The sequence below is a fragment of the Ictalurus furcatus genome, chromosome 5, assembly GCF_023375685.1.
Source record: "Ictalurus furcatus strain D&B chromosome 5, Billie_1.0, whole genome shotgun sequence".
Classification (NCBI taxonomy): Eukaryota; Metazoa; Chordata; class Actinopteri; order Siluriformes; family Ictaluridae; genus Ictalurus; species Ictalurus furcatus.
This window is the reverse complement of record NC_071259.1, coordinates 1,093,434-1,209,130: the sequence shown is the minus strand read 5'-3', so window position 1 is coordinate 1,209,130 and position 115,697 is coordinate 1,093,434. Positions and strand designations below refer to the sequence as shown.

General features: G+C 38.6%; 3 protein-coding genes across 3 annotated transcripts; all 3 read right to left on the bottom strand.

Annotated features, from left to right (window-relative positions):
- Positions 1–7,023: 7,023 nt before the first annotated feature.
- Positions 7,024–37,789, bottom strand: LOC128607271 (alpha-2-macroglobulin-like). The gene is made up of 30 exons (XM_053623945.1): positions 37,688–37,789; positions 36,885–37,076; positions 36,329–36,485; positions 35,629–35,681; positions 35,517–35,537; positions 35,092–35,260; positions 32,150–32,234; positions 31,737–31,904; positions 26,787–26,859; positions 25,921–26,085; positions 23,928–24,077; positions 23,653–23,787; positions 20,589–20,658; positions 20,296–20,506; positions 19,995–20,220; positions 19,298–19,424; positions 18,609–18,730; positions 18,131–18,179; positions 17,691–17,774; positions 17,376–17,552; positions 16,973–17,054; positions 15,384–15,540; positions 14,926–15,000; positions 14,338–14,500; positions 13,566–13,759; positions 12,270–12,485; positions 10,651–10,769; positions 9,747–9,855; positions 9,508–9,573; positions 7,024–7,982 (listed from the first exon to the last, which is right to left on the bottom strand). Exons 1-30 carry the CDS (start codon positions 37,787–37,789, stop codon positions 7,773–7,775), a joined length of 3,927 nt encoding a protein of 1,308 aa, XP_053479920.1. The 3' UTR covers positions 7,024–7,772.
- Positions 37,790–43,213: 5,424 nt separating this feature from the next.
- LOC128607270 (alpha-2-macroglobulin-like) lies at positions 43,214–79,931 on the bottom strand. The gene is made up of 31 exons (XM_053623944.1): positions 79,885–79,931; positions 75,372–75,552; positions 74,843–74,999; positions 74,637–74,689; positions 74,271–74,291; positions 73,806–73,996; positions 72,886–73,005; positions 72,480–72,647; positions 72,249–72,273; positions 68,679–68,909; positions 66,983–67,189; positions 64,953–65,102; positions 64,645–64,812; positions 63,951–64,023; positions 63,431–63,885; positions 61,274–61,400; positions 60,816–60,937; positions 59,636–59,684; positions 59,195–59,278; positions 57,825–58,001; positions 57,428–57,509; positions 55,507–55,663; positions 55,065–55,139; positions 52,514–52,676; positions 51,755–51,948; positions 48,656–48,871; positions 47,289–47,407; positions 46,388–46,496; positions 46,149–46,214; positions 44,236–44,341; positions 43,214–44,124 (listed from the first exon to the last, which is right to left on the bottom strand). The coding sequence occupies exons 1-31, from the start codon at positions 79,929–79,931 to the stop codon at positions 44,084–44,086; spliced, it is 4,134 nt and encodes a 1,377-aa protein (XP_053479919.1). The 3' UTR covers positions 43,214–44,083.
- A 4,162-nt stretch (positions 79,932–84,093) lies between these two features.
- Positions 84,094–110,270, bottom strand: LOC128607325 (alpha-2-macroglobulin-like protein 1). The gene is made up of 22 exons (XM_053624059.1): positions 110,019–110,270; positions 105,650–105,799; positions 105,342–105,509; positions 104,304–104,379; positions 104,093–104,243; positions 103,792–104,017; positions 103,093–103,219; positions 102,269–102,390; positions 101,509–101,557; positions 101,068–101,151; positions 96,706–96,882; positions 96,310–96,391; positions 95,453–95,609; positions 94,968–95,042; positions 94,270–94,432; positions 93,499–93,692; positions 91,584–91,799; positions 89,608–89,726; positions 86,991–87,099; positions 86,752–86,817; positions 84,798–84,903; positions 84,094–84,687 (listed from the first exon to the last, which is right to left on the bottom strand). Exons 1-22 carry the CDS (start codon positions 110,127–110,129, stop codon positions 84,647–84,649), a joined length of 2,769 nt encoding a protein of 922 aa, XP_053480034.1. The 5' UTR covers positions 110,130–110,270; the 3' UTR covers positions 84,094–84,646.
- Positions 110,271–115,697: the final 5,427 nt, after the last annotated feature.

Here is a 115,697-nt window from a genome sequence, read left to right as displayed (position 1 = left end):
CATGAAGGGTGGCCAGACATTCCCATGTACACTGCCGTGATGCTCTCCTCACTCTCCTGCTACAACCAAGTTAGGGCATAGTATTCTGTTACGTAGCAGAATATAATAATGTTTTGCTAAGCGCTCATGCATCTGGCTCCTGCACACACATGCTCTGCGGTTTTCCGAGCACGCTGCAATATTGCTGCACTGGCTCGAGGGGAAATCCAGGTGGATGCTTCACATTGGTGCTGGTTGAGGAGATTTCCCCCCATACAATGTAAAGCACTTTGAGTGCCTTGAAAAGCGTTATATAAATCTAAGGAATTATTATTATTATTATAATAATTATATTCGGCGTACCTAAAGTGGGCAAGATCGTCTTGATAGATCCAGTAAGCCGATGGCCATGGCTGATATTGTAGTTCATGTAGTAGAATTTGCCTCGTTGTCATTTATTCTGTCAGCAGTATCAATGTCTAGTTGCTCTTCTATATGTTTTTTTAAAGAAAGTTGTAAGCTTAGGTATTTTGCTTAGACATTTTCAAGCCACATGTTGTTGAATTGATGTTATCCTGTATGTACTGTCTGTCGTGATTAGTGAATTGTGTGTGTCCACGCTGCTCTATGGATAAATTGATCATGTCATCCCAATTTTAGCATCACTCCATTGGCTCCCAGTCCATATTAGGATCCAGTTTAAGATTCTTTTGTTTGTCTTTAAAACTCTTTATGATCAAGCTCTTTCTTATCTTAAATATCTTCTTACCGCACATTCAGCTAGCAGATTTTTAAGATTTTCTGATGGGTTTCTTTTGTATGTCCCTCGATCTTTTTTAAAAACTAAGGGGGATAGAGCTTTTTCAGTTGCTGCCCCTTGTTTATGGAATCAATTGCCACTGGACATCCGCCTTGCACCCTCAATAACCATTTTAAAAAAGAGGCTGAAACTATATCTCTTCTCCCAGGCTTTTTAATCTAATTATTTAATCTAAATTTTTTACTATGGTCTGTCTTTATTTGGTTTTATTCTGTTTTATATTTACTTTTCTTTACTCTGTTCTGCACTTTGGTCAGTTTTACTGTGTTAAATGTGCTTTATAAATAAAATCTACTTACTTACTTACTTACTTACTTACTTACTTACTTACTTACTAATTACCTGGAAAATGTGTAATCTTAAAAATGCAAAAGAGAATCCTCTCGGGGGCCCCCTAGTGTTCGGGGCCTGGGGATGCAGCCCATAATAGGGAAATGCTTTCAAGAGTTAATTATGTGATTATGTGTTAATTACCAGTGATTTCAACACCCATATGGATGTAATCTCTGATCCATCGACTGTCAGCTTCACAGGGTTAATAGACTCTTTTGGCCTTATGCAGCATGAATCTGGGCCCACACACAAACATGGCCATACTCTGGATCTGGAGATCTCATATGGTCTTGCTATTAATGAACCAGAGATAGTTGGTTGATAGAGATAGATGACATTGTCATTTCTGACCACTATTGTGTCTTCATTGAAATTTCAGCATGTACTGTAATATCACTGTGAGGACCGTCACTAATCTCACTGCTGATATAGCTGAGACCTTCATGAAGCTCATATCATCTCTCCCCCCTCTTTCACTTCCTCCATTAGACACTCTAGTGGGGAGTTTTAATGTCAGGATGACCAAATGTATTAACTCTTTTGCTCTGCCTTCATTTAGTGCGATGTACTCATTTGGAATAAATCCATATTTCTGTGAAATAAACTCCTGGTTAGTAATGGTTTCATTAACAATAAGTGCTTTAGATTTAAATAAATTAAATAAGCTTTAAATAAGTGCTTTATGTAAGAGATATAATATTGAACAATCCTAGCTTCCGCTCAAAGGTGCCAGCTGTGCATTCAGTATGATCTAATTTTATGTTAATTAGGTTACTAAAACAAACTTTCTGAAAGTTTCTACATATATATTTTTTTAAATTACAATTATTTGTAAAACAGCATATTATCAGCTTCATAACATCTCGAAGTTTGTAATATTTTCTCCCCACAGTGGGAAAGTCATACATGTATTTGTTAGACTCGACTACTACAACAGTGTTTTGGTTAGCTTACCAAAGAGCTCCATTGAACACTTACAAAGAGTTCAGAATGCAGATGTAAGAATGCTGAGATACTAGACTGCAGAATCATATCACTCTGGCACTTAAATAATTTCACTGGATACCCATGTATTACAGAATAGATTTTAAATTCCTGTTATTCATTTTCGAATGTCTTCATGGTGGTGCTGTTACATACCTTTGTAACACGATCACTAAATATACTCCTGCTAGATCACTTAGGTCATTAGTCACTATGGGCCTAAACTGTGGAACTCTCTCGCTGGAAACCTACGTGCAGTTGATTTAATTAGGACTGGGGCCTTTCCTCAAACCAGTTAATTTTTCATACTTGATTTTATTTGTATTCCTTTATTTATTCTATTTTATATGCTGAGCCTTTTGTTTCATTGTTGTGTATTGTCTTTTATTTTTTATTGCTTATTTTTATTTATTCTAACTACACTGGATCTGGTGATCTCATATGGTTTTGCTATTAATGAACCAAAAATAGTTGACATTGTCATTTCTGACCACTATTGTGTCTTCTTTGAAATTTCAGCATGTACTAACAGTGTGAGTGATAAGAGGACTGTCACCAAGTGCTATCTCACTGCTGATATAGCTGCAACCTTCATGGAGCTCATATCATCTCTCCAGCCTCTTTCACTTCCTTCATCAGACACTCTAGTGGAGAGCTTTAATGTCAGGATGACCAAATGTATTAACTCTGTTGCCGCTTTAAAAATAAAAACTATCTCTGGGATAATTAAAGCGGCCCCTTGGAGAAATAATAGCTCCATTTTAAGACTAAAAAGAGACTGCAGAGGAGCAGAATGGCAGTGGAAGCACACAAAGCTAATAGTTCACCAAGCTATCTATAAAAACAACTTGAAAATAGTTAATAACGAAATAAGGTCTGCTAGAAAATCTTACTTTTCAAGTTTAATTGACAGCCACAAAGACAACCCCATTCTCCACAATAGATACACCGCTAAACCCCTCACCTCAAATATCATCGGACGTTTTCACAACTGAAACGTGCAATGAGTTTGCAGTTTCTTCAGCAATAAAATTACTATCAAAAGGCAATACATAGTCAGCACTTGTCTTGCTGGTAAATTTTATAACTCTCTACCTATTGCTGTTCAATTTAATCAATCCTCTTTCTCAGTAGTCAGCCCTAACATTCTTGACCTGGTTATATCACTTGTGAATGCTTCTAGCTGCTCTGTTATCCCATTACTCACCAGCTTTCTTAAATTGGGTTTAAATTGATTATTACTACATTACTACTACATTATTAAGACATCTTGAGCATTGTTAATCTATCCCTCCAACAAGGAATTTTTCCACACACCTTTTAAGACAGCTATTGTGAGGCCTCTGCTGAAGAGAAACAATCTTGATTCTTCCGTGCTCAGAACGATCTGTAATCTTACATTTCTTGGCAAAATAATTGAAAAAGTTATGTCCATACAGCTCAATAACGATCTCATCATCAATAATCTCAATGAGACATTTCAGTCTGGGTTTCGGTTGAACTATAGCACAGAAACTGCTCTCCTAAAAGTTGTAAATGATCTGCAACAAAACAAGGAATCGCTGCAGTATAATGATTGTGTGTATATTTCTTTGGTGGTTTTATTCCTAGTTAATTTTGCTACTGTACTGAATAAGAATCGAGGATTATTTTTTTATATATTCAATTAGGGTAGAGAGAGAGACTGATCTAGTAGCACTAAGACATTTTCAGGAAGCTCGTCTTCCATGCTGTTTGAAATGCTACCGATTTGGTTTGATGCTGTTTACGCTCTAATTGTCAAGTGGTCTGTTATAAAGTGCATATGGGATCATTATATCAGGGTGCTAGCTTTTTATCTCGAATTATTTTTCTTTTAAGTGGAGCTACATTATCTAGCATGTAACGGAACAATGACTCTGAGCATTTAGTCACATGATCAAGTTCTTTGGGATCAGACGGTAATCTAATTGGTAATCCAGAATGCAGATTCAAGAATGCTGACATACTAGACTGAACAATATCACATCACTCTGTCATTTAAATCACTTCACTGGCTTGCTGTGTCTTACAGAATTGATTTTAAAATCCTGCTATTCATTTTCGAATGTCTTCATGGTGGTGCTCCTACAAACCTTTGTAACATGATCACTAAATATACTCCTGCTCGATCACTTAGGTCATCCAAAACGTGGCTGAAAAGCGGGAGTCGGCCATTAGTCACTATGGGCCTAAACTGTGAAACTATGTGCACAGCCTACGTGCAGTTGATTCAATTAGTTCTTTTTAAAAGTATCTTAAAGCACATTTTCTTCACTGGTGCCTTTCCTCAAACCAGTTAATTTTCCATACTTGATTTTATTTGTATCCTTTTATTCATTCTATTTTATTTGCTTAGCCTTTTATTTAATTGTTGTGTATTGTCTTATATTTTTTATTGCTTATTTTTATTTATTCTCTCTACTGATTTTAATTTCTTGTATAAGTTTTCTGTAAAGCACTTTGTAAACATTGTTCTGAAAGGTGCTATATAATTAAAGCTTTACTTACTTACTCTCAATCCCAGCACTTCGACACAGCTTGAATATCTGGGTCGTCTTCCTGCAACACACACAAGTCAGCTATATATAAGGCCTTCTTGTCCTTGTGCTCTTAAATCTCTGCTGAACTACTCCCAGAAGATGCTCTGCAGCCTGTGGACATGATAATAGACAAGTATAATGTCACTTCTAACCCTAACCCTAGAAGTGTGAAATAACTGAAAAAATAATGGAAGTCTATTTCACCCAAACTACTTCACATAAATACACACCCAAATGTTCATATACTTGCTTCAGATGATATTGTTAAAATACATAATCTTATTCTTGAAGATGGAAAACATGTTTTTATTTGTTCTTAGACCTGTAATAATTTTACCAAAAATATCCATAAATATAATCAATATTTCTGTACAATGAATATTACAAATTCAAATTATAAATTCAAAGTGAAACTATATTATCATCTACATCACTGACAACTATATTTCCACAGTTAAATGCCAAAACTTTGTGGGCGGGGCCTGGTTGATTTTGGATATACAAAATGGCCACCACTTGTATTACAGATTAAATCACACTGTATCCTTAAACCAATTTTAGCAATATTGTTTAAAGTATGTAAAAGTACAGCATAGTGGTGATTTTAAGTGAGATAGTCTTCAATAACTTGTTAAACTCTTAGCTACAGAGCTAATAAATAAAATAATTGTTATGCACCAAACATGTCTTACCTAATTGGCTATATCTGAGATAAGTGGAACATTATGTACATTTCTTTTTCTTTTCAAACCATCCCTGATGATACCTGATGACACCTTATAATGGAGGTTATAGATGAGCTTTTGTCTATGTTTCCTGTCTGTATTTAGTTTGTTTATCCGCTGTAAAGAACATCATGTCTGCTGCTAATCATTCCCAGTCTTCGCTGAAATCTTCTCTGAAAATCCGGTGTCGATTTCTGAACTCCACAGATTTTAAGAGCCAGACGTAGACGTGAAGTCCATCGCTGATGTAAATAACTGTATCTGTGTATGTAAATATGCCACAATGATATAACCGATGGCCTTAACAATGCTATTTATACTCAACCCATTCCCAAAGTCGTAAAGATGTGTGAAGACATTTTTAAAGTCTGTCCTGCTATTAGATTTGTATCATACCATCCCTTTAAATTGTTAGCACAGTGGATTAATTACAGTGATAGAAATATAAGTCTACAGTATGTACAAGGAGGGATGTTCTCAAATGATTTTTGTCTTCCTCTTTTCTACATTTTCTTTTAATTTTCCTGACTGGCTCTGACTGCAGATCACAGAAAGCAGAATGAACCTGCTAATGTTTTCATGTTCACCCGCTAGCTAACTAACTGGAGCTAACCTGACAGGATTCCTGACAGGATTTAAATCTTATTCATAAATTCATAAGTTATTCATTATTCAGCTCTGCTTATGGTGTCTTTTTAATATTAAGTCAGTTCATAAAGAACAATGTTTTGTGATTAATAAATGTTTTGAAGCAGCACACAGTCTAACCTTGTTGTCTGTTTGGCAATATGAAGTATTTTTGTCAAGTGTCTCATTTTTTCCCCTGAGCTTTTGGTTTGATGTTTGTAAAAATTTTGTAGAAGTTTATTATCTTCATTGCAAATACTAGCTGGCCTACATCAGGTAATCTGACTGTACCTTATCCAGTATATTACGTCAACAACAGCCATACAGTAATGTTCTTTGCCCTGAACATGACACCAGTGTGCAACAGAAGAGCGATCAAATTACAGAAAACACGTTCCGTATGAACAAACTGCATCTTGTAGGAAAGCATCAGGCTCAGTAATGAAATCCTGATAAAACTGTCGTTAATTAGAAACAAGGCTTTGCTGGATTAGTAAGCATCTGTTTATTTATTCAGGACTAGAGTAAAATCACTTAGAATTAAGTCTGAATCAGTATGTTAACAATTTAAAGCTACATATTTGCTCAAATATCAGTAATCAGCTCTATATCAGAAAGTAAAATGAAAAGTAAATTAATTAATGAGCTTGTATGAATATGTTTAACTGTTTCTATAGTAACAGCTCATTCACAGGTATTTGTATGACACATAAACAGACTTAAACATGTAAAAGTGCAAGACGTAGCTGGGGAGGAGTTCAGGACAATGGAGTTTATACTTTCAGTGTCTCAGGGTTTTTGTCTTAATAATAATATTGTCCACAATACTAAATGTAAATTTAAACAGCTAAAAATATATGAAGGGTGATTCTTTCATATTAGAGGAAGAAAACACTTTGGGGCATGCTGTTATAGAAAAATTACCACACTTCAGTGTGGTAACAGTAACTCTGCTACACATCTGGCTACGTCACACCACCCTGTCGCTGATTATTTTCCTACAACAGCACAACCATGAGTGTTTAAACTATTAATAATGAACAAGGTTGCAGTCTAGAAGCATGGAACAAGACTTTGCAACAACGGACTATAAATTAAATAAAATACATACATAGACGAGTCGAGAAAACAAGACACAGGTGAGAATAATGATGACTGGAGCTGGAGGAAATGTACTGTATGTACACATGTTTATCTGTTGTATGGGATTTTTATGTCAGAGTTCAAATTCTAAATCTCAACAATACGGTGAAGACATTTCTGCTGCGCTGCTCAGGATCGACACATTTAAACATTTTATTAATATTTTTGCTCAGCACCTCATGAATTGCCTTGTGATTACATCTGCAGAATAAAGACTTTTAAGTAGATGATCTACAATATAAAGAAACAGGAATTTTTAACGTATACAGTATCTCAACAGTATACAGTACATATGCAAAGAATTTTAGTACATGTAGTATTATAGACATGTACAAAGTTGAAATCTCCTGCATTGTGTCCGTTACACTCACACCAAAAGATGTATTGTATGTTTAAGTTGATCATTATAACAAGACAGATTTAAAAAAAAAAAACATTTAGTACTTACTAAACATTTATGAATTTGCTAAGTTTTTACTGTAGATGAAAGTAAAATATGGAGAAAAAAGTGAAAAGGAAAAGAGATGATGGATTAAAGTGCACGTTTTCTGTATTAAGTGCATGGTGAGGTGTAGTCAGTTACAGCAGAGTCACCTAAAGTCAAAGATAAAAATAGAAACCATGGTTAAGTTCATACACTAAGCTTTTTGGACAAAAAAAATCTGCTTTTAATGATTGATAAAGATTAACAGAATGATGCGTACCGGTCTCGTAGTAGTCGTAAACCTTCACAACGGCTGGTTTCAGGTTCGCCACTGCAATGTCCTGCACGATCCTCAGCGTGTACACCTTCTCCACTCCTTTTTTCAGCTGAAACAGACAGAGATATTAAACTAAATTGGTAAATTGCGCAGTTATATAGCGCTTTTATCCAAAGCGCTTTACACTGTGTCTCATTCACCCATTCACACACACACACACACACTCACACACCAATGGTAGCAGAGCTGCCATGCAAGGCGTTAACTTGCCATCGGGGGCAACTTGGGGTTCAGTGTCTTGCCCAAGGACACTTCGGCATGTGGAGTCATGTGGGCAGGGAATCGAACCTCCAACCCTACGATTAGTGGACAACCTGCTCTACCACATGATCCACAACCGCCCAAAATTAATCCTCCTGTTCTGTTCAGACCATCTCTTTATATTTTATAGCAATGTAGAATAAGTGTTCATTTTAAAGAGGCATAAAAAATTAGATTGACCCTAACATCATAGTTTTGATCTTTTACTCTTTTACTTTTGAATGTATAGTTACATTTAACGCTCTGGAACATGATAGTTCTTGTTCTCACTTACGTTAGAGCAGTTATAAAACAGTCGTTCTCTCACCAGCCTCTTTGTTTCTCTCTCAAAGTTAAGAAGACAAAAAATTTTACATGTTCCTGAGAAACCACAACATGTAAACCCCTTTCTGAAGATGAAGAATTATTATATATATTTTTTGTATATTACAGCCTATGAGGACAGGCGGCCGGCGCACAAAAGAGATTGCGTGATTGCCGCTAGGGTGCTGAAAGGACCGCTTCAGCACCACCAATATTTTGGACAGCTGGAGAGCACGTGGCTGTGAGACACACACATGGCTGGCGGCTAATTATCAGCACGGCCACTCTCCACCTTCTAGCAGCCGGCAGGAACGTATAAAAGGGCCAACCTCCACTAGAAAAGGGAGAGAGGGTTCCCGAAACGTGACTAAGGCTGTATTTTGTGTTTCTTCTAGAAGATTCAGACACGATGGAGGACTTCGCTCCCTGGCTGCACGCACAGAGCCCCCTGACTGCCGAACGAGATCTCATCCGCACTTGAAGACCACAGCACGCCCTCTGCAGCCCTTAGGACGACACCAACCCCTGAGAACTTCACCCCATTACACCTCTATTCTACCCACACGCTTACAGAAGTGAATAAAACTCTCAACATTTCTCACTTAAACGACCTCTTGTGTGTCTGTGCTCAGCTCACCGCTGTGTAGGCTTGCTACCAGCTTTACACTGGACTGTCATAAAGCACTGACATTGGAGACTCCTTCCATAAATGTTACATAAATGTCTCTTTACATAAAACGTCACCATATCAACAATTTTACATTTTTCATCTTTTTATTTTATAGAAAATTTATTCTGAACAATCAGAAGAACTTGACAGAGCTGTGATTATTTTTTTATAACAGCAGCTCTGACAGTTTTGCAGCTACAAATCACAGGTTTATATGAATGTGCTCATTCTTATATGTTATTGTTGTGGTTTTAGTTAAATTTGAATAGTTACAGAGATGATTTTAACATGAATATCAGAGGAACCCAGTGTTTTAGTAAAGCTGTGTGTGTGCTCTTACTCCATTCAGGTAGATATTGACTTCACCATCAGCTTGTTCCACAATGTTCACAGATCCATCAGTCGACTGTAAGAACAAAACCATGTATGTGAACACAAACTGATCCAGTAATATGATAACGAGTAAAAGTGTTCGATTTGTGGAATGAAAACTGTTCTGTCACCACGGCTGAACAACTTTTCCCTGATACTCGATGTTCAGTGAATAATAATGAGATTAAAGTTAAAGGTCTACATTACATCTGGACTGCTGTTCACAAGCTTCACAGACGCCTCGTCCGCACTGAATCCAGACAGAAGCTTGACGTTAATGATCACCATGTTGGTCAGCAATCGTTGACCGTTATATCTGAAATTAAAAGATCATTAAAGCCCTCACATTTTATGAATTGTTCATCAAATGTTATGAAAAGTTTTCTAATACTCTAATTAATTCAGCTTTCTAAAAGTAAATTCTACCAGAGAAACATTACTAACATTATACTCAGATTATGTTTTTTATTGCAGTTCAGTGTTTTAACTGTGTCAGAAATCCTCATAAATATATGTATACATGCTCATATAACACTGATATCTGAACATTATGTTTATCCAATGACTCTCACAGATTTATATTTATCTAATCAATAAGTATCTTGTGGCCCCACAGTAACTTACATTACAGCAGCTATAAACTGTCGTTCCCTCACCACCTCTCTCTTTTCTCTCTCTTGAAGTTAATAAAACAAAAATAAAACCCAGCTTGTCGTGTTACAGAGAAACAGCAAAGAAGTGTACACTCCTCTGTCATGAAGATGTCGGAAAACTGAGTTACAGCTTTACCTCGGACTGTTACAAAGCCCTGACACCGGAGACTCATTCCATAAATGATCAATAAACGTCTCCTTACAGAAAACTTCTCAAAGATGCTAAGTATCAACCAAGGAATGTATAAGGAAAGATAATTAAAAGTCTTAATATCTTTGCTGCATTTTTCCTACATGCATGCTAACTTTTGCATTCACTGTCAACTACATTGTGACAACAATTTAATAACTGTAGACATGATCCACAATAGTAAGCAAATATGCATGAATGTATGTATGCATATATTAATTGAATTAATTCTCCATTCTCCGTTTTGTCATTTTGTTTCGGAGCTCACCTGACAGTAATTTTCACTTCCAGAGATGGATTTGGGACCTTGCATTTTCCAGATGCTGAGGCTGAGATAGTAAATGAAGACTGGTCAGGAGGAGGAGGGATGTTGTAGCACAAAGTGAACTAGAAAGAAAAAAAAACCCACAACTCATCCTCTTTTCAGTAGGGTTATACAATATTATATAATATATAATATACATATTATAAAAAAATATATAAAACATACATAGATAATGTATGATAATAATAATAGTAAAATATGCTAAAAATTATTTAAATTGAAATATAGTTGAGATTGTTGAAAAGTCCAAATTATCCCTCATAAGTATTTTAATAAAAATAAACTAGCTTCCATCCTGACGTAACGGTAAACTCGTTAGCGTAGTTTTCATTTAACGTGAGGTCACAGTTGCAAACAGTGAGCGTACTACATTAAAACATACTTAATTGATCTTGATTAATTAGCCAGTTAACAGTAAATCTATTAAGCAGCTGAAACATGTTACTTAGGGAGCACTGAAGAGATGAGGACCCTGTCCTACTACTAGAAATGTGCTGGGAGCTTTAACATTTTTACAGTTTTCTTAAGTTTCTTCTTTTATATTCTCATGTTCGAAAGGGCTTCAAAATATATCTTAAGGTCAGTGTTATAGAAGGTAATATATGAGGGGGATTTAGTTCCTCTAATCTTGTGAATGTAAAACTAAAATAATGAAAAGATTAATGATGTAATTTTGTGTTTCAGAAAAGTAAAACATCACAGGGTTTTAATTAATTAATTAAAGGGTTTGTTCAATTTTGACGTGAACATTAAATGAGGTAGAGAAGTTTCTTATAAAATTATTATTAAAATGTTCATCAAAAACGATAAGCCCATTTACTAAAAGTTGGGGACTTTGTAAGGTTGAATCATTAATATCTACAACTGAAGATTTGGTTAAAGTTGGTATGCCACTGGGGATAGCCTTAAATATTTTTTAAAAAGTCTTTTTCCATTTAGAAGTGTATAATTACCCATTCTTGTCAATAGGCTCGTTTACAATTAATACGTTATGCTGGAACCAATTCTTCATGGACAGTGACTTGTTGTTACATGTGAAATTATCATTGTTCCAGATAAAACATCTATTGGGAGAGAAATTGTGCATGTACAAAAGTGAAAAGTACGGTAACGCTTGTTTGTCATAGTCACGCTAAAACGTGCTTGACAGTTAAAACCCATGGATTTGTACAATGTTGTGGGCGGGACACTTCAGATTCTAGACAGTATTTAATTGGACAGAAAATCTGATGAAGTTGAAGTGTAGAATGATGCCATCAAAATTGTTGATCCGTATTGGTGTTAGAGAAAGACGGTAATGAATGCGTATATCTTCAAAGTAAACTTGTTTATGGGTAAACTGAAGGCAAACATGTTCATACGAACAGCCTGCAAAAACAAGGGCACGGTGAGGAAGAGAGAGAAACCATCAAACAGAAAAAAGTGATATAACATTACACACTTTTTACCCAATAATTCTCATTTCCACACAGAAAAAAAGTCACATTCATAAAGATTTCAGTCATATTTACACCTGAGGAACTGTGATAAGAAAGTAAAGTAGGAAATGGTGATGTACAGACCTGCACGTACACACAGCCTTTCCCTTGTGCTGTGACGTTGTAATCTCCAGGAACCTCCTCCAGCTGACTCTCCTGATACTGCAGCCTGTTACTCTGATTGATGTTAAACGTGTTAATCACCCCTGATGGTGATGTTATAGTAACAGTAACAGCTCCTGCTGGACTGTAGTTGACGAGACTGAATTTTGCCAGAGCCTGGAGAGCCACGACAGTGTCCTGTATGATGGATAAGAGTATAAAGAGAACAAAAATGTGATCAAACTCTATTCATGATGGAGTTGTTATATCAAAGTACAAATTTTAATTTAAGTGAGTAGTAACCAGATGTGTGCTTCTATTTAAAAATAAAAATAAAAAATGAATTAATAAATAAATAAATTGCATTATAATAATAATGTTTATTTGTAATTAATGACACAAATATTAATAAGTAAAGTACAGTAATAATTAGAGGGACTTGATCCGAACTAGAGTCCAATTATGAAAGAACTCTCACTCTCTGGTAAATTTGTACTCGAACTTGAAACGGACTTGGGCATTTAGATTTTTTTCCGAGTACAGTCCACATCGCGTGTAACATGACAATAAAGGTAATAAATGAATAGCAACATAAAATGAAGGTAACTACAACTGAATGAAGGTCTCCCTCGCTCTCATCGTGCGAGTACCGGATTGAGTTCTCTTTAGCGGCTTATTACGCTTGGACGGTCAAATAAATACATACACACGTCAACATGCAGGTCTGTCTTATGTCTTAAATGAATGGAAACAGTTGGGGAAAAATCAGAGGTGTGTCAGTACAGTATATTGACTCTTTACATTAGGTCAATTTTTTACATAGAATATAAATATAGTCTAAAGCACAAGGAAAAGTAATTAAAAGTAATTGGACAGAGCAAGATATGGGCAAGGGCTACAAATTAAGCTAAATAAACTGACCACTGTGTCCAAGTAAGTGAATTATGCTTTAATGATGCATATGTATATGCTTAAATATACTAAAAATGTAGTCTATACTTTGGGACACATTTGTAGATTAGCTACTAGAGCAAATTCATAAAGAATATAGGAAAGTAAATAATATAGATGTCCAGTTATTCCTTTCATTTTACTGTTCAATTCGGTACATCATAAAAGCTTGTCACATAAGCCATGACATACCTGTTAATCTTTGAATAGCATTTGTGCAATAATTAGCAAAGTGCAATATGTTTTTTTGTGTAAAAGGTGTGAAGTTAAAGGGGGAAAGGCCATGCAAACTGTAAAGTATGAGACTGATGTGTTGAAGCTTTGTACCTGTGTAGACCTGAAACCCCCGAAGGCATTCTGCTGCTGAGAAAGCCAACGGACGATGCTGGCGCTGTAACCCAGGCCAAATCCGGAGAGCTGGGGTCCAGACATCAGAGCCAGAAGCACATACGAGGTAATCTCCACCTCCAAAGAGTCCGTCACAGACCCACTATCCACTCTGCTCCAGTACCTCCCGCCTCCTGAGGGAGATATTAGAGAAATACTGAAGCCATTGACTCAAGGTTGTCCAATGAAAAGGTTTAAAAAGGTCTGAATGTGTTTGAGCAGTGTACATTTCCATATGGATGATTTCTGGGTGGGAGAGATGGTATACTCATTCCCCTGTCAATCATAGCAACACTAGATGGTTGTTGGTGCCTGTGAGCTTGTGTGCAGAAGAGGGCAGAGAGCACATTCCTCCAAGTGTGTTAAACTGCCCTGTTACACAGCATGAGCAACAGTTGCAGTTGGCTGGAAGAATCATGCGTTAGCCTTCACCCTCTCTGCTTAATAGATGTCTTATGATAGTGGAAGGCTGGATGCTGGGTGAGAATTGGGTGATCAAATTGGGAAGAAAATGAGGAAGAAAAGAAGTTCCATTCTAGATACAGTTATTCAGAGCACTAAGCAGATACAGATAGAGACAGTGTCATTATGTTACACCATTATTAAATATTGGCCTACACATGTACAGCGCCCTGTGTCAGCTGTTGGAGAACGTTTGTCAATTTTTCCTTGTGTGGTGTTTTGATAGACAGACAGACTTGGAGCATCAAACCTGAAACTATGGCCTTTGCATCCAGGTCTGAGATGAGAGTGTTCTTCATCCCCTGATCTCCAGCTAGAGTGAAGGTGTAGAAAAGGAGAGCCTTGGCGTAGGTGGAGTTCACCTGAGTGTACGCATTCCTCAGGCACTCGAGACTCCTGTTCACCACAGGATCCTGTCATATACATATTAACATGTGTATATCATGATCCATTCATGAGAGACAAATCAATATCTTTGCAACACAAAATGCACATATAAAGATCATTTTTTAAAAGTCAGTGTTGTCAATTTCGGTTTTATTTACAATAACTCAATAACTCAAACAAGTTGTTCAATATACATTTGTGTTTTTCGTATATTATACATACAATCATCTCAAATTAACTCAAGGTGCTGGTGTTTTTTTTAAGCAAACACCTTAAATACAAAACTTTAAACTAGGCATTAATGAATAAGTTTTATTAGTTGTTGAAAAACTGATTCATTGAAAAATATTTTTATATTTGTTTATCATCATTATTGTGTATCTTTACATTACCATCTGTAATGACCCAAAATTCACTGAATAAAAGTTCATCAGTGAAACAGTTTACTCACTGCAATTGTATAATTGAGCTCCAGCATTGCAGCTGCGACGTACGCCGAGAGAGTCACCTCATCATTCACCCCTCCCTGAGAGACCGAGAGAGATTATTACTGTAATTCTTCAGACCCAAAATTAAATTATGTTAAAATGAAATATAGTTTAACTCAAAGCACTGGTAGATTCTATGGATTCTTCGTAACATGATAAGCTGTATAACTCAAGTGTTGTTTAACGAACATTAAAAGTAACTATAAACTGATTAAAAAAAGTGTCAATCTTTAATACATAAAATAATGTAATTGTTGGCACACAGCAGTATTATTAGAGGAATAAAACACTCCAGTACATGCTGTTAGAGGAAAATAATCAACATTAACGTTGTAGCACTAACTCTATTTCATCACACCACCTGCTGTTAATTATTGTCCTCTAACAGCACTTGGTATTGGACTCAGACTGGTCTCCTGACCTGCATGTCAGTGTGGATGAGTTGTCCCACTGAGGCAAAGCATCCGTTAGCCTGCTGCCATTGACCGAGCCAGGCCTTCGCCTGATCTACAAGCATCTGATCTACAAAGATGTATCGCTTGGCACTTCCGAAAGACTTCATCACGAATGCCGTCAACCTGAGAACACAAACATGATCAGGTCTGTAGTCTGAAATCAAAACCACAATGTTTATTTGGAATGTAGAAAACATCGCTGGACTCATTTGTGTTTCAGATGTCAACTTAAATGCATCTATATATAAATTAATGTGGTTTTTAATAGTTTTTTTGTGAGATGTTTATTTATGAAAGGAGTCTCCTGTGTCACCGCTTTGTAACTGTCATGATCGTGCTGGCAGATGGCGCTGAGGCGATGACGTGCATGGGCAGCTGGAGAGTGCGTGCATGTGCTTGAAGTGTGCATGGACGCTAAGACTGTGATTACAATGGACATGTGCACTTGTTTTGGTTCCTGTTATGTACTGCCTGGTTCAGATATTGGCGGAGGTGCGAGGGTGTGTTTTGAAGTGTTGCCAGCTGTCAGCATTTAAGATAATTGTGACTGGTTATTTAAACCCCTCAAGTTGCTACGCACGTTGGGTGGTATTAGTGTAGCGTAATGACGGATTAAAGGGAAGACGGAATGTACAATGGTGCCAGGCAGTAATGTGTCCATGCTCTGTCTAGTTTCCTGTTCCTAGTTTCATGCTCTATTTAAAAGAGTGTTCATGCCATAGTTAGAAGAGGGTTCATGCCATAGTCAAATGAGTGTTTTCCGCCAGAGTTAAATGAGTGTTCATTCCATAGTTTAATGAGTGTTTCCTGCCTTAAGTGTAAATAAAGGCTTTACTTCTGCGCTTACTTCCTGTTGAGTCCTTTTTCATAACAGTAACTGTCAGAGAACTGTTTATAGGCTATGTAACAGTGAGATCAGGAACTTTAGTAGGCTTTCCACAACATTAAATGTAACAATAAATGGATAAAAAAGCATGATGTGTCATTCATATTTATTAATAATTAAGAAAATTTTCATTGTTGGCATTGTTGTGGTATAAGAGGAATAAAACTCCTAAAATCTCCTAAAAATAAAAAAGAGTAAATCCGCTTCATCACACTACATTGTTATTGATTACTTTACTAGAACAAAATGACACACCTATTATTACTTACATGACGACTAGGCAGTGTCATGTATCTAGAAACTCTGGACTCCAGTTCCCATCAGCCACTGCACTGCACTACCTGTCACATGACCACCTGCACCTGATTCAAGTTTGGTTAATGAGCACTCGGGTGTATATATAGTCATTGTCTGCACTGTTTCCTTGTCTTTTGTTGTCTTAGACGTTTGTCTTTTATGTCTCAGTGTTTTGTTTCATGCCACAGTGTTATTCCCAGTTGTCTTCGTGTCATTGTTTTGTTGAACGTTTGTTTAAATAAATGGTAATATCTGCAATTGCTTCTGCCTCGACCTCAGTACGTGACAGGCAGGGGGGTTGGGGGGGAAGCGTTTTTTAGTCTTTACTTGTTTAGTTTCAGCTTTTTTACAGCTGCATTCTGTGAGACTCACCATGTGTTGCCTGATCGATCACTCATCCCAAAAGCACTGTAAGATCCATCAGTGTGTTTGTAGGTCAGTTCTCTCTGATATCCTGTACAGGAAATGAGACAAACAAAGAGTTGTGTGATGTTAATGCAATGTGTGTGTATTTTTTTTTTATTTAAATGTAGCTATTTCCACCCACTATTTAAGTCTTAGGAAGGGAAGAGAGAGAGAGAGAAATTAATTGGATGAACACAAGACTAGTACAGTCATCAACAATAAACTATAAAATTAAAGCAGAAATATTGAAAACTATTTTTATGTACTTCTTTCCATTGAAAAAAGGATTAGCAAAAGGGACACTTGAAGGAGAAATGGTAGAGGAGGTGGATGTCAAAAAGGTCTCATTTGAAACACTCAAAGTCCTCACCGCTCACGAGGTAGGTCTCGGCTGTGCTCCTGATCTGGGGCGTGAGCTGGTTGGTGCTCTCCAGGTACAGCAGGATGAAGATGTTGGGGGCGAAGAGTAGCATGTTTTGCTCTCCACAGCCGTACGGCATCGCCAGGAGACTCGCCAAGTTCTGTAGAGCTCGGCCCATCAGATCTCCTGCACAGAAAAGATTATTTAAAGGCAATGTGCAGTGGAAATCACAATGTGAATAACTTGCTTTGTTGCTGAGTGTTATACTGAAATGGTACTAATAATGGTCCAAACTGATGAAATAGAAACAGTTCTTCAACTAACCCAGGACAGAGACTGAGGCCATGGCTGAACCTTCCACGAACACCTCAGGCAGAATCAGTGAGACGGTCGTCTGAACAATACCATCTACCAAAACAAAAGCCAAGGGGAAAACATGTGGTACAACTGCATAGACCCAGTGTTTAGTTCTTAAACAAGACCCTTAAACTGTCGTCAGTGTGTATGGATCACATCCTGTCAAACATTCTTTGATTAATTAGAAGTAAATGTCATATAAATGTAACCGTATAGAAGTAACCGCATGCCTCCTCCTGAGCAGTGAACCCTACACCAAATAATCCATGTATTTCTGAGCAATGAAATCATAAACTGCTCTGTACTGATGCACTAAATGATCAGTGAACAATTCTAAAACACCAATGATAATATGAATCAGATGGTTAAACGTTATAAATAAGGTGAAGGAATGAAGTGAGTCTGACCTGGACAGAGAAGTTCATTGTAGCTTTTACATAGTTTGGTTCCCTCAGCCTGAAAATGGCAACAGAATAATACATTTGTTCTATAGTCAACAGGAATGCTGTACATTTACATGAGTGGTTATCAGAGTGGGATCTGTAGGACTTTTAAGAATTTTGTTAAGGTAATGAAAATCACTCATTTATTATTGAGTACTATTGAGTTTGTTATATTTGCCTGTTTGACTAGTCATTTGAGTTGATTAGGGTTTAATCCAAACCTGAATAATAATGTGTCCTGTGAATGTAAGTTCTGAAATATAAAGTTTCATATCTCCAAGAAACAAACAGAATATTACTGTAAACATTTAAACAATTAGCTTAATATTTGAAAGGTTGGATTATGTTATAAAAATATATTCTGTACTGAGAAATGTATTTTATCCTTCAAGAGGTCTCTGGCTGGATTATATGTTAGTAGTAATAATAATAATGTAATCACCTTCACTAGCAGTCTTTTAATGACCATGTCGATGCGTCCTTTCTGTGGTACAGTAACTGCACTCGCCCCACACAGAGTCGATGATTGCACAGCCTCCGTCGTCACATTGATGCTTACCACCCCTATAACACACACACACACACACACACACACACACACACACACACACACACAAAAAAAAATAGAAACTATTCTCTATGACTGGAGAACCCACTATTGCTAACTGGTAAAGTATAAGACAGGATGCATCAGTCAGCTCTACGATTAACACCCTTGATAAAGGTTAAAAAAAAAAAGGTTTTTGCAAAATCTATTTTTGGTTTATTAGCTCATGTTGAAAATCTGAGAGGAATCTAATCTTTATTTTTTGGTATTATCAGGTAACTAGTGAAAATCTCTAAGAAAAAATAGTGTTTGGTTTAGGGTTAGTTACACTTTGATGAATTTATAATATTTAATCTGGATTTTCCATTGGCGGTGAAGTGATGACCTTGTGATAACATAAAAGTCAGAAATTAGAATGTGTCTTATGTCTGGTTTTAGTGTGCTGTTTGTAAATGTCAGGAGACAGCTGTGGAACAGAGCAGAAGCTATTTTAAACTATTTAATATTTAATTATATAATTTGAGAAGGTTTACATTTCCATTTCAGCATTTTCTATGAACTTTAAGTTGAAAACTTTGACGTACCCAGAACCAGTGGTGTGATGGTCCAGGAGAAGGTCTGGCTCTCGTCAGCACACAGGCAGCTTGTGTAACGGCAGTCTTTACACACTTGTGCTGAGAATTGATTTGAGCCAGCCAAACTCACCTTTACCTTTAACAGAGTTTTCATTCCATCAGCTATCGGAAAACTAACCATACTTTTTCCTCAGTTGATCCTTATTCAAGGAAAGTAGTGTGACACCAGATGACGCCACAGATGACATCACAGAGTAATTTGCATATTCATTGAATCACATTGACTGGAATAAAACATGTTCTAAGGAGTAGGAGGTGTCCAGAAAATGTGCCAGTGGGATAAACAATGCTGAGCAGTGATTTGCTGTTGACTTTACACACTGGTGGAGTCAAGTGAATTTTGCTGTCTCAGCTCATAACCAGCAACTGTGATGTGAGCTGGAGGGACATATCAAGTGCAGGACAGTCACTAATATGTGCGCAAAAACCTCTTGATTTGTCACCAGGCTCTTTTTTTTTAAAATAAAGTTGCTAAAGGTATCTAAATAGTCACAAAATGTAATGCTAACATCAGTCAGTTGGCAATACTATACATGAGGAATCCTTGTAGGAAATTAAAACCCATCTGAATGTCATTTTCTCTTAACACTGTGATGCCTTATCTTTTTTTTCAGAAAATAACTAATAACTAAACGTGTGAGCTCACCATCATGCAGCTTTGGAGGTAATTGAAGACGGTGGCTTTGAGCGTGAACACTTCTCCTCGGATGACGGAGCTCGGCATGGTGAGGCTCACAAAGAAAGGCTGGAAGGCAGTGAGCTGGGTTTTCGGTGCGACTCCGAACCCAACAGATGATGTACAAAATGCACCAGCCTGCCATGTAGTGATGGAGTCTGGAACCATTTTAATAACAGTCGTTGATCCAGTCTGACTGTAGAGGAAAAAACACTGACTCAGTAACACAGACTGAAGAAAGTGGAAACAAAATTCAATTAAACATGCACACCTGACTGAAACGAGATCCCAAATCCACGTCTCTGGGAAATATTTGCGGATCGTAACGACTGGGGCAACTGAAGGAGTTGTTGATCTCGAGGTAGTTGAAGCACTTGTTTCAACTGTGGTTGATGCAGTCATGGGTGTTGTATTCATGGTTAATGTAAGCATGGGCATTATATTCCTTCGTATAGGCATGATTGTTTCTTCTATGTCAACAGCTGCGGATGGAGCAATACAGTGATATAACAAACATATCATGTCAAGAAGGAAATGACTGGAAAAAAAAAACCCAACACTCACTTGTTTGAAATGGAAAACACTCAATAGGTTTCTTGACTATGGCATTGGTGAGTATCTTGATTCCAACATCCTGAAAGAAAAATGGGAACACAAAATTATTTTTGCATGTTCAAGATAACATTACACGTCGACCTACATTTTTAAGATTATGACATTTTCACAATATTGCTTTATAGAATTACTACATGTATAGGTCTACCTGTATAGGCAAAACAGGAACAGAATTATGGGAAAAAGCAATACTCCATGGAATTTACATGGAAGGTACTGCAAGAGGTATGATATAGTACTGCAAATGATATTTGGAATCATCCACTATGAAAATGAGTATACTGCTGAATAAGTAATGAATAAATCACTCAATGTCATACTGTAAACTAATTAATGTTGGAGTGGTGTGATAAATTAGGGTTACGGTTACCAACCCAAAGTTGATTATTTTCCTATAACAACATGTCACCAGGTGTTCCCATTCAAAGGGAACTTTGACATTGCATTTAGCATAACACTATGCGAGTGCCTCTCGCGCATGACCAGCATCTGAACTTGTGTAAAATCATGCCTATTTATAGGCCTGTCATGATCAGGTGGCGTGGCAATTAAGCGTGTCATGTGATATAAATATGGCACATGTGAACTGTGCCATCAGCCTTTATTATCTTCAGCGAAAGACTGCATGTCAGTCGTTTGTGTAAAGAAAGAAAAAGACACTTCAATTCCTTGCTATCTTTTCTCAAAATCTCAGAACATTTCTATCCCTTTAAAAAAAAAGAAAAGAAAAAAAGGAATGAGCAAGAGAGAAAAATATGAGTGAGAGAATTCAGGAAGTGTGTTACGGTTTGCTCCCGTTTCATCACGTGGAATAGTGCAGACTTTCTGTGTGAAGTGTCTTGGGATGTAGCATGCAATGGCAGCCTCGAGAGGCTGCGCATGGTAATGCCTACATTAAGCAGCTTGGCTCGCGCTCTTATCGGAAGCCGAAGCGAGTTGGGTTTCGGAGCATTGTGGATCCGGGCCGTAAGCTGCCGAGGCAGCTAGCCATCTCAGGTTTGGGGGATCTCTTATGGACCCGGAAGAGGAGCCGGAGACAAGCGATGGCCTATCTCTTGCTCTGTCTTCTGGGTTCGGCTCTCCGCTGGATTTTGGAGCTCGCATCATGACTCCTCCTTATGGTATGGAAAGGGGGGGGGCAGCGTATAAAGAGCTGCTTGAAGTGATTACTAAGGCTGGATGAGCCTTTTTCTCCCCAGTGAAAGTAAATCTCTCACACTGCAGAAACTCCCCTTTCTTCCATAAGTGCATGACAAAATATCAGGCTTCTGGAGGAAAACCATGCATAAGACGTATTTATAAGCCCACGATGTTGGATTATTCGGCCATTGTGGGGAATGAACAGCATGGCTATTTAGCTATGCTGAAGGTGGAGGAGACGCTTGTGAGCTACCTCTTTCCACTGACGGCAGATAATTAGGGGGGTCGGCTTTGCCATCCAAGCCACCGTGGCATTGGTGGGCTAGGCCTATGCAGTAGTAGTCTTGCTTGTGGGTCACTGCAGACAATGACAGTTTTTCAGACCTACCAAACAGACCTGCTGAGTGAGTTTGACATCTGGTGGCATTCAGTGAGTTCCTTCCCTGTTGTCTCGAGCCAGCACTAGTGCAAGGGAGACCCAGAAGGCAAGTATTGCAGCCCGCCAACCCCTGCAAATAGCCAGTGGACCTGGGCGGCCACAATCACGGCCTGCTACTAGGCCTGTCTGAGAAAGGTCATGAAGGCCAAGCAGGCAAAGAAGAGCGCTACTGAGGGGCCGTGGACATATGTATCAGGGGACATGAGGTTGTAAGGGCAGTTGGCCCCCAGTGCTACTGTAGGGCTTCCCCTAGCCAAGGTGGCCGCAAGTTTTCAGTGTTCTCTGGTCAGGCTGTCAGGGGCCCTATTTGAGCAGTTAGTGTCAGCCTCTGAGAAGCTTCTGACTCTAAAGGTAGTTCTTCTGTTGGCTCTGACATCTCTCAAGCGAATAGGAGATCTACAAGCTCTCTTTGTTGCCCCTTCCTGCCTTGACTTTGCCCCTGGATTAGCCGAGGCCTTCCTGTATCCTATGCCGGATAGAGGTGCCTACATCAGCTGTCCACCATGTGGTGTTGCAGGCTTTCTGCCCTCCTCCATTCCCCACACGGGAACAAGAGAGAATGCACCTGCAGTGTCCAGTAAGGACTCTCTGTACTTACGTCCACTGCTTCAGCCAGTGGCGTAATTCGGAGCAGTTGCTTGTCTGCTTTGGCGGCGACAGTAGAGGTGATGCTGTGTCAAAGCAGTGCATCTCTAATTGGATAGAGGAAGCAATCCCTATTGCTTATTAGGCGCCCGGTCCCGCCACGGCTCTGGGCATAAGGGCTCATTCCACTAGGGCGGTCGCCTCTGCGAAGGCTTTGTCCAAAGGGGTATCCTTACAGGATGTGTGTGCTGCTGTAGTTTGGTCTACGCCACACACATTCATTCGTTATTACAGCCTGGATATAGCGCATGTAACCCTGTTCCCTGAGAAGGGAATGAGATGTTGCATAGCTTTATCCTACCAGGGCAGGCCTGTGAATTGTGTATTCGCTTCAGATAATAGAGGCTGATGGCGCGGTCCACAGGTGCCATATTAATATCACGCGACGCGCTTAATTGCAACGTCACCTGATCATGGCAAGCCTATAAATATGCATTGATTTTACGCAAGGTTCAAAGCCGGTCACACGCGAGAGATGCTTCCATTTTGTTATGCTAAATGCAACGTCGAAGTTCCCTTTGAATGGGAACACCTGGAGACATGTTATAGGAAAATAATCAACTTTGGGTTGATGGTTACATGGGTAACCCAGACGTTTTCTTCATCTTATACCACAGCAATTTGACAAAAATGACAGTTTTTAATGTAGTATCTCATACTGTTTATAGGTCCATTTGTGAAACGTTAGTTCCTGTTCTCGTTTACATTATAGCAGCTAAGAAAAGTCATTCCCTCACCAGCCTCTCAAAAAAAGGTTTTTTTTTTTTTGAAAAATGCATGATGTCTTACTTTAAATGTGTTGTACACATCGATTTTACCATAGTTTGGTATATAAACTGGCCTCCCCCAGCATTCGGATGAATCCTCATCATAGAAGTTGTATGGATATCCTAATAACGTCTTGACAGGCAGCATGTTGAACACCTGGAATAATCAGGTGTGATGTAATTCCTCAAAAAGAGTTCATTGTAAATCACTGTTATAATTAACAACATTGCACCTATTGAAAACAAGTTATTATGTAAATGAGTAAACTCAAAGACATTTTGTTGAATTCAACATACAGATTCCGTGTTGAGCTCATTCTCTGGTCGCAGCAATAACAGACTCTGATCGATGGCCCTCACTGAACACAGTGATCCTGGGGTGGCTCTCAGGATCAAAGACACCTTAGCACCAGGAAGCTCCGATGATTCTGAGAAATTCAGAGACACCTGAAAGACCACAACAATGTAAGTAAGTAAGTAGGTAAGTAAGTAAGTAAGTAAGTAAGTAAGTAAATAAATAAATAAATAAACTTCTGGTCAATGCAAGAATTTGTAATTTATCGAAACCAACATACCAATATTTTATTCAGGTATTGTCAAGTTCAATACTAAATGTAATACTTATTAAACTGTTGCTTCCCATGGTTGTCTTGTTGCTATATTAAATGGAAATGTGATGTCTATCAGCATCTTAATTATAAAACTCTTTTGCCTCAGCACAAACCTCTGCTTTTGGTGGAAATTCAACTCTGTGAATCACTATAAAATAATCACCTGAGAACACCATCCCCACTATGAAGGCAGATAGAACCCAAGTGCAGAGCCAACTGAAAACTGATGTGCACAAGGTGCTAACCAGGGTATCGGGAGTAGAGAAGTGGGGCTAGGCCTTTGAAAGAAAACTTAGGACATTGCTGAATGATTGTTGAGTAGCACTTCGAGGAACTCCTCACCCTATGAACATTTTTTCCTTCAGTTGGCATTGCCAGATATCTCTGGTCTGAGTTTAAAACAGCAGGTAGAATCCTTCATTCTTCAGTGGCAAGGATGCCACCTTTCAATTCAGATCTCACCAAATCAGATGCGATTTGGTGAGATCTGAATTGAAAGGAGTTGAAGGCTGGACAAGGTTGCGGTCATGCAGTTAACATGCTCTTTAATGTTGCACGGGGATCTGGGTTGGTGCTCTTGTGGGATGTGGTCAGTATTTAAAAAAAAAACATGGACGAGACAGTGTTTTCCAATTATAGGGGAATCACACTCCTCAGCCTTTGAGGAAAGGTCCATGCCAGGGATCTATAGAAGATACTCCATTTTACAGTTGAACCTACAATCCAGAAGAATCATGCAGTTTCCTCATAAGCCATGGGCCAGCTCTTTACTCATGCACAGCTTTGGGATAAACAATGGTTGTATGCTAAGTCAATCTACAGGTGTTTATGGATTTTGGAGAAGGCCTATAATCATGTGCTTTGACATTGAAGGGAAAGGTATTGCAGGAGCTCAGGTAAGGTATCTTGCTGCTGCAATCAAGTCTCTGTATGAGCACAGTGAGAGATCTATTTTCTGTATTCTTGGTGTTAAAGTAGGTGTGGAACCTCATTAAGGGTTTGTCTGGTCTCAAACCCTGTTTATGTTTTTCATGGATGGGACATCAAGACGCAGTCAAGGTTGGAGAGTTATTTGGTATGGGGGGCTAGTACTATTACAAATATTTGAAGATGGTGTTGTTCTTTTGGCATAATCCTAAACCTAATCAATAATCCATTCTAAAACATTTGGCTGCTAAGTTTGAAGGGAGTGGAGTGGGATGAAAACCAGCACCTTCAAGTTCTAGGTCCCTAACTCCCTTCAGTTGAGGAGAAGACTGTTGATCTGGCAGAGATTTAAGTAGTTTTGAGTGATGGAAAAACAGAGCACAAGATTGACAAACAGATTGGGTCAGCAGAAGCAGTGTTACGATTGCTGTACTGGTCCATGGTGTTAAAGAAGATGTTCCGTTTTTGGACAAAATGGTCTGTTTACCAGTTAATCTACTTCCCTCTACTCACCTAGGGTCATGAGCTGTGGTCAGTGCCTGAAATGAGGTTGCTCTGAAGGGGTATTTGCCTTAATGTCTGTTAGCTTAAGGAGCTTAACATTCTGCTAGAGCCCCACACTAGGGCCACTGCTCTGTCTCTAAAGAAAATAACTTGTATCCACATATCTATTTGAAACTGGGTCATTTTATAGACCCACGTATCGAAAAGGTCAAAACAAGGATTGTGACCTGCGATGATTAATTTCTGACCTTGTTAGCAAAACACAGCTGAATAGGGAAGTTCATGCTGTCTGCTACAGCCTCACCACTGGAAAGGATTGTGTACAGGACCACCTGAGCAACCGGGGAAAACTGTAGCATGTTCCTCAGTGACAGAAACAGTGTGCCTTTGATCTCTGCTACAAAACAGATAAATATTCAAAGTTTAAGTGCATCAGCCAGCCACACAGTGCCATTTACAGGTTAATAATAATAATAGAACAAAATCAAATGAAAAATGTAAACAAATATCCCAATTAGAATTTAGGCTATGTATCTAACATTAAAACAAAGTTCCCTTTCAAAGGGAACTCGACAGTGCATTTAGCATAACAGTAGGGGAGCGCCCTTGCACACGTGACTGGTATCTGAAGCTTGTGTAAAATCATGCCTCTATTTATAGGCCTGCCTTGATCAGGTGATGTGGCAATTAAGTGTGACATAAATATGGCACCTGTGAACCCCGCAGTCAGCCTTATTATCTTCAGCAAGACTGCATGTAGGTTGTTTGTGTAAAGAAACAAAAGACGCTTCAAGCAGACAAAGAAAAGTGGTCCTGAGGGGCCATTGAGGGATGTATCAAGGACATGAGGTTGTTAGGGCCGTTCTGACTCTAAAGGTAGCTCTTCTGCTGGCCCTGACATCTCTCAAGCAAGTAGGAGATCTACAAGTTCTTTCTGCTGCGCCTTCCTGCCTTGACTTTGCCTCTGGATTAGCCAAGGCCTTCCTGTATTCTAGGCCAGATTATATTCCTTAGGTACCCTGTGGTGTTGCAGGCTTTCTGCCCTCCTCCATGCCTCACACGAGAACAAAAGAGGATGCACATGCTGTGTCCAGTAAGGACTCTCTGTACTTACATCCACTGCTTTGGCCATTGGTGTAAGTCGGAGCAGCTGCTTGTCTGCTTTGACGGCAACAGTAGAGTTGATGCTGTGACAAAGCAGAGCATCTCTAATTGGATAGTAGATACAAACTCTATTGCTTATAAGGTGCATGGTCTTGCTATGCCTCTGGGCATAAGGGCTCATTCCACTTGGGCGGTTGCCTCCTCAAAGGCTTTGTCCAAAAGTGTATCCTTACAGGATGTGTGTTCTGCTGCAAGGTGGTCTACGCCACAAACATTCCTTAGTTATTACAGTCAGGATATTCATTCCACCCTGGGCTCGAGTGTCTTGCAGTGACCCTCAGGCTTGGGTCTTTTTAAACAGGCCGTACCCTCGGTATGATGGAGTGGATATTCTCATTACCATACTGTTATTCTAAACGCAATGTGGAGTTCCCTTTGAAAGGGAACATCTGGGTTACGCATGTAACCATGTTTCCTGAGAAGGGAATGAGACGTTGCGTAGCTTTGTCATACTGGGATAGGCCTATGAATTGCGTCTTTGCTTCAGATAATAGAGGCTGATGGCCGGGTTCACAGGTGGCATATTTATACCACGCGATGCGCTTAATTGCCACAGCACCTGATTCTGGCAAGGCTATAAATAGAGGCATGATTTTACACAGGCTTCATAAGTGAGCAAGGGCGCCCCCGTACTGTTATGCTAAATGCATTGTCTCGTTCCCTTCCCAGAGAACAGAATTACATGCGTAACCCAGATGTTTTCCAGCACTTACCTTGGTGCAAAACTGTATTGGTTTAAAAATTCATGGGAAGTTAATATATGGATGGTGTGATGTTTGTGATGTGTATTAACCTTTTCCTGAGGGTATAGTAACCAAAAGACGTCCTTGCTGAACCAAATGTCCTCTAGACATCACCTACACAATAAAATTAAGATGCATGAATTGCAACGCATGAATTTCAATTAAAATTTAAAAAAATAATTTTTAAAACTTAGACCTACTTGGACGGTTTAAATGAAAAACTGAAAACATACAAGGACTGAGAATTTGATTAAGTACAAGTGCTCAGTTCAGTTAGTACAGAAACTGTAGTTTCCAACTCTGCTGGTGAAAATTACAACAAAGACAAGCATTATACAATATATGCTAGAAATCCATGGGTTACAAAGTTTCTTGATTATAAATAAATGTTAGAGTGAAAGCCAAACGCACCATGTAGAAGAAGAACATATAGGGTTGTACGCGTATATTGTCATGTATCATATATTCCGCTTCAATCACAGCATTTTTATCGCAGCTGAAAGGCATCGAGCTGCTTCTCAATTTAATAAAACTCAGGCTCTTGGAGTAGAAAGGCTGAAGATGGAGGTAGGCTGTGGGGTAGTATGGTGTGAGCTGATTTGCCACATATACAACTTTTCTGTTAGTGGTTTCATACTCTGCCTGTTTAAAAGAATAATTAGAGAAAAACAGAAAAATAAAACTAACATATTACATATTTTTAAACCATAGTGCTGCTGAATTCTCAATTTTGCAAAAAGCTGCATTCTTTTGTCATAATACATTCAGTAGAAAGTGAGGCAACAAATCTTTATAGCTGTTATATCAGGCCTCATCAGCTGGTGCTCCACTGTCTAGATGTGGAACCAGCAAAGTATTTCAGTGGACTGAACAACATAAATGAATCATATATCTCCGTATAAATGTATGGGACCTAGATATAGTTCACAGACTCTGTGTCTGTTGTAGATCCTGTGTTGATGTCTATCCAAAATTTGTTTATAAATTATTTAGCTGAAGGCACCACATCATATTAGAAGCTAACAGGAGAAATTATCTAAAAAAAATTTAAATAATAGAGTTCACAGAATTTAGTAGAGTTTCATTTCATTGGTTCATTTTATTATTGGTCGCTTTCTCCCAAGTAGACATGTGCCATGCCTTACCAAGCACCCATTCTTTATGAATAAAACCATACAACTGCTAATCATTGTGGCACCTGTAAAAACTTTTTAAACACTCTGTAAACAATAAATCTCTATTGCCGTCTTAATCTGCAAGCGGATGGAGACGCCTTTCACATTTCACATAAGAGTTCGTTTTTGAAAATAAAATAAAAAAACTGAAAAGAAAAACAAAGACTCCACCTACCTGAAGAGAGACTTGCTGCATACCCCATTGTTGAGTTTCGAGGGAAAAGTTTGCGATGCCTTTGTCATTTGTAACCAGACTCCACACTGAATTTTTAACATTACCATAACTTACAGTCAGAAGCACTTCTTTATTTATCATTGGACTGGCGTTTGGGCCGGTCACTTTAACCTAAAGAAAATGGACAGGGACATCAGAGCACAATATCAGAAACAAAATCATCAAATCAATTAACTTATCACAGACCTTGACTAAGCCCAAAATACTGCTTTTAATCACACAATAGTTTGCACAATGTTAAATATCTGGCTAGGAAACTTATTTTATGTTATGGATTTAATTACAAAGTAACACAATTTGAAAAAGTCAACTACTAATTTGCATTACACAGTAAAACAGTTATACAAACATTAAATAAACTGGTATTGAAACTGGACACTGGTTTAATTACACTAGCGAGCAAAATTGGCTAGATTTTTAGGAACACAATGTAATATTTAGCCTAATATTAGCACACTTGCTTGCTTTGCTATGTAATGACAGATAGCTAGAGGTGTTCATGTTAGCTCAGTGCCTTTATTAATGTTTAGCAAAGAAGCCAATTAACAAAAAGTAAACAATTTTAAAGGTCAGTAATGAAATTACCTGTCCTTCATACGTCATTCCGAGCTTAAACACTGTTGGTGAATTCTCAAATGAAATGGTCACAATATTAGATGATATAACAGAGCTGCCTGAAGCAGTCAGAGTCACACCTACAGGGTAAACACGGAGTTAAAATGATGTTTAAATAACCCAACCTATAGTCTTTTCACATTCTGCTTTCCGTCAGCACAAAATGCACTGGAAGTTTTTGTTTTCCCCCAGACAGATTTCTTATATGTACAATGAAGCCAACACCTTGACCACTCTGTGTCTGTAATATATACAATGCCAATTCCAAAAAAGTTGAGACGATATGTACAATGTAAATAAAAACAGAATGCAATGATTTGCAAATCTCATAAACCCATATGTTATTCACAATAGAACGTTGAAAACATAGCAAATGTTTAAACTGATTAAATGTACCATTTTAGGAAAAAAATAAGGTAACATTGAATTTGATGGCCGCAACACGTCTCAAAAAAAGTTGGGACGGGGCAACAAAAGTCTGAAAAATAAGTGTTCTAAAAAAGAAACAGCTGGAGGAACATTTTGTAACTAATTAGGTTAATTGGCAACAGGTCTGGTTGTGTATAAAAAGAGTATCCTCGAGAGACAAAGTCTCTCTGAAGTAAAAATGGGATGGAATCTGGATGGAAGCATATGTTGCTCTAAAACCTGTATATACCTTTTTGCATTGATGTGCCTTTCCAGATATGCAAGCTGCTCATTCCATAGGCAGTAATGCACCCCAATACCATCAGAGGCGCAGTCTTTTGAACTGAATGCTGATAAAAAGCCGGATGGTCCCTCTCCTCTTTAGTACTGTTTAGTTTAGAGGACGAAGCATCCATGGTTTCCAAAAAGAATTTAAAATTTCGATTCATCTGACCACAGAACAGTTTTCCACTTCTCCTTGGTCCATTTTAAATAAGCTTTGGCCCAAAGAAGATGGTGACGTTTCTGGGTCATGTTCACATATGGCTTCTTCTTTGCATGATAGAGCTTTAAGCAGCATTTGTGGATGGCACGGCAAACTGTATTCAAATGCAATGAGTTCTGGACATGTTTCTGAGCCCATGCCGTGATTTCCATTACAGAATCATGCCTGTTTTTAATGCAGTACCGCCCGAAGGCTCGAAAGTCCCAGATGCAATATTGATTTTCACTCTTGTCTCTTGTGCACAGAGATTTCTCCAGATTCTCAGAATCCTTTGATGATATGAAGTACTGTAGATGATGCGATATTCATAGTTTTCACAATTTTACATTGAGGAACATTATTCTGAAATTGTTTCACAAATTGTAGATGCAGTTTTTCACAGATTGCTGATCCTCTTCCCATCTTTACTTATGAAAGACTAAGATACACTTTTTATACCCAATCACATTACTGACCTGTTAATCAATTAAACTCCAGCTGTATATTTTTACTAACCCCTACTTTTCCAGCCTTTTGTTGCCCCCGTCCCAACTTTTTTGAGACGTGTTGTGGCCATCAATTCTGCAGGCATAGGCCCAGGGAGGGAATCTAACCCTTAACCCTGGAGGTGTGAGGCATGCACACTTAATAATAATAATAATAATAATAATAATAATAATAATAACAATGTTAATAATGTTAATAATAATAATAATAATAATAATAATAATATAAACTTTAAATCTTAATTAATAGTATAAAGAAAGCATTTTTACAAGAGGCTTGATTTTAGGAATATCTTACCAGTGCCATATTCTTCCACTTCACACTGAACGTTGATTACACCTTGATAGCGTGAATCAGTTAAAGCATATTCATTCAGATTTAAGACAATTTCTCCACAGCCTGTCCTGTCAGTCTAAAGCAAAAATAAATATTAAATGATTAAAAAAACAAATGAATAAGAAATACATCCTTATTTAATAATCCCTTTTCATAGTAGTTTTAATACTGATGCATGCACTGTTTAGTTCATTATTTAAGCTGAACAAACCATGAACTTCAGCATAATAACACCATCAGTAACATTAACTAACATTGTATTACATACATCCAAATTCTGTCCAAAAGTGAATGAAATGGTTTATAATGAAGGTAATGCAAAAGTTAGCTTTGGAAAAATTTGCAAACAAAATTGTTTTGATTCAGAAGAGTATCTGAGTAGGCGTTATTGTTTCACTTATGAGCATATTCTGTTGGTTTCAGAGTAAGCTGATTAACCTTGAATATATAGTCCTTGCAGATGTTTGGTAGCATTGTGCTTCCTAGTCGGATCCAGAAGTATCTGTAGCTGTTATGGCAGACTTTGGCCTTCACCGTCCCATTCACCGGCTTCCCGTATGTATATCTGCAGAGAAAGGAAAAAAGTATAAGAACATAAATGATGCATTTTTTAAAAAATGTAAGTGAAGCAATAGCAAAAAATAACTTTTCCAACATAAATGTTTGAGCTTTTTCATTTCTTGCAATAATTTCCTAATTTTGTAAGTCAGACTTCCAGTATGGACATCATGTTGGGTATGTTACAACTGTATTGTTAAAAAAAAAAAAAAAAATTAAGAGAAAGAACATTACTGAGTACTGAACACTCACTTAGCACACACTTTCAGCGTAGCCTGTGTGTCCAGGATGGTTATGACTGGAGGAAGTTGGACCGTCACTTCAAACGTGGGCAGAACTAAAAGAGACAATAAACGCAGTGCTAAAATACAGCTGCTAATTTGAATTGTGTTGTTTAGTAGGTGATAATTTAATTTACTCTATTCTCATTTACTTCTATTACTGTGTTCAACACAGTCATCAGATTTGACAAGGATTATTTCTAGAACCTAATCGTATGTCTCTAAATGTTTTACATGGAGCTTTATAACAGATTTATTGCATAATCTAGAAAAATGCAGTCACCGGCCAAATTGACCGTCCAAACACGCTCCTGGCTTTCACATCATTAATGTTTTTATATTTTAGATCGTTAATTGAAATAATTCATTATATAGATTTGTATTATACATAAAAGTGTTCACTGTTTTTATTTTTTATTCAACCATATACAGTAAACCTCATCCACATAGATTTTCTGACCAGGTGCTTGAACCCCTAAATACAGAAATGAGTGGCAACCTGGTTAATAAGTAAAACAGAAAAACACAGGTGAAATGTTTTTTTTTCCACTACAGAATAATTAGGAATTAGTGATTTAAAATAAAATGTAGCTAGAGAAGGGGATATTAGAAATTTTGAACTTGATAAAACTGGTATGCTACTGATTTTTTTGTCAAAAAGAAAAAAAGTTATACTATTTCCCTAAAACAGGTTTTGTCACGACACGGGACTTGAGGCAGAAGCAGGTGCAGGGAACTGAACAGGACCTGAAAGCAAGACCGCTTAGCACACGTAGCGTATTCACCATTCAAACGTTCACACAACACAAGTCACATAAACAAATAATACTGTGCAACGTGCACAGCAGCATGAGGGCTTTAAATAACCAACATAATTAAACTAAAACACGGACACCTGGATTAAATCAACCAATGCTTAAACAGGGAGTAAATCAAAACAAACAACTGCTTCTGCAGCAGTCTTTGCACTTCGCCGCCGCAGCGCCATCTGCCGGCGGAAGAGTAACAGAACTCCCCTCCAGAGGCGCTCCGGGAGGAGCGCCAACGAGCACCCCCCTCCAACGGCGGCTCGGGCCCCTGTGTGAGCAGTCTCTCACTGTGTGGGAAAACGAGGCGATGTTTGCCGGGCAGCAGACAGACTGAGAACTACCCCTGGCGGGATTGAAAGTCGGGGCGCCGTCCTGAGACGCTGGGCCACTCCCCCAGCAGGACTGGAACGCTGGACGACATCCTCAGCGGCACTGGAATTCTGGACTATGCCCTTAGCGGGGCTGGAGCTCGGAGGGACGTCCTCAGCAGGCTGGAGCTTGGAGGGACATCCTCAGCGGGGCTGGACAGCTTCCTCGGTGTGCGGGAGCTCCACAGCTGAGACCTCCCCGTAGGTCTCACGCTGGAGCTCTGAGGTCACCATGTTAACCTCAGGAGGGAGCTCTACAGCTGAGACCACCATGTAGGTCTCACGTTGGAGCTCTGAGGCTGCCATGTTAACCTCCGGCGGGAGCTCCACAGCTCAGACCTCCCCATAGGTCTCATGCTGGAGCTCTGAGGTCACCATGTCAACCACAGGAGGGAGCTCTATGCGTGAGACCTCCCCATAGGTCTCACGCTTGAGCTCTGAGGTTGCCGTTGCCCCCCCCCAAAAAAAGTTCTAGTCCTGCCTTCGGTTCTGGACTGGGCAGTGTGATGTAATTCCCCAGCAGTGGGAAGCCCGAGGAGTTAGGGTAGCTCTGCTGCCCGCGTAGCCTGGTGTTGTTTTCTGGCAGCTGGGGCAGGGTAAATAGTGCGGGGGCAACGTGGCGTGTGGCCCGGCTTGCTGCAGCAGCTCTCGTTGCGTTTGGAAGCGGCAGAGTTGAGCAAGTCGAAACTGAACAGGACATGAAAGCAAGACCGCTTAGCACACGTAGCGTATTCACCATTCAAACATGGGCGTAACCACGCATTCTTTGGCGGTTTCGTGACCCCCGCAATGTTGAGGCAATACCAACCCCCCCCCCCCAATATACAGTACAAAATATTTTTTATATGTCCCTAATTAATGAACCCTGCCAACAGATCTGTCTTTTCTTCATCTATTCTATTTATTTATGTCTATTCCTTTTTAATATATTTCCGTTTGTAAAATAGGTGTGTGAAAATAGGTGTGTGCCCCCCCTCCAATTGGACACTTGGTTGCGCCCATACTCAACAATTTTAGCAGCTCAGTCTGTAAGAAATGGAAACAGCAGCCAAGTGTAGAAAAGTGCAGCAGAACATACGAGCTTTTACTACATAGTAAGTAACCTCAGCTTAGTATAGAAGGCATCATACCATGGCTTGGTTTGTTCTTAAGAACGTCAAATAACTTTTGATATTTGCACACCCACGAAGTAGGCTAGTCTAACATCAGGTCCAGGTTTTGACCATTAACGTTATTTACACTTCTATATCCTCCCGCTGAGTTCCCCCCAGTGTCCACAACATGGTTACGCCCTTGCATTCAAACGTACATACAACACAAGTCACGTAAACAAATAATCTTGCGCGACATGCACAGCAGCACGAGGGGTTTAAATAACCAACATAATTCAACTAAAACACAGACAGCTGGAGTAAATCAACACAAACGACCCGCGCCCGTCCATACAAGAGTCTCATGCACATGCGCTTCTGCAGCAGTCTTTGCGCTTCGCAGCCGCGGCGCCATCTGCCGACGGAAGTGTAACAGGTTTGGATCAATTTCTCTACTGAATAATAAGTAAGTTATTTTTAAATTCATACTTACTGTATATTACAAACATTGTATCCAGGACATATTAAGAAAATAAAAATACAACATAACTGGTATTTCTATCAATATTGTTCTTACCAATCATTAAAATAAAGATTAGACATATTTTATTCTAAGGACATTTATAAAGATAAACTGAGCCTGACCATAGTCCTTGACTTCAAAGGATTGTATTTTCTCTTCATTTTTCTGGCTCCGGACAGTGATGACATAAAATCCTTTTGTGGCCTCAGAGTTCAAGGGATATGACAGATCCACAACACTGCCGTACGAGGGCACGTTCAGCCACTGACCAATGCGGTTCGAATTTGGGTCCTGAAATAAAAACACAACAACAAAATACACTACTCTTAGATCTCAGTCCAGTTCAAAAACATCCATTAATGAGAATACCATGTTCAGTTTTTTTTTCCTTACAACCTTATAATAAGAGCAGCATCAGAATAATAGTTATAAGATTTCTAATGCAAAAGCCTGTAAATGCACTGATTATTGTTTTAAAGACATAGCAAGTCATAAATACACAAAGTGCCCAGTTAACAAGTGTTGAATCTTTCACACATCACCGTACCTGCACTTCTATTGTTGGAAACTGAAACAATAAGAAAAGATAAAAGCAAGTTAAACATACAATGAGAGTATTTTTTAGTAGTATTTTAGAGAAATGGTAAAAGTTGTCGTACCGTCTGATTGTAGGTGAGGAAATTGGAATCAAGAGAGACGATGCGGAACATCACTACAGAGAATAAAAGATAATATCTATAATGTTGTTGCATTCTGAAATTGATTTGGTTTTAATACAGGTTTAAATAATTTCATTAGATTCAGTTCAATTCAATTTTATTTGTATAGCGCTTTTAACAATGGACATTGTCACAAAGGAGCTTTACAGAGTAACTGGCAGTTAAAGGCAGATAGACACATGACAAATCAAGTTAAAATACTGACAGAGGTCAAAATGACCATTAAAATATAAATAATACTAGAAGGACTAAAAGATTTTGAGATGATAAATGAAATTAGAAAGTGAGGGGAGTGAAACACGCAAGAGTTTAAGCTGTTCGAGTTTATAACAATACAGTTCGTGATACCAGACTGTTTTCTGGATCGTGATTGGTCTAAAGGTAATTAATTTTCTATAACAGCAGCTCTGACAGTACTGCAGCTGCAAATCACAGTTTGTATTAATGCACTCATTCTAATACATTATCGTTTCTACAGTATTTGCTCCATATTTTTACAAGACAAAGGTCTGAGACAAAAAGAGGAATATGCTGGCACTGCTGCATGTTAGTGATCAGGGGCGTGGTCAGGGCGGCTCTGGGGCAGGAACCTAGGAAAACAGAGGGCAGGAAGTGTGAAAATCCGTGTAGAGAGTGTTACCAGTTTGTCCTGGTTTGTAGATGGGTTTATCCGTCTGAATGATAATCAGAGAAGTCGGAGGTTTGATGAGGATCTTTGTTGTCTTGTACAGGGATGTGCTTTCTCCATTTATCTGAATGTCAATAGACGCTACTGATTCCACGCTTACAACAGGAACCTGTTAAAAACAAAACGGCAAAATCATAACACATAGCAACTTTAGAAAACATTACACTATTTTTATTTTTATTTTTTAGATCCAGTGTTATCAATATCAATATTATCAATATTATACAGCAAACCAGGCTTTAAATTGCAAAAACATTACTGTTAATATTTATAGCTTATTTATTTATTTATTTGTCCTATTACATTTCCATTAAAATCAACTTGAATATTGTTTAAATCAGAGGTGTTTTTCTGATACTTCATCTGTTAATTAACAAACCTGAACTCATGTAAACATATTTAGAGGATCAAAATCATCAGCTAGAGAAGATGGGAAACATTTAGACTCATCACTGGAGATACGAATCCCTGCCTGTGAGGTGAGAAATGTTTTAAGATGGTGTCTGACCTGGAACGGGATACAGCGGTAGTATCCTTGTCTAATAAATATTTCCTTCAGAAGTACCACTCTGTCGCCATTAAGATCCAGGTTCACTTCCAATGAAACTACTTCATAGGGGTTCACCGTGATACATAGCTTCTCTGTGGTGCCCCCTACAGCCTGGAAGGTCACGGCCAAGAGGTAAAAGCTATTGACCAAAAAAAAGGGAAAATAGTTTTATTAGTTCCTACTTAGCGATGCTCTGTCCTTTCGATGTTGACCATCTCTACAGTTTGTAACAGCAACTGCACTCTATAAGCATATATAATATATAATAATATTACTGATAGCATATTTTGCACAGGACCACAGCAGTGACAGCATTTTAATAAAAGTGGCCTTTACACCAGACAGCATGTGAAGTCCTTATTTAAAATAATTTTTAAAAAGTGTATGTTTGCATGACAATGCAGGAGGCTCTAGCAAGAAACACTACAAAATAAAATGTACATACTATCATTTTCATGATGTTATACGTGTAGCCTACAGCAGTTACATATGCTAATATACTAATATCTCCACTAATACTATCTTTTGTGGTTTTATTTTTTTAAGGTGGGGGGGGGGGGTCAGCTAAGAATTTTGAGCCCTTTAAATGGTGTTACTGATGGTGTTGAAAAAGGTTGAGAAAGCCTGCTTCACTTGCACTTTGTGATAAATATTTGCACATATTTTTAAACATCTCTCACTTAAGCATATTAAGCCTCATTGAATACCTGCATCACTAATTCAGAATATCTCAAATGTAAACATGTATATTGTTACGGTACCTGGTTGGAGGCAAGCTCGGACGGGGACTGGAGTGCGAGGATCAGGTGGAAGGTGAAACACGGAAGACAGCAGGAGGTCAGGTGATGTTCAGATGTACACATTTATATTGTTTACTTATTTTCCTCACTTAAGGAATAGTCTTGGATAAACCTTTGTATAGAGCTGTAGTTATGAGGTTTATTTTTAATTTTTTCATTTGCTAGAGTTGACCAATTCTCCATCAGCCTCTTCAACAAACCTCAGTTTATTACTTTATGTTATGAGCCCTTCATTCATTCGAGCTATTTTGAGGAAATCCCATTCATACAATATTAACAAACATATCAGTTGTACAATAAATCTCTTCATATTAAATCTACAAGGCTCTCAGAGAAAATCTGAAAAATATATTAAGATCTTACGTGTCTGTGGTGGTGATCTGTGCTATGATGCTTGGAAAAAGCAAAAAAACTGCAAAAAGAACTTGAGAAAAGCCCATCCTGGAACAAAATCAGACACGATCAGACCGAATATGATGATCTGAGATCACTTGTGGTATTTATTGACCTCTGCCCCTCCCAAAAAATGTTTATAGTGGGGTTAGATGCTTGCTGCTATCACCACACTCCTGTTTCGCTTCTCCTGACCTTGCCCTGTATGTTACGCTGACATGCCTCATCTTATCAGTCTAGACCTCAATAACACTAGCATTTCTATTGTTTTTATTCTCTTAAATAAAACACCATCCGATAAAAAGAAGTGATGTCCTCACATCTGAACGTACAACACAGAACACTGGAATGATTTTTTATTCTTATAACACAGGAATTGTTTTCTTACTGAAACAGTTCATCCAGCACTACACTACACAATTTAGCAGAAGTCCTAGCCAGGGGACACATTTGGACCTGTAGCGGACATGTAGATTGGCAGCCTCACAGCTCCAGAGTCCTCAGTTTGACCCCTAGCTCAGGTTACTTTCTGTACAGAGTTTCACATGTTCTCTTCCTGTTGGTCTGGGTTTCCTCCAGGTTCTCTGGTTTCCTCCATCCCAAAAAACTTGCCAATAAATGGATTGGTGGCTCTACATTCCTCCTAGGTGTGAATGAGTGTGTTAATTTAATATGTGTGTTTGTATCCAGAACCTGTAAAACATAGCACACCTGCATTTTATATGGATCCAGCACCTCTGCAGCTGGATGTAGAGACTCCCACAGAAATATTATCAAAACAAATAGTTTCAGTTTTTAATTCACTAAATGCAAAAAAAAACAAACCACAAAAAAACAACAGAAATGCTCAAATACTGCTGATAGTCAAAGCCTCTTTCACATAATGTAATCATTTCAAGTTCAAAGGTCACATAATTTCACTGTCACGAAGCGAAGCCTACAGTCACATAGCATGAGTTGTAGAGTCTGTCATGGAGAAAAGCTGTTATCATTAGCACCATTTTCGAACACAAACAAAATACTGAAAAAGGCAAGAGTCCAAGAGAGCGAGCAGAAGCAGCAGTTTGGTGACCACTCCCACGACTCTCAGCATTAAATATTGTTGGCTACGTGAGATACTGGAAGCACTTTTACATGTCTGTAAGTTCAAGAACTGTGACCTTTTGCGTACCTTCTGACCTGCCGGACCACTACCCTTAGTGTTCTGGGACCAGCAGATATACAAATTAAGAACTATATATATATATATATATATATATATATATATATATATATATATATATATATATATATATATATATATATATATATATATAATTATTTTTCCCTCCTACATTTTAGAATAATAATAATAATAATAAAGCCATTAAAACTCTGGAATAACACAAATGGAACTATGGGAAGTATGTTGTGATTAAAAATCCAAAATAAATCAAAATACTTTCCTATTTTCAAAGTATTCAAAGCATCTTCAAAGTACACCCCCTTTTTGCCTAGAATTTCCATAAATGTGGAAATCGGCTGCTTTTCGGAATATTTCGCTCCGAGTCGTCCGTTTAAACAAATACCTTTTTTTGTAAATAAAATTTAATCATACACCTTCAGATCAAAAGGTTTTTCAGATCATGAGAAGCATTTCTGTCAAGTGTCTCCTATATATATATATATATATATATATATATATAAACACACTCAGTACTGTGCAAAAGTCTTATGTTATTGCTTTGTCATAGAATTTTATTTCATGACTTCTACATTATTGAGTCAGTACAAAAACATTGTAAACCATCATAAATTGAATGCTACAGAAAAATGTTTGTATTTCAGTAAAGAAACCAGTATATTAAGTGATAAGAGACACTTTTTAGACAAAAAACAATGATGGCTGCTGGATTTTTCTGCAAAAATTAGAAACAAGTGCGACAGTCAAAGTCTCCAGAAGAACCAGAAGATCCCTGGCTAGTTATGCAAAATGCTCAATAAAACTTAAAGCTCATTTCCTTATAAAACTACGCTAGTTCTACACCAGACTACTTTTTTTTTTTTTTTAAAGGAAAGGGTCGTCACACCAAATATTGCCTTTGTTATATTTATTACTGTTAACTGCTCTTTCTAATATTTTTTTTTATAGAAAGTTGTGCATCCCCTATTTTAATAACCACCAGTCACCCACTGATTCACAGTAATTAAGTTAATTTAGTGTGTAAATCTATCTTCAGTCACAGTGTGCAGAGCAGAAATGTAAATCATTAAAGATATGAACAGATAGGAATTTCTTGTCAGACTGACGGTCATCATGTTCCTCTTTTGTTATGACAAACATTCCTTGAAAACAAGTTGAACAGATAGAGAGCAGGAGAAAGAGAGAGAGACAGAGACACTACAATTTATTTTCTTATACAAACACATTTTGCTTCTGTGTATTTAATTCTGCTTCTTACGAGTGCTTGATTTTCACATTACAGTTTTTCTCCATTGCATGCACACTGAAACCGGAACAATCAGCAAAATGTCTATATTCATCTTAAAATAATGACGCATTTCCCAGAAATATACTGTTTGTGTCTTTTCATTGATGTTCAGAGATGGGTGTAAAGCCTCTGGTATACAAATATGAATTTTGGTTCTGACTGGTATTGGACAAGAACTTATAATATATATCTTATAACTATAATCACAATCCATTTACATATAAAGCTGCTGGTTCTGCTGAAAATGCCTCATGATTTGAACTTCAATGCTTCTGTTATGATAGTGCCCTAAAATCCCTCTCGAACCTCTTAAAAGGAAAGCACCAAAATGCACTGACAGGTCCATAAGCTAAAATATAATCTTTTAAATGTAAATGCAGATGCATGTTGGTGAGCAGTTCAGTGACCCATAGAGATGAACATAATTGGACAAAAATCTTTACAGATACCCGTCAGCTATTTCTAGTCTGTCAATGTCTGTCTGGCTCTTGAGGATATGATAATGCATGTGTGTATAAAGTCAAACCACATTTCATAATATCTGCTGTCAATCAGTCCCTTCAACCCAAGGAGAGAAACAATGGTTGTCCAGTTTTTTCCATTGGTGAGCAGGAAATCCACGGATTCCAGAGGTCATTTTTACAGGGAATCCTTGCCATATCCTGAGGCACCTTTACAACAAGTAGCTTGTTGAAATTCAAGCACATTTATCAACATGTGGTGCTATTAATGACCCAAAAATAGTTGACATTGTCTTTTCTGACCACTATTGTGTCTTCTTTGAAATTTCAGCATGTACTAACACTGTGAGTGATAAGAGGACTGTCACTAAGCATTATCTCACTGCTGATATAGCTGCAACCTTCATGGAGCTCATATCATCTCTCCGGCCTCTTTCACTTCCTTCATTAGACACTCTTGTGGTGAGCTTTAATGTCAGGATGACCAAATATATTAACTTTGTTACACCCTTATAAATAAAAACTATCTCTGGGATAATTAAAGCTGACCCTTGGAGAAATAGTACTTCAATTGTAAGACTAATAAGAGACTGCAGAGGAGCAGAATGGCAATGGAAGCACACAAAGCTAATAGTTCACCAAGCTATCTATAAAAACAACTTGAAAATACTTAATATCCAAATGGGGTCTGCTAGAAAATCTCACTTTTCAAGTTTAATTGGCAAATTAAATTCACAAAGACAACCCCGTTCTCCACCATAGATACACCACTAAACCCCTCACATAGTCAGCAAACCTTAGTCAGCCTTAGGCCATCTAGAGCACTGAGAGTTTTCCCAGTGGGCCACTGGACAATGCGGGCCGGCCCACCCAGTACGCAAATTAACCCCCCCCGGGGGGTTACAGCCTTATTCCAGAATGGATTAAATCCATTATTTTCCTCAAAATTCTACAAACAATACCCCATAATGACAACATGAAAGGAATTTGTTTGAAATCTTTGCAAATTTATTAAAAATAAAAAAACAAAAAAAGCAAATTATTTTCCAACAAAATGTGGGAAAAGTGAAGCGCTGTGAATACTTTCCGGGTGCACTGTAAGTTGCAGTTCTGCCCGGTGCTAGAAAACTGGTTACTCATTTTATCAATGAAAAGAAGGTATTCATTTTCAGATGTGTTTATGATAAGCCTGATTAACCCTATTTCATCTTGTCTACTAAGTCACTAACATATCTTATTATAAATAATGCTGAATAATCACCAAACTGTTTTTATCACCTTCACAAGAATTTCATCTCTCATACACACAAACAAAATCTCTCATGTACATTAAAAAGCTCTTTCAAATATACTATATGATATTTAGTTGGGTTTTTTTTTAAGTCAAATTCATTAAAACATCTTTATTGCTAATGCTATTTAGCTTGCATAAGGTAACCTTACAGAATTTTTAAGAGGATTTTTAAAATTAAATTCACAATCTTTACTTGTGACACTAGCTAGCTAACATGATCTATACCATCGGCATTTCTAAGAGGATCTTTAAGCCAAATTCACAAATGTTCACAATGTTCACTGCTAATGCAGGTTAGTTAATATGAGCTAACGTGTCGGGATTTCTGAGAGGATTTAAAAGTTACATTTTGTAGAAGTATATTATCTTCATTGCAAATGCTAGCTGGCTTACATCAGGTAATCCAACACGATTTCTGAGGGGTTTTAACATCAAATTCATAATAATTCATTAAAATTATAACATTATGATATAATCTGTGCACACAAACATTACAGTAAGATGAATTCACAGTAGAATACTTAAAATCCCAATGAATGGTTTTCAGCACATCATGGCGTTTTCATATTTACAGATGATTATTTTAAATATATTAGGCATTAAAGCAAAAATTAGAGTTCCTGTTTGAAAGATTTTGTTTCATATGCATACGTGTCACATGTTTATAAACTTGAAGTGGTGAGGAATGAAAAAAACCTTCATTATGACATACAGTTTATTAAAACTATATTATCTGAAGATGTTGGTAGGAAAATAGGGTATTTAACCCGACTGTACCTTATCCAGTATATTTTGTCAACAGCAACCATACAGTCATGTTCTTTGCCCTGAACATGACACCAGTGTGTAACAGCAGAGCGATCAAATTACAGAAAACACGTTCCGTATGAACAAACTGCATCTTGTAGGAAAGCATCAGGCTCAGTAATGAAATCCTGATGAAATTAATTAGAAACAAGGCTTTGCTGGATTAGTAAGCATCTGTTTATTTATTCAGGATTAGAGTAAAATCACTTAGAATTAAGTCTGAATCAGTATACTAACACTTTAAAGCTACATATTTGCTCAAATATCAGTAATCAGCTCTATATCAGAAAGTAAAATGAAAAGTAAATCAATTAATGAGCTTGTATGAATATGTTTAACTGTTTCGATAGTAACAGCTCATTCACAGGTACTTGTATGACACATAAACAGACTTAAACGTGTTTGTAATCGTTGATATGGTGCCACTTTCATTGATACGGAGCCATTTATTTAACATTTATGGAAGGAGTCTCCAGTGTCAGCACTTTGTAACAGTCAGGGGTAAAGATGTAGCTGGGGAGGAGTTCAGGACAGTAGAGTTTATACTTTGCAGTGTCTCAGGGTTTTTGTCTTAATAACAATATTGTCCACAATACTAAATGTAACTTTAAATAGCTAAAAATATATGATGTGTGATTCTTTCATATTAGAGGAAGAAAACACTTTGGGGCATGCTGTTATAGAAAAATTATCAACTTCAGTGTGGTAACAGTAACTCTGCTACACATCTGGCTACGTCACACCACCCTGTCGCTGATTATTTTCCTACAACAGCACAACCATGAGTGTTTAAACTATTAATAATTAACTATCATTTAGTACTTACTAACCTTTTGTGAAATTGCAAAGTTTTTACTGTAGATGAAAGTAAAATATGGAGAAAAAAGTGAAAAAGAAAAGAGATGATGGATTAAAGCGCACGTTTTCTGTATTAAGTGCATGGTGAGGTGTAGTCAGTTACAGCAGAGTCACCTAAAGTCAAAGATAAAAATAGAAACCATGGTTAAGTTCATACACTAAGCTTTTTGGACAGAAAAACATCTGCTTTTAATGATTGATAAAGATTAACAGAATGATGCGTACCGGTCTCGTAGTAGTCGTAAACCTTCACAACGGCTGGTTTCAGTTTCGCCACTGCAATGTCCTGCACGATCCTCAGCGTGTACACCTTCTCCACTCCTTTTTTCAGCTGAAACAGACAGAGATATTAAACTAAATTGGTAAATGGCGCACTTATATAGCGCTTTTATCCAAAGCGCTTTACACTGTGTCACATTCACACATTCAGACATTCACACACCAATGGTAGCAGAGCTGCCATGCAAGGCGCTAACTTGCCATCGGGAGCAACTTGGGGTTCAGTGTCTTGCCCAAGGACACTTCGGGATGTGGAGTCATGTGGGCCGGGAATCGAACCTCCAACCCTACGATTAGTTTACAACCCGCTCTACCACCTGATCCACAACCACCCAAAATTAATCCTCCTGTTCTGTTAAGACCATCTCTTTACATTTTATAGCAATGTAGAATAAGTCTTCATTTTTAAATCCCCAATATATATCTTATTTCAATCTTGATGCAAATAATACTGATGGAAATCGAGTCTGTGATCAGGGATCCCGCTGATGGCCGATGAGGACAGATTAAGAGGCGGAGAAAATGAGATTAAAACTAACGTCACCCTTTCTAAATATTTTATTACACCATGAAGTTGTTTGTGATTGGTCAGAAGGAATAAAACTCTGTGGTGCTGTTATAGTAAAATACTAAGTGTCAGGGTGGTGTGATGAAGCGGACTTACTGTTACCAGCCCAATGCTGATTATTTTCCTAGAACAGCACATCCCCAAGTGTTTTATTCCTCTTAACCCACAACAATTTCCAAATACTGTTAAGAAAAATACCATTTTTATTAGAGAATGTCATACTTTTGATCTTTTAATCTTTTACTTTTGATAGTTCCTGTTCTCACTTACGTCGTTCTCTCACCAGCCTCTTTGTTTCTCTCTCAAAGTTAATAAGACAAAAATTTGTACATGTTCCTGAGAAACCACAACATGTAAACCCCTTCCTGAAGATGAAGAATTATTATAATTATTTTTGTATATTACAGCCTATGACGACAGGCTGGCGGCCGGCGCACAAAAGAGAACGAACGCTCCTCCCGGGACTGCCGCTAGGATACTGAAAGGACAGCTCCGCTTCAGCACCACCAATATTTTGGACAGCTGGAGAGCGCGTGGCTGTGAGACTATTTATCAGCGCGGCCGCTCTCCACCGTCTAGAAGCCGGCAGGAACGTATAAAAGGGCCAACCTCCACTAGAAAAGGGAGAGAGGGTTCCCGAAACGTGACTAAGGCTGTGTTTTGTGTTTCTTCTAGAAGATTCAGACACGATGGAGGACTTCGCTCCCTGGCTGCATGCACAGAGCCCCCTGACTGCCGAACGAGATCTCATCCGCACTGGAAGACCACAGCACGCCCTCTGCAGCCCCGAGGACGACACCAACCCCTGAGAACTTCACCCCATTGCACCTCTTTTCCACCCACACGCTCACAGAAGTGAATAAAACTCTCAACATTTCTCACTTAAACGGCCTCTTGTGTGTCTGTGCTCAGCTCACCGCTGTGTAGGCTTGCTACCAGCTTTACACTGGACTGTCATAAAGCACTGACATTGGAGACTCCTTCCATAAATGTTACATAAATGTCTCTTTACATAAAACGTCACCATATCAACAATTATACATTTTTAATCTTTTTATTTTATAGAAAATTTATTCTGAACAATCACAAGAACTTGACAGAGCTGTGATTAATTTTTTTATAACAGCAGCTCTGACAGTTTTGCAGCTACAAATCACAGGTTTATATGAATGTGCTCATTCTTATATGTTATTGTTGTGGTTTTAGTTAAATTTGAATAGTTACAGAGATGATTTTAACATGAATATCAGAGGAACCCAGTGTTTTAGTAAAGCTGTGTGTGTGCTCTTACTCCATTCAGGTAGATATTGACTTCACCATCAGCTTGTTCCACACTGTTCACAGATCCATCAGTCGACTGTAAGAACAAAACCATGTATGTGAACACAAACTGATCCAGTAATATGATAACGAGTAAAAGTGTTCGATTTGTGGAATGAAAACTGTTCTGTCACCACGGCTGAACAACTTTTCCCTGATACTCGATGTTCAGTGAATAATAATGAGATTAAAGTTAAAGGTCTACGTTACATCTGGACTGCTGTTCACAAGCATCACAGACGTCCCATCCGCACTGAATCCAGACAGAAGCTTGACGTTAATGATCACCATGTTGGTCAGCAATCGTTGACCGTTATACCTGAAATTAAAAGATCATTAAAGCCCTCACACTTTCTGATTTGTTCATCAAATGTTATGAAAAGTTTTCTAATACAATTAACTCTGCTTTCTAAAAGTAAATTCTACCAGAGAAACGTTACTAACATTATACTCAGATTATGTTTATTATTGCAGTTCAGTGTTTTAACTGTGTCAGAAATCCTCATAAATATATGTATACATGCTCATATAAAACTGATATCTGAACATTATGTTTATACAATGACTCACAGATTTATATTTATCTAATCAATAAGTATCTTGTGGCCCTACAGTAACTTACATTACAGCAGCTATGAACAGTCGTTCCCTCACCACCTCTCTCTTTTCTCTCTCTTGAAGTTAATAAAACAAAAATAAAACCCAGCTTGTCATGTTACAGAGAAACCACAAAGAAGTGTACACGCCTCTGTCCTGAAGATGTCGGAAAACTGAGTTACAGCTTTACCTCGGACTGTTACAAAGCCCTGACACCGGAGACTCATTCCATAAATGATCAATAAATGTCTCCTTACAAAAAACTTCTCAAAGATGCTAAGTATCAACCAAGGAATGTATAAGGAAAGATAATTAAAGTCTTTATTTCTTTGCTGCATTTTTCCTACATGCATGCTAACTTTTGCATTCACTGTCAACTACATTGTGACAACAATTTAATAACTGTAATAGACATGATCCACAATAGTAAGCAAATACGCATACATGTATGTATGCAGATATTAATTGAATTAATTCTCCATTCTCCGTTTTGTCATTTTGTTTCGGAGCTCACCTGACAGTAATTTTCACTTCCAGAGATGGATTTGGGACCTTGCATTTTCCAGATGCTGAGGCTGAGATAGTAAATGAAGACTGGTCAGGAGGAGGAGGGATGTTGTAGCACAAAGTGAACTAGAAAGAAAAAAAAAACACAACTCATCCTCTTTTCAGTAGGGTTATACAATATTATATAATATATAATATACATATTATAAAAAATGTATAAAACATACATAGAAAATGTATGATAATAATAATAGTAAAATATGCTAAAAAATATTTTAATTGAAATATAGTTGAGGTTGTTGAAAAGTCCAAATTATCCCTCATAAGTATTTTAATAAAAATAAACTAGCTTCCATCCTGAGGTAACGGTAAACTTGTTAGCTTAGTTTTCATTTAACGTGAGGTCACAGTTGCAAACAGTGAGCGTACTACATTAAAACATACTTAATTGATCTTGATTAATTAGCCAGTTAACAGTAAATCTATTAACCAGCTGAAACATGTTACTTAGGGAGAACTGAAGAGATGAGGACCCTGTCCTACTACTAGAAATGTGCTGGGAGCTTTAACATTTTTACAGTTTTCTTAAGTTTCTTCTTTTATATTCTCATGTTCGAAAGGGCTTCAAAGTATATCTTAAGGTCAGTGTTATAGAAGGTAATATATGAGGGGGATTTAGTTCCTCTCATCTTGTGAATGTAAAACTAAAATAATGAAAAGATTAATGATGTAATTTTGTGTTTTAGAAAAGTAATACATCACAGGGTTTTAATTAATTAATTGAAGGGTTTGTTCAATTTTGACGTGAACATTAAATGAGGTAGAGAAGTTTCTTATAAAATTATTATTAAAATGTTTATCAAAAACGATAAGACCATTTACTAAAAGTTGAGGGACTTTGTAAGGTTGAATCATTAATATCTACAACTGAAGATTTGGTTAAAGTTGGTATGCCACTGGGGATAGCCTTAAATATTTTTTAAAAAATCTTTTTCCATTTAGAAGTGTATAATTACCCATTCTTGTCAATAGGCTTGTTTACAATTAATACGTTATGCTGGAACCAATTCTCCATGGACGGTGACTTGTTGTTACATGTGAAATTACCATTGTTCCAGATAAAACATCTATTGGGAGAGAAATTGTGCATGTACAAAAGTGAAAAGTACGGTAACGCTTGTTTGTCGTAGTCACGCTAAAACGTGCTTGACAGTTAAAACCCATGGATTTGTATAATGTTGTGGGTGGGACACTTCAGATTCTAGACAGTATTTAATTGGACAGAAAATCTGATGAGAAGTTGAAGTGTAGAATGATGCCATCACCTGAGGAACTGTGATAAGAAAGTAAAGTGGGAAATGGTGATGTACAGACCTGCACGTACACACAGCCTTTCCCTTGTGCTGTGATGTTGTAATCTCCAGGAACCTCCTCCAGCTGACTCTCCTGATACAGCAGCCTGTTACTCTGATTGATGTTAAACATGTTAATCACCCCTGATGGTGATGTTATAGTAACATTAACAGCTCCTGCTGGACTGTAGGTGACGAGACTGAATTTTGCCAGAGCCTGGAGAGCCACGACAGTGTCCTGTATGATGGATAAGAGTATAAAGAGAACAAAAATGTGATCAAACTCTATTCATGCTGGTGCTGTTTTACCCAAGTACACATTTTAATTTCAGTCAGTAGTAACCAGATGTGTGCTTCTATAATAATAATAATAATAATAATAATAATAATAATAATAATAATGCTTATTTCTAATTTATGATACAAATATCAATAAGAAAACTACAGAAATAGTTTGAGGGACTCGATCCATACTAGAGTATAGTTATGAAAGAACTCGGGCATGTCTCACACTCTGGTAAATTTGTACTCAAACTTGACACGGACGTGGGCATTTTGGACTCTGAATTTTTTCAGAGTACAGTCGAGTCCACGTCACGTGTAACATGAAAATAAAGATAATAAATGAATGGCAACATAAAGTTAAGGTAACTAGAAATTAATGTATGTCTCCCTCGCTCTCATCGTGAGAGTACCGGATTGAGTTCTCTTTAGTGGCTTATTACGCTTCAAATAAACCAGATAAATACATACACATGGACGGTCAAATAAATACATACATGTCAACATGCAGGTCTGGCCGAGTATTCATGCAAACACAGTCGGTTATGTCTTAAATGAATGGAAATAGTTGGCGAAAAATCAGAGGTGTGTCAATATAGTACATTGGATCTGTGCATTAGGTCCATTTTTACATAGAATATAAATATATAGTCTAAAGCACAGGGAAAAGTAATTAAAAGTAATTGGACAGAGCAAGATATGGGGAAGGGCTAGAAATTAAGCTAAATAAGTTGACCACTGTGTCCAAGTACGTAAATTATGCTTGAATGATGCAGTGCATAAAAATTGCAGTCTAGACTTTGGGACACACTTGTAGATTAGCTACTTGAGCAAATTCATAAAGAATATAGGAAAGTAAATAATATAGATGTCCAGTTATTCCTTTAATTTTACTGTTCAATACAGTACATCGTAAAAGCTTGTCACATAAGCCATGACATAGCTGTTAACCCCCTTACCCCTTAGTTCCCACAGTATTATGTCCCACAACCCTATATTCCCCATAGAAACAGCATGCCAACCCCGAGTTCCTGGGCCAAAATTGCCCCTAAAATCAACATTTTAATTTTAACATTTTTAGGCCTTGAAACAACTTATAATAATGTATTTGTGTAATATTACTTTGAAAATGAAGCAGTTCAGTGTTTTTACTCCACTTAGAGCACAATTCTTAACTAGAGAAATGACGAAAAATGCTCGCTAAAATCCTTCTACTCCTTTAGAAGTACCATACGAGCATCAGCGTGGTCAATGCCTTTGAGTAAATTCAAGTAAATAAATAAATAAATAAATAAATAAATGCATTTTAGCGCCAAAAGTCAAGTTTCTGGTGATAATCAGAGCAGCAGGTAGTGTTTTCACGAATGCACAGAGATGGTCAGGTTATGACTCCAGACCCCTGCAGTGTCAGTCGCTCTGGTTGATGCTGAAGATGAAGACGGATCAGGGTCTGAATCAGGAGAGGTTGCGTCTCTATCAGTTTCGGTTTCGGTTTCAACATCGTCTGAACTTTCACTGCTGTCACTACCTAGAATCCTCGCTCTCGCCTGTGTAACTGTGTACGTTTTATTTTTTTTCACTGTTTTAGATGTACCTGTGTTCACTGTAGGTGTAACTTTAGCTGGAACACGATTAGCTTTTCGCTTTGGCATTTTTAGTTCACTTCTACTATTACACCAATATTCACGCTTGGATCATCTTCATTGTAATGCCGGCGTAATAACGTAATCACGTCGTGACGTCATCAACCTTCCGGGTCAAAAAATAATAATTAAATAAGTAAGGAATCACAGCAGAGTAATGCCGGTACACCGGCCTCACGGGGATAACGTTTACAGTAGCTGCGTTTACATGGACAACAATAATCCACTCTTAATCCGATTAAGACCATACTCTAATTAAGAAACTACCATGTAAACAGCAATTTTTACTTACCTTAATCTAATTAAGGTCATAATCGAAGTAAGCAATAATCTAATTAAGACAGGTGGAGTACTCCTGTTTTAGTCGCATTATGGATGTGTAGTAGTGACATGTAAACACCTTAATCACATTATGAACGTTGTGTGAGAGTTGTCACCGCATTTTGCGACAGGACACGATCACACACGGCAGTTTTACGGCGAACGAGAGAGTTCGGCCGCGTCCCGAATCGCATACTTGCCTACTATAGGCCTGCAGTGGGGAAAAATACATGTATCTCGGCTACTATATAGACGGTAATTACACGATTTGGGACACAGCCCACGGCTTCAAGCAGTTGTCTATTTGCACATATAGCATGACAAATAATTAACTGCACTTAAAGCGTTCGTAAAAAATAAAATAAAAACACCCAAAACTGTATACGGTACCATAACGTAGACAAACTGTAAGTTGATACGTGAAATTCTGGAGGGACGTCGGACGGCGTGGCGCGGTGATGTAATGACGCAGGCTGTTAATCTAATTATGTTCTAAAACATGTAAAACAGGAACATGACAGGAGTATTCTAAAAGCGACTCATGTAAACACCTTAATCACAATATTATCTTAATCAGAGTAAGGTAAATAATTAGATTAATGCTGTCCCTGTAAACGTAGTCACTGTAAAGCCTCTATATCGGCCTTACGGGTATTTGGCATAGACAACCAAGCCGGTATATCGTCCTTACGGGAATAGATCAAAGACGGGCAAGCCGGTTAGTCGGCCATACGGGGTAAGAGGGTTAATCTTTGAATAGCATTTGTGCGATAATTAGAAAGTGCAGTATGTTTTTTTGAATAAAAGGTGTGAAGTTAAAGGGGAAAGGTCATGCAAACTGTAAAGTATGAGACTGATGTGTTGAAGCTTTGTACCTGTGTAGACCTGAAACCCCCGAAGGCGTTCTGCTGCTGAGAAAGCCAACGGACGATGCTGGTACTGTAACCCAGACCAAACCCAGAGAGCTGGGGTCCAGACATCAGAGCCAGAAGCACATACGAGGTAATCTCCACCTCCAAAGAGTCCGTCAAAGACCCACTATCCACTCTGCTCCAGTGCCTCCCGCCCCCTGAAGGAGATATTAGAGAAATACTGAAGCCATTGACCTAAGGTTGTCCAATGAAAAGGTCTGAATATGTTTGTACAGTGTACATTTCCATATGGATGATTTCTCGGTGGGAGAGATGGCATACTCATTCCCCTGTCAATCCCAGCAACACTAGATGGTTGTTGGTGCCTGTGAGCTCGTGTATGCAGAAGAGGGCATAGAGCACATTCCTCCGAGTGTGTTAAACTGCCCTGTTACGCAGCATGAGCAACAGTTGCAGCTGGCTGGAAGAATCATGCGTTAGCCTTCACCCTCTCTGCTTAATAGATGTCATGATAGGGGAAGGCTGGATGCTGGGTGAGAAATAGGTGACCAAATTGGGAAGAAAATGAGGAGGGGAAGAAGTTCCAGTCTAGATACAGAAACAGTTATTCAGAGCACTAAGCAGATACAGATAGAGATAGTGTCATTATGTTACACCATTATTAAATATTGGCCTACACTTGTACAGTGCCCTGTGTCAGCTGTTGGAGAAGGTTTTTCAGTTTTTTCTGTGTGGTGTTTTGATAGACTTGTAGCATCAAACCTGAGACTATGGCCTTTGCATCCAGGTCTAAGATGAGGGTGTTCCTGATCGCCTGATCTCCAGCTAGAGTGAAGGTGTAGAAAAGGAGAGCCTTGGCGTAGGTGGAGTTCACTTGAGTGTACGCATTCCTCAGGCACTCGAGACTCCTGTTCACCACAGGATCCTGTCGTATACATATTAACATGTGTATATCATGATCCATTCACGAGAGACAAATCAATATCTTTGCACCACAAAATGCACATATAAAGATCCATTTTTTAAAGTCAGTGTTGTCCATTTCGATTTTGTTGCAATAAGACATTCTCAAACAAGTTGTTCAAACTACATTTGTTTTTTTCATACATTATACATACAATCATCTCAAATTAACTCAGGGTGCTGGTGTTTTTTTAAGCAAACACCTTAAATCAGGGGTCTCAAACTCCCAGCCCACGGCCACTTCAGGCCTGCCTTCTCCCTCAGTCCGGAGATTAATAGAAATGCTATCTGCCTGATATGCAATGAAAAAGTTGCAGTTTTAAAGGAATATAATATCAAGCATCATTGTTGTACTAAACATGGAGAGCAGTACGAGAAGTACGAGGGAGATGAGAGGGCAACACGAGCCACGCAGCTTCAGAGAGAATTTATATCTCAGCAAAGTATTTTTCATAAAGTCCATCCAAAAAGGATGCCGATACTGCAGTTGAGGCAAGTTATGTGGTGAGTGAATTAATCGCCAAAGCCAGAAAGCCATTCACTGAAGGCCCGTTTCTGAAGGACTGCATGATGAAAGTTGCGGATATTTTATGTCCAGAAAAAAAGAGCTTGTTCAACAATATAGCGCTATCGGCTAACACAGTGGAGTAGTGTATCAGCGAGTTATCAAGTGACATTTATGATCAGTTACGTGACAAAGTTAAAGTTTTTACTGCATACTCTGTGACACTTGATGAAAGCACAGATAAAACGGACAATGCTCAGCTCGCAATTTTCATAAGGGGTATTAATGAGAAGTTCAAAGAGCCCCATCTGTGACAGGCAGAAAAAACGGACTGGTTGCGCTGGTACAAAAAAAATTAGAAGAGGAAAAACAGGTCCAGCAGATGTTCTGCACTGCATTATACACCAACAGGCACTGTGCAGCAAGTGCCTGAAATATGAACATGTCATGTCTGTTGCCCTGAAATGTATTAATTATATCAGATCCAGGGGTTTGTAGCACCACCAAATCAGGGCCTTTTTGCAAGAAATTGAGTCAGTATATGGTGATGTACTTTACTTTACTGAGGTGTGCTGACTCAGCAGCGAAAATGTCCTGAAGAAATTCTTTGAGTTAAGAGGTGAAGAGATTCATGGAAGATGGCAGAATGGATGTTCATGAATTTGATGATCCAAAATGGGTGATGGATCTTGCCTTCCTAGTGGACATAACACATGAGCTAAACATCCTTAACCTGATGCTCCAGGGCCCTGATCACCTCATCACAGCAGCTTATGAAAACGTGAAAGCCTTCTCCATAAAACTGAGATTGTGGAAATGTCAGCTTTCTGCAAAAATCCTTAGCCATTTCCCATCATGCAGATCTCTTGTGGAGGAGGGCACATCATTCAAAATTAAATATACACCTGCTATTGACAACCTACTGCAGGAATGTGATGAGCGCTTTGCTGATTTCAAGGCACACCGTGACACTTTCCAGCTGTTTGCAGACCCCTTCTCAGTTGATGTGGAGAGTGTCCCAAGTGTCTTGCAAATGGAACTTATTGACTTGCTGTATAACAGTGAACTAAAAACTAAATTCAGGGAGGCACAGGGAAAAGCAGATCTCATTGGACAATTTCTGAGAGACTTACCTCCATCCTTCCCAGAACTGTTAAAAATGTTCAGTCGGTTATTGTGCCTTTTTGGAAGCACATATCTGTGTGGAAAACTTTTCTCAACAATGAACTTTAATAAATGCAAGTACAGGTCCAGGATTACTGACGCCCATCTTGAAGCTGTACTTAGGGTTTTGACTACAACCTCCATCAGGGAAAATATATCTCAATTGTGTGAGAAGAAGCGCTGTCAGGTGTCTGGCAAGAATTAAAACATAGCAAAAATTTGTGTGTTTTATGTTGAAATTGGTACCAAGTTATGGTATTGTTATGGTTATTTTTACTACTACTAAATTTGTTTGATAAAATATCTTGGTAATGGTAATAAAAAAAAAGTACATTTTGAGAATATTGCACTTTCGTGGAGTACTTTAAATGCTCTTGCAACCCACCTATGAGATGACAGTACCCAAAGTGGTCCCAGAGCAATTTGAGTTTGAGACCCCTGCCTTAAATATAAAACTTTAAACTACGCATTAATGAATAAATTTTGTTAGTTGTTGAAAAACTGATTCATTGAAAAATATTTTTATATTTATTTATTTTTAAAAAAATCACCACTTGTTTCCATACGTGTTGTAGTGTACGTTTATCATTATTGTGTATTTTTACATTACCGTCTGTAATGATCCAAAATTCACTGAATTTGTGTGTATGTAAAAGTTCATCAGTGAAACAGTTTACTCACTGCAATTGTATAATTGAGCTCCAGCATTGCAGCTGCGACGTACGCCGAGAGAGTCACCTCATCATTCACCCCTCCCTGAGAGACCGAGAGAGATTATTACTGTAATTCTTCAGTCCCAAAATTAAATATAGTTAATCTCACAGCACTGGTAGATTCTATGGATTTTCGGTAACTTGACAAGCTGTACAACTCAAATGTTGTTTACCGAACATTAAATGTAACTATAAACTGATAAAAAAAAGTGTCAATCATTAATACATAAAACAATGTAATTGTTGGCACACAGCAGAGTTATAAGAGGAATAAAACTCTCCAGAACATGCTGTTAGAGGAAAATAATCAACATTTAGGTTGTAGCACTAACTCTATTTCATCACACCACCTGCTGTTAATTGTTTTCCTCTAACAGCATGTGGTATTGGACTCAGACTGGTCTCCTGACCTTCATGTCAGTGTGGATGAGTCGTCCCACTGAGGCAAAGCATCCATTAGCCTGCTGCTGCTGACTGAGCCAGGCCTTCGCCTGATCCACAAACAACTGATCTACAAAGATGTATCGCTTGGCACTTCCGAAAGACTTCATCACGAACGCCGTCAACCTGAGAACACAAACATGATCAGGTCTGTAGTCTGAAATCAAAACCACAATGTTTATTTGGAATGTAGAAAACATTGCAGGACTCTTTTGTGTTTCAGACGTCAACTTAATTGCATCTATATATAAATTGATATAAATATATAAACATCGGATCCATTACAACTGAATAAATATATAATATATAATGATTTAATATGGTTTTTAATTGTTTTCTGTGAGATGTTTATTTATGAAAGGAGTCTCCAGTGTCAGTGCTTTGTAACAGTAAGACAACTGTTTATAGCCAATATAACAGTGAGACCAGTAACCTTAGTAGGCTTTCCACAACTTTAAATGTAACAATAAATGGATAAAAAGTATGATGTGTCATTCATATTTATTAATAATTAAGAAATATTTCATTGTTTGCATTGTTGTGGTATAAGAGGAATAAAACTCTTCAGGGTGGTAAGTGTAAATCCGCTTCATCACACTACGTTGTTATTGATTATTTTACTGTAACAAAGTGACACACTTTATTATTTACATGAGCACTAGGTTCGGGGGGGGGGGGGGGGGGGGGGGGTTGTATTTCAGTCTTTACTCCAGCCCCGTGGTGGACCTCGGCCAATGCCGCAGCCCCGCTGGGGGCGGTGCTCCGCCGGGCAGCAGACAGGATGCCTTGTTTCCTGAATCATCAAAGGACAGATTACACAGGGGCCCAGGACCGCCGTTGGAGGGGGGTGCTCTTTGGCGCTCCAGGAGGAGTGCCTTTGAGGGGGGTTTTGTCATTATCTCACCAGCAGATGGCGCTGAGGCGATGATGTGCACAAGCAGCTGGAGAGTGCATGCACATGCTTGAAGTGCGCATGCACGGTAAGACTGTGTTTACAATGGACATGTGCACTTGTTTTGGTTCCTGTTATGTATCGCCCGGTTCAATTATTGGCGGAGGTGTGAGGGTGTCTTTTGAAGTGTTGCCAGCTGTCAGCAATTAAGATAATTGTGACTGGTTATTTAAAGACCTCAAGTTGCTACGCACGTCAGGCGGTATTAGCGTAGCGTAATGAAGGATTAAAGGAAAGACGGAATGTACAATGGTGCCAGGCGGTAATGTGTTCATGCTCTGTCTAGTTTCCTGTTCCTAGTTTCATGCTCTAGTTAGAAGAGGGTTCATGCCATAGTTAGAAGAGGGTTCATGCCATAGTTAGAAGAGGGTTCATGCCATAGTCAAATGAGTGTTTACGCCATAGTTAAATGAGTGTTTATGCCATAGTTAAATGAGTGTTTATGCCATAGTTAAATGAGTGTTTATGCCATAGTTAAATGAGTGTTCATTCCATAGTTGAACGAGTGTTTCCTGCCTTAAGTGTAAATAAAGGCTTTACTCCTGCGCTTACTTCCTGTTGAGTCCTTTTTCATAACTGTCAGACAACCGTTTATAGGCAATATAACAGTGAGATCAGGAACTTTAGTAGGCTTTCCACAACATTAAATGTAACAATAAATGGATAAAAAGTATGATGTGTCATTCATATTTATTAATAATAACATTAATAATTTTCATTGTTGGCATTGTTGTGGTATAAGAGGAATAAAACTCTTCATGGTGGTAAGAGTAAATCCACTTCATCACACTACATTGTTATTGATTATTTTTCTAGAACAAAATGACACACAGATTATTACTTACATGACGACTAGGCAGGGGGGTTGGGGTGAAGCATTTTTTAGTCTTTAATTGTTTAGTTTCAGCTTTTTTACAGCTGCATTCTATGAGACTCACCATGTGTTGCCTGACGGATCACTCATCCCAAAAGCACTGTAAGATCCATCAGTGTGTTTGTACGTCAGTTCTCTCTGATATCCTGTACAGGAAATGAGACAAACAAGAAGTTGTGTGATGTTAATACAATGTACGTCTATTTTTGTTATTTAAATGTAGCTATTCCCACCCACTATCCAAGTCTTGGGAGGGGAAGAGAGAGAGAAATTAATTGGATGAACACAAGACTAGTACAGTCATCAACAATAAACTATAAAATTAAAACAAAAAATATCTAAAACTATTTTTGTGTACTTCTTCCATTGAAAAAATAATTAGCAAAAGGGACACTTTAAGGAGAAATGGTAGAGGAGGTGGATGTCAAAAAGGTCTCATTTGAAACACTCAAAGTCCTCACCGCTCACGAGGTAGGTCATGGCCGTGCTCCTGATCTGGGGCGTGAGCTGGTTGGTGCTCTCCAGGTACAGCAGGATGAAGATGTTGGGGGCGAAGAGTAGCATGTTTTGCTCTCCACAGCCATACGGCATCGCAAGGAGACTTGCCAGGTTCTGTAGAGCTCGGCCCATCAGATCTCCTGCACAGAAAAGATTATTTAAAGGCAATGTGCAGTGGAAATCACAGTGAATTTTTCTTCCTAAATATAATTGGATATTTGTTTGTGAAATAATCTAGTTCTAGACTTTACTTTTGATTAGATTGTGAAAAGTGGGTGTTACTAAAGCTAGCACTGTGTTTCTGCTTCAGTTATTATTTTATTTCAATGTTTAGTTTAACATACTATTTTAGTATATTTACTATTTTTAATACTTTCATTAAAAAAAGGGCAATGGTTATTTGATTTGTCTCTCTGGAAGAATCAATACCTCTACAACAGATTTCTGTTTAAGGGAAGATTTCAGTGTTAAAACTAGAACTGTTTTTACACCCTTTAAAGGGAGAGAACCATAGCCTTTGATTTGGAGGTGCTCATTTTCATCCCAGCTACTTCACATACAGCACTGAAACATTCTAGTGCATGTCAGAGGTCCAGTTCAGATGCTGCCAAATGAACATCATCTTTAAATAACAGGGATGTTATTTATAGGCTCCCATACTGAAGACCCTTCCAACCTTAGCTGTGTATTGATATCCTGTCCATGGAAACCAGACAAACAGAAGTGAAGATAGAGTGAAGATATAGACACTCCCCTGTAATTCCTTAAAATAGTAGTTTGCCATAACATCTTTAGGGTCACCCAAACATCTTTTCATGGACTCCCTGAATTCCCCCCATGTCCTATTTCTCAATTGTTTGCATATCTGCATCACCCAACTGCAGCATGAAAACTCCTGCTTGCTTATAAATAAGTGGGCAAGAAGAGTTTATATAGAGTTTTCACCCCCACCCAAAAATATAAATCAAATAATTTTATATATCTATTAGTTCGCCCTTCGTGCGTCTTTTCTCTTTGTCTTATGATCTTTCTCTTTTCATGGCCATGCCTAAATTCTATCTTGTCCCTTGTTTGCTCAACATTCCTTCTGCTTTTCATTTCAGCTTCTTTTATACTAAACAAACCATACCAGTCACCCCTCTACAACGGTGTGACAAAAGGCTGGATCAAAGGCTGGCCTTAAGTATCCTGCCTGTCAGGTGCAGGCAATCCAGGTTAATCAGCCTGGAGTTGAGGATTCCTTATTATTAACTTGATTTGATGCTGCAAGTTATACTCAAATGCTACTAATAATGGTCCAAACTGATGAAATAGAAACAGTTCTTCAACTCACCCAGGACAGAGACTGAGGCCATGGCTGAACCTTCCACGAACACCTCAGGCAGAATCAGTGAGACAGTCGCCTGAACAATACCATCTACCAAAACAAAAGCCAAGGGGAAAACATGTGGTACAACTGCATAAACCCAGTGTTTAGTTCTTAAACAAGACCCTTAAACTGTCGTCAGTGTGTTTGGATCACATCCTGTCAAGCATTCTTTGATTAATTAGACATAAATGTCATGTAAATGTAACTGTATAGAATTAACCGCATGCCTCCTCCTGAGCAGTGACCACAAATTCCAAATAATCCATGTATTTCTGAGCAATGAAATCATAAACTGCTTTGTAATGACACACTAAATGATCAGTGAACAATTCTAAAACACAAATGATAATATGAATCAGATGGTTAAACGTTATAAATAAGGTGAAGGAATGAAGTGAGTCTGACCTGGACAGAGAAGTTCATTGTAGCTTGTACATAGTTTGGTTCCCTCAGCCTGAAAATGGTAAGAGAATAATAATCCAATCATTAATCACAATTACATCGTCAGTCAAAGAGCTGTATTAAGAGCAACTGTTACACCACGGCCAGCAGAGGGCACTGTGGCACGGATCCGGACTGGTCACATGACTGTTTTGTTCACATTCGCTTTCTGCCCGAGTTCTAGTTTCTGTTTTGAGGTTGTGTTTGATTTAACCCAGGTGTATTTGGTTTAGATTAATTATGTTGGGTATTTAAACCCCTCGGGTCTATGCGCACGTGGCGCGATATTATTTGTAGTTAGAGTACCTGTATGAGAAGGATCAGTCTGAACGGTGGCGCATCTATGTTTAGCATGCTAAGCGGTCTTTACTTTCATGTCCTGTTTGCTGCCTCGACTCTAGTCCCATGTTTTCTCGCTAACTCTGGATAGACCGCGTTCCCGTGTTTGTTTGTTTGTGTCATTGATTTATTAATAAAGACAGTGCTCCTGCACGCACTTCCTGTCTCTCCCTCTGTTTCGTAACAGCAGCAACTTAAGTTCAAATATATGAACTTAATATTTATTGTACAGTATATTATGAAGAGGTTTTATGAAGTCCCTTAAATTGAGCATTTTTCAATAGCATCAACTTTAAGCCCTTGTCTTTAAACTGTAAAAACAAAATCGGGGGGGAAAAAACACATTCTACAAAAGTAAATTTATTACAAAATTGAAAATGTTTTCTCTAAACAAATACATTTGTTATATAGTCAACAGGAATGCTGTATATTTATATGAGTGGATATCAGAGTGGGATCTGTAGAACTTTTAAGAATTTCATTAAGAAAATGAAAATCACTCATTTATTAATGAGTACTATTGAGCTGAATATATTTGCCTGTTTGACTGGTCATTTGAGTTGATTAGGGTTTAATCCAAACCTCAATAATGGGACCTAATGTGTCCTATGAATGTAAGTTCTGAAATATAAAGTTCTCTAGCTCCAAGACACAGACCAAATATTACTGTAAACATTTAAACAATGAGCTTAATATTTGAAAGGTTGGATTATGTTAAAAAAATAATATGTACTGAGAAATGTATTTTATCCTTCAAGAGGTCTCTGGCTGGATTATTTGTTAGTAGTAATAATAATGTAATCACCTTCACTTGCAGTGTTTTAATGACCATGTCGATGCGTCCTTTCTGTGGTACAGTAACTGCACTCGCCCCACACCGAGTCGCTGATTTCACAGCCTCCGCCGTCACATTGATGCTTACCTCCCCTATAACACACACACACACACACACACACACACACACACAGGAAATCACTAACTATCCGAAAAATAGTGTTTGAAGTTGAACTTTTATGAATTTATAATATTTAATCTGCATTTTCCATTGGCGGTGAAGTGATGACCTTGTGATAATATAAAAGTCAGAAATTAGAATGTATCTTATGTCTGGTTTTAGTGTGCTGTTTGTAAATGTCAGGAGACAGCTGTGGAACAGAGCAGAAGCTATTTTAAACTATTTAATATTTAACTATATAATTTGAGAAGGTTTACATTTCCATTTCAGCATTTTCTATGAACTTTAAGTTGAAAAGTTTGACGTACCCAGAACCAGTGGTGTGATGGTCCAGGAGAAGGTCTGGCTCTCGTCAGCACACAGGCAGCTTGTGTAACTGCAGTTTTTACACACTTGTGCTGAGAACTGCTTTGAGCCAGCCAAACTCACCTTCACCTTTAACAGAGTTTTCATTCCATCAGCTATCTGAATACTAACCATACTTTTTCCTCAGTTGATCCTTATTCAAGGAAAAGTAGTGTGACACCAGATGACGGCACAGATAACAGATGACATCACATAGTAATTTGTATTTTCATTGAATCGCATTGACTGTAATAAAACGTCTGGGTTACGCATGTAACCCTGTTCCCTAAGAAGGGAATGAGATGTTGCATTTAGCATAACACTATGGGGAGCGCCTCTCGCGCGTGACCGGCATCTGAAGCTTGTGTAAAATCATGCCTATTTATAGGCCTGCCATGAGCTGGTGACGTGGCAATTAAACGCATCGCGTGATATAAATATCCCACCTGTGAACCGCACCATCAGCCTCTATTATCTGAAGCGAAGACGCAATTCACAGGCCTGCCCTGGTATGACAAAGCTACGTAACATCTCGTTCCCGTCTTAGGGAAGTTTTTCAAAGGGAAGTTCAACATTGCATTTAGCATAACACTATGGGAACGAGAATGCCCACTTCGTCATAGCGAGGGTACGGCCTGTTCAAAAAGACCCAAGCCCAAAGGTCACTGCAAAACACTCGAGCCCGGGGTGGAATGAATATCCAGGCTGTAATAATGAATGAATGTGTGTGGCGTAGACCACCCTGCAGCAGCACACACATCCTGTAAGGATACCCCTTTGGACAAAGCCTTGGCGGAGTAGACCGCCCTAGTGGAATGAGCCCTTATGCCCAGAGGCATAGCGAGAGCGCGCACATCATAAGCAATAGAGATTGCTTCCACTATCCAATTAGAGATGCGCTGCTTTGACATAGCATCACCTCTACTGTCGCTGCCAAAGTAGACCAGCAGCTACTCCAACACATGCCACTGGCCGGAGCAGTGGACGTAAGTACAGAGAGCCTTTACTGGACACAGTAGGTGTAGTCTCTCTTGTTCCAGTGTGGGGAATGGAGGAGGTGGGTGCACGGTGGCTTAGTGGTTAGCACGTTCAGCTCACACCTCCAGTGTCAGGGGTTCGATTCCCACTGGGGCCATGTGTGTGCGGAGTTTGCATGTTCTCCCCGTGCCGTGGGGGTTTCCTCCGGGTACTCTGGTTTCCTCCTCCCGTCCAAAGACATGCGTGGTAGGCTGATTGGTGTGTCTAAAGTGTCTGTAGTGTATGAATGGGTGTGAGTGTGTATGTGATTGTGCCCTGCAATGGACTGGCACCCTGTCCAGGGTGTACCCTGCCTTGTGCCCAATGCTTCCTGGGATAGGCTCCAGGTTCCTGTGACCCTGAAGAAGGAGTAAGTGGTAGAAGATGGATGGATGGAATGGAGGAGGGCAGAAAGCCTGCAACACAACAGGGTGTATTTTTTTGTTTTTTTGTTGTTTTTTTCCCCCTTTTTGGCTTTCCATAGCGGAAGGAGGAGTCACGAGATGAGCTCCAAAATCCAGTGGGGAGCCGAACCCAGAATAAAGAGCAAGAGATAGAGCAGCACTTGTCTCCGGCTCCTCTTCCGGATCCATAAGAGATCCCCCGAACCTGAGACAGCTAGCTGCCTATAAATAGACATGATTTTACACAAGCTTCAGATGCCAGTAACACGTGAGAGGCGCTCCTCATAGTGTTATGCTAAACACAAGTTCCCTTTGAAAGGGAACATGTTCTAAGGAGTAGGAGGTGTCCAGAAAATGTGCCAGTGGGCACATGCTGAGCAGTGATTTGCTGTTGACTTTACACACTGGTGGAGTCAAGTGAACCCTGCTGTCTCAGCTCATAACCAGCAACTGTGATGTGAGCTGGAGAGACATATCAAGTGCAGGACAGTCACTAATATGTGCTCAAAAATCTCTAGATTTGTCACCAGGTTCTTTAAAAAAAATAAAGTTGCTAAAACGATCTAAAAAGTCACAAACTGTAGTGCTAACATCAGTCAGTTGGCAATACTAAAACCCATCTGAATGTCATTTTCGTGTAACACTGTGATGGCATATCTTTTTTCAGAAAATATTATTAGACCATACGTGTGAGCTCACCATGATACAGCTTCGAAGGTAGTTGAAGACAGTGGCTTTGAGCGTGAACACTTCTCCTCGGATGACGGAGCTCGGCATGGTGAGGCTCACAAAGAAAGGCTGGAAGGCAGTGAGCTTGGTATTCGGTGCGACTCCGAACCCGACAGATGATGTACAAAATGCACCAGCCTGCCATGTAGTGATGGAATCTGGAACCGTTTTAATAACGGTCGTTGCTCCAGTCTGACTGTAGAGGAAAAAACACTGACTCAGTAACACAGCCAGAAGAAAGTGGAAACAAAATTCAGTTAAACATGCACACCTGACTGAAACGAGATCCCAAATCCACGTCTCTGGGAAATATTTGCGGATCGTAACGACTGGTGCAACTGAAGGAGTTGATGGACTCGAGGTAGCTGAAGCATCTGCACTTTTAGCACTGGTTGTTCCATCCTTGGCTACAGCTGCGGATGGAGCTGTACAGTGATATAACATACACATATCATGTCAAGAAGGAAATGACTGAAAAATAAACACTCACTTCTCCTAAGTGGGATAAAACACGGAATAGGTTTCTTGACTATGGCATTGGTGAGGATCTTGATTCCAACATCCTGAAAGAAAAACGGGAACACAACATTATTTTTGCATGTTGAAGATAACATTACACATCAACCTTCATTTTTAATAACAGATTATGACATTTTCACAATATTGTTTTATAGAATTACTACAAGTATAGGTTTACCTGTATAGGCAAAACAGGAACAGAATTATGGGAAAAAGCAATACATAGCAATACGTAGATTTTTTTTTTTAAATTTATGTCTATCCATTAAGGTACTGCTAGGGGTATGATATAGTGCTGCAAATGATATTTGGAATCATCCACTATGAAACTTAGTATACTACTAAATAAGTAATGAATAAATCACTCTAAACTAATTAATGATGGAGTGGGGTATTAGGGTTACGGTTACCACCCCGAAGTTGATTATTTTCCTAAAACAATATGTCTCCAGGTGTTTTCTTCCTCTTATACCACAGCAATTTGCCAAAAATTACAGTTTTTAATTTAGTAACTCATACTATGTATAGGTCCATTTGTGAAACAAATGTTTCTCACTTAGAGTTAGTTCCTGCTCTTATTTACATTATAGCAGCTATGAAAAGTCTTATAAAAATATAAAGCACTTACACCAAAGTTTATTTTTTTTAAATGAAAGATGTCTTACTTTAAAGGTGTTGTACACGTCGATTTTTCCGTAGGTTGGTATATAAATTGGCCGTAGTTTTGCAAATATGTTGATGATGGGTGGGTCCCCCGAGCATTGGGATGAATCCTCTTCATAGATGTTGTATGGATATCCTGATAACGTCTGGACAGGAAGCATGTTGAACACCTGGAATAATCAGGTATGATGTAATTCCTCAAAAGGAGTGCTGTTGTAATAACTGTTATTATTAACGACATTGCACCTATTGAAAACAAGTTATTACGTAAATGAGTAAACTGAAAGACATTTTGTTAGATTAAACACACAGATTCCGTGTTGAGCTCGTTCTCTGGTTTCAGCAATAACAGACTCTGATCGATGGCCCTCACTGAACACAGTGATCCTGGGGTGGCTCTCAGGATCAATGACACCTTAGCACCAGGAAGCTCAGACGACTGTGAGAAATTCAGAGACACCTGAAGGACCACAAATATGTAATTAAGTAAGTAAATATATAAATAAATAAACCTCTGGACAATGCAATAATCTTTCATTTATCAAAACCAACATACCAATATTTTATTCAGGTATTGTCAAGTTCAAGACTAAATGTAATACTTATTAAACTGTTGCTTAATAGAGCTGGCTTGTTGCTATGTTAAATGGAAAATCTAATGTTTATCAGCATCTTAATAAAAAAACTCTTTTGCCTCAGCACAAACCTCTGCTTTTGGTGGAAATTCAACACTGTGAATCCCTATAAAATAATAACCTGAGAACACCAATCCCAATGTGAAGCATGGTGATGGGAACATAATGTTGTGAGGATGCCTTTCATTAGCATTTGGGCAATCCTGGAAGTAAATCTTGAGACTGGGGTGGAGGTTCAACCTCCAGCAGGACAATGACTTTAAGCATACTGCTAAAGCTACACTGTGGTTCAAAATCAGGAACTTGATTGTGTTTGCATGGTCCAGACAAAGCCTGGACCTCAATCTGATCTGTAGCAATGTAGACTTCAATTGTTTTTCATGCAATATGACAGTAAAGTTCCCAAAAGCATTTTCAATTCTGGATTGTAACGGTACAAAATGTGGAAGAGTTCAAGACAGGTGAATACTCATGCAAGACACTATTGGTGTCATAGGTGACTGGTTCAGAGGCCCAAGTGCAGAGCCAACTGAAAACTGATGTGCACAAGCTGCTAAGGTATCGGGCCTAGAGAAGTGGGGCTAGGCCTTTGAAAGAAAACTTAGGGCATTGTTGAATAATTGTTGAGTAGCACTTTGAGGAACTCCATACCCTATGAACATTTTCCACTTCAGGTCGCATTGCCAGATATCTCTGGTCTGAGGTTAAAATGTAGAATCCTTCATTTTTCATTGGCAAGGCTAGAGATTTGGTCAGATCTGAATTGAAGTTAGTTGGCTGGACAATTTTGCGGTCATGCATTTAACATGCCTTTTTAATGTTGCACAGGGATCTGGGTTGGTGCTCTTGGACTGGCAAACTCGGATGTGGTCACTATTTTTTTTAAAACACGGATGAGACTGTGTTTTCCAATTATAGGGGAATCGCACTCCTCAGCCTTTGAGGAAAGGTCCATGCCAGGGTTCTGGAGAGGATACTCCATCTTATAGTTGAACCTACAATCCAGGAGGAACCATGCAGTTTCCTCATAAGCCATGGACCAGCTCTTTACTCATGCACAGCTTTGGGATAGGTAATGGTCATATGCTAATTCACTCTACAGGTGTTTATGGATTTGGAGAAGGCCTATAATCATGTTCCTTGACATTGATGGGGAAGCTATTGCAGGAGCTCAGGTAAGGTATCTTGCTTCTGCAATCAAGTCTCTGTATGAGCACAGTGAGTGTTCTGTTGGCATTCTTGTTGTTAAAGTAGGTGTGGAACTTCATCAAGAGTGCGTCTTGTCTCAAACCCTGTTTATGGTTTTCATGGATGGGACATCAAGATGGGACATCAAGATGGTGTTGTTCTTTTGGCATAATCCTAAACCTAATCACTGATCCACTCTCAAACTTTTGGCTGCTAAGTGTGAAGGGGGTGGGATGAAAATCAGCACCTTCACCTTCTCAAGTCATGAGCTGTGGTCAGTGCCTGAAATGAGGTTACTCTGAAGGGGTGCTGGCCTTACTCTCTGTTAGCTTAAGGAGCAAAACATTCTACTAGAGCCCCATACTAGGGCCACTGCTCTGTCTGCATAGAAAAAAATCTTATATCCACATATCTATTTGAAATTGGGTCATTTTATAGACCCAATTATCTAGGTAAATTATTTAGGTATCGAAAAAGGCAAAAAATGTCTTGCCACCTGTGAGGATTAATTTCTGACCTTGTTAGCCAAACACAGCTGAATGGGGAAGTTCATACTGTCTGCCACAGCCTCACCACTGGAAAGGATTGTGTACAGGACCACCTGAGCAACCGGGGACAACTGTAGCATGTTCCTCAGTGACAAAAACAGTGTGCCTCTGATCTCTGCTACAAAACAGATAAATATTCGAAGTTTAAGTGCATCAGCCAGCCACACAATGCCATTTAGAGGGTAATAATAATAATAATAATAATAATAATAATAATAATAATAACAGAACAAAATCAAATGAAAAATGTAAACAAATATCCCAATTAGAATTTGGGCTATGTATCTAACATTAAACCAAAGTTCCCTTTCAAAGGGAAATTGACGTTGCGTTTAGCATAACAGTATGGGAGTGCCCTTGTGCACGACTGGTATCTGAAGCTTGTGTAAAATCATGCCTCTATTTATAGGCCTGCCATGATCAGGTGACGTGGCAATTAAGCTCGTTGCGGAGTTTTAAGTCGGAGCTGTAAGTCGGAGCAGCTGATGGTCTGCTTTGGCAGCAACAGTAGAGGTGATGCTGTGTCAAAGCAGCGCATCTCTAATTGGATAGTGGAGGCAATCTCTATTGCTTATAAGGCACGTGGTCTTGCTACGCCTCTGGACATAAGGGCTCATTCCACTAGGGGGGTCGCCTCTGCAAAGGCTTTGTCCAAAGGTGTATCCTTACAGGATGTGTGTGCTGCTGCAGGGTGATCTACGCCACACACATTCATTCGTTATTACAGCCTGGATATTCATTCCACCCAGGGCTCTAGTGTCTTACAGTGACCCTCAGGCTTGGGTCTTTTTGAACAGGCCGTACCCTCGGTATGACGAAGTGGGTATTCTCGTTCCCATACTGTTATGCTAAACACAATGTGGAGTTCCCTTTGAAAGGGAACGTCTGGGTTACGCATGTAACTCTGTTCCCTGAGAAGGGAACAAGACGTCGCGTAGCTTTGTCATACCAGGGTAGGCCTGTGAATTACGTCTTTGCTTCAGATAATAGAGGCTGATGGCAGGGTTCACAGGTGGCATATTTATATTATGTGACGCGCTTAATTGCCACGTCACCTGATCATGGCAGGCCTATAAATAGAGGCATGATTTTACACAAGCTTCAATACCCCGTACGGGGTGCTCCCGTACTGTTATGCTAAACACATCGTCTCATTCCCTTCCCAGGGAACAGGGTTACATGTGTAACCCAGATGTTTTCCAGCCCTTACCTTGGTGCAAAACTATTTTGGTTTAAAAATTCATTGGGAGTTAATATATGGATGGTGTGATGTTTGTGATGTGTATTAACCTTTTCCTGAGGGTATAGACACCAAAAGACGTCCTTGCTGAACCAAATGTCCTCTAGACATCATCTACACAATAAAATTAAGATGCATAAATTGCAACGCATGAATTACAATTAAAATAAAAAAAAAGGATTTTTGAAAGACATTTTTAAAAGTTAGAACTACTTGGAAGGTCTAAATGAAAATCTGAAAACATACAAGGATTGAGTATTTGAGTAAGTACAAGTGTTCAGTTCATTTAGTACAGAAACAGTAGTTTCCAACTCTGTTAGTGAAAATTCCAACAAAGGCAAGCATCATACAATATATGCTGGAAATCCAATGAGTTACAAAGTTAATTGATAATAAATGAATGTTAGAGGGAAAACCATACGCACCATGTAGAAGAAGGACATATAGGGACTTGTGCGTGTATCGTCGTGTATCATGTACTCTGCTTCAATCACAGTATTTTTATCGCAGCTGAAAGGCATCGAGCTGCTCCTCAATTTAATAAAACTCAGGCTCTGGGAGTAGAAAGGCTGAAGACTGAGGTAGGCTTTAGGGTAGTATGGTGTGAGCTGATTTGCCACATATACAACTTTTCTGTTAGTCGTTTCATACTCTGCCTATTTAAAAGAATAATTAGAGAAACAGGAAAATAAAACTAACATATTACATATTTTTAAACCATAGTGCTGCTGAATTCTCAATTTTGCAAAAAGCTGCATTCTTTTGTCATAATACATTCAGTAGATAGTGAGGCACCAAATAGCTTATATAATAGCTTATAGCTGTTATATCAGGCCTCATCAACTGGTGCTCCACTGTCTAGATGTAGAACCAGCAAAGTATTTCAGTTCAGTGGACTGAACAAAAATAAATAAAACATATATCTCCATATAAATGTATGGGACATAGATATAGTTCACAGACTTGGTGTCAGTGGTAGATCCTGTGTTGATGTCTATCCAAAATTTGTTTATAAATTATTTAGATGAAGGCACCTCATCATATTGAAGCTAGCAAGAGAAATTATCTCAGAAAAAGAGAGTTCACAGAATAGAATATTAGAGTTTCATTTCATTGGTTAATTTTATTATTGGTCGCTTTCTGCCCAGTAGACATGTGCCACGCCTTACCAAGCACCCATTCTTTATGAATAAAACCAAAAAAAACTGCTAATCATTCGTAAAAAAAAACACTATAATCATAAAATCTCTATTGCAGTCTTAATCTGCAAGCGGATGGAGACGCCTTTCATATTTCACATGATTTCGTTTTTGAAAAATAAAATTAAAAAAATGAAAAGAAAAACAAAGACTCCACCCACCTGAAGAGAGACTTGCTGCATACCCCATTCTTGAGTTTCGAGGGAAAAGTTTGCGATGCCTTTGTCATTTGTAACCAGACTCCACACTGAATTTTTAACATTACCATAACTTACAGTCAGAAGCACTACTTTATTTATCATTGGACTGCCGTTTGGGCCGGTCACTTTAACCTAAAGAAAATGGACAGGAACATCAGAGGACAATATCAGAAACAAAATCATCAAATCAATTAACTTATCACAGACCTTGAATAAGCCCAAAATACTGCTTTTAATTACGCAATAGTTTGCACAATATTAAATATCTGGCTAGGAAACTTATTTTATGTTAGGGATTTAATCACAAAGTAAAACAATTTGCTGGATGTTTATAATTAGTTTAGTCAACTACTAGTTTGCATTACACAGTAAAACAGTTATCCAAACATTAAATAAACTGGTATTGAAACTGGACACGGGTTTTAATTACACTAGCAAGCAAAATTGGCTAGATTTTTAGGAACACAATGTAATATTTAGCCTAATATTAGCACAATTGGCTTGCTTTGCAATAACAGATAGCTAGAGGAATTCATGTGAACTCAGTGCCTTTATTAATGTTAACCTGGAGCCTATCCCAGGGAGCATCGGGCACAAGGCGGGGTACACCCTGGACAGGGTTCCAGTCCATCGCAGGGCACAATCACACACAGACTCACACATCTATTCATACACTACGGACATTTTAGACACGCCAATCAGCCTTCCATGCATGTCTTTGGACTGGGGGAGGAAACCGGAGTACCCGGAGGAAACCCCCGCAGCACAGGGGGAACATGCAAACTCCGCACACACAGGGCCCTGGCAGGACTCGAACCCCGGACCAAAGAAGCCAATTAACAAAATATACAATTAATTTTAAAGGTCAGTAATGAAATTACCTGTCCTTCATACGTCATTCCAAGCTTAAATACGGTTGGTGAATTCTCAAATGAAATTGTCACGATATTAGATGATATAACAGAGCTGCCTGAAGCAGGCAGAGTCACACCTACAGGGTAAACACAGAATTAAAATGATGTTTAAATAACCCAACCCATAGTCTTTTCATATTCTGCTTTCCGTCAGCACAAAATGCACTGGAAGTTTTTGTTTTCCCCCAGACAGATTTCTTATATGTACAATGAAACTCAGATAAGCCTTGGCCATTCTGTGTCTGTAATATATACAACCCCAATTCCAAAAAAGTTGAGATGATGTGTACAATGTGAATAAAAACAGAATGCAATGATTTGCAAATCTCATAAACCCATATGTCATTCACAATAGAACACAGAAAACATAGCAAATGTTTAAACTGATTAAATGTACCATTTTAGGAAAAAATGATGGCCGCAACACATCTCAAAAAAGTTGGGACGGGCCAACAAAAGGCTGGAAAATAAGTGTTCTAAAAAAGAAACAGCTGGAGGAACATTTTATAACTAATTAGGTTAATTGTCAAGAGGTCAGTAACATGATTGGGTATAATAAGTGTATCTTAGAGAGGCAGAATCTCTCTGAAGTAAAAATGGGATGGAATCTCGATGGAAGCAGATGTTGCTCTAAAACCTGTATATACCTTTTTGCATTAATGGTGAATTTCAGACGTGCAAGCTGCAAGCTGCTCATTCCATAGGCACTAATGCACCCCATACAATCAGAGATGCAGGCTTTTGAACTGGGCACTGATAAAAAGCCGGATGGTCCCTCTCCTCTTTAGTACTCTTTAGTTTAGACCTTCATGGTTTCCAAAAAGAATTTAAAATTTCGATTCATCTGTCCACAGAACAGTTTTCCACTTCACCTTGGTCCATTTTAAATGAGCTTTGGTCCAGAGAAGACAGCAACGTTTCTGGATCATGTTCACTTATGGCTTCTTCTTTGCATGACAGAGCTTTAATCAGCGTTTGTGGATGGCACGGCAAACTGTGTTCACAGCCAGTGAGTTCTTGACATGTTTCTGAGCCCATGCCGTGATTTCCATTACAGAATCAGGCCTGTTTTTAATGCAGTACCGCCCAAAAATCACAGGCGTGCAAATGATTTTCACACTTGTCTCTTGTGCACAGAGATTTCTCCAGATTCTCAGAATCTGGAAAAATCTCAGAATTGTTTGATGATATTATGTACTGTAGATGATGGGATATTCACAGTCCTCGCAATTTTATATTGAAGAACATTATTCTGAAATTGTTTCACAAATTCTAGACACAGTTTTTCACAGATTGGTGAACCACTGCCCATCTTTACTTATGAAAGACTAAGATACTGTTTTTATACCTAATCACATTACTGACCTGTTAATCAATTAAAATCCAGCTGTTTCTTTTTACTAACATTTACTTTTCCAGCCTTTTGTTGCCCCGTCCCAACTTTTTTGAGACGTGTTGCAGCCCTCAACTCTGCACACATAGGGCCGGTAGGGAATCTAACCCTTAACCCTGGAGGTGTGAGGCATGCACGCTAACCACTAAGCCACCATGCCCCCTCCTAAATATTAATAATAATAATAATAATAATAATAATAATAATAATAATAATAATATAAACTGAAATTCTTAAATATTATTATGAAGGCATTATTACAAGAGGCTTGATTATAGGAATATCTTACCAGTGCCATATTCTTCCACTTCACACTGAACGTTGATTACACCTTGATAGCGTGAATCAGTTAAAGCATATTCATTCAGATTTAAGACAATTTCTCCACAGCCTGTCCTGTCAGTCTAAAGCAAAAATGAAATGGTTTATAATGAAGCTAATGCAAAGCTAACTTTGGAAAAATTCGCAAAAAAATGTCTTTTGATTCAGAAGAGTAACTAAGGAGGCGTTATTGTTTCACTTATGAGCATATTCTGTTGGTTTCAGAGTAAGCTGATTAACCTTGAATATATAGTCCTTGCAGATGTCTGGTACGGTTGTGCTTCCTGGTGGGAACCAGAAGTATCTGTAGCTGTTATGACAGACTTTGGCCTTCACCGTCCCATTCACCGGCTTCCCGTATGTATATCTGCAGAGAATGGAAAAAGTATAACAACATAAATGACACATTTTTTAAAAAATGTAAGTGAAGCAATAGTAAAAATACCTTTTCAAACATAAATGTTTGAGCTTTGTTCATTTCTTCCAATAATTTCCTAATTTTGTAAGTCAGACTTCCAGTATGGACATCATGTTGGGTATGTTACAAAAAAAAAAAATCAGTCTAGAGTGATGAGAAAGAACATTACTGAGTAGTGAACACTCACTTAGCACACACTTTCAGCGTAGCCTGTGTGTCCAGGATGGTTATGACTGGAGGAAGTTGGACCGTCACTTCAAACGTGGGCAGAACTAAAAGAGACAATAAACGCAGTGCTAAAATACAGCTGCTAATTTGAATTGTGTTGTTTAGTAGGTGATAATTTAATTTACTCTATTCTCATTTACTTCTATTACTGTGTTCAAAACAGTCATCAGATTTGACAAGGATTATTTCTAGAACCTAATCGTATGTCTCTAAATGTTTTACATGGAGCTTTATAACAGATTTATTATACAATCTAGAAAAATGCAGTCACAGGCCAAATTGACCGTCCAAACACGCTCCTGGCTTTCACATCATTAATGTTTTTATATTTTAGACCGTTAATTCAAATAATTCATTATAAAGATTTGAATTATGCATGGAAACTTTCAGTTTTTTATTTTTTATTCAACCATACTGTAAACCTCATCTGAATAGATTTTCTGACCAGGTGCTTGGACCCCTAAATACAGAAATGAGTGGCAACCTGGTTAATAAGTAAAACAGCAAAACACAGGTGAAATTTTTTTTGTTTTTTTTCACTACAGAATAATTAGGAATTAGCGATTTAAAATAAAATGTAGCTAGAGAATGTTATATTCAAAATTTAGAATTTGATAAAACTGATATTTTTTATATTACTTTTTTGTCAAAAAGAAAAAAAAAACTATTAAAAATTATACTATTCTCATAAACAGGTTTGGATCAATATCTCTACTGAATAATAAGTAAATAGTTTTTAAATTCATGCTTACTGTATATTACAAACATTGTATCCAGGGACATATTAAGAAAATAAAAGTACTAAATAACTGGTGTTTCAATATTGTTCTTACCAATCATTAAAATAAAAATTAGATATATTTGTATTCTGAGGACATTTATAAGATAAACTGAGTCTGACCGTAGTCCATGACTTCAAAGGATTGTGTGATCACTTCTTTTTTCAGGCTCCGGACAGTGATGATATAAAATCCTTTTGTGGCCTCAGAGTTCAAGGGATATGACAGATCCACAAGACCGCTCTGTGTGGCGACGTTCAGCCACTGACCAATGCGGTTCGAATTTGGGTCCTGAAATAAAAACACAACAACAAAATAAACTATTCTTAGATCTCAGTCCAGTAAAGTGCCACAGGTCATGAGCTCAAAAACCTCCATTAATGAGAATACCATGTTTAGTTTTTTCCCTACAAACTTATAATAAGAGCAGCGTCAGAATAATAGTTATAAGATTTCTAATGCAAAAGCCTGTGAATGCACTTATTATTGTTTTAAAGACATAGCAAGTCATAAATACACAAAGTGCCCAGTTAATAAGTGTTGAATCTTTCACACATCACCGTACCTGCACTTCTATTGTCGGAAACTGAAACAATAAGAAAAGATAAAAGCAGGTTAAACATACAATGAGAGTATTTTTTAGTAATACATTTGATGAATCCTGTGATTTTCAAGTTCAGCAGTAGCTTGGACTTAGGTTTGGACTTAGATATTTTTACTTAATACTTTAGCAAAACAAACTTATTCACCTTAATTTATTAAACTTAATATTGAGGAACTATAAAACACAACTAATGCCACGTTTAATTTAAAATTGTTTGCTTGATGCTTACAAAGCAAGACAGATATAACAGTTGATGAATATGATTTTTGTTGAAAGTCCTACTGTATATTTTGTAGTATTTTAGAGAAATGGTAAAAGATGTCGTACCGTCTGATTGTAGGTGAGGAAATTGGAATCCACAGAGACGATGCGGAACATCACTACAGAGAATAAAAGATAATATCTATAATGTTGTTGCATTCTGAAATTGATTTGGTTTTAAAACAGGGTTAAATAATTTAAGGGTGGCTCTGGGGCAGGAACCGAGGAAAACAGAAGGCAGGAAGTGTGAAAATCCGTGTAGAGAGTGTTACCAGTTTGTCCTGGTTTGTAGATGGGTTTATCCGTCTGAATGATAATCAGAGAAGTCGGAGGTTTGATGAGGATCTTTGTTGTCTTGTTCAGGAATGTGCTTTCTCCATTTATCTGAATGCCAATAGACGCTACTGATTCCACGCTTACGACAGGAACCTGTTAATAACAAAACCGCAAAATCATAACACATAGCAACTTTAGAAACATTACACTAAAATTTATTTATATCCATCATTGTCAATATTATACAGCAAACCAGGCTTTAAATTGCAAAAATGTCACAGTCAATATCTATAGCTTATTTATTTATTTGTCATATTACATTTCCATCAAATATCAACTTGGATATTCTTTAAATCAGAGGTGTTTTTCTGATTCTTCATCTGTTAATTAACAAACCTGAACTCATGTAAACATATTTAGAGGATCAAAATCAGCAGCTCTAGAAGATGGGAAACATTTAGACTCATCACTGGAGATAAGAATCCCTGCCTGTGAGGTGAGAAATGTTTTAAGATGGCGTCTGACCTGGAACAGGATACAGCGGTAGTATTCTTTTTTAATAGATTTTTCCTTCAGAAGTACGACTCTGTCACCATTAAGCTCCAGGTTCACGTCCAGTGAGACTTCTTTATAGGGGTTCACCGTGATACATAGCGTCTCTGTGGTGCCCCCTACAGCCTGGGAGGTCACGGCCAAGAGGTAAAAGCTATTGACAAAAAAAAAGGGAAAATAGTTTTATTAGTTCCTACTTAGCGACGTTGACCGTCTCTACAGTTTGTAGCAGCAACTGCACTCTATAAGCATATATAATATATAATAATGTTACTGATAGCATATTTTGCACAGGACCACAGCAGTGACAGCATGTTAATCAAAGTGGCCTTTACACCAGACAGCATGTGAAGTCCTTATTTAAAATAAAAAAAGTGTATTTTTGCATGACAATGCTGATGGTTCTAGCTAGAAACACTACAAAATAAAATGTCCATGCTATAATTTCCGTGAATCCTAATAATCTAAACAGCACATGGGTGATATTTAAATCTGTAGCCCACAACAGCAGTTACATATCCTAATATCCTCATATCTCTACTAATACCATATTTTGTGGGTTTTTTTTTTGTTTTTTGTTTTTTAAAGAATGGGGGGGGGGTGTCTGCTAAGTATTTTGAGCCCTTAAAATGGTGTTACTGATGGTGTTGAAAAAGGTTGAGAAATCCTGCTTCAGTTGGACTTTGTGATAAATATTTGCACATATTTTTAAACATCCCTCACTTAAGTATATTAAGCCTCATTGAATCCCTGCATCACTAATTCAGAATATCTCAAATGTACACATTTATATTGTTACAGTACCTGGTTTTGAGCCATTCATCAATCGAGCTATTTTGAGGAAATCCCATTCATACAGTATTAACAAAAATATTAGTTGTACTATAAAACTCTTCATATTAAATCTACAAAGCTCTCAGAGAAAATCTGAAGAATATATTAAGATCTTACGTGTCTGTGGTGGTGATCTGTGCTATGATGCTTGGAAAAAGCAAAAAAACTCCAAAAAGAACTTGAGAAAAGCCCATCCTGGAACAAAATCAGACACGATCAGACCGAATATGATGATCTGAGATCACCTGTGGTATTTATTGACCTCCGCCCCTCCCAAAAATGTTTATAGTGGGGTTAGATGCTTGCTGCTATCACCACACTCCTGTTTCGCTTCTCCTGACCTTGCCCTGTATGTTACGCTGACATGCCTCATCTTATCAGTCTAGACCTCAATAACACTAGCATTTCTATTGTTTTTATTCTCTTAAATAAAACACCATCCGATAAAAAGAAGTGATGTCCTCGCATCTGAACGTACAACACAGAACACTGGAATGATTTTTTATTCTTATAACACAGGAATTATTTTCTTACTCAAACAGTTCATCCAGCACTACACTACACAATTTAGTTGAAGTCCTAGCCAGGGGACATATTTGGACCTGTAGCGGACATGTAGATTGGCAGCCTCACAGATCCAGAGTCCTCAGTTTGACCCTGAGCTCAGGTTACTTTCTGTACAGAGTTTCACATGTTCTCTTCCTGTTGGTCTGGGTTTCCTTCAGGTTCTCTGGTTTCCTCCACCCCCAAAAAAACTTGCCAATAAATGGATTGGTGGCTCTACATTCCTCCTAGGTGTGAATGAGTGTGTTAATTTAATATGTGTGTTTGTATCCAGAACCTGTAAAACATAGCACACCTGCATTTTATATGGATCCAGCACCTCTGCAGCTGGATGTAGAGTCTCCCACAGAAATAATATCAAAACAAATAGTTTCAGTTTTTAATTCACTAAATGTAAAAAAAAAAAAAATGCTCAAATACTGCTGATAGCCAAAGCTTCTTTCACATAATGTAATCATATCAAGTTCAAAGGTCACCTAAATTCGCTGTCACGAAGCGAAACCTACAGTCACATAGCATGCATTGTAGAGTCTGTCATGGAGAAAAGCTGTTATCATTACCAGCATTTTCTAAGAACACTAACAAAATACTGAAAAATGCAAGAGTCCAAGAGAGCAAGCAGCAGCAGGTCATTGATAAAGCAGTTTGGTGACCATTCCCACGACTCTCAGCATGAAATATTGTTGGCTACGTGAGATACTTGAAGCACTTTTACATGTCTGTAAGTTCAAGAACTGTGACCTTTCGTGTACCTTCTGACCTGCCAGACCACTACCCTCTTAGTGTTCTGTGACCAGCAGATATACAAATTAAGAACTATATACTGTATATATATATATATATATATATATATATATATATATATATATATATATATATATATATATATATATATATAATTATTATTATTATTTTTCCCTCCTACATTTTAGAATAATAATAATAAAGCCATCAAAATTCTGGAATAACACAAATGGAACTATGGGAATTGTGTTGTGATTAAAAATCCAAAATAAATCAAAATACTTTCATATTTTCAAAGTATTCAAAGCATCTTCAAAGTACACCCCCTTTTTGCCTAGAATTTCCATAAATGTATTCTTGGCATTTCCTCACCCGATTTCTTGAGGAATTTCCCCGAGATTCTTTTTAAACAGTATTAAAGGATTTCCCACCTATGCTGGACACTTATCGGCTGCTTTTCAGAATATTTCGCTTCGAGTCGTCCGTTTAAACAAATACTTTTTTTGTAAATAAAATGTTAGGTTTCTAATGAAAGAAATGAAAATATTGGCACAATTATATTTTTGTCTACAACTCTGGTTTCAAACATTTAAACATACACCTTCAGATCAAAAGGTTTTTAGGATCATGAGAAACATTTCAGTCAAGGGTCTCCTACACATATATATATATGTGTATATATATATATATATATATATATATATATATATATATATGTAGGAGACCCTTGACTGAAATGTTTGAATATATATATTCAAAGTTTTTGCAGAACAAGCGTCAAGGTTACATGTAACCCTGTTCCCTTTCAAAGGGAACTTCGACGTTTCATAGCACTGTTATGCTAAATGCAACATCTCGTTCCCTTCTCAGGGAACAGGGTTACATGCGTAACCCCGACGCTTGTTCTGCAAAATGCTCAATAAAACTTAAAGCTCATTTCCTTATAAAACTGCACTAATTCTACCCCATACTACTTTTGTTTTGTTTTTGTTTTTTTAAAGAAAGGGTCATCACACCAAATATTGCTTTGTTATATTTATTACTTTAAACTGCTCTTTCTAATATTTTTTTTTATAGAAAGTTGTGCATCCCCTATTTTAATAACCACCAGTCACCCACTGATTCACAGTAATTAAGTTAATTTAGCGTGTAAGTCTATCTTCAGTCACAGTGTGCAGAACAGAAATGTAAAACATATGATATGAATAGATACCAAAGATATGAAAAGATATGAAGTTCTTGTCAGACTGACGGTTATCATGTTCCTCTTTTGTTATGACAAACATTCCTTGAAAACAAGTTGAACAGATAGAGAGCAGGGGAAAGAGAGAGTGACAGAGACACTACAATTTATTTTCTTATACAAACACATTTTGCTTCTGTGTATTTAAAAATGGTTGTCCAGTTTTTCCATTGGTGAGCAGGAAATCCACGGAATTCAGAGGTCATTTTTACAGGGAATCCTTGCCATATCCTGAGGAACCTTTACAACAAGTACCTTGTTGAAATTCAAGCACATTTATCAACATCTGGTGCTATTAATGACCCCAAAATCGTTGACATTGTCATTTCTGACCACTATTGTGTCTTCATTGAAATTTCAGCATGTACTGTAATAACACTGTGAGGACCATCACTAATCTCACTGCTGATATAGCTGAGACCTTCATGAAGCTCATATCATCTCTCCCCCCTCTTTCACTTCCTTCATTAGACACTCTAGTGGGGAGTTTTAATGTCAGGATGACCAAATGTATTAACTCTTTTGCTCTGCCTTCATTTAGTGCGATGTACTCATTTGGTTTAATCAATATTTCTGTTAAACAGATTATATTAAACTCCTGATCAGTAATGGTTTCATTAACAATAAGTGCTTTAGATGTAAGAGATCTAATATTGAACAATCCTAGCTTCAGCTCAAAGGTGCCAGCTGTGCATTCATTATGATGTAATTTTATGTTAATTAGGTTACTAAAACAAACTTTCTGAAAGTTTCTACATTTTTGTTTTAAAAAAATAATAATTACAATTATTTGTAAAACAGCATATTATCAGCTTCATAACATCTCGAAGTTTGTAATATTTTCTCCCCACAGTGGGAAACTCATACATGTATTTGTTAGACTCGACTACTGCAACAGTGTTTTGGTTAGCTTACCAAAGAGCTCCATTAAACACTTACAAAGAGTTCAGAATGCAGATGTAAGAATGCTGACATACTAGACTGAAGAATCATATCATTCTGGCACTTAAATAATTTCACTGGATACCCATGTATTACAGAATAGATTTTAAATTCCTGTTATTCATTTTTGAATGTCTTCATGGTGGTGCTGCTACATACCTTTGTAACATGAGCCAAAATGTGGCTGAAAAGCGGGAGTCGGCCATTAGTCACTATGGGCCTAAACTGTGGAACTCTCTCGCTGGAAACCTACGTGTAGTTGATTTAATTAGGACTGGGGCCTTTCCTCAAACCAGTTAATTTTTCATACTTGATTTTATTTGTATTCCTTTATTTATTCTATTTTATATTCTGAGCCTTTTGTTTCATTGTTGTGTATTGTCTTTTATTTTTTATTGCTTATTTTTATATATTCTAACTACACTGGATCTGGTGATCTCATATGGTTTTGCTATTAATGAACCAAAAATAGTTACATTGTCATTTCTGACCACTATTGTGTCTTCTTTGAAATTTCAGCATGTACTAACAGTGTGAGTGATAAGAGGACTGTCACCAAGCGCTATCTCACTGCTGATATAGCTGCAACCTTCATGGAGCTCATATCATCTCTCCGGCCTCTTTCACTTCCTTCATCAGACACTCTAGTGGAGAGCTTTAATGTCAGGATGACCAAATGTATTAATTCTGTTGCACCCTTATAAACAAAAACGGTCTATGGGATAATTAAAGCTGCCCCTTGGAGAAATAGTAGCTCCATTTTAAGACTAAAAAGAGACTGCAGAGGAGCAGAATAGCAATGGTAGCACACAAAGCTAATAGTTCACCAAGCTATCTATGAAAACAACTTGAAAATACTTAATAACCAAATGGGGTCTGCTAGAAAATCTTACTTTTCAAGTTTATTGACAGCCACAAAGACAACCCCATTCTCCACCATAGGTACACCACTAAACCCCTCACATAGTCAGCACTTGTCGTGCTGGTACATTTTATAACTCTCCACCTATTGCTAAATGCAATCAATCCTCTTTCTCAGTAGTCAGTAGTAGTTGCCCTGGTTATATCACTTATGAATTCTTTTAGCTGCTCTCTTGACCCATTACCCACCAGCTTTCATAAAATGGTTTTAAATTTATTATTACCAGACCTCCTGGGCATTGAATATCTGTCCCTCCAGCAAGGAATTTTTCCACACACCTTTAAGACAGCAATTGTGAGGCCTCTGCTGAAGAGAAACAATCTTGATTCTTCCGTGCTCAGACCGATCTGTAATCTTACATTTCTTGGCAAAATAATTGAAAAAGTTATGTCCATACAGCTCAATAACGATCTCAACATCAATGATCTCAATGAGACATTTCAGTCTGGGTTTCGGTTGAACCATAGCACAGAAACTGCTGTCCTAAAAGTTGTAAATGATCTGCAACAAAACAAGGAATCGCTGCAATATAATGATTGTGTGAATATTTCTTTGGTGGTTTTATTCCTAGTTAATTTTGCTACTGTACTGAATAAGAATCTAGGATTATTTTTTATATATTCAATTAGGGTAGAGAGAGAGACTAATCTAGCAGCACTAAGAGATTTTTAGGAGGTTCTTCTTCCATGCTGTTTGAAATGCTACCAATTTGGTTTGATGCTGTTTACGCTCTAATTGTCGAGTGGGCTGTTTTAAAGTGCATATGGGATCATTATTTCAGGGTGCTAGCTTTTTCTCTCTAATTGTTTATCTTTTAAGTGGAGCTACATTCATTAGCATGACACAACAACATTAAATGCAGCCTTAATGCAGGACCATGCAACTCTGAGTGAGTAGGTTCCCCAACTGAGCTATGGCTCTGTAACTCAGGGGGAATTCGTTTCCTGACAGCACAGAAGTGGAAGGCTGGTTACTCCAAAATCTTACTGGGCCTGGGGCAACAGAAGATTGAGTACAGGGGGGAATTCGCTCCTCATTGCACTTTCCGTCAAAAGACCAAGTTTCTGACACCTTCTACATATAATTGTTGCCGTATGAGGAGAACGACTACACACTTCGGGGCCATGCAAACGAGCCAAACGTCATGTTAGCTGGGTTATCTGTTTTTGTTGTGACCTTATCATCTCTCTTAATTCACTAATTTCTGTCCTTTGAGCCAGACTACAGCCAACAGACGTCACCCCATACTGGGTCCCATATACCAACGGGACAGATTGACTATGAGCCCTGGCTCCCCCTGGCATCCACTCTCATTATTATTGAAGAGCCTCAGCACAGACGTCCAAAATGCTAAGTCGATCATGCGGCCCACTTCAAGTAGTGTGTGTCTGTGTGCGTGTGTGTATTGTGTGTGCCCTTCCTGTCAATTAGTTTGGTCTAATCCATTGTTTATCTTGAAACATGCTTCCTTTCATGTCCAATTTACACAGAGAGCAATATTGATCTGTTCTCGATACAGTGAATTTTTAAAGCAGATAATTACAAACAATTTTCCATGGATGAAAAAGGGAAGAAAAGAAAAGATGGAGGTGAAAAGTTATGCAAAAAAAAAAACCCACTTAAAGCATTATAGGCAGATGCTGTGAAATGCTTTAACAGGTAAGTTGCAGTTCTGCAGGCTCTGATGGCTCTAGCATTACAGCCAAGGACAGCGAGATCTACCAGCAGGGCCAGTGATGATGAACAACCACCTGCAGCTGCAGATGCACCTCTCTCACCAACACCTCTCTCCCTCCGTACCTGAGCCTAGTGAGGAGAATCCTAATCAAACTGATCCGGTAAACTGCTTAATTGAATTCAGTAGCAGCATTAACCCACGCTAGAAAACTAGTTACTCATTGTGTCAATGATAAAAAAAGGTATTCATTTTCAGATGTGTTTATGATAAGCCTGATTAACCCTATTTCATCTTGTCTACTTAGTTTTTTCACTAACATATCTTATTATAAATAATGCTGTATAATCACTAATCTGTTTTTGTCACCTTCACAGGAATCATTTCATCTCTCATACACAGAAACAAAATCTTTCTCATGTACATAAAAGCTCTTTCAATTATACTATTTGATATTGATTTAAAAAAAAAAAGTCAAATTCATTAAACTATTATTATTGCTAATGCTATTTAGCTCACATAGAGTAACCTTACAAGATTTTTAAGAGGATTTTTCAAATGAAATGCATAATCTTTACTGCCGACACTAGATCAGTAATTCTAAGAGAATCTTTAAGCCAAATTCACAAATGTTCTCAATGTTCACTGCTAATGCAGGTTAGATAATATGAGCTAACCTGTCGGGATTTCTGAGAGGATTTAAAAGTTAAATTTTGTAGAAGTTTATTATCTTCATGGCTAATGCTAGCTGGCTTACGTCAGGTAATCCAACACGATTTCTGAGGGGTTTTAATGTCAAATTGATAATAATTCACTAAAATGATAACATTATAAAAAAAGATGAAACTATTAAAACTTTATTAGCTGAAGATGTTGGTAGGAAAATAGGTTCTTTAACCCGACTGTACCTTATCCAGTATATTTTGTCAACAACAACCATACAGTAATGTTCTTTGCCCTGAACATGACACCGGTGTGTAACAGCAGAGCGATCAAATTACAGAAAACACGTTCCGTATGAACAAACTGCATCTTGTAGGAAAGCATCAGGCTCAGTAATGAAATCCTAATAAAACTGTCGTTAATTAGAAACAAGGCTTTGCTGGATTAGTAAACATCCGTTTATTTATTCAGGACTAGAGTAAAATCACTTAGAATTAAGTCTGAATCAGTATACTAACACTTTAAAGCTATATATAAGCTCAAATATCAGTAGTCAGCTCTATATCATAAAGTAAAATTAAAAGTAAATTAATTAATGAGCTTGTATGAATATGTTTAACTGTTTCTATAGTAACAGCTCATTCACAGGTATTTGTATGACACATAAACAGACTTAAACGTGTAAAAGTGCAAGACGTAGCTGGGGAGGAGTTCAGGACAGTGGAGTTTATACTTTCAGTGTCTCAGGGTTTTTGTCTTAATAATAATATTGTCCACAATACTAAATGTAACTTTAAACAGCTAAAAATATATGATGTGTGATTCTTTCATATTAGAGGAAGAAAACACTTTGGAGCATGCTGTTATAGAAAAATTATCAACTTCAGTGTGGTAACAGTAACTCTGCTACACATCTGGCTATGTCACACCACCCTGTCGCTGATTATTTTCCTATAACAGCACAACTATGAGTGTTTAAACTATTAATAATGAACAAGGTTGCAGTCTAGAAGCATGGAACAAGACTTTGCAACAACAGACTATAAGTTAAATTAAATACATACATAGACGAGTCGAGAAAACAAGACACAGGTGAGAATAATGATGACTGGAGCTGGAGGAAATGTACTGTATGTACACATGTATATCTGTTGTATGGGACTTTTATGTCAGAGTTCAAATTCTAAATCTCAACAATATGGTGAAGACATTTCTGCTGCGCTGCTCAGGATCGACACATTTAATCATTTTATTAATATTTTTGCTCAGCACCTCATGAATTGCCTTGTGATTACATCTGCAGAATAAAGACTTTTAAGTAGATGATCTACAATATAAAGAAACAGGAATTTTTAATGTATTCAGTATCTCAACAGTATACAGTACATATGCAAAGAATTTTAGTACATGTAGTATTATAGACATGTACAAAGTTGAAATCTCCTGCATTGTGTCCGTTACACTCACACCAAAAGACGTACTGTATATTTAAGTTGATCATTATAACAAGACAGATTTTCCTTTAAGCTAAAAATAAACTGTCCTTTAGTACTTACTAACCTTTTGTGAAATTGCAAAGTTTTTACTGTAGATGAAAGTAAAATATGGAGAAAAAAGTGAAAAAGAAAAGAGATGATGGATTAAAGTGCACGTTTTCTGTATTAAGTGCATGGTGAGGTGTAGTCAGTTACAGCCGAGTCACCTAAAGTCAAAGATAAAAATAGAAACCATGGTTAAGTTCATACACTAAGCTTTTTGGACAAAAAAAATCTGCTTTTAATGATTGATAAAGATTAACAGAATGATGCGTACCGGTCTCGTAGTAGTCGTAAACCTTCACAACGGCTGGTTTCAGGTTCGCCACTGCAATGTCCTGCACGATCCTCAGCGTGTACACCTTCTCCACTCCTTTTTTCAGCTGAAACAGACAGAGATATTAAACTAAATTGGTAAATGGCGCACTTATATAGCGCTTTTATCCAAAGCGCTTTACACTGTGTCTCATTCACCCATTCACACACACACACACACACTCACACACCAATGGTAGCAGAGCTGCCATGCAAGACGCTAACTTGCCATCGGGAGCAACTTGGGGTTCAGTGTCTTGCCCAAGGACACTTCGGCATGTGGAGTTATGTGGGTTGGGAAACGAACCACCAACCCTACGATTATTAGACAACCCGCTCTACCACCTGATCCACAACCACCCAAAATTAATCCTCCTGTTCTGTTAAGACCATCTCTTTACATTTTATAGCAATGTAGAATAAGTCTTCATTTTTAAATCCCCAATATATATATTATTTCAATCTTGATGCAAATAATACTGATGGAAATTGAGTCTGTGATCAGGGATCCCGCTGATGGCCGATGAGGACAGATTAAGAGGCGGAGAAAATGAGATTAAAACTAACGTCACCCTTTCTAAATATTTTATTACACCATGAAGTTGTTTGTGATTGGTCAGAAGGAATAAAACTCTGTGGTGCTGTTATAGTAAAATACTAAGTGTCAGGGTGGTGTGATGAAGCGGACTTACTGTTACCAGCCCAATGCTGATTATTTTCCTAGAACAGCACATCCCAAAGTGTTTTATTCCTCTTAACCCACAACAATTTCCAAATACTGTTAAGAAAAATACCATTTTTATTAGAGAACGTCATACTTTTGATCTTTTACTTTTGATAGTTCCTGTTCTCACTTACGTTAGAGCAGTTATAAACAGTCGTTCTCTCACCAGCCTCTTTGTTTCTCTCTCAAAGTTAAGAAGACAAAAATTTGTACATGTTCCTGAGAAACCACAACATGTAAACCCCTTCCTGAAGATGAAGAATTATTATAAATTTTTTTTGTATATTACAGCCTATGACGACAGGCTGGCGGCCGGCACACAAAAGAGAATGAGCGCTCCTCCCGGGACTGCCGCTAGGGTACTGAAAGGACAGCTCTGCTTCAGCACCACCAATATTTTAGACAGCTGGAGGGCACGTGGCTGTGAGACACACACATGGCTGGCGGCTAATTATCAGCACGGCCGCTCTCCACCTTCTAGCAGCCGGCAGGAGCATATAAAAGGGCCAACCTCCACTAGAAAAGGGAGAGAGGGTTCCCGAAACGTGACTAAGGCTGTGTTTTGTGTTTCTTCTAGAAGATTCAGACACGATGGAGGACTTCGCTCCCTGGCTGCATGCACAGAGCCCCCTGACTGCCGAACGAGATCTCAGCCACACTGGAAGACCACAGCACACCCTCTGCAGCCCCGAGGACGACACCAACCCCTGAGAACTTCACCCCATTGCACCTCTTTTCCACCCACCCGCTCACAGAAGTGAATAAAACTCTCAACGTTTGTCACTTAAACAGCCTCTTGTGTGTCTGTGCTCAGCTCACCGCTGTGTAGGCTTGCTACCAACTTTACACTGGACTGTCATAAAGCACTGACATTGGAGACTCCTTCCATAAATGTTACATAAATGTCTCTTTACATAAAATGTCACCATATCAACAATTTTATATTTTTAATCTTTTTATTTCATAGAAAATTTATTCTGAACAATCAGAAGAACTTGACAGAGCTGTGATTAATTTTTTATAACAGCAGCTCTGACAGTTTTGCAGCTACAAATCACAGGTTTATATGAATGTGCTCATTCTTATATGTTATTGTTGTGGTTTTAGTTAAATTTGAATAGTTACAGAGATGATTTTAACATGAACATCAGAGGAACCCAGTGTTTTAGTAAAGCTGTGTGTGTGCTCTTACTCCATTCAGGTAGATAATGACTTCACCATCAGCTTGTTCCACACTGTTCACAGATCCATCAGTCGACTGTAAGAACAAAACCATGTATGTGAACACAAACTGATCCAGTAATATGATAACGAGTAAAAGTGTTCGATTTGTGGAATGAAAACTGTTCTGTCACCACGGCTGAACAACTTTTCCCTGATACTCGATGTTCAGTGAATAATAATGAGATTAAAGTTAAAGGTCTACATTACATCTGGACTGCTGTTCACAAGCATCACAGACGTCCCATCCGCACTGAATCCAGACAGAAGCTTGACGTTAATGATCACCATGTTGGTCACCAATCGTTGACCGTTATACCTGAAATTTAAAGATCATTAAAGCCCTCACACTTTCTGATTTGTTCATCAAATGTTATGAAAAGTTTTCTAATACTCTAATTAATTCAGCTTTCTAAAAGTAAATTCTACCAGAGAAACATTACTATTATACTCAGATTATGTTTATTATTGCAGTTCAGTGTTTTAACTGTGTCAGAAATCCTCATAAATATATGTATACATGCTCATATAAAACTGATATCTGAACATTATGTTTATCCAATGACTCTCACAGATTTATATTTATCTAAATCAATAAGTATCTTGTGGCCCTACAGTAACTTACATTACAGCAGCTATAAACTGTCGTTCCCTCACCACCTCTCTCTTTTCTCTCTCTTGAAGTTAATAAAACAAAAATAAAACCCAGCTTGTCATGTTATTGAAAAACCGCAAAGAAGTGTAGACTCCTCTGTCCTGAAGATGTCGGAAAACTGAAAGTTACATCTTTACCTCTGACTGTTATAAAGCCCTGACACTGGAGATTCCTTCCATAAATGGTGAATAAACATCTCCTTAGAGAAAACTTCGCCAAGATGCAAAGTAATAACCAAGGAATGTATAAGGAAAGATAATTAAAAGTCTTAATTTCTTTGCTGCATTTTTCCTACATGCATGCTAACTTTTGCATTCCCTGTCAACTATATTGTTGATATCAATTTAATAACTGTAATAGACATGATCCACAATAGTATGTGGATAAATACTATATATGTATTATATAGTAATAATACTATACATAAATAAATATGCATGCATGTATGTATGCATATATTAATTACCTGCACTCACACACATCTTTAACACATCGCTCTCTACTGGCACATACCCTACCTCATTTAAGCAGGCCCGGGTTACCCCACTGCTTAAAAAACCATCACTCAACCCTGCTATAGTTGACAACTACAGACCTGTTTCCCTACTCCCTTTTCTTTCGAAAACTCTTGAAAGAGCCATTTTTAATCAACTCTCAAATTTCCTCACACAGAACAATCTCCTGGACACCAAGCAGTCTGGCTTCAAGAGCAATTACTCCACGGAGACTGCTCTGCTTTCCGTCACTGCATCCTTACGACTAGCAAGAGCAAACTCTAGATCATCTGTCCTCATCCTACTCGACCTCTCTGCTGCTTTCGACACTGTGAACCATCAGATCCTCCTGTCAACTCTCTCCAGCCTGGGCATCACTGGAACGGTTCTGCGCTGGGTGGAATCCTATCTCTCTGACAGATCCTTCAAGGTATCATGGAGGGGAGGTATTTCTGAAACTCAGCAACTCACAACTGGCGTTCCACAGGGGTCAGTTCTGGGTCCACTCCTCTTTTCTATCTACACTACATCTCTAGGGCAGGTGATTCAGTCTCATGGCTTCTCATATCATTGCTATGCTGATGACACCCAGCTCCATTTGTCCTTCCAGCCTGACGATCCATCCATCTCTGCACGCATCTCTGCTTGCCTTTCGGACATCTCAGTCTGGATGAAAGAAAACCATCTTAAGCTTAACCTGGTAAAATCTGAGCTTCTCGGGATCCTGACATGTCCCTCAATCAACCACAACCTCTCTGTACAGCTCGGCTCACTCACACTCATGCCAACCAGGATGGCCAGGAACCTTGGGGTGATTCTTGATGACGGCTTGACCTTTACAGACCATATCTCAGCAACTGCAAGGTCCTGTAGGTTCATCCTTTACAACATCAAGCAAATCCAACCCTGCATCACCAAACAGGCTACACAGATACTAGTCCAGGCTCTTGTTATCGGTAAACTGGACTACTGCAACTCACTGCTTTCAGGCCTCCCAGCCAGCTCCATCAAACCACTTGAGATGATTCAGAATGCTGCAGTACGCCTCGTCTTCAACCAGTAGAAGAGAACCCATGTAACACCCCTCTTCATCTCCCTCCACTGACTTCCTGTAGCTGCCCGCATCAAATTCAAGGCCTTGATGCTCACCTACAAGACCTTGTCAGGAACAGCAGCCTCCTACCTCAACTTACTCCTGAAGGCCTACGTTCCCTCTCGCAATCTGCGATCGATTAGCGACCGACGTTTAGCAGTTCCAACTCAGTTACAAGTCCCTTTCCAGAACCTTCACACTAACTGTTCCTCAGTGGTGGAATGCACTTCCAATCTCAATCAGGACCGCAGAATCTCTCACCATCTTCAAAAAACAGCTAAAGACCCACCTCTTCCATGAACACCTAACCAACTCATAATAAAAAAGAGAAAAAAAAAAGAAAAAAAAAATCACCTACACCTCTACTCTGCACTTTGCTTCTTCTGGAATTCAATTAATAGATCTCGTATGGTAGCACTTCTTGTATTGTTCTCTGCTTGATATATCGCTTTGCTTGTATCTTTCTCATTTGTAAGTCGCTTTGGATAAAAGCGTCTGCTAAGTGAATAAATGTAATGTAAATGTAAATTAATTGAATGAATTCTCCATTCTCCGTTTTTGTCACTTTGTTGATTCGGAGCTCACCTGACAGTAATTTTCACTTCCAGAGATGGATTTGGGATGCTGCATTTACCAGATGCTGAGGCTGAGATAGTAAATGAAGCGCGGTCAGGAGGAGGAGGGATGTTGTAGCACAAAGTGAACTAGAAGGAAAAAAAACCCCCACAATATTAGCACAATTCATCCTCTTTTCAGCAGGGTCTGAAGCGGATGGGTCCTGTACCAATCAGCCAATTGAGAAATACCAATTTCTCAACATGCATTCTTATGCAATCTTTCGTGCTTGTGAACTCGTTCTATGTCATTATCCACTGACGAAGTTCAATTCCAATACTCAAGAACGCAAGTGCCGGGGACGTGCAGTATGAAATTACCAAGATTTGTCTTGATATCAAGGATGCATCGAATGCAGACCTCAGCGGAACGAACACGCTCGAAGTCCCAGAAGTCACTGCAGCAAACCAATAGCAGGTGACGGAAGCCTGACTCCTACCTTTTAACATATTTTTAACAACAGTAATCCAAAAAAAATCTAATTTGCATCTAAAAAGAATGATTGTGATATATGATTTAGATTGAAATATAGTTGAGGTTGTTGAAAAGTTATTCCTCAGAAGTATTTTAATTAAATTAAACTAGCTTACATTTTGAGGTAACAGTAAACTCGTTAGCATAGTTTTCATTTAACGTGAGGTCATAGTTGCACAAAGTGAGCTTACTACATTAAAACATACTTAATTAATTTTGGTTAATTAGCCAGTTAACAGTAAATCTATTAACCAGCTGAAACATATTACTAAGGGAGCAATGAAGAGATGAGGACCCTGTCCTACTACTAGAAATGTGCTGGGAGCTTTAACATTTTTACCGTTTTCTTGTTTCTTCTTTTATATTCTCATGTTCCAAAGGGCTTCAAAGTATATCTTAAGAGCAGTGTTACAGAATGTAATATGAAGGTTTTTTTTTCTTTTTTTAGGTCCTCTCATCTTGTGAATGCAAAACTAAAATAATTAAAAGATTAATGATGTAATTTTGTGTTTCAGAAAAGTAAAATATCATAAGGTTTTAAATTGAAGGGTTTGTTAAATTTTGTCATCATGTCCATTTTAACGTGAACATTAAATGAGGTAGAGAAGACAGATTTATATTTAAAACGTTCTGTCCAGGTTATAAATGGTGAGGTTTAAGCCAGCTTGATTTGCATGAAGGATTAGATCAAACAATAATGGAGTTTATTATAAAATTATTATTAAAAAGTTTATCAAAAATGATAAGACCATTTACTAAAAGTTGGGGACTTTGTAAGGTTGAATCATTAATATCTATAACTGAAGATTTGGTTAAAGTTGGTATGCCACTGGGGATAGTCTTAAATATTTTTTAAAAAGTCTTTTTTCCATTTAGAAGTGTATAATCACCCATTCTTGTCAATAGGCTCGTTTACAATTAATATGTTATGCTGGAACCAATTCTCCATGGACAGTGACTTGTTGTTATAAGTGAGATTACCATTGTTCCAGATAAAACATCTATTGGGAGAGAAATTGTGCATGTACAAAAGTGACCAGTACAGTAACGCTTGTTTGTCATAGTCACGCTAAGCCGTACTTGACAGTTAATTCCATGGATTTGTATAATGTTGTGGGCGGGACACTTCAAAATCTGATGAAGTTGAAGTGTAGAATGATGACATCAAAATTGTTGATCCGTATTGGTGTTAAAGAAAGACGGTAAATTTTGAATACATATATCTTCAAAGTAAACTTGTTTATGGGTAAACTGAAGGCAAACATGTTCATACGAACAGCCTGCAAAGACAAGGGCACGGTGAGGAAGAGAGAGAAACAATCAAACAGAAAAAAGTGATGACATTACACACTTTTTACCCAATAATTCTCATTTCCACACAGAAAAAAAGTCACATTCATAAAGATTTCAGTCATATTTACACCTGAGGAACTGTGATAAGAAAGTAAAGTGGGAAATGGTGATGTACAGACCTGCACGTACACACAGCCTTTCCCTTTTGCTTTGACGTTGTAATCTCCAGGAACCTCCTGCAGCTGACTCTCCTGATACAGCAGCCTGTTACTCTGATTGATGGTAAACTTCTTAATCACCCCTGATGGTGATGTTATAGTAACAGTAACAGCTCCTGCTGGACGGTAGGTGGCGAGACTGTATTTCGCCAGAGCCTGGAGAGCCACGACAGTGTCCTGCATGGATGGATAAGAGTATAAGGAGAACAAAAATGTGATCAAACTCTATTCATGCTGCTGCTGTTTTACCCAAGTACACATTTGAATTTTAGTGAGTAGTAACCAGATGTGTGCTTCTATAATAATAATAAACTTTATTTTATTTTTAATTTATGATACAAATATTAATAAGTACAGTAATAGCTAGAGGGACTCAATCCGAACTAGAGTCCAATTATGATCGAACTCGGGCATGTTTCACACTCGGGTAAATTTGTAAATTTGACACAAACTCGTGCATTTTGGACGCGGAAGTTTTTCAGAGTACAGTCGAGTCCACATCACGTGTAACATGACAATAAAGATAATAAATGAATAGCAACATAAAATTAAGGTAACTACAACTGAATGAAGGTCTCCCTCGCTCTCATCGTGCGAGTACCGGATTGAGTTCTCTTTAGCGGCTTATTACGCTTGTACGGTTAAATAACTACATACACACGTCAACATGCAGGTCTGGCCGAGTATTCATGTAAACACAGTCGGTTATGTCTTAAATGAATGTAAACAGTTGGGGAAAAATCAGAGGTGTGTCAATACAGTATATTGGATCTGTGCATTAGGTCCATTTTTACATAGAATATAAATATATAGTCTAAAGCATAGTGTCATGTCCCGAGACGTAAGGGAGTAGAATACGGAAGCAAGCGCAGGTAAAGACGTTTTTATTTAAAGGAGACAGGCAGATAAATCCAAATCGTGAAACAGATGCGTAGTCAAAAACAGGCAGTGGGTCGGGCGATCGGCAAACAGGCATAAACGGGGCAAAGCGGGAATTTAAGTCGCGGTCACAGAAAACAGGGTCAAATAAAAAAACAGGAAACATAAAGCTATGAGAGGGAACTGGGAGCAGCAACACCAGCGTGGTCTAAATGAACTAATCTATCGTGGTAAACTAACTAAATCTATCAAGGTACGTAACATGAACTAAGACTATGACCTATACTATATCTAATACTCCGCGAGGTGTACAGGGATGCAAGCGGTATATATCCCGAACATAATCAGCACTAAGTGCTGGCAGCTGCAAACAATAAAGCCACACCCTCGAACAACAACCAGTGACAAAACAGGGAGGAGACAGAACAGAAACAAAACAAACGCACGTGTCCACAATAAGCAATGTCACGGTTATCAACATCCGAAGAGTATGCGCTCGCTGAGCACTCGTGCACGTAGCTTGTGCATGCGCGTGCCCTCCGGCTCTCCGAGCGTGCTGCCAGAAGGGAAGATCGTGACACATAGGGACAGTAATTAAAGTAATTGGACAGAGTGAGATATGGGCAAGGGCTAGAAATTAAGCTAAATAAAGTGACCACTGTGTCCAAGTATAAGCGAATTATGCTTTAAATGATGCAGTGCATAAAAATTGCATTCTAGACTTTGGGACACATTTGTAGATTAGCTACTAGAGCAAATTCATAAAGAATATCAGAAAGTAAATAATATAGATGTCCAGTTACTCCTTTCATTTAACTGTTCAATTCGGTACATTGTAAAAGCTTGTCACATAAGCCATGACATAGCTGTTAATCTTTGAATAGCATTTGTGTAATAATTAGCAAGTGCAGTATGTTTTTTGTGTAAAAGGTGTGAAGTTAAAGGGGGAAAAGTCATGCAAACTAAAGTATGAGACTGATGTGTTGAAGCTTTGTACCTGTGTAGACCTGAAACCCCCGAAGGCATTCTGCTGCTGAGAAAGCCAACGGACGATGCTGGCGCTGTAACCCAGGCCAAACCCAGAGAGCTGGGGTCCAGACATCAGAGCCAGAAGCACATACGAGGTAATCTCCACCTCCAAAGAGTCCGTCACAGACCCACTATCCACTCTGCTCCAGTACCTCCTACCCCCTGAAGGAGATATTATTGAAATACTAAAGCCGTTGACTCAAGGTTGTTCAACGAAAAGGTCTGAATGTGTTTGTACAGAGTACATTTCCATACGGATGATTTCTGGGTGGGAGAGATGGTATACTCATTCCCCTGTCAATCACAACAAGACTAGATGGTTGTTGGTGCCTGTGAGCTCGTGTATGCAGAAGAGGGCGGAGAGCACATTCCTCCGAGTGTGTTAAACTGCCCTGTTACGCAGCATGAACAACAGTTGCAGCTGGTTGGAAGAATCATGCGTTAGCCTTCACCCTCTCTGCTTAATAGATGTCTTATGATAGGGGAAGGCTGGATGCTGGGTGAGAATTGGGTGATCAAATTGGGAAGAAAATGAGGAGGGGAAGAAGCTCCAGTCTAGATACAGAAACAGTTATTCATAGCACTAAGCAGATACAGATAGAGACAGTGTCATTATGTTACACCATTATTAAATATTGGCCTACACATGTACAACGCCCTGTGTCAGCTGTTGAAGAAAGTTATGTCAGTTTTTTCTTGTGTGGTGGTTTGATAGACAGACAGACTTGGAGCATCAAACCTGAGACTATGGCCTTTGCATCCAGGTCTGAGATGAGCGTGTTCCTCATCGCCTGATCTCCAGCTAGAGTGAAGGTGTAGAAAAGGAGAGCCTTGGCGTAGGTGGAGTTCACCTGAGTGTACGCATTCCTCAGGCACGCGAGACTCCTGTTCACCACAGGATCCTGTCGTATACATATTAACATGTGTAGATCATGATCCATTCACGAGAGACAAGTCAATATCTTTGCACCACAAAATGTACATATAAATATATATTTATTTAAGTCTGTGTTGTCAATTTTTTTGTTTTGTTTACAATAAGACATTCTCAAACAAGGTGTTCAATCTACGCTTGTTATTTCATACATTATACATAAAATCATCTAAAATTAACTGGAGGTGTTGTTTTCTAGCGAACACCTTAAATACAAAACTTTAAACCAGGCATTAATGAATATGTTTTGTAAGTTGCTGAAAAACTGATTTGTTGTAAAAACAAAAAACAAAAAAAAACAACCTTATATATATATATATATATATATATATATATATATATATATATATATATATATATATATATTAAATCACCACTTGCTCCCATACGTGTTGTAGTGTATGTTTTATCATTTTTGTGTATCTTTACATTACCATCTGTGATGATCCAAAATTCACTGAATTTGTGTGTGTAAAAGTTCATCAGTGAAACAGTTTACTCACTGCACTTGTATAATTGAGCTCCAACATTGCAGCTGCGATGTATGCCGAGAGAGTCACCTCATCATTCACCCCTCCCTGAGAGACAGAGAGAGAGATTATTACTGTAATTCTTCAGACCCAAAACTAAATATAGTTTATATCCCAGCACTGGAAGATAGTGACATTAGTGCAGCTACAAATCGCAGGTTTATATTAATGCACTCATTCTAATCTGATATCGTTTCTATAGTAACAGCTTATTCACAGGGACTCGTACAGTGGATGATATACATAAATGGGTTATAAAATGTGTAATCGCTTATGTGTTGGTGTTTATGTAACATTTATGGAAGGACTCTCTAGTGTCAGAGCTTAAAATGAGTTTACTCTTTTATGGATTCTCGGTAACATGACAAGCTGTGTAACTCAAATGTTGTGTAACGAACATTAAATGTGGATTAAATCTCTAACAGCATGTGGTATTGGACTCAGACTGGTCTCCTGACCTTCATGTCAGTGTGGAAGAGTTGACCCACTGAGGCAAAGCATCCGTTAGCCTGCTGCTGCTGACCGAGCCAGGCCTTCGCCTGATCTACAAGCATCTGATCTACAAAGATGTATCTCTTGGCACTTCCAAAAGACTTCATCACGAACGCCGTCAACCTGAGAACACAAACATGATCAGGTCTGTAGTCTGAAATCAAAACCACAATATTTATTTGGAATGTAGAAAACATTGCAGGACTCATTTGTGTTTCAGACATCAAATTAAATGCATCTATATATAAATTGATGTAAATATATAAACATCGGATTAATTACAACTGAATAAATGTATAATATATAATGATTTAATATGGCTTTTAATTGTTTTCTGTGAGGTGTTTATATATGGAAGGAGTCTCCAGTGTCAGTGCTTTGTAACAGTCAGACAACTGTTTATAGCCAATATAACAGTGAGATCAGGAACTTTAGTAGGTGTTCCACAACATTAAATGTAACTATAAATTAATAAAAAGTATGATGTGTCATTCGTATTCATTAATAATTAAGATTATATGTAATTATTACATTTTCATTGTTGGTATTGTTGTGGTATAAGAGGAATAAAACTCTTCAGGGTGGTAAGAGTAAATCCGCTTCATCACACTACGTTGTTATTGATTATTTTACTATAACAAAGTGACACACATGTTATTATTTACATGACCACTAGTTTTTCCAGAATTGCTTTGAAATTTTACATTTTAGACATTCAGCAGGTGAAGCAGAAATATGAGTGCTGGTTTATTGGGGGGATGCGTATTTCAGTCTTTACTTGTTTAGATTCAGCTTTTTTACAGCTGCATTCTATGAGACTCACCATGTGTTGCCTGATCGATCACTCATCCCAAAAGCACTGTAAGATCCATCAGTGTGTTTGTAGGTCAGTTCTCTCTGATATCCTGTACAGGAAATGAAACAAACAAGGAGTTGTGTGATGTTAATGCAATGTACATGTATTTTTGTTATTTAAATGTAGCTATTTCCACCCACTATCTAAGTCTTGGGAGGGGAAGAGAGAGAGAAATTAATTGGATGAACACAAGACTAGTACAGTCATCAACAATAAACTATAAAATTAAAGCCGAAATATCTAAAACTATTTTTATGCACCTTTTCCATTGAAAAAAGGATTAGCAAAAGGGACCCCTGGAGGAGAAATGGTAGAGGAGGGGTAGGTCAAAAAGGTCTTAGCTGAAACACTCAAAGTCCTCACCGCTCACGAGGTAGGTCTCGGCTGTGCTCCTGATCTGGGGCGTGAGCTGGTTGGTACTCTCCAGGTACAGCAGGATGAAGATGTTGGGGGCAAAGCGCAGCATGTTTTGCTCTCCACAGCCGTACGGCATCGCCAGGAGACTCGCCAGGTTCTGTAGCGCTCGGCCCATCAGATCTCCTGCACAGAAAAGATTATTTAAAGGCAATGTGCAGTGGAAATCACAGTGAATTTTTCTTTTTTTGTGAAATTTATTTTTATTTATTTGTGAAATATGCAGTTCTAGACTTTACTTTTGATTAGATTGTGAAAAGTTACTAAAGATAGCACTTTTTGTTTCTGCTTGAGTTAATATTTTATTTTAATTTTTAGTTTAACATACTATTTTAGTGTATTTAATATGTCTAATACTTTTGCTATAAAAAGGTCGGTGGTTATTTGATTTGTCTCTCTGCTAGAATCAATACCTCTACATCAGATTTATGTTCCCTTTCAAAGGGAACTTGAAGTTGCCTTTAGCATAACACTATGGGAGCGCCCTTGCGTGCACGACCGGTATCTGAAGCTTGTGTAAAATCATGCCTCTATTTATAGGCCTGCCATGATCAGGTGACGTGGCAATTAAACGCGTCACGTGATATATATATGGCACCTGTGAACCGTGCTGTCAGCCTTATTATCTTCAGTGAGACTGTATGTCGGTTGTATGTGTAACAAAAAGATGCTTCATTTCTCCTCTATATTTTCTCAAAATCTCTGAACTTTTCTATCCCTTTTTTACAAGAATAGAAAAGAGAAAGAAAGAATGAGTGAGAAAGAATTCAGAAAGTGTGTTACGCCTTGCTCCCGTTTTATGACGGGAGGAGACGGACACGCTTTCTGTGTGAAGTGTTTAGGGATGGAGCACACGATGGCATCTCTTAAGGGGTCTAACTCTGAGCATTGTGAACGTTTTACGATTAGGCAGCTCCGTTCGCGAATCTCTCTCTTCTCGTCCGAAGGGAGATGGGTTTCAGAGCCTTGCGGATCCTCAGGTCCTGGGGATCTCATATGGGTTTGGAAGAGGAGCCGGAGATGAGCGTGGTTCTATCTCTTGCTCTGTCTTCCGGGTCTGGCTCTCTGCCTGACTTTGGACCTCGCATCGCGACTCCTCCTTCCCATATGGAAATCCAAAACACCCTTGCTGACTCTGAGGAGTTGGTAGGGGGTGCCACTGCACCAAAAACCGAGAGCAGCTCTCAAGCATATAAAAAGCTGCTTCAGGTGATCACTAGGGCAGTTGAAAAGCGTAATATAGACTGGCCCGGGAAAGAGGAAGTGGCTCATAGCAGGCTGGATGAGCGCTTCCTCTCCAGTGAAAATAAATATAAATCTCCCTCACACCACAGAAAACTCGCCTTTTTTCCAGAGGTGCATGATAAGATATCACGCTTCTGGAGAACACCATACACTACCTGTGTTTATAACCCTTCGACGTCTGATTACTCAGCCATCATGGGGAGTGAGCAGCACGGCTATTTAGCGATGCTGAAGATGGAGGAGGCGCTTGCAAGCCACCTCTCTCCATCAATGGCAGGTAATTTAGGGGGTCCGACTTTGCCTTCCAATCCATGTAAGGCCACCTCGGTGTTGGTGGGCAAAGCCTATGCTGCAGTGGGTCTTGCTTGTGGGTCACTGCATACAATGGAAGTGTTGCAGGCCTACCAAGCAGACCTGCTGAGTGAGCTTGATACTGGGGAGGGAATTGGGCCTGAGGCAGTGGCAGAGATTTATATCTCTGGGCGACCAAGCGAACAGCCTGTCATATCAGCCGTTCAATGGGTAGCTTGGTTGTGGCAGAGAGGCACAACCTCCAAGGGATGGGGGACAAAGATAAAGTCTCCTTGCAGGGCGACCCTATTAAACCTTCCGGCCTGTTTGGCGGTGCGGTTAATGCCATCGCCGAAAGGTTTCATGAGGCAAAACAGCAAACGGCGGCATTCAGCCAGTTCCTTCCCCGTTGTGTTCAGTTCGCCACTCAGTGGCTTGCTCAGTTGGTATAAATTCACACCTTTAATATCTATATACCATGTTGATATTTCTGTAAAGCTGCTTTGAGAGAATGTCTATTGTAAAAAGCGCTATGCAAATAAAATTGAATTGAATTTAACTTTTCTGTGGTCCTGGAAGGTCTGTCAAGGGCCCCAATTGAGCCTTTAGAGTCAACCTCTGAGAAGCTTCTGACTCTAAAGGTAGCTCTTCTGCTGGCCCTGACATCTCTCAAGCGAGTAGGAGATCTACAAGTTCTCTCAGTTGCCCCTTCCTGCCTTGACTTTGCCCCGGGATTAGCCAAGGCCTTCTTGTATCCTAGGCAGGATTATATTCCTAAGGTGCCTACATCGACTGCCCACCCTGTGGTGTTGCAGGCTTTCTGCCCTACTCCGTTCCTCACACCGGAACAAGAGAGTATGCACCTTCTGTGTCCAGTAAGGACTCTCTGTACTTACCTCCACTGCTCCAGCCAGTGGCGTAAGTTGGAGCAGCTGCTGGTCTGCTTTGGCGGCGACAGTAGAGGTGATGCTGTGTCAAAGCAGCACATCTCTAATCAAATAGTGGAAGCAATCTCTATTGCTTATGAGGCACGCGGTCTCGCTACGGCTCTGTGCATAAGGACTCATTCCACCAGGGAGGTTGCCTCCTTGAAGGTTTTGTCCAAAGGGGTATCCTTACAGGATGTATGTGCTGCTGCATGGTGGTCTACGCCACACACATTCATTCATTATTACAGCCTGGATATTCATTCCACCCCGGGCTCGAGTGTCTTGCAGTGACCCCCGGCTTGGGTCTTTTTAAACAGGCCATACCATCGTTATGACAGAGTGGGTATTCTCGTTCCCATAATGTTCTGCTAAACGCAACGTGGAGTTCCCTTTGAAAGGGAATGTCTAGGTTACACATGTAACCCTGTTCCCTGAGAAGGGAATGAATCATTGCGTAGCTTTGTCATACCAGAGCAGGCCTGTGAATTGCGTCTTTGCTTCAGATAATAGAGGCTGACGGCGCGGTTCACACGTCTCATATATATATCACGCAACGAGCTTAATTGCCTGATCATGGCAGGCCTATAAATAGAGGCATGATTTTACCCAAGATTCAGATACATGCGCAAGGGCGCTCCCATACTGTAATGCTAAATACAACATCTCGTTCCCTTGTCAGGGAACAGGGTTACATGTGTTTCAGGGAAGATTTTAGGGTTAAAGCTAGAACGATTTTAAACCCTTTAAAGGGAGAGAACCATAGCCTTAGATTCGCTCATTTTCATCCCAGCCACTTCACATACACCAGTGAAACATTCAAGTGCATGTCAGAGGTCTAGTTCAGATGCTGCCAAATGAACAACATCATCGTTAAATAACAGAGATGTTATTTATAGGCTCCCATACCAAATACACTTCCAGCCTTAGCTGTGTATTGATATCCTGTCCATGGAAACCAGAAAAACAGAAGCGAAGACAGAGTTCAACACTCCCCTGCAATTCCTTAACATAGTGGTTTGCCAGAACATTTTTAGGGACACCCAAACATCTTTTCATGGACTCATTGAATGTCCTATTTCTCAACTGCTTGCATTTCTCTTCAACTTGACAGCTTCCTCCACCACCGTGTCCTAGGTTACCACCAACAGGCACAGACAGCCTCTCAGCCATAGCAGCTGCTCTCAATCACACCCCTCCAAGTATCACCATCATTTCCAATATGAACGTTGAAGTCCCCCAGGAGCACTATGGAGAGAGTAGGACGTACCCTCTAAGCACAAGTACCACCTTCTCCAAGATGACTTCATGAATAATACTCTGAATTCCTATTCGGTGTTATGGGACGGTTCAGTGTGGACCCAACTGCAGCATGAAAACTCCTGCTAGTAAAAGAGTGGTCAAGAAGAGTTTATATAGAATTTTCACCCCCACCCTCAAAAATAAATAAAATCATTTTATACATCTGTTAGTTGTGCAACCCTTCTTGCATCTTTTATCTTTGTTGTAGGATCTTTCTCTTTTCCTGGCCATGCCTAAATTCTATCTTGTCCCTTGTTTCCTCCACTTTTATTCTTATTTTCCTTTTCCTCTTCTTTTTTCCTTTTTCCTTTCACTCTTACCTGGGGCATAGCTCTGACATACCATACCAGTCACCCCTCTACAAAGTTGTGACAAAAGGCTGCATCAAAGGCTGGCCTTAAGTATCCTGCCTGTCAGGTGCAGGCAATCCAGGTTAATCAGCCTGGAGGATTCCTTATTTATTAACTTGATTTCATGCTGTAAGTTACACTCAAATGCTACTAATAATGGTCCAAACTGATGAAATAGAAACGGTTCTTCAACTCACCCAGGACAGAGACTGAGGCCATGGCTGAACCTTCCACGAACACCTCAGGCAGAATCAGTGAGACAGTCGTCTGAACAATACCATCTACCAAAACAAAAGCCAAGGGGAAAACATGTGGTACAACTGCATAAACCCAGTGTTTAGTTCTTAAACAAGACCCTTAAACTGTCGTCAGTGTGTTTGGATCACATCCTGTGCAAGCATTCTTTGATTAATTAGAACTAAATGTCATGTAAATGTAACCGTATAGAATTAACCACATGCCTCCTCCTGAGCAGTGAACCCTACACCAAATAATCCATGTATTTCTGAGCAATGAAATCGTAAACTGCTCTGTACTGAAGCACTAAATGATCAGTGAACAATTTTAAAACACCAATGATAATATGAATCAGATGGTTAAACGTTATAAATAAGGTGAAGGAATGAAGTGAGTCTGACCTGGACAGAGAAGTTCATTGTAGCTTTTACATAGTTTGGTTCCCTCAGCCTGAAAATGGCAACAGAATAATAATCCAATCATTAATCACAATTACATCATCAGTCAAAGAGCTGTATTAAGAGCAACAACTTAAGTTCAAAAATATGAACTTAATATTTATTATACAGTATATTATGAAGAAGTTTTATGAAGTTTTATGAAGTCCCTTAAATTGAGCGTTTCTTAATAGCATCAACTTTAAGCCCTTGTCTTTAAACTGTAAAAACAAAAACAAAATCAGGATAGAAAATGCATTCTACAAAAGTAAACTTATTACAAAATTGAAAAGTTTTTCTCTAAACAAAATACACTTGTTCTATAGACAACAGGAACGCTGCACATTTATATGAGTGGTTATCAGAGTGGGATCTGTAGGACTTTTAAGAATTTTGTTAAGGAAATGAAAATCATTCATTTATTATTGAGTACTATTGAGTTTGTTATATTTGCCTGTTTGACTAGTCATTTGAGTTGATTAGGGTTTAATCCAAACCTCAATAAAGGGACATAATGTGTCCTGTGAATGTAAGTTCTGAAATATAAAGTTTCATATCTCCAAGAAACAAACAGAATATTACTGTAAACATTTAAACAATGAGGTTAATATTTGAAAGGTTGGATTATGTTCAAAAAATAAATCTGTACTGAGAAATGCATGTTACAGTTCAAGTGGTCTCTGGCTGGATTATATGTTAGTAGTAGTAATAATAATGTAATCACCTTCACTTGCAGTGTTTTAATGACCATGTCGATGCGTCCTTTCTGTGGTACAGTAACCGGTCTCGTCCCACACCGAGTCGATGATCTCACAGCCTCTGCCGTCACATTAATGCTCACCTCCCCTATAACACACACACACACACACACACACACACACACACACACACACACACCATCCATAACTGGAGAACCCACTATTGCTAACGGGATAGGTATAATACATGATGCATCAGTTAGCTCTACGATTAACACCCCTGAGAAAGGTTAAAAATTAATAATAAGAAGAAAAAGGCTTTTGAAAAATGTATATGTGGTTTATTAGCTCATGCTGAAAATCTGAGCAAAATCTAATCTTTGATTAACAAAAGTATTGTAGAAATTTAAATGAACTAAACATAACTAAGAAAGGTTCTCAATTTATATTTTGCTCTTTAAAGTTCAGGAAAAAGATCTAGCAGGGAGCTTTAAATTGTTTCTATTATAAATATAATGTGGAAAATGTTTATATTTTTTGTTATTATCAGGCCACTCATGAAAATCTCTAAGAAAAAATAGTGTATGAAGTTACACTTTTATGAGTTTATAATATTTAATCTGCATTTTCCATTGGCGGTGAAGTGATGACCTTGTGATAATATAAAAGTCAGAAATTAGAATGTATCTTATGTCTGGTTTTAGTGTGCTGTTTGTAAATGTCAGGAGACAGCTGTGGAACAGAGCAGAAGCTATTGTAAACTATTTAATATTTAACTATATAATTTGAGAAGGTTTACATTTCCATTTCAGCATTTTCTATGAACTTTAAGTTGAAAAGTTTGACGTACCCAGAACCAGTGGTGTGATGGTCCAGGAGAAGGTCTGGCTCTCGTCAGCACACAGGCAGCTTGTGTAACGGCAATTTTCACACACTTGTGCTGAGAATTGATTTGAGCCAGCCAAACTCACCTTCACCTTTAACAGAGTTTTCATTCCATCAGCTATCGGAAAACTAACCATACTTTTTCCTCAGTTGATCCTTATTCAAGGAAAAGTAGTGTGACACCAGATGACGCCACAGATGACATCACAGAGTAATTTGCATATTCACTGAATCGCACTGACTGGAATAAAACATGTTCTAAGGAGTAGGAGGTGTCCAGAAAATGTGCCAGTGGGATAAACAATGCTGAGCAGTGATTTGCTGTTGACTTTACACACTGGTGGAGTCAAGTGAACCCTGCTGTCTCAGCTCATAACCAGCAACTGTGATGTGAGCTGGAGAGACATATCAAGTGCAGGACAGTCACTAATATGTGCTCAAAAATCTCTAGATTTGTCACCAGGTCCTTTTTTTAAAAAAAAAATAAAGTTGCTAAAGGGATCTAAAAAGTCACAAAATGTAGTGCTAACATAAATAAGTTGGCAAAACTATGTGTGAGGAATCCTTGTAGGAAATTAAAACCATCTGAATGTCATTTTCTCTTAACACTGTGATGCCATATCTTTTTTCAGAAAATATAATTAGACCAAACATGTCAGCTCACCATCATACAGCTTCGGAGGTAGTTGAAGACGGTGGCTTTGAGCGTGAACACTTCTCCTCGGATGACGGAGCTCGGCATGGTGAGGCTCACAAAGAAAGGCTGGAAGGCAGTGAGCTGGGTTTTCGGTGCGACTCCGAACCCAACAGATGATGTACAAAATGCACCAGCCTGCCATGTAGTGATGGAGTCTGGAACCGTTTTAATAACGACCGTTGCTCCAGTTTGTCTGTAGAGGAAAAAACACTGACTCAGTAACACAGCCAGAAAAAAGTGGAAACAAATTTCAATTAAACATGCACACCTGACTGAAATGAGATCCCAAATCCACGTCTCTGGGAAATATTTGCGGATCGTAACGACTGGTGCGACTGAACCAGATGATGAACTTGAGGTAGCTGAAACATCACTGGCAGCCATTTCTGGTGCAGCCATGTCTAACTCTGTGGATGGAGCTATACAGTGATATAACATACACATATCATGTCAAAAAGGAAATGTGAAAAACCACTCACCTCTTCTCATTGGAAATGGAAAACACTCAATAGGTTTCTTGACTATGGCATTGGTGAGGATCTTGATTCCAACATCCTGAAAAAAAAAAAACCGGGAACACAAAATTATTTTTGCATGTTGAAGATAACATTACATTTCCATCTACATTTTTAATAATAGATTATGACATTTTCACAATATTGTTTTATAGAATTACTACACATATAAGTCTACATGTATAGGCAAAACAGGAACAGAATTATGGGAAAAAGCAATACTCCATGTAATTTTTTCCAATTTATGTCTACCCATGAAGGTACTGCAAGGGGTATGATATTATGCTGCTAATGATATTTGGAATCATCCACTATGAAACTTAGTACACTGCTAAATAAGTAATTAATAAATCACTAAATTTCATGCTGTAAACTAATTAATGAGTGGTCGGGATTACGGTTACCAACCCGAAGTCTTCCTCTTATACTACAGCAATTTGTCAAAAATGACAGTTTTTAATTTAGTTTTAAAGTATTAAAATATGTCATACTGTTTATAGGTCCATTTGTGAAACAAGTTAGTTCCTGTTCTCTCTTACATTATAGCAGCTATGAAAAGTCATTCCCTCACTAGCCTCTGTTTTTTTCTCTCTCTTGAAATTAATAATACAATGATGTATATGCAATAATGTAAGTACAGCAGAGGTGCTGACTCCACCCCCACATCCTCCTCCCTCCCAACACATTTCTATTCCGTTTTCCATTAGTCTTAGAACATGTGGAGCATCCACCAATGGCCTGTGAAGGAGGGGTTCCAATAGAAATTATATCACATTACAATGACTGCATTAATATAAACCTGTGATTTGCAGCTGCACTACTGTCAGAACTGCTGTTATAGAAAATTAATCAACATTTTCTGTCCAATCAGTATCCAAAATTCAACAGAACAGTGGTACAGTGTAGAATACTGATTACCATTACATGTCTCATCACAACAAACAAAATATAAAGCACCTACAAAAAAGTTTATTATTTAAAAAAAAATGAATGATATCTTACTTTAAAGGTGTTGTACACGTCGATTTTTCCGTAGGCTGGTATATAAATTGGCCGTAGTCTTGCAAATATGTTGATGATGGGTGGGTTCCCAGAGCATCGGGATGAATCCTCGTCATAGATGTTGTATGGATATCCTGATAACATCTTCACAGGCAGCATGTTGAACACCTGGAATAATCGGCTGTGATGTAATTCTTCAAAAGGAGTGCCATTGTAATAACTGTTATAATTAACAACATTGCACCTATTGAAAACAAGTTATTATGTAAATGAGTAAACTGAAAGACATTTTGTTAGATTAAACACACAGAATCCATGTTGAGCTCCTCCTCTGGTCGCAGCAATAATAGACTCTGATCGATGGCCCTCACTGAACACAGTGATCCTGGGGTGGCTCTCAGGATCAATGACACCTTAGCACCAGGAAGCTCAGACGATTGTGAGAAATTCAGAGACACCTGAAGGACCACAAATATGTAATTAAGTAAGAAATTAAATAAATAGATAAACTTCTGGACAATGCAAGAATTTGTCATTTATCCAAACCAACATACCAATATTTTATTCAGGTATTGTCAAGTTCAATACTAAATCTAATACTTATTAAACTGCTGCTTCACAGAGCTGGCTTGTTACTATGTTAAATGGAAAATCTAAATTCTATCAGTATCTTAATAATAAAACTCTTTTGCCTCAGCACAAACCTCTGGTGGAAATTCAACACTGTGAATCACTATAAAATAATCACCTGTGAACACCATCCCCACTGTGAAGCATGGTGGTGGGAACATAATGTTTGAGGATGCCTTTCATTAGCATTTGGGGAATCCTAGAAGGAAATCTTGAGACTGGGGTGGAGGTTCACCCTCCAGCAGGACAATGACTTTAAGCATACTGCTAAAGCTACACTGTGGTTCAAAATCATTTGCTCAACTTGAATGTCTTAGAATGGTCCAGACAAAGCCTGGACCTCAAACTGATTGAGAATCTGTAGCAATACTTCAAACTTGCTTATGTTTTTCATGCAATCTGACAGTAAAGTTCCCAAATGAAAACATTTTTAATTCCAGATTGTAATGGTACAAAATGTGGAAGAGTTCAAGAGAGGTGAATACTCATGCAAGACACTATTGGTGTAATAGGCGACTGGTTCAGAGGCAGATAGAACCCAAGTGCAGAGCCAACTGAAAACTGATGTGCACAAGGTGCTAACCAAGGTATCGGGAGTAGAGAAGTGGGGCTAGGCCTTTGAAAGAAAACTTAGGACATTGTTGAATGATTGTTGAGTAGCACTTTGAGGAACTCCTTACCCTATGAACATTTTTCCCTTCAGGTGGCAGTGCCAGATATCTCTGGTCTGAGGTTAAAATGGTGGGTAGAATCCTTCATTCTTCAGTGGCAAGGCTAGAGATGAGATTTGATCAGATATTAATTGAAGGGAGTTGAAGGCTGGACAAGGTTGTGGTCATGCATTTAACATGCTCTTTAATGTTGCACGGGGATCTGCTTTGGTGCTCTTGGTCTGGCAAACTGGGATGGTGGTCACTATTTTAAAAAAAAACTTGGATGAGGTGTTTTCCAATTATAGGGAAATCACACTCCTCAGCCTTTGAGGAAAGGTCTATGCCAGGGTTCTGGGGAGGATACTCCATCTTATAGTTGAACCTACAATCCAGGAGGAATTATGCAGTTTCCTCATAAGCCATGGACCAGCTCTTTACTCATGCACAGCTTTGGGAAAGGTAATGGTCATATGCTAATTCACGCTAAAGGTGTTTATGGATTTGGAGAAGGCCTATAATCATGTTCCTTGACAATGATGGGGAAGGTATTGCAGGAGCCGAGGTAAGGTATCTTGCTGCTGCAATCAAGTCTCTGTATGAGCACAATGAGAGTTCTGTTGGCATTATTGGTGTTAAAGTAGGTGTGGAACCTCATCAAGGGTGTGTCTTGTCTCAAACCCTGTTTATGGTTTTCATGGATGGGACATCAAGATACAGCCAAGGCTGGAGAGGCGTTTGGTATGGGGGGCTAGTACTATTCCAAATATTTGAAGATGGTGTTGTTCTTTTGGCACAGTCTTAAACCTAATCAGTGATCCACTCTCAAACATTTGGCTGCTAAGTGTGAAGGGAGTGGGATGAAAATCACCACCTTCAAGTTCTAGATCCATAACTCCCTTCAGTTGAGGAGAGGGATGTTGATCTGGCAGAGATTTAAGTAGTTTGGAGTGATTAAAAAACAGAGCACAAGATTGACAATCAGATTGGGTCAGCAGAAGCAGTGTTATGATCATTGTACTGGTCCATGTTGTTGAAGCAGAAGGTCAGATTTTGGACATGGTCATCTGTTTACCAGTCAATCTACTTCCATATCCTCACCTATGGTCATGAGTTGTGGGAAGTGCCTGATTTCCAGGCCAGCAACCCTTCAGAGAAACGTTGTTTCAGTGCCTGAAATGAGGTACCTCTGAAGGGTTGATGGCCTTACTCTCTCTTAGCTTAAGGAGCTTAACATTCTATTAGAGCCCCACACTAGGGCCACTGCTCTGTCTCTATTGAAAAAAATCTTTTATCCACATATCTACATATGAAGTATTTGATCCCCTGCTGATTTTGTACGTTTGCCCACTGACAAAGAAATGATCAGTCTATAATTTTAATGGTAGATTTATTTGAACAGTGAGAGACAGAATAACAAGAAAATCCAGAAAAACGCATGCCAAAAATGTTATAAATTGTTTTGCATTTTAATGAGGGAAATAAGTATTTGACCCCCTCAATCAGAAAGATTTCTGGCTCCCAGTGTCACGAACCTCGAATCGGCACAGAAGCAGGAGCGGGCGGCAGGTGTAGAGCATCGTATCGGGAAGTTCAAGAAACGTAGTTGTAGGACAGGCAAAGGTCAAGCGATCGGGCGAACAACACAAACGGGGTCAGGCCGAGAGCGTAGTCGAAACCAGAAACAAGGGTCGAGGATCACGAGAAAACAAACAAACTAGAACGGCTTGGTAACGCAGAGAAACGAGTTGACTGAGCGTATACTTCGCGTAGATTCTGGGTGATGACTTCCCTAAGTACTAGCGGTGAGAGTGTGTGTGTGTTATTGGTGCCAGGTGTGTCTGATCAGAACTCCGGGGATGGTGAGCGCATGCGTGCATGAGAAGTGAGTGTTGCATCTTGGGAATTTGAGTTCTGATCGGACTGAGCTGTGACACCCAGGTGTCTTTTATACAGGTAACGAGCTGATATTAGGAGCACACTCTTAAAGGGAGTGCTCCTAATCTCAGCTTGTTACCTGTATAAAAGACACCTGTCCACAGAAGCAATCAATCAATCAGATTACAAACTCTCCACCATGGCCAAGACCAAAGAGCTCTCCAAGGATGTCAGGGACAAGATTGTAGACCTACAGAAGTCTGGAATGGGCTACAAGACCATTGCCAAGCAGCTTGGTGAGAAGGTGACAACAGTTGGTGTGATTATTCGGAAATGGAAGAAACACAAAATAACTGTCAATCTCCCTCGGCCTGGGGCTCCATGCAAGATCTCACCTCGTGGAGTTGCAATGATCATGAGAACAGTGAGGAATCAGCCCAGAACTACACGGGAGGATCTTGTCAATGATCTCAAGGCAGCTGGGACCATAGTCACCAAGAAAACAATTGGTAACACACTACGCCGTGAAGGACTGAAATCCTGCACCGCCCGCAAGGTCCCCCTGCTCAAGAAAGCACATATACATGCCTGTCTGAAGTTTGCCAATGAACATCTGAATGATTCAGAGGACAACTGGGTGAAAGTGTTGTGGTCAGATGAGACCAAAATGGAGCTCTTTGGCATCAACTCAACTTGCCGTGCTTGGAGGAGGAGGAATGCTGCCTGTAACCCCAAGAACACCATCACCACCTTCAAACATGGAGGTGGAAACATTATGCTTTGGGGGTGTTTTTCTGCTAAGGGGACAGGACAACTTCACCGCATCAAAGGGACGATGGACGGGGCCATGTACCGTCAAATCTTGGATGAGAACCTCCTTCCCTCATTGAAAATGGGTCATGGATGGGTATTCCAGCATGACAATGACCCAAAACACACGGCCAAGGCAACAAAGGAGTGGCTCAAGAAGAAGCACATTAAGGTCCTGGAGTGGCCTAGCCAGTCTCCAGACCTTAATCCCATAGAAAATCTGTGGAGGGAGCTGAAGGTTCGAGTTGCCAAACGTCAGCCTCGAAACCTTAATGACTTGGAGAAGATCTGCAAAGAGGAGTGGGACAAAATCCCTCCTGAGATGTGTGCAAACCTGGTGGCCAACTACAAGAAACATCTGACCTCTGTGATTGCCAACAAGGGTTTTGCCACCAAGTACTAAGTCATGTTTTGCAGAGGGGTCAAACACATATTTCCCTCATTAAAATTTATAACATTTTATAACATTTTTGACATGCGTTTTCTGGATTTTTTTGTTGTTATTCTGTCTCTCAATGTTCAAATAAATTTACCATTAAAAGTATAGAATGATCATTTCTTTGTCGGTGGGCAAACGTACAAAAGCAGCAGGGGATCAAATACTTTTTTCCCTCACTGTATCTGAAATTGCGTCATTTTATAGCCCTTGGAATTGAAAGGGGCAAAAAAAAAAAAAAAGGCTTGCCGCCTGCAAGGATTCATTTCTGACCTTGTTAGCCAAACACAGCTGAATTGGGAAGTTCATGCTGTCTGCCACAGCCTCACCACTGGAAAGGATTGTGTACAAGACCACCTGAGCAACCGGGGACAACTGTAGCATGTTCCTCAGTGACAGAAACAGTCTGCCTCTGATCTCCACTACAAAACAGATAAATATTCAAAGTTTAAGTGCATCAGCCACCAACACAGTGCCATTTAGGAGTTAATAATAATAATAGAACAAAATCAAATGAAAAAAGTAAACAAATATCCCAAATAGAATTTACGATATTTTAAAACAAAGTTTTCCAGCACTTACATTTGCAAAACTACACTGGTTTAAAAATCCATGGGGAGTTAATATATGGATGGTGTTATGTTTACTAACCTCTTCCTGAGGGTATAGACACCAAAAGACGTCCTTGCTGAAGCAAATGTCCTCTAGACATCACCTACACATTAAAATGAAGATGCATAAATTGCAACGCATGAATTACAATTAAAATTTACAAAAAGGATTTTTGTCATTTCTAAAAGTTAGAACTACTTGGAAGGTCTAAATGAAAACCGAAAACATACAAGGATTGAGCATTTAAGCAAGTACAAGTGTTCAGTTCAGTTAGTACAGAAACAGTCATTTCCAACTCTGATGGTGAAAATTCCAACAAAGGCAAGCATCATACAATATATGTTGGAAATCCAATGAGTTACAATGTTTCTTGATTATAAATAAATGTTAGAGTGAAAGCCAAATGCACCATGTAGAAGAAGGATATATAGGGTCGTATGCGTGTTTCGTCACGTATCATGTACTCCGCTTCAATCACAGCATTTTTATCACAGCTGAAAGGCATCGAGCTGCTCCTCAATTTAATAAAACTCAGGCTCTTGGAGTAGAAAGGCTGAAGATAGAGGTAGGCTGTGGGGTAGTATGGTGTGAGCTGATATGCCACATATACAACTGGTCTTTTAGTCATTTCATACTCTGCCTGTTTAAAAGAATAAATAGAGAAAATCAAAAAATAAAACACTGACATATTACATATTTTTAAACCATAGTGGTGCTGAATTCTCAATTTTGTAAAATCACATCCAATCACATTGGTTTATAAATTATTTAGCTGAAGGCACCTAATCATATTAGAAGCTAGCGAGAAAAATTATCTCAGAAAAAGAGAGCGTTCACAGAATTTATTAGAGTTTCATTTCATTGGTTCATTTTATTAGTGGTCACTTTCTGCCCAGTAGACATGTGCTACGCCTTACCAAGCACCCATGCTTTATGAATAAAAACAAAAAATTGCTAATCGTTGAGGCATCCTTAAAAAACACTATGTAAACAATACATCTCTATTGCAGTCTTAACTGCAAGCGGATGGAGACACCTCTCTCATTTCACATCAGAGTTCGTGTTTGAAAAATAAAATTTAAAAAAACTGAAAAGAAAAACAAAGACTCCACCCACCTGAAGAGAGACTTGCTGCATACCCCATTCTTGAGTTTCGAGGGAAAAGTTTGCGATGCCTTTGTCATTTGTAACCAGACTCCACACTGAATTTTTAACATTACCATAACTTACAGTCAGAAACACTACTTTATTTATCATTGGACTGGTGTTCGGGCCGGTCACTTTAACCTAAAGAAAATGGACAGGAACATCAGTGCACAATGTCAGAAACAAAAACATCAAATCAATTAACTTATCACAGACCTTGAATAAGCACAAAATACTGTTTTTAATTACACAAGAGTTGGCACAATATTAAATATCTGACTAGAAAACGTGTAACCCTGTTCCCTGAGAAGGGAACGAGACATTGCGTTTAGCATAACACTATGGGAGCACCTCTCGCATGACCGGTATCTGAAGCTTGTGTAAAATCATGCCTATTTATAGGAGTACCATCATCAGGTGACGTGGCAATTAAGCGCGGCGCGTGATATTAATATGGCACCTGTGAACCACGCCATCAGCCTCCATTATCTGAAGCGAAGATGCTATTCACAGGCCTGCCCTGGTATGACAAAGCTACGCAACATCTTCTTCCCTTCTCAGGGAACAGGGTTACATGCGTAACCCAGACGTTCCGTTTCAAAGGGATGTTTGACGTTGCGTTTAGCATAACACTATGGGAATGAGAATATCCACTCCGTCATACAGAGGGTACGGCCTGTTCAAAAAGACCCAAGCCCGAGAGTCACTGCAAGACACTCGAGCCCGGGGTGGAATGAATATCCAGGCTGTAATAACGAACGAATGTCTGTGGCATAGTCCACCCTGCAGCAGCACACACATCCTGTAAGGAAACCCCTTTGGTCTTTGCGGAGGCGACCGCCGTAGTGGAATGAGCCCTTATGCCCAGAGGCGTGGCGAGACCGCGCGCCTCATAAGCAATATGGACATGGATGCCCTGCAGTCACAATGGAGCCAGAGTGACATCCGTGCACTTTGTGAAGGTGCAAGGGGATAAAGCTAGCAATATTTCTATGTAGAAATATGCCCCTTTTAGATCTATCGTCACAAACCAGTCCCCAAACTGAATCTGTGGAACGATAAGTTTGGGCGTCAGCATCTTGAACCTGTATGTCCGAAGAGTACAGTCCAGATGGTGCAGATCTAAAATTGGCCACATACCTCTCTATTTATTGCAGAATAGGAAATAACGGCTGTAAAAACCTCCCTCCCTCAGGGAACGGGGTTCTATGGCCCCTTTGTTCAAGAGGGATCTTACTTCCTGTGCTAACATTGGGCTCTGGTCTGTGCTGACTACTGTGGTGAGCACACCTCTGACCCGGGGGGGTCGAGCTCTAAACTGGACCCGGTAACCTTTTTCTACGGTAGACAGAGCCCATGCAGACACATTTGGCAGTAGTTTCCACGCTGTCAGGTGGTCTTTTAGTGACGTGAACTATTCCACATTCTATAGGAGGGAAAGCATCAGATTTTCATTTCCCTGTGACAGCTCGCTGACCAGAGAACACTTGGGACACCCTAGGCTAGGGGAGGCCCTACAGTAGCACTAGGGGTTAACTGGCCTAACTAACTCGTTTCCGGCTCTTCTTCCGTATCCATAAGAGATCCCCCTGACCTGAGGCGGCTTGCTGCCTCAGCAGCAGCCAGCCCAGATCCATGAGGCTCTGAAACCCAACTCACTTCGGCTTCCGAGAAGAGCGTGAGTTGCGAGCAGAGCTGCCTGATATAGGCGTTACCATGCGCAGCCTCTCGAGGCGGCCATCGCAGGCTCCATCCCCTAGACACTTCACCCAGAAAGTGTGCACTATTCCCCGTGATGAAACAGGAGCAAGCCGTAACACAGTTCCTGAATTCTCTCACTCATACTTTTCTCTCTCGCTCATTCCTTTATTTTTCTTCTCTTTTTTTTTAAAGGGATAGAAAAGTCAAGAGATTTTGAGAAAAGATATAGATGAAATGAAGCGTCTTTTTGCTTCTTTACCCAAACAACCGACCTGCAGTCTTTTGCTGAAGATAATAAGGCTGATGGTGCGGTTCAGAGGTGCCATATTTATTTATGCGATTAATTGCCACATCACCTGATCATGGCAGACCTATAAATAGGCATGATTTTACACAAGCTTCAGATACCTGTCGTGTGCGAGGGGTGCTCCCATAGTGTTTTGCTAAATGCAACATCGAAGTTCCCTTTGAAAGGGAACTTATTTTATGTTATGGATTTAATTACAAAGTAACACAGTTTGCTGGATGTTTATAATTAGTTTAGTCAACAACTAATTTGCATTACACAGTAAAACAGTTAACAAATTAACAAAAAAAAAAACAATTAACAAAAAGTACAATCATTTTTAAAGGTCAATAATGAAATTACCTGTCCTTCATACGTCATTCCGAGCTTAAACACAGTTGGTGAATTCTCAAATGAAATTGTCACGATATTAGATGATATAACAGAGCTGCCTGAACCAGTCAGAGTCACACCTACAGGGTTAACACAGAGTTAAAATGATGTAAATAACCCAACCCATAGTCTTTTCACATTCTGCTTTCTGTCAGCACAAAATACACTGGAAGTTTGTTTTTCCCCCAGACAGATTTCTTGCATGTACAATGAAACTTAGCCAAAACCTTGGCCATTCTGTGTCTGTAATATTCAACCCCAATTCCAAAAAAAGTTGGGATGCTGTGTAAAAGGTAAATAAATATAAATAAAAACAGAATGCAATGATTTGCAAATCTCATAAACCCATATGTTATTCACAATAGAACACAGAAAACATAGCAAATGTTTAAATTGGTTAAATGTACCATTTTAGGGAAAAAATAAGGTACTTTTTCATTTGATGGCCGCAGCACGTTTCCAAAAAGTTGGGACCGGGCAACAAAAGGCTGGAAAATAAGTGTTCTAAAAAAGAAACAGCGGGGGTGGGGGGGGGGTGGGGGGGGGGGCAAAATCACAGGCATGCAATATTGATTTTCACCCTTGTCTCTTGTGCACAAAGATTTCTTCAGAATCTCAGAATATTTGGATGGTATTAAGTACTGTAGATGATGGGATATTCATAGTCTTCACAATTTTACATTGAGGCACATTGTTCTGAAATTGTTCCACAAATTGTAGACGCAGTTTTTCACAGATTGGTGAACCTCTTCCCATCTTTACTTATGAAAGACTAAGATACACTTTTTATACCCAATCACGTTACTGACCTGTTAATCAATTAAACTCCAGCTGTATCTTTTTAGAAACACTTACTTTTCCAGACTTTTGCTGCCCCGTCCCAACTTTTTTGAGACGTGTTGCGGCCATCAATTCTGCACACATAGGGTCAGTGAGGGAATCTAACCCTTAACCCTGGAGGTGTGAGGCATGCACGCTAACCACTAAGCCACCATGCCCCCTCCTAAATGTTAATAATAATAATAATAATAATAATAATAATAATAATAATAATAATAATATAAACTTTAAATCTTAAATAGTATACTGAAGTCATTTTTACAAGGGGCTTGATTTTAGGAATATCTTACCAGTGCCATATTCTTCCACATCACACTGAACGTTGATTACACCTTGATAGCGTGAATCAGTTAAAGCATATTCATTCAGATTTAAGACAATTTCTCCACAGCCTGTCCTGTCAGTCTAAAGCAAAAATAAATTGTAAATGATTAAAAAAACTAATGGTCAAGAAATACATCCTTATTTAATAATCCCTTTTCATAGTAGTTTTAATACTGATGCATGCACTGTTTAGTTCATTATTTAAGCTGAACAAACCATGAACTTCAGCGTAATAACACCATCAGTAACATTAACTAACACTTGTATTACATACATCCAAATTCTGTCCAAAAGTGAATTAAATGGTTTATAATAAAGGTAGCATTGGAAACATTTGATTCAGAAGAGTAACGGAGGATATTCTGTTGATTTCAGAGTAAGCTGATTAACCTTGAATATATAGTCCTTGCAGATGTCTGTTAGGGTTGTGCTTCCTAGTGGGAACCAGAAGTATCTGTAGCTGTTATGGCAGACTTTGGCCTTCACCGTCCCATTCACCGGCTTCCCGTATGTATATCTGCAGAGAATGGAGAAAAAAGTATAATAACATAAAATTTAAATGTGTAATTTATGTCATAAATGACACATTTTGAAAAAAAACGTAAGTGAAGCAATAGTAAACATAATGTTTCCAACATAAATGTTTGAAC

Coding starts and splice junctions, on each gene's coding strand:
- LOC128607270 (XM_053623944.1), bottom strand. CDS start 79,931: ATGGCCGACTCCCGCTTTTCAGCCACATTTTGGCTCATGTTACAAAG. Junction 57,510..57,824: donor CATGACCTACCTCGTGAGCG/GTGAGGACTTTG, acceptor TTTCCTGTACAG/GATATCAGAGAGAACTGACG. Junction 55,664..57,427: donor GATCCGTCAGGCAACACATG/GTGAGTCTCATA, acceptor TTGTGTTCTCAG/GTTGACGGCGTTCGTGATGA.
- LOC128607325 (XM_053624059.1), bottom strand. CDS start 110,129: ATGCTACAGTTGTCCCCGGTTGCTCAGGTGGTCTTGTACACAATCCTT. Junction 101,558..102,268: donor TTAAAACACTGCAAGTGAAG/GTGATTACATTA, acceptor TGCCATTTTCAG/GCTGAGGGAACCAAACTATG. Junction 91,800..93,498: donor GGGGTTTCAGGTCTACACAG/GTACAAAGCTTC, acceptor CCATCCATGCAG/GACACTGTCGTGGCTCTCCA.
- LOC128607271 (XM_053623945.1), bottom strand. CDS start 37,789: ATGTGTACATCTGAACATCACCTGACCTCCTGCTGTCTTCCGTGTTTC. Junction 35,261..35,516: donor TTCCAACAATAGAAGTGCAG/GTACGGTGATGT, acceptor TTTTTATTTCAG/GACCCAAATTCGAACCGCAT. Junction 31,905..32,149: donor ACGCTGAAAGTGTGTGCTAA/GTGAGTGTTCAG, acceptor CTTTCTCTGCAG/ATATACATACGGGAAGCCGG.